Source organism: Cynocephalus volans, chromosome 1 (assembly GCF_027409185.1).
Source record: "Cynocephalus volans isolate mCynVol1 chromosome 1, mCynVol1.pri, whole genome shotgun sequence".
NCBI classification, from domain to species: Eukaryota; Metazoa; Chordata; class Mammalia; order Dermoptera; family Cynocephalidae; genus Cynocephalus; species Cynocephalus volans.
In genome coordinates, this window is record NC_084460.1 from 187,722,725 (window position 1) to 187,855,809 (window position 133,085).

Below are 133,085 nucleotides of genomic sequence, written 5' to 3' on the forward strand. Positions count from 1 at the left end.
AGGAGCAAACAATGAGGGATTCTTTGACCCTACTGAAAGAAATGCACACAAGCACAGACCAACGCAAGTCTTTTTTTTTTTGCATTCAAAATATTCTAGCCAGGAAAAAAAAGTTTGATTCAGGGGAGAAAAAAATTAGTTGGAGGCTTAACTTATTCAAACTGATCTGATGTTCATGTCCATATTCTAAAAAGGAAAGTTCGTGCATAAGAACCCTGCCCAAGGGCACACTGGAGAGAGTGAGCATTTGCCACAAAATGGACAAAAAGATTTCCTAAGATGGGACCTGCTTACAGACTGGCCCAAGTGTTACTGTGTTTTCTTTTCAACTGTTTCCATAGTTTTGAAGGTGGATTGCGGGCAAGACCCTGGCCAACCCCTCCAGCCATGGAGACCAAAACTGCAAGCTCAAGAAAAAGTGCCCCTGCCCAGTGGGAACAGCCCAGCTGTCCCCAGCCCTTCCAACCCTCTGACAATTAAGTGATTGGGAAAGAGAGAGAAATATTTACCGACACAATATGACCCAAGGTTGATAAATTCTCATCTAGAGTAGATTCATCTTGGATAAAAAAACACTGTTCATTTTCTCCATACACAAGGCATTTCATGCAAGTTCAATGACCCAGAGCCCTGTTGTGGGGCTCTTGGAGGGTAAGGCTGGGGTGGGGTGCAGATCAGTGAGGGAGAGGGAGTGGTGACTGTCCCCCCTCTTCTGCAAGCTAAATAGTACTGCTTCTTGGGAAGGTTACTATGCCCAGGGATATTCTGCAGCTTCTCCTGAGGAAAGCACCTCACTATTTAAAAACATGACCCCAAATGCCCAGAGAAAGTGCAGGTGGGTCAAGGCAGCCCCTCCCTGCTGGTGCTGCCCATCAGAATCACCTTTCTCTTTATTCTGGACTCAGTAACAACTTATTTCAGAGCATTTAACTGGGCTCTGACACTTGCCAGTCCTGCCTCCATTTCTTAATCTGCAAATGGGGTGACAATCATAAGATCTGTCTGGTACGCCTTGTGAAGAGCTGATACATGGGAACTGCTTGAATGAAGCCTGTCTCAAACACACTGCACACCCCACCAGTCCTTATGACCATGTGCCACATCCACGAGCCCTGTGCCACCATGGGCCCCAAACAGAATGGGATGTGACGGAATTCCAAGCATTAATTGGTGGCTCTCCCCTGCCTTTGCACATGCCTTCTTCAACAGCATCTGGTGGGGAGTTCTTTTCTCCCTGGGCCCACCCGGAGAGAACCCACTGTGGAAGAAGAAAAAGCTGCAGATACTCAGCCTCACATGTGCCCAGAAGAGCCACTGGCCTAAGCAGCAGGCAGACGGTTCCAGACACGAGTGTCCCTGTGGTGGGGCTTCTCAGAGAGCACAGGATGTGGATGGGGTGTGGATCAGGAGGACAGGGAGTGTCTGAGAGTAACCTGCCAGAGTTGGGGGCCCTCCCAAGTTGTGCATGACCACAGTGGGGCTGGCGTGAGAGCAGATGCAATGTGGCTTATGGCTAGCAACCAATGGATAGATACTGATCTGTGCATCTGCGTGTGTGTGTGTGTGTGTGTGTGTGTAGTGAGGGTATATATGTGCAGTCTGGGGAGTGTGATGTGTGTGTGTCTGTGTGTGTGGTGTGAATGTGGGTGTCTGGTGTTGTGTGGGTGATGTGTGTGGGTTTCTGTGGTGTGTGTGGATGGGTGGTGTGTGGTGGTGTGTGGGGGTGTGGTGGGGGTGTGGTGTTGTATGTGGGGCTGTGGTGTGTGCGGTGCTGTCTGTGGGTGTGTGGTGTGTGGTGAGGGTCTGTGTGTGAGTATGGTGAGGGTGTGTGTGAGTTTGGCACCTGTGTGTCTGTGTGTTTGTGTGTCTGGAGGGTGGATGTGTCCTATGTGTGGGCTGTGGAGGTCACGGAGGTCTTCCTACGTGCATGAGGACTTGGTAGGGCTTCTCAAACAGGAAGAGGGGCAGAACATGATTTGAGAGGCTGCTGGGAAAAAACGCACTCCAAGATCACTTTCAGCAACACAATTGTAAAGTGAGTCTGGGTTTGGCAGGAGTGGAAGACGCCCTTGCCTAAGTAACTAAGCTCTAGAGCCTCAGTTTCCTCATGAAATTACCTTTGGGCTGTTGTAAGAGTTAGGACAACCTGACTGTTACAGCTGTGACACCTGTTACATAGCGAGCTCTCCTGTTACAGCTGTTACACTTGTTACATAGCAAGCGCTCTTGTTACAGCTGTTACACATTATATAGCAAGCGCTCCTGTTACAGCTGTTACACTTGTTACATAGCAAGCACTCCTGTTACAGCTGTTACATCTGTTACATAGCCAGTGCTCCTGTTACAGCTGTTAGACCTGTTACATAGTGAGCTCTCCTTTTACAGCTGTTATACCTGTTACATAGCAAGAGCTCTTGTTACAGCTAACTTTTACACCTGCTACACAGTGAGTATTCCTGTTACAGCTAATTTATACCTGTTATACAGTGAGAGCTCCAAAGAGTTGCTACTGAAGCCCTTAGTGACACTGTTAATCACACCTTGCAAAATCATTATTTTCATATAGTAAGGCAGATGAGGAAAACCACAGGTAGAGGATTTGTGTAGGGGAGATAGTGGATAATAATGCAGAAATTCCATTTTGATCATGCTGAATTTGACATATACAAGTATATGAGAAATCCCAATGGGTTATTCAAGAGGCAGAGGGCCTAAGAGTATTGGGTGTTCAGGAGAGGTATGAGCTGGTATTAAAGACTGAGATAATATTTCAAGCCATGATTCTGGGAGAGAGTGACCATGGACAGGGCACAGAAGAGAACCAAGGACTGTGCCCTGACATCTCCAACACCAAGAGGCTGAGGAAAAGGGGAGGAACCAGAAAAAGAACCTGAGAAGGAGAAATGCAGAGGAAAGAGGAAAACTAAGAAAGAAAAATACAACAGAAATCAAGAGAATGAAGGTGGAATGGCCAGCCCCTGCATCAGATGTTGCCATGGGCTCAGATTAAGCAATAGGTTAGAGCAAGCAGAATAAAAAATTTCCTGTATTGAAGATGGCTTTTCAAAATAACCCAGGTGGACAAAAAAAAAAAGAGAGAGAGAGAGAGAGAGAAATGTTTAAAAATAAAAAGAAGAAGAAGAAAATCTAAGAGAGCTAAGAGACAACCTTAAGTGCACTTATGTGCACAAACATCCAAATCATGGGTGTTCCAAAAGGTGAGGGGAAAGAAAAGGCATTGAGAACCTATTCAATGAAATAATAGTGGAAAACATCCCAGGTATAGGGAGAGACACGGACCTTCAGATCCAGGAATCTCAAAGATCCCCAAACAGATTCAATCCAAAAAGATCCTCTCTGAGACGCATTATAGTCAAACTGTCAAAGCTCAAAGACAAAGAGAGAATCTTTTTCCCAAAGAGAAAAGCAACAAGTCACCTATAAGGGAGCCCCCATCAGACTAACAGCAGACTTCTCAATGGAAACTCTACAGGCCAGAAGAAAATGGCATGATATATTCAAAGTACTAGAAGAAAAGAACTGCCAGACAAGAACACCCAGCAAGGCTATCCTTCAGAAATGAGGCAGACATAATGTATTTCCCAAACAAATAAAAACTACAGGAGTACACCACCACATGACCAGCCCTGCAAGAAATTCTCAAGGGAGTCCTGCCAATTTTTTAAAAATAGAAATCATTTCAAACATCTTTTCAGACCACAACAGATTAAAACTAGAAATCAATAGCAAGCAAAACTCAGGAAACTATACAAATAAGTGGAAATTAAACAACAGGCTCCTGAATAACTTATGGGTCTGAGAAGAAATTAAACAGGAAATCAAAAAATGTCTTGAAACTAACAAAAATAATCACATATTATAGCAAAAACTGCGGGATACTGCAAATGCTATACTAAGAGGGAAGTTTATTGCAATAAACACATATCAAAAGGATAGATTTCAAATAAACAACCTAACATTACACCTGAAAGAAATAGAAAAATGAGAACAAGCCAATCCCAAAATTAGTAGACAGAAAGAAATAACTAATATCAAAGCAAACTAAATGAAATAGACACCCAAAAAATGATACAAAGGGCAAATGAAACAAAAAGTTGTTTTTTTAGAAGATAAATAAAGTAGACAAACCATTATCTAGATTAACAAACAAAAAAAAGGAGAGAATGCCCAAAACAAAAATCAGAAATGAAAAAAGAGGCATTACAACAGATACCACAGAAATGCAAAGAATCATTAGAGACTATTAGAAACAATTCTATGCCAGAAAATTTGAAAACCTGGAGGAAACATATAAATTTCTGGACACATACAAACCACCAAGATTGAACACAGAAGAAACAGAAAACCTGAACAGAACAATAACAAGCAATGAGATTAAAGTGGTAATCAGCAGTCTCCCAACAAAGAAAAGCCCAGGACCAGATGGCTTTACTGCTGAATTCTACCAACCCTTTAAAGAGGAATTAATGTCAATTCTCTTCAAATTATTCCAAAAAACTGAAACAAAGGCCACTCTCTCAAACTCTTTCTATAAGGCCACCATCACCTTGATACCAGACAAAGACACAACAAAAAAAGCAAACTACAAGCCCATATCTCTGATGAACATAGATGCAAAAATCCTCAACAAAATATTATCAATCAGAATGCAGCAACATATCAACAAAATTATATACCAAGATCAAGTGGGATTCATCCCAGGGAGGCAAGGATGGTTCACTATACATGTCAAAAAATGTGATATACCACATCAACAGAATCAAGGACAAAAACCATATAATTATCTCAATAGACACAGCAAAAGCATTTAACAAAATTCAACATCGCTTCATGATAAAGGCTCTCAGAAAATAACGTATAGGAGGAAAGTATCTCAACACAATAAAAGCCATCTACAACAAACCTATTGCCAATATCATCCTGAAAAGCTTTCAGCTTTTCCCTTAAGAGCAGGAACAAGACAAGGATGCCCACTCTCACCATTCCTATTTAACATAATATTGCAAGTGCTAGCCAGAACAATCAGGCAAGAGAAATAAAGGATATCCAGATTGGAAAAGACAAAGTCAAACTGTCCCTGTTTGCAGATGACATGATCCTATATATAGAAAAACCTAAAGATTCTACAAAGAAAGCTCTTAGAGTTGATATATAATTTCAGTAATGTCACAGGATACAAAATCAACACCCCAAAATCAGAAGTGCTTTTATTCTCCCACAACAAACTAGCAGAAAAAGAAATGAAGAAAGGAATCCCATTTATAATAGTCAGCAAAAATAAAATAAAATACCTAGGAATCAATTTAACCAATGAGGTGAAACATCTCTGCAAGGAGAACTATGAATCACTTCTGGAAGAAATTATAGAAGACACAAAAAGGTGGAAAGACATTCCATTCACCTAGATTGGAAGAATGAACATTGTGAAAATGTCCATGCAACCCAAAGTGACGTACAGATTCAATGCAATCCCCATCAAAATACCAATGACATTCTTCACAGAAATAGAACGAACAATCCTAATGTTCATATTGAACAACAAAACATCCCAAATAGCCAAAGCAATCCTGAGCAAAAAAAAAAATTAATAAATCCAGTTGATATTATCACTACACTGTCTCACTTCGAATTGTACTACATAGTTATAGTAATCAAAACAGCATGGTACTGGCATAAAAACAGACACTCAGACCAATGGAACAGAATAGAGAACCCATAAATCAACCTACAGACTTACAGACAACTGATCTTTGACAAAGCCAAGAGCATACATTGGGAAAAGACTGCCTCTTCAATAAATAGTGCTGGGAAAATTGGACATCCATATGCAAAAGAATGAATCTAGACCTGTACCTCTCACCATATACCCAAATCAACTCAAAATGGATTAAAGACTTGAACATAAGACCTGAAACTATAAAATTACTAAAAAAAAAAAAAAAAAAAAAAATGGGGAAACACTTCAGAGTGTTAGACTGGGCAAAGACTATGAATAAGACCCTAAAAGCACAAGCAACAAAAGAAAAAATAAACAAATGGGAATACATCAAACTAAAAAACTTCAGCACAGCAAGGGAAACAATCAACAGAGAGAAAAGACAACCTACAGAAAGTGGGAAAATATTTCTAAACTGTACATCTGACATGGGATTAATATCCAGAATATGCAAGGAACTCAAACAACTTTACAATAACAAAAACAAATAATCCAATTTAAAAATGGGCAAAGCAGCTGAATAGACATTTTTCAAAGGAAGACATATAAATTGTCAACAGGTACATGAAAAAAATGCTCATCAGTAATCATCAGGGAAATGTAAATCAAAACTACATTGAGATATCATCTCATACCAGTTAGACTGGCTATTATCAAAAAGACTGAGAATAACAAATACTGGCGAGTATGTGGAAAAGAGAGAACCCTTATTCACTGTTGTTGGGACTGTAAATAGAGCAACCATTATGAAAAATAGTATGGAAGTTTCTCAGACAACTACAGATAGATCTACCATATGATCTAGCAATCCCACTCCTGGGTATGTACCCAAAGGAATGGAAATCATTATGTTGAAGGGATACCCACACTCCCAAGTTCATCGCGGCTCTACAATAGCCAAAGTACGGAGCCAACCTAAAAGTCCATTGGTGGATAAGGAAAATGTGGTATATATACACAATGGAATACTATTCAGCCATAAAAAAAGAATGAAATTCTTCCATTTGCAGCAACATAGATGAGCTTGGTGAAAATGATGTTAAATGAAATAAGCCAGGCACAGAAAGAGAAATACCACATGTCCTCACTCATAAGTGGGAGGGAGGGAGGGAAGAAAGGAAGGAAGAAAAGAGGTAAGGAAGAAAGGAAGGAAATAAGGAAAAGACCACAGTAATACATTGAACTTTCAGAAAGAGAGAACAGACCTATTTTTACTAGAAGTGGGAGAGGGGAAGGCCAGTTAGGGAGAAATTGGGTAATGGACACAAAGAATAATTATATTTTGTAATAATAAACATGCTAATAATATTGATTTGACCATCATATATTATACACAAATACTGAGTCAACTCTGTACTCCATAAATATGTGTAATCGATTATGTTTCGATTAAAATATAAATTTTAAAAAAAGAATTAAATGAGATAAAACATATAAGAACCTGGCATATGGCAGCTGATAGATAATAACTATGATAACAGTGATTATGGCTTTAATCATACTTCTCGAAAAGATAAATTGTCCCAGTCAGGAAGCTCCAAAGGCTGGACTGTGGAGTTGCTGTTCCAACTCCAAAAGTCCAGATCCCAATAGGAGCGAGTCTTTTCCCCCGGCTCTCTCAAGGGATTTGCAAGGGGCTGTCACCCAGGTGAGAGCACCTGGCTCCTGGCTCTGTGGAAGAAGACCCTCTCACCTTTTCTCCTCATCACATAGGGGTTAAGGCTCTCCACAGGATTTTGGGCTGGATCAAGGGACCTAGCCGGAACATTATTGGCTTGTGATTCCAATCCTGTGCCTGTGGTTTCAAAACAAATCATGTTAATGGCATTGGGTACACAGGGCTACACGCTGCTCTCTGCCCCAGGGAGAATATTGAGTCGACTTTCTTTGTTAGGTGCTTTCTTGTTTGCTCTGAAATCGGCCTCCACCTATCTAAGGGGGACAACCCTCACCTCCCAGGAAAAAAAGCAAACAAATTCCACCCTCCAAACCAGACATACCTGAGCCTGGGCAGCCAGGGGGCAGAGCCCAGGCTCTGTTTGCTCACAGAGGCACCCCCCAACACACACCAGATTCCTTGGGTGTTTATGAAGATGCTTCACTCCACCAGATCACAGGCTAGTCCTTGGGGTGGGGAATGTCAATATTCCAAACCCAGAATGTAAATTAGAAGGGTTTCTGATAAGATTGTTTAACAGTTTAAAAATATGTCTGCTATGGTTTCTAGAGCCAGGAAAAGGGGAGGGGAGGTACCGAGAAATTGATTAATGGACACAAAAGAGCTACTTAGGAAAAATAAGTTCTATTGATGAATAGTCGAGCTAGGTACCTATAATTAACAATAATTTACTGTATGTTATCAAATGGCTAGAAAAGAGGAAACCAAACATCCTCAGCACAAAGGAATGATTACGTTTTATAATGATGAATATGCTGATTATCTGACTTGAACATCACACATTGTACATAGGTGTTGATACTCGACTCTGTACCCCACAAATATGTGGAATAAATTACTTTTCAATAAAAAGACGCAAACAAAACTTCAACTTTTCCAAAAAAAAAAAAGTGGTCATACATAATTTTGTATGCACTTGCCTCACTTAAACATTACATCATGAGCATTTTCTCATGTTCCATGTCCATCTTGTGGCTGTAACTTAATTTAATCCCTTATAACACTCACTTCCAATTTTTAATGTTAAAAATATGCTTATACATATAAAAGTTTGAACCCGTATTATCCTATCACCATCAACAATAATGATTATTATTAACCAAAATAATACCTAATGATTAGTTTAAAATATGCCCACTTTACATGAGGTGATTGGCATGTATTATAGCTAATTCCACAAATATCTGACGAAGTGGGCTTTATCTCCCATCTTGCAGAAGAGGAAGCGAAGGCATGAAGAGGCACAATGGTTTGCTGGAGAGCACAGGGCTGGCGAATCTTGTACCAGGATTCAATCCAGGTGTGACCCCTCCACCCCCCACTCTCATTACACCCCAGCACCCCCCCCAGGCAAGACTTTTTTCCTTCCCTTTTCCCTGCATTCTCCCCCCACGTCTCCAACTGAGTTAGTTGAAATATTCTGGAATATTCTTTGTCAGTTGTTTTGTGATTTTGTTTTATCATGTCATGCCTCCTGTGTTTCAAGAATCCTTTCTTTACAACTGCATTAAGTTTTTCAGTCATATTATCAACAGTTGTTTAGGTTCAGTTCTGTTTTACTCATTTTCAGCCATCTTACCAACAATTATTTAAATTCAATTCAGTTTTACTGGAGCCATTGTTTCTGAGATGCTTCACCTTCCTTTTCTGAATTCCTCCTTCTGAATCACGGTTTTTCACATGGTGGAAGTATTTTGTGAGTAAGAACTATGTCAGTGAGGGCACACTGAAGGTATACCACACTTTCCTCAGTCCCCTCCCACAGGAAGGATGGTTGGGTTGGGTATAGAACTCTGAGACCACTCCTCTTCACCTTGGATCTATTGTTCCATGTCTGCTACCATTTAGTTTTTTACAGAGACTCCCACACCAGCCGACATACAAGATCTGTTTACCTTTGGATTTCCTAAGTGTCTTTGTAAATATTTTCCCAGAATTTGGCAAGCATTTTTGACCTGATATCTTCAGTTCAAGGAAAACTTCTTGTTTCTCTGATCCTTGCTTCACCCCTACCATTTCTGTTCTCTCTTCTTGGTGTCCTGTGACCTGAAAGAAAAGGTCTCCTACATGTGCCCTCATCATAAACACTTCCTTTCATCATTTCCATCTCTTCACCTCTTCCTGCTAGGGCTGCAACAATTCCTTGGATTACATCGAGACACTAGTTTATTACATCAGATTTTAGCTCAGTGCCTTCTGCCATCTACTGAGTCCACTATTTCTTTTTGCCTCAAAAATCATAGTTTTATCTCCAATGATTCTTGAGCTCCAGTTGCTCATTTTATTTTAACAGTAAAAGCTCTTATTTCCTTGATATGATAGCTTCTGAAATTTTCCCGAGAAAAAAAAATGTTAGAATTATTGAAGTTCCGCACTGCCCTCTCAGCTCAGCTGCTGATTCTTGTCCTGTGTCCGGGGACTTTTCATTGTCTATACATATTGATAATTAAAAGCTCAGGTTCATGAATTTTGGTCGCTAGCATGGGCTCTCTCTGCAACCAGTTTAGTTTAAGTGGGAGTCTTTGGGAGAGAATAGAGAGAATGGGGTGAGGGGCCAGGGCAGCCGACATGCTTCCCCTGGGGTGTGGTGCAGAGGTGGGATGGAGGCCAGGTGGGGTGAAGGCTAAGAACCAACTCACGCTCACAGGATGGTACTGCTGTTCTGGGCCCAATGGGTGGCCATAGGGACTCAGGTCTGCAAAGGCTGGATAGTCTCTCTGTGGGGGGCACTCTGGTGGAATCATTGAGGTTCTCTGATTAGTTCTCCCACAACTGCTCCAGGTTGACCCATCCATCCTTCCAGCCTCTCTCCACTGGTGGGATTTTAGGGGTATCTCTGAAAGGCAGAGGGAAAGGCTAAGCAGCTCACTGCAGAGGCCAAGCATTTCACTGCTACCCAGAGCCCTCTTCCTCTGCCTTTCTCATCACAGCATCCTAAAGTGAACCATCCACTTCCCTTTGGGTCCCTGCTGTCTGCCAAGGGATACACCAGACCAGATCCCCCCACCACTTAGCAGGCAGCCCACAGGGCAATCTGAGGTCAAATGCCACTGCTGGCTGCTCTACACATGGGGAGGATCCTGCCTGGTTGTTTGTACCATGAGGTCCTTCACCTTCCCCTCTTCCAACCCCCATCCTGAAGACCCACACTGGGCTGCCATACCCTGAGCTTGGGGAACCGGGTAGTGAGTGAGATTGTGTGCCCTGAGCTTGGAGGGAAGGACGGGTTCTTGAGCTGCTGCTGTTTCGCTCTCCAGTGGGAGATGGAACTGACCCAATTTAAATGGGACCAGCCAGGGGGTCTGAAATTGTGCTGAGCACAAGGATCTCCTGGGGAGGGTGTGAAAGTGCAGATGCCCAGCGGCCTCCACCTGCAGTCTGACTTGCATTTTCTCCAGCCTTTTCTTCCTCAGTTTTTTTTCCTCCTCTGCTCCCTACTTCTTTCTATCTTTTACTTTTTTCCTCCCATAAACTCATAAATGCACACATATACTCCCATTCTCTAAATGGTCCCTGTCAAAAGAGACACTTTAGTAGGCACTACCTTGAATCCGTCTTCCTCCAGACTTTCACTGGGGAAGAGATGAAGACTTTTAGAAAATGACCAAAATAAATACAGAACATTAAAGAAGACATTTGTGCATCAGAATGAGTCCATCTGTGGCCAGCAACCCATTTCAGACCTCGCCACTAAAAGACTCTTCTGCTTGCATTAGCATTAATACTAATTAATTATGTGATTTAAGTTGCTGGATTTGGGAGAGTTGTGAATTCCAGAGGATGTCCAATGTCTAAAGAGGATTCCACTCTGGTATCTGTGGGATCATAATCAAATGACTCTCAGTCTCTATCTAGTAAGAGAATGGAAAGTTCTTGGTGCAATGGGAAAGGTTTATAACAGCACAGTTGTAGAGGGGATAAGAAAGAGGGCATTCAGACCATGCCCTAGAAACGAGGAAGAAGGAAGACAGTCGAGGTAGGCACCCCCAAGGTCACAGATAGACATAACCAAGGGGTCCCAGGCTTAAATCCCAAGACAACATTTTCAGGGGACATAAACTAGTATTTGTTGAGTGACAACTATGCAACAAGTACTCCACATATGTTGCCTTATTTAACCAACTCTAGTGATCGTAAGATGTGCACCTCGGCACAAAGAAACATTCTTTTATGTATTACTGTGAAAAAGATGCTTGCTACCATTAAACCATGATGCTGTCTTATCATTTAGGATCTGTGTTTTATATGTTTGAAAGAGGTTTTTAGCCCTACGTAGACATTCCTGTATAAACATAATATATAGGTAAAATCAATTGGTAATTATTCCTATAAGTTTTCACACTCAGGCTAACTCTTCCAAATCACTTTTGGACTCAGTCAGCAATATCCGTGTTTTTCCATGTGACATCATCCTCTGTGCCATTGAGATATCAGGTGATATAGAGCTTCCTGAGAGTGCTGTATTAGTTTCCTATTGCTGCTGTAACAAATTACCACAAACTTAGTGGCTTAGTGAATTTTATTATCTTATGCTTCTTTAGTTCAGAAGTCCCATGTGTGTCTCACTGGGCTAAATCAAGATGTCAGCAGGATTGCTTCCTTTCTGGTGGCTCTAGTGGACAGTCTGTTTTCTTGCCTTTACCAGTTTCTCGAGCTACCTGCTCTCCTTGGCTCACAACCCCTCATCCCCCTTCAAAGCCAGCAACGTTGAATCCCCCTGATCATTCTTCTGCAGTCACGGCTCCCTCTGACCACAGCTGGGAAAGTCTTTCTGATTTTAAGAATGCAAATGATTAGATAGGACCCATCTAGATAATCCAGCATCATCTCCCCATCTCAAGACTCTTCATCTGATCACATCTTCAAAGTCTCTTTTGCCATATAAGGTAACTCATTTACTGGTTCTTGGGATTAGGACGTGGACATCTTTGGGAGACCATTATCCTGCTTATCACAAGCAGTTTCCTATGGTCTCTAGGACACCCCCATCCCCTGACACCTTCTTTCACGTGTTTATGCTGGCGCTTTCTTGACATTATCAGGTGTCAACAGAAAGTCTTTAGACAACCTCCAAGACTCATAGACCCTTCTCAAATGACATTTAAATTATTGGTAACTGAAAGGTTGAGAGAAGTGGCTTCCAATTATGGCACCAGGAATAACAAACAAATGTATGCCATCACTGCATCATGAATGTCTAGATTACAGGGAATGTGAGGCACTGTGGTGGTGGCTGTGTTCTGGCTTTGGAGTTGTTGAAATGTGAACAAATAGAATTGAGAGACAGGGATACAATCCCATCCTAACGAGGAGCCTGCTTAAGTGAGTGAGTTAAGCCTCACTGATAAACAACTCCGGGAGGCACCATTCATGCTGAATCTATGCGAACATGTCCTTGGGGGTGGACAGTAGACACGTGAATAAGGAAACCAAGGCTCAGAGAGCACAAGAAAGGTGCTGGGACACTTCAGTTGTCTGTAGCGAAATCGAAAGTTGATCCTACGTCTCCAGGCTTAGATCCTATGTGCTTTCCACAGGCTGTCCCCACAGTCATGGAAAGAGCAGGGCTGGTGGTGGCAAACATTTGAAACCTCCGTGATTTAACAGTCCACCTCTCTAGATAGAGCCTTGCCTCAGTGGGCCCCAGCTGATATAATATGATATTGATGCAACTTATGTGCTCCTGAAAGTGTGCATGGCTTTTTGTCAATAAACATTTATTTACAATGTATGAGAGAAGGCTGGTATTTAAAGGAAGTCTCCAGCAAATCATTACTTCTCTTCATCCCAAAATGTGCCTAATTGGTCACTTTAAGAAGGCAACACAGTTTAGGAAAAAGAACTTAGGCTTTGGAAGCTGACTGACTGGATTCAAATCCAGGTCATCATTTACACGCTGTCATCTTAGACAAGCCACCAACTTGCTGTGCCTCAGTGTCCTCCCCAGCGACACGGGTACGTGGTGCCCAACTCAAGGTAGAAGAGGATGTGAAACAATTAGGTCCCTTGGACATGGTAGGAGGTCAGTGCTCCTGCCCCCAACTTCCTTTTATAAATGGGGATGTTAGTATGTGCCACCTCTGCCTCCCACTGCTTGAAAAGCAGAATGAGGCAGGATTTGTGACACTTCTCCAAAAATGGAACAGCACCAGTACCATGAGACAGCAGGAATTCCTATTCAGGTACCTGTATACGGAGTGTTCCTGGCACAGGAGTGTCTCCTAAATGCTAAATATTCAGCTCTCCCTCTCCATGCCACCATCCGCATGGAATCTTGCAGGAGCTTCCTAATCGGTCTCCCTGTCTCCACCACCCCCAACTCTCCTCCACCTAGAAGCTAGAGTGGTGTTTCCAAAAAGGAAATGTATATAATCTGTCTCCCACTAAACTGTCATCTCAGATAGAAAAGGCTTTCCGGGTGTTATTTGCCCATGTGAACCTGACTCTAGCATGCCTGGCACAGAGGAGGCCTCAATGTACTCATATGTTTGCAAAAGGAGTGATTACAGACATCATCTGAAGGACCACCTGGCCCAGCTCACCTTCTGTGCACGCCCTGTGCAGGTGGTGTTCCAGAAGCCTTCCCAGCTGGACATTCTGGGATCACATCAAAGTGGTGGCCCCAGTCCCATGGTGAGGAACACAGACTCTGAACTCAGACCCAGGACTCTTAATGCTGCTCCCACCACTCACCAGTCAATTATCAACTTTCTGCCTCAGTTTTTCATCTATAAAATGGGAACAAAAATCATGCCTGCTGATAGGGTTGTTATTAGGATTAAATAGTTCACTGAGAATACTGCCTGGTATGTTTTTCACCAACTCATTTTATTTTGAAATGAAACTCATTTTATCCATAAATATAACAGCATGTGTCTCCATTTGATAAGAAAGAACTCAAACACACACACACACAATACCATTATTACACCTAAAAATACTAACAATATTCCATAACATCATCCAACCAGTGTTCAAATTTCTCTAATTGTCTCACAAATAACTCTGTCATATTGTTCAAATCAGGATCCATATAAGGTCCATATATTGCAGTTAATTAATAGGGGTATGGGGAATCTTGATCTATAGCAGGGGTGGTGAAATTTCACTGAAAAGGGTTAGATAGTAAATATTTGTGGGTCATACAGTCTCTGCTGCAACTACTTAAACAAATAGGTATGGTTGTGTTTCAATAAGATTTTGTTTACAAATATAGGCAGCTGACCAGATTGAGCCCCCAGAAGGTAGTTTGCCAACCTGTGATGTATAGGTTTGGTCAGATTTAGATCTGATTTTTTTGGCAAGAACATGTCTCTCGTAACAAATAGCATTGTGGATTTCCATCTGAAGACATAGAATGTTGGGTAGAGTGTTTCTCTCTCTCTCTCTCTCTCTCTCTCTCTCTCTCTCTCTCTCTCTCTCTTTCTCTCTGTGACATTATACCTAGATGTAATGCCTAGATCCAGTAACTAATTAGGGACTGCGAAATTGCAATATTCTAATTCTATTGTTCCTTCTTCATTTATTAGCTGCAATACTTCTATAAAGAGAAACTTGTCTTCATCAATTATTTGGTTATACTGAGGTATTGTTTGTACAGGAAAGTCAAGATAATAAATGCTTGATTCTTTTCCTTTCTTTGCCAGCTTTTAAAAATAATGAGTTGGATTCCTTAGCATTCTTCAAAGATAATCAATGTACTTTAAAAAAGAACATTATGAGCAAATAGATTTCAACATAATTGAAGTCTTTTGAGCCACTGCAGTTACTGCTTTTAACTATGTTCAAATTGTCCTGGTTTTGTCCCAGCTTATGATAGGACCTCAGCAGTCTTTAATAATATCCTCACTTTCTGGTGTGATGGGATATTTTAGGGCCACTTTACTCAGTTTATGAAAGCAGCCTCCTCCAAGGAGGAAGTGGTATTAAAAACTCCTGTTTGAGTACAGTGGCCTCCATATCCACAGGCTCTGCATCCACAGATTTAACTAACCATGGACCAAAAATATTAGGGGGAAAAACAATGAAAAATAACTATACAACAATAAAAAATAATACAAATAAAAAATACAATATTACAACTATTTACACAGTATTTACATTGTATTAGGTATGATAAGTACTGTAATCTAGAGATGATTTGAAGTCTGTGGGAGAATGTGCATAGGTTATATGCAAATACTATACCATTATACATAAGGGACTTGAGCATCTGAGAATTTTGCTATCCGTGGCGGTCCTGGGGCCAATCCCTAGAGGATACTGAGGGACAACTGTACTAGGGATGCTCATTGTTTCTAGAACTTTTCAATAGACACAGCAAAGAATTTTTTTTTTTAATTATAAAAGACCTCAGGAATGCGTACTGAAATTGCCAAATCAATTCAGGACCACAAGGCTCCTGAACCTCTTCAATCTGTATCTCATTTCTCCCATGCTCAAATTCCTGTTTCACCTGAGGAGCTTTAAAAACTAGTGATTCTGGAACCCCACCCCAAACCAACTAAATGGGAACCTCTAGGGAGAGGCACATGTAAGATCCCCTCTCTGATTCTAAGGGACATGAACTCACAGGAATAGCACGTAGTCACCACTGTGGAATGCTGCAGAGGGGCTGAATAAGAATAAAGATTGAGAAATATCTACATAGCCTGTCAATTTGTGGGTAGAATTTTGTAGGGTTAGGAGTGAGTGAAGGAGGAGAAAATTGAGATAAGGAATGTAAATAACACTTTCAAGAAGTATGACCATAAACAGAAGGAGATATGGGGCAGTAAGATCAAGGGGTAAGATCAAGTAAGGTTTAAAAAAGAAGAGAAGTTGGAACTTCAATATGTTTATAAGTTGCAGAGAAGGATCCCCAAGGCAGGCAGAAAATGGAGTTTCAGAAGAAAGAAGAGATGAATTGATAAGCTTCCACCAGGCTGCAGGTGACTGGCGTCCTCTTGCAAAGTGAGGGAGGTGCTGGGATAGACAAAGAGGAAAGATGCGCCTTCATCTAATCTGCAAAGTTAAGAGCGAGGAGCAGATCTTATCTGGCCTTTCTGTCCCAGTTGTTGACACAGTGCTTGATACATAGGACTCATTTTATGCTGAAAATGACTAAGACACTATGAAGGATAGTACACAACAGCCGTTCTCAAAGTGGAGTTCTGGCCCTTTCAGGGGGTCCTTTAGCTCAAAACTATTTTCAGATAATACAAAATGTTATTTTCCCTTTTCACTCTCATTTTCTCATGCCTGTTGGATAAAATTTTCCAGAGGCTTCAGGACGTGTGAGAGCCTATCAGACTAAAAGCAGAAGCCAACGGGAGGATTCAGCTGTCTTCTATTAAGCCAAACATTAAAAGAGATTTACAAACATGTATAATAATGCCACTCTTCTCACTAATTTTTCTGAAAAATATCGTTTTTATTAAAATGTTATTTGTATTACTTTGTAATAAGTTTGTTATCTTTTTTTAAGCAAATTTTACATATTTGTTAAAATTTCTCAGTTTTAATTCCTAATTTGGTAAATATTGATATGTATGAGTCACATCAACAAAAGTTCTTTGGGGTCCTCAATAATTTTTAGGAGTGTCAAGGGGTCCCAAGACCAGAAAGTTTGAGAAGTGCTGCTGTAAAAGGAACTTGGAGCTAGGAGTAGGAGTCAGCGAACACCAGTGGAACTCACCCACTTCAGCGCTTCCGGTTGAGAGCCACGCTCTCCTCCAAGGAGTGCTTGGTTGGTCCCTTGGGCTGGGAGTGAGACCGTTCCTCACCCTCCACTGTCCAGGGACATGCTCAATGACCATGTTCATTCTTTCCAAGGCATGAGGGCCCACCTAATGGTAGGGCTTTGGTTTTTCTGAGAGAACCATGGAAGTCTGTGGCTGAAAATGGAGGTTCTTCCAGGGGCAGTGAGGAGCAGGGGGAGGAGGCAGGTGGGAAGGAGTGCAGGCCAGTGTGAAGAAGACTTGGGGGTACTGTCAGGGAGCATGGGTCTCATCTTCCCTTCCCTCTCTCCTGCATTACTCAGCAATACTGTGGGAAGGAGATTCTTTCCTGGGGAAGTGTTTCAAGGCTGAGGAAGGCTGACATAAAAAAAAAACCCAACGTTATCCCAGGAGAGGACAGTCACGTATCACTTCACTTCAAACCCCTGGAAAGTAAAATAACTGCTTCCCAAATCCAGCCAGCCCCAGAGTCCCAAGTAGGGATCAAGAGCTCTGAGAGCATTCATAAAACTAGAGACAACCGAGGAGACAGTCACCAAATGCCGTCACTTTGGCTTGCATTACTTTGATAGGACGCCTCCATCACCCATTAATACTGCATGCACTCCTTCGTCCCTGGTCCCTGCATCCTCATGCATCTGTTTACCCACAAACCCGAACTATCTCTTTTAAAATGAAAGGCTCAGGAATACTCACACTAGGTGGAGTCAGGAGTTTCAAGTACAAACCTTAATTAGAGTTGATTTTTTAAAAAATGTCCCTTATGGTTTTAATTATTAGAGAGAGCAAATGTCTCTCATAATTAACTTATACATCACATAGCCCCTCTATTAATGCCCTTAATAAATTCCATGTGCTCTTTGCCAGGGTTATATTCTTCTGAGAGCTGTCTGAATGTCTTTTGAACCCCTCAAGACTGGACGCCGAGGAATATAAATAATCATTTCTTTTAAAACTACACTTCCTCTACAACCTTAAATTTGAATTGTGAATATATGAATGTAATAGCTCTGGAATAATTATGCAGATTTAAGGGGAATATCAATTTGTGTTATATCAAGGGACCCAACTTTCTTTGTGTGGCTGGGGATTTGTTAAAGCTGGGGATATAGTTTGGGGAAAATGTGATTTACAGTTAAAGTCATCTAAAAATCAATACAGCTGAAGATATCTGACATAAGAGTCCCTTGCAGAGCCAGATGTAATTCTAGAACTGCAAAGACAGGAATAAAAGTCAAGTCTTGAGTAGAAGTAGCTGGAAGTTGCAGTGAGAAGGGAAGCTTGGCTTCTATGTCCCCACTGTTTGAGATGGGCTTGCTTGTTTTTCAAAACAGCCAACATAATTCAGCGGGAGGAGGTGAAAAGATTTTTCTCCTCCTTGTTGCAGTAGAAATCGATGGACTTAAGCTAGTGTAATTGTCCCCCCTGCGTTTCGTACATGAAATAAAATAACCCTAATGGCTTGCATCACTGAACGCATTTCTGCGGTCCTGTGTCTATGGCTAAACAAGAATTAATTAGATAGTCCGCAGAGAGCAGACGGGGGCGGGGCAGGATGGCAACGGGGTGGACTCGGCGCCCTGATTTCGGTTCCTGATACCAACTTACTAGGTGCACCGACGGGACCCCCGGGGAGGTGAGCGCGCAGCTCTTCGCACCGTCTTGTCTGTATTACGGACAAGCGTGGGGCCAAGCCCAGGCTCCAGCCAGCTGCGGGCATCGCCTCCCCAGCGGGTGACGGAGGGCACGAAATGGGAGAACCGAGGCTCGGGCCCCCCATGTCCCCCTGGATTTCTAGGGAAAATTCTCCAAAGCTCTCGCTTCCTAGCCTGCCTCCCCCAACCCTTAACCCTCCCAGCCTCCCCACCCAGGCCTCTTCAAAATCATTCGGGGACCGCCGTGGGGACGAAGGAGGATGGGCAGGAATGGGCTGGGGTCAGCTCACGGGAAATGCCTCGACGAGCGCCAGACCCGCGTGGGCTGCAGGGAGGCCAGAGATGTCCTGGCGCGGGGAGGCGCAGGCTCGTCCACTCGCTGCGGGGCTCGCGGCTCTTCGGGGATCCAATACTCTCCTCTCGGGCCCCCGAGTCACCTCCGCCAGCCTCCGCCGCTGCGGGGCGAGGGGACACCCGCGGGTCCCCTAGCGCGCGGGGCCAGGGGGCTACTTCGGGCCCTCGCTGCCCCTTTAAGGGTTCCCGAAACTTTCCCCCCTGATAGCAGAGGAGCCTCGTCACATCCGTTGGCCGCGGCCACCGGGGCGCGTTCCGAGGAAATTCGGGACTCGAGTTTCCCGGGGTAGAGGCGCGGCCCGAGGCAAGAGCGGCTGGGCAGGGCCGGCACAGGTGGACCCCGGCCGCCCCCGCGCCTCGCATTGACCTTGGCCGCGGGGGAGGGGCCGGGCCCCTGCGGGGCAGCCACCGCCCGCCAGAGGGGGCAGCGGCGAAGAACTTGCTCAACTTGGCGGCGCGGGCTGGGGCGGCTCCGGCGCCTTCGCCTCTGCCTCCGCCTCCTGGGGCCTCCGCCTCCTGCGAGCCTCGTCCGCCCATCCTCCCCCGCCGCCGCCGGCCGGGTGCGCGCCGCCCTGCCCCGCAGCCCCGCAGCCCCGCGCGCCCGCCGAGTGGCTCAGCCGCCGCCGCAGGACGGGCCGGGCTGGGCGCCCCCGGGGTCCCCGCCGCGGGCATGGGCGCGCTGGCCCGGGCGCTGCTGCTGCCGCTGCTGGCCCAATGGCTCCTGAGCGCGGCCCCGGCGCTGGCTCCGGCGCCCTTCACGTTGCCCCTCAGGGTGGCCTCGGCCACCAGCCGCGGGACTTCGCCCACCCCCGGGCCCGGGGCCCCCGCCGCGCCCGGCGCCGACGGCCTAGCGCTCGCCCTGGAACCCGCCGGGGGCACCGCCAACTTCTTGGCCATGGTGGACAACCTGCAGGGGGACTCTGGCCGCGGCTACTACCTGGAGATGCTGATCGGGACCCCACCTCAGAAGGTAGGTCGGTAGGAGCTCGCTCTCTGGTCCTCCCGGACCTGGCGACCCTCCCTTGCCCCCGGCTTCAGCCACGGGCTGGTGGGGCCTCCCAGAGATGTCTCCGTGCGGTTTAGTGTCGCCCCCAAAGCAGTAGCTGTCCCCGGAGAGAAGATCGGGGAACGCCGAGGGGCTCGGGTGGGCTGGGGAGTCGGGGCGCGCGTGCCTGGAAAGCGGAGGGAAGGCGGTCCCCGCCCGGGGCGCAGCTGAGGGGTGTGCCCAAGTGTTTCAGAACTTGTGAGCTCCCCTTCCGTGTGGCCGGCAGCGAGAGGAGACCTGCAACTTGCCGCTAACGTGATTTCCTTCTTGCGAGCTACACTTCCTTCGCGCAAGACGGTGCAGTGGGCCTTGGGCGAAATGCTGTGATTACGGGGGGAAATCACCTTGTGTTAACCGCACCCCCTCCCATGCTGTCTCATTGCTAAAGAGGCTCCTGGACAGCATCCAACGGCGCAGTACCCTTTTAAAAGGATTTATGCATGAGCTCAGCTAAAAGCAACCCCGTTCCAAGTGGCTCGCTTGCTGCTGGAGGAGGGACCAGGGTTTCCTCTGCTCCCGCTTTCCTCTCTCTGAGGTGGTTCGTCAGCTTCCTCTTCGGTCGCCAGCCCCTCTGCACGAGCGATGCATCCACTCGCCTGTGTGGACAGTGTACAGTCAAGCTGCGGGGGAAAAAACTGGACTGAGCCCAGCTTCCGGGGACCAAGTGGTCTCCCCATGACAAAACAAAACTAAAATCAAACAGCCTTCTTTTTCTCTTACTCTGAGGTTCATTTATGAACACTTTTTGTAGCAAGAAACAAATGTTCCCAGTCTCGGTAATCTTGAAAGAAAGAAGAAGAAAAAAAAAAAAAAATCCCAGGAGTTGATCTGGTCCCCCTCCTTTCCAACTGCTTAATCTAAGTGTGATCTGGGGTCACATTTTCTCATCAATTGACTACACCGTATGAAGATACTTTATTTTTAACATTGTCACTTGGGTTTTAATTCAGCTGTGACTCCCCCATAAATAGAACATACTCATGATTTTTGTATAATTCTAATTAAATTATTCAAGACTTTAAGAGAAAAGACGTGCCATGCTAACTCTTTTAAAAAAGGAAACTGCCGAAAAACTTCTATAGTTATTTAATTACTTTAAAAAAAAAAAAAAACTTCCAAAGCACATTCTGCTCAAAACTTTGATTCTGCTTGCTTTTCATCTTGGTGGTGAGAATCCACGTGAGTGATCTTGGCTGTCCACAAGGGTAGATGGTCGCTGGAGGGCAGGCGGAAGGAATGAAATCATGGTCAGCTGAGGGAGCTTAGCTGGACCATAAGATGTTGGTCCTGGTCAAGCCACCACGTGAAAACATGTGCCTTGTGTAAGAACGTCGTAAATTTTGTTTTTCACAAGATTTCAGAAGACATTGTGGAAGAAACTCTTTTGGTGGCCTATGGATAATCTTTTGGAACAGGCCGCTAAATGACTTCCCATTTGGAATGTGTGCCTTGATTTAAAAAAAAAAGAAAGAAAAAAAAAGCTCATGTGTTTTTTGAGTGGAAGGAAATTTTCTCTACTAAAAGTAGATTTTGGCAGTTTGAGTGGCTGTAATAAAAGGATCCCGATGCCCTTATTCCAGAGGAAAGGGGGAGGGGGAAAAGGCCACAGGAAAGACTAAAAAAATACTTCTCTTGGACTCTCAAAAAATAAATAAAGCTTTCATAAATAATATTTTGCCTTTGTTAATTAATTCAATGACCTTTACTTTAAAATGATGAAGTTTAATTAATTTAATTAACAGGAATGTATTGAGTACTTATGCTTATATCTTTACCATAGTCAAGGAAATAATTCATTCAAAGTTATTTCTCAGTTAAAGATTAGCATGTTTCCAGAGAGGGCTGTTTTTTTGCAAAAAACAGATTTAACTTTTACATTTGATGGGTAAGATGCTTTATAACAAAATCCACGTGTGCATACAGCCTTTCCAAATGCCCACCGTAAACTCAGGTGCTGGTGACTAGCTCATTAGGATTCACTTCTTGCCTGCCTTTCCCTGAAATGTCTCTGTCCACCAGCAGGGTGTCTGCAGCAGGCCACAGAGGGCAGTGATGGGGTGACTTATGGACCCGGAATGAGTTTTCCTGCTCTGTCAATGGTCAGGAGTCAGGCATTTATTCTCTGCTGATTCTCTGAAGCTTAAAATAAAAATTGCTTAGGTGGAGAGAAAAAATGGAATTGTAAATTGAAGCAATAAATAACCAAGAATTTTTCAAGAATTAAGTAATAGTCATAGATAGTGATTGAGGGGTGTGTGCATGACAAGCACTGTGTTGTGTGCTTTAGGTGTGCTTTTCCTGAGGATCCTCCCAACCACCCCCACGCGCCACCCCCATTGCCCCTTCTTATACGCATTTGGGGGGTGGGAAAACCGAAGACTGGAGAAGCTGCATGACTCACCAGGGCAACAGGGCAGGAAAGAGGGGGAGCCAGAAATGGAATCCAGGGAGCTGCGTTCCTGAACCAGGTTCTGAACCACTGGGCAGATAATCTCTCCTTTCCCCTCACCTTCTGATTTCTTTTCTTTGGTTTTGGCTTCAAACTATCCTTTCCAGCCAGAGATCCCCTGAACCTTACATCCCAGATGCTAGGGGCTTTATATATGACTGCAACTGGGCTCCTCCCCATCCCTTGCCGCTCCCGCATCTCCTCCTCCTTTTAGGGCAGTGCTTCGTGAACAAGATGGATATTTGGATCCAGGTATGCATGGGAGAGAAACTGAGAGGAGGTTTGACAGGAACCAGAGCAGATCCTCCCTCGTCTATGGCCTATGGGAGAGCCAACTGTTGGAGGTGTGCTTGTCCCCTGAATGCTTTAATCAGAAATCGGGGGTCCATTGTTCTGCCCCATCTCTGCAAGGAGTTCCCGGCATCTGCCCAGAAGCCAATGTGAGCACCGCAGGACCCTGCACTGGCAGGCAGGACCACGTTGGCATGGAGATGAGCACCGGGTTTGTGCAGGATCCCATTATATGACTTCTTTCTAACAGTAGAGAACCAGCATCTGCTTGAACTGTGCAATTTGGTCTTATTAATAATAATAACGATGTTCTAAAGTGATTATAATTACAGTAATTTCCATTATTTAAAAAAAAAAAGACTTTCATGCTAACATCATAAATCCAACCGAAGATAGGAAAAGGTCTGCAGCTGTATACCTTGTAGTGGCTTCAGAAGTGCTTTTGGGGTTTCTTTTGAAAGATTTTCTGTCATCTCCACTAATATGGATAAAACAGACAGCAAAACTATTTTCATATTTAAACACCTGAATGTAGAGAGCTAACAAATTATCTTGGCGAATCACATTTTAATCATGATACTTTTGTTTGATTATCAGCCTCTTAGTACACAATTATTTGGAAGACTGTGGATTGAGAATATGTACCAAGCATATACAATTTAAGCGTTTGTATTTTTTCAAAATAAGCCATCCAGGGCCCCCAAATTACATTAAGTGGACTGTAGGTGAGACTGGAAAAAGGAAGGTAATGGCCAACAAGAAGAAATTTGGTGGAACTCCTAAGGACAATGAAAAAAGAAAAGATTACTGAGGTTGAGGGAGCGAGGAAGTCCAAGCGAGCTTGCCACTGGCTTCTTGGAGGGAAAGGCGGCAGCTCCTGGGTTGTAGAGAAGGAATTCATCAAAGGCTCCACTGCTGTGAAGGGCTGTGGAGGGCAGGCAAAGGAATCCACTCAAAACAACATGGGGGGACAAAAGTCTAAGAATACTTAATCGTAGTGTTAGCAGTGAACCTTTTTATCTTGCCTATTGGGTGTTGGGCACTGTGCTAAGCATTTTTCACAACTCACCTCATTTAATACTCATGACATCCTGTGAAGTGTGCTCAATTATTTGACTGAATTTTTAGATGGGGAAACTGAGGCTCAGAGAGGCTGAGTAATTTGTCCAAGGCCACCCTAGTGAGGGCAGAGCAGAGACATCAGTCCAGGTCTGCCCAGTTCCAAAGTCTGCCTGCTTCCCCACTGCTCCTTATGTGCTGTGATGGTAGCCACGGTAACTCTTCTGAAAGAATCACCTTCATTTTTCTGTGAATGGCTTGGTGTAGTGGGAAGCATCTGGACTGATTATGTGTCCTGGTGCTGTAGTGTTACGCATGTGACCGTGGGCAAGTGACGAACCTGCCTGTGCATTCCTTTCCTCTCCAGATGATGATCTTTTAAGTTCTGTATGAGTTTCCCAAGTCTGCCCTCACAAAGTAGCACAAACTGGGTGGTTTCAAACAGTAGAAATGTATTCTCTGACAGTTCTGGAGGCCAGATGTCCAAAATCAAGGTGTTGGCAGGAACCTGCTCCTTCCGAAGGCTCTAGGGGAGGTCCTTTCTTGCCTCTTAGGATCTGGTGGTGGCCAACACTCCCTGGCCCATAGCAGCATCACTCCAGTCTCCGCCTCCATCTCCACATGACATTCTTCCCTCTGTGAGTGTCTCTGTGTTCAAATTCTTCTCTTCTTATAAGGACACCAGTCGTTGGATTAGAGACCACCCTAATCCAGCCTGACTTCCTAACTTCATTGCATCTGCAAAGACTCACTAAGGCCACATTCACAGGTACCAGGGGTTAGGACTTGAGCATGTATTTTTTTCAGAGATGCGATATAACCCACAACAAGTTCATTCTAAGTTTATCATCCTATGGATATTTTTTTCTTTTATTCTACAGTATCTTTTAATTATCAATAATTTCAATTTGGAACCTAGATGTAGTTCTCATAGAAGACCATAAGCACGTGACGGCTTTGGTGGTGTGTTACTATGGAGGCTGCAGAAAGAGCAGGCACTGGGGGATTTGGCAGAGGGGAGGGGAGGCTTTCTGCTCTTTTCTGTATGGCTGTATTGGTCCACACTAGACAGTAATTGCTTAAAAATGTTTAAATGTCTTTTGTGGTGTTGCTCTCATTCCAGAATTGCTGGAATCAGTGTGTAGAATTGGAGAAATCCATCCACCTTGTGCAAGCTCAGATCAACCATGTTTAAATACTAATGAGTATCAAATACTCCCACTGGGAACAACACAGATTAGGAAGCTTGTGTATTTCATGTTTTAAAGACTTTGCAGGGCATCCCTCACCCCCTTATTAATCGGGATATATTTAATGAGAAAGAGACACTCCCTCCCTCAGTTCGTCTTCCCGCCATGCCGTGCCCATCCCTCTCTCGACTTCTGTCTGTTTTCCTTTGCTGTAGGCAGGTTGGCTTAGCCTCTTCTTGGCTGCACATCCTTCCTGTTCCTCCTGCAATGGTTGCCGACCCCTTCTAACAAAAAACCAGAAGGGAAAGAATAAGGTTAGCTATTCCAGTTCGTGATTTCTCCTGTGTGGTAGTGGCTCATGGCTGTGTTGGACCCGGGAGGAGAAATGTACATGTGGTGTTTTTCCCCTTCCCCACTGTATCTGACAGCGTGCCTTAGGATTCACATCTAGGCCACTGAATAGAGCAGGTCAAGCCTTTGACCCCAGGATTTAGGATCCACTTAGGCTGGGGTGGGGGTGGGGGGCTGGTGACTGCTGCCTCCTGCGTCACCCCCATGCAGTGTGCAGCAGGAACTGGGTAGTGGTCCTGGATGCCAGTGAGCCAGGCACTTCTACCTTTGACCAAAGAGTCTCCATTTATGGCTAACGATGGGCCTTCTGCTTCTTTTGGCTCCCTTACTGTCCTTTCAGGTCACTCTGCTCTGCCAACCCAGCCTTGGCTAGACATTGGGGCTCATTGTACCTTAGTGACAACAGATACTACCTGGAAAACAGAACACACCTGTGAGACAGGTGGGTGGCCCATCTTGGCTTCTGTAACTTCTCTGGGCGTGAATATGTATTTATGGGTGGAATTTGAGTAAGGGTGTGTGTCACATATTCAGGTCTAGTTCTCCCTGCAGAGTGAGACTCTGTGCATGAGGCATGACTGCACTGGCCGTTCCTTGGCTCCCCTTCATTCTGTCCTGGCCCAGATGTACCCTTTGCCTATTGCTACTCAATAAAAAATGGTTACTTTTTGCTCTTAGAATTCTCAAAAGAGGAAAAAATACTCATGGAGGGCTGACATAACCCCATTAAGGAAACAAAACTAGTAGGTTTGTGTTTGAGTTAATGCTTGCTATCCAACACAGGTCTTGGGTTGGATGTTTTCAGATTTTTATTATACAGCACATCATATACCTGTACCTGGAAAAACACAATCTCAGCGCTGCCCTTTTAGGAAGACGAAGAGGACTGTCTGGAGAGAGGGTGGGTGATGCCTGGGGCCAGCTTCATCATTCCAGGGAGCCATCAAGGGCAGTGGGAAGGCGCTCTCCTTCCATTTCACACTAGACTGAGAGTGGCAGGGGTGGATTTATTCCCGGCCTGCTAAGCACAGCCTCGTGCTGCAACTGCAGATCACAGCCCCTTCCAAAACCAGCGACCAAGAAGTAGCCTTGTTCGCGGCAGACAGGAGACTGGTTCAGTATGTCAGCAGTGCAGACCCCTGCCAAGAAGCCAAGGAAAGCACCTCAAAGCTCCCCCTCTGAAGGTCATGCATGGTGGGGTGAAAGGTGAAAAGTAGTAAATCAAAAAGGTTTCCAGGTATCGGTGACATCAGAGAAAACGTGGTCTGACTCATTTTCGAGGTGAGGACCTGTTGCTGGGAAGCTGCTTCTTAGGGAAGATGGGCGTGGATTCCAGAAGCCTTGGAGGAGCATCCAAACCCTTTCCACTACATCATGCTGTCTCCTGAGGACTTTCATAGGCTTGTTTCCAATTGGAAAAGCCACTAGGAAGCAGGCAGAATGTGGTTTGCACAGTGATTGGGGCATTCAGTGCTTGGGGTGCTGATCCCAGATGTGCTACTTGCCAAAAGCTGGGTATTGGAGAGCAAGTCATTTAAGCTTAGTTTCCTCCTCTCTATATTAGGGAATTTGACCAGGAGACCTGAGATCCCTCCTAGCAACTCTAGCACTCAATGATTTTAATCTGCTTTACTCAAGAGAACTTCAGATAGCTCTGATTGTTCATCCTCAGACCAGGGCTGCTTCAGCTTTATCCAGGTGTGTCACCTGGGGCTCTGTTAACAAGCTGAATCTGATTCAGTGCTGGGCTGAGGAGAGGGCAGCGGCTGCTGGCTCTCAGGCCACATTTGGAGTCACTGCTTCTGCAAACCAGATGGCTGTGGGAAGACTAAGAATTCTTGCAGAGCTGGTTAAAAATACAGATTCCCGGGACCTAGTCCTGAGAATCTGCATTTCATCATACCCCGCAATTCCCGTTGAAGTAGCCAGCTCGACCCCAGTCCTTGGGCGCTATTTGGAGGCCACCAGAGAGGGCGGATCCTCCTCTGCTCAGTGGTTTGCTATGCAGAGTGGGTATATTGTTTTATCTTCAAAAATACTGTCGTTTGGTTAAGTGTTTCTTTCTCCTTGCCCATTTAGATAATCTCTACCTCAGGCAGATTGTGCTCCAGAAGCTTCCTTGTATTGGGCAGCTGGGAAACGTGGAGTGTGTCTTTTGCAGCGATCAAGTTCTAGAGCAGTGGTACTCAAAGTCTCGGTGCTGAAGGCGTACTTTTGAAATTTCTGTCATGGAGCAATACTTTGTAAATCAAGAAAAATGAAAAAGACATATAAGATACAGGTGCTGTTCTTTTAATTATCAGTTTTTCAGCAGACATCCCATCTCTGCACTGAACTCAAGTTTCCCGAGGTTTCTGCTCACGTTCTGTGGTTACCTCATGGCCATGTGTTATGGCAGGCGCAGGTGGGTAGACCCTAGTAGTGCACTTGCTCCACAGAGCCTGCAGCCTGTGCAAACGAGGAGTTGTCACTAATGGTTCCAGTAACAACTTTGCTTTGCGGCCTTCTCCTTTTAATGAGACAGTGGTTATTTTTACTAAGGCAAAAAGGAAATGTAATGTTATTGGGATTTATTTTTGTCTCTGGAGTAATCCTGCCTGGGGAGTATTGAGGCCTGTATATCCCAGAATGTACAGCTCTCTTTTCAGTTAGGTGTTCTCGGGCTGGAGAACATCTGACTGTGTCACCAGTGCCTTATAACTCACAAGTGAGAAGGCCACTTAGGTGGGACACCACCAGGAAGTTGAAAATCAACAGAGAGTGGCTGAGAGGGGAGAGGATCTAACCTGCCAAAATAGACATTCTAAAACTCTGTGTCCTTCAATAAGGCAGGCCTTCCCTCAGCGCTGACTTACACCTAATTTCAATAGGCTCTTTGCCTCAATTCCCCATGCCATAGCCTCCTGAAGATTAGAAATGGAAGTGAAACAGTTGGTGGCAGTTACATGAACGAGCCTTTTGGACGGGCAAGCAAGGTGTTTGCCCTCTCAATGTCTCTACTGCCTTCCCAAGAAAGGGTAAAGATAAAACAACACGCACTCATGGTTCAGGTGAGAATCACTGAGAGAAAGCACGTTAGAACCTGAGCCCAGCAGCAAGCACCTGGTAAGTATTCTGTACATTTTAGCTCAGAAAAAGAGGCAAATTCTAGCTGCTAGTAAACAGAGGGGGAAGGCAAGTGAAACAAAACAGAAACAGAAACTAGATGCCTTACAGACCCAGCTGTGTGTCTCGAAGGATTTGAAGCCTCTTCTCTCCTCCTAAAGCCCGCGCTTCTGGGCCCACCATGCTGCTTCCCAGCCCTTTAAGAGGGTGGTGGGAACTCCACAGCTCTGCCCCAGGGGTGGCAAATAGTTCTAACTCAGTGGTTCCCAAGCTGGGGTGATTGTGTGTTCCCCTGGGGACATTTAGCATTATCTGGAGATATTTGGGGTCGTCACAGTTGGGTGGTGCTACCACCATCTAATAGGTGGAAACCAGGGATGCCACTCAACATCCTGCAATACACAGAATGGCCCCACAACAAAGGATGATCTGCCCCAAATGGCAACAGTACCAAAGGTGGAAACTCGACATGTCAGGTTGGGAGGCCTGGGAGCAGCTGCACAGAGCAGTGAGGGGTTGTCCAGGAGAAGAGTGTGCTGTGGGCACATGTGGGAGTGGCAGGACGCTGACACCCGTCATCCTCCTGATCTTTATGGCCCTCTCTTGTTCCTGGTGTTATGTGGTTCTTCCTACCAGATGCAGTAAGGCATTAGAATTAAAACACTTATAGCTGGAATGATTGGGGATTAAAGAGGAGAAAGAATTTTGAACTAGACTCAAAGGGTGAGCATGCTTTCATTCCTTTATTCAGCATATTTATTAAGCACCTACTGTATGCCAGGCCCTGTTTTAAGTTCTGGGATGTAACAGTCAACTAGACAAAGGTGGTCCTTGCTTTTACAGATCCTCTGTTCTTGTTAGGAAGACGGATTATAAAGGAAGTAAAGAGAATTTTAGATAAGTACTGTGAGACAGTACAACCTGGTCATGGGTAAAAGCAGATTGCTTTAGAAAGGGCGGTTAGGAAGACCTGTCTGGGGAGTGCAATTTGAGCTGAGACCAGCATGATGGGAAGGACCCAGCCCTGAGAAGTTCCAGGATGAAGCCAGAGAGGGAAGACCACATCTAGAAGGGCATGCGGCGTGAGTGCACGTGTGCAAGGGGAGTTGGCTGATACACCTGTCTCAGGAGCAAGGCCTCTTCCATCTGTCCTAAAAGTGTGCTTTGGGGTTAGGTTCTATTAGAACAAGTCCTTACAAAGAGTGTGAAAATACTATATCACAAGCATACAGGCAATGCGTGTGTAGGGAGTGAGGCGTTGGGGTGGAGGGTAGTTAAGTATGGTTGGCCAGGAGAGCTTCTGAATTAAAAAGGAAAATTAAACTCAGAGTGCCCAGGGGGTGTGGGGTGGAGGAGATTGCTTAGACTGTTGTGTGTGGTTTTCAACACTGTCCTCACTTGGGTTCCCCCAGAAGTGGACCTGAAACAAGGATTTAAGAGTGGGTGGTTTATTGGGAAGTGGTTCCAGGAGTCATGGGTAAGAGAGTGTGTGTGAGGGAGAAGGTTGCAGGTTTGGGCCACGGGCTGAATCTCCCCAGGGACCCCTGAGAGATAATGTCACATAGACCCAGCTGTCCCAGCTAAGGGTCAAGACAGCCACGCATTTATCACTATCTCCTGCCAGTCATGGGCCGAGGGTGGCTTCCAGGGGGTTAACTCTTCAGTATTTGGGGTGCCACAGCTGATCAGAGAAACTGGTCTGCAGAGGCACAGGTGCTTGCATCTGGGGCTTCATGGTCAGGTGCACAGGAATGGTGGGGCCAGCACCGTCTGCTCTAGCCACCACATCCCTCGTGCCTACAGCCGTGGCTGGCATGGCTTAGACTAAAATCTGAGGATGAAAGAACGAATATGCTCTACCACTGGAAATATTTGAGAGCATCATTTTGGCCCAGGAATCTCAAAGTGGAGTTTTAAAACTCTCCTTTAAAATCCTCGCCTGCTCACATGGTCTTGAGTGTAATGCAGAAAAGCCACCGTGAGTCATCTGGAATGTGCCTCTCACTGCTGGGCTGTGCTTTGAGCTTTTGTGGAGGATGAAGATGGGATGTGTGGGGACTGAGCAAGAGAAATGGTTGGGGGCAAAAGGACATTATGTTTGAGGTTAAAAACTACCACAAAACCCCTTTGAAATCTAGTGTTCTGAGCATAAAGCCTTTAAAATGGCTAGTGCCTTGCGTTGCTGAATAGCAGCACAGCAGAGGTTACAAAAGGACACTTACACATCACCCATAACTAAGTTTACCAAAGTGTAGCTCCCATAGCTTTGTATGTGTAAGAATATGTTATGTAATAGTCAGGTTATATTCCACGTAACATCGATTCTTAAGTATACACAAATTTTAAAATATATCTCATACTTCTATTTTGTATCATCCTCTGATTAGTAAATATATGTACATTTTGGCTCAACCCTGTAGTATGCAGAGGCGACGTCTGTTGTTCCACTTCTTGCTCCCTCCATCCAAATAGGAGAGACTCCAGTGCTGATTGGGCTGGTCTGTTTGCAAGCACATGCTGGGCTGCATTTGTAGAGGGTGGAGTCACCAAGTCACCATGCGCCCACCATGATCCTCATCTTCCCCTCCATGTCTGAGCTGGTGCTTCACTTGGGGCCTGCTCACCTCTGTCTCTATAGACACACACCTCTTTATCCTGGGTTTGTGAACTATGAGGATGGCTGGAGAACTGAAAAATCCCAGTATTTGTGCTCAGACCTAGGAAGAGGCAGGGGCCTGCTAACCCTCAAATTTAAGTCTCAGGCTCCAACCCAACTTCCACAGGGCTCCTCAGGGGGCTGTTGGGTCTTCACACAGCCAGTGGTCCATGGCACACTTACCCATTTCCTGCTGTTCCTTAGGTCCATAGCAACTCAGATCCTTACGCAGTGGAGGAGTGATCGGAGACACTGGAGCCCAGCAGTTCTGGCTCCTCGGACCAAACAGGATCTCCATGTCTTCCTCAGGGTTTGGAAGCTACTTTTACATTAAATTCTCCACTTACATTTTTGATTGGCTTGATGTAGTTGTGATTCCTGATTCTTTGTACATGAGTTATTTTCTTTTTTCTCTGGAAACTTTTAAGATATTCTTAGACCTGATATTCTGAAATCTCCTGATGATGTTTCTTAGTAGGGGTCTTTATCTTATTACTGTGCTGGGCAGTTGGTGAGTCTTTTCAGTGTATAAACTCTTGCTGTTAAGTTGTGAGAAGCTTTCTAGAAATTGCCTGCTTTCTGTGGGCATCCTGTTATCCAGACGTTGGGCCTTCTAGTTTGGACTCTCCTATTTCCCATTTCTGTCTTTTGTTTGCTCTGCTCTCTTTATTCATTTCTGCCACCATAATTTAAATTTTCAAGACCACTTTCTTTTTCTCTGAAGGGTTTTTTTTTTTTTTTTTTTTTTTTTTTGCCTTATTCTTATTTTACACTTGCATATCTTCTCCTATTTCTCTGAGGGAATTAATTATGATTTTATTTGAAGTTTTCTTTCTGCTTTCTGCCTCCTTTCTGTCTGCTCTGAGTTTCTTTTCTCAGTGTGTTTGTCACAGTCTCTGTGTCTTGTGCTAGAGACCTCCCTCAATATCTTGTGATTATTGGACGTATGTTCATATTTAAAAGAGAAGCATTAAAAGGCTGATTGGAAATTCAGGGCTGTGTATAGATTGGATATAGAGTTTTTTGGGGTTTTTTTTTTTTTTGTGACCGGTAAGGTGATCATAACCCTTGGCTTGGTGTCATCCGCACTGCGCTCAGCAAGTGAGCGCACCAGCCATCCGTATATAGGATCCGAACCCGCGGCCTCGGTGCTCCCAGCGCTGCTGCGCTCCCAGTGCCACACTCTCCCGAGTGAGCCACGGGGTCAGCCTTAGAGTATATTTTCGTTATTTATATCCATGCCTAGTTTTTGAAACACAGTAATTATTCTGTGTTACCTGCCCTTGCCAGTTAGGTGACTGAACTGAAACTACTCTCCCACTCTCTTCTCTGGCTTGACGCTTCTCACTGTAGCTTCCCTTGTGAGTGAGTACACAGCTTTGGACAATGGGCCCTAAATGCAGGTTTCCTGGGGGGTTACAGGGTAAGCTTATGCTTTTCTGATAAAAGTGGCAGGTGTGGCCAGGACAATATTTCCTTCTCCTTTCTGCCTTTAAAGAACATACAAGACCTCCAACAGGGAGAGCCAACTTCTGATCTTGAGAGAGAGTCCAGGGGGCAGCAGTGATATTGACATTGATTTCTTTGAGATTTTGATCTAATACCAACTATCTCTAGAATCTTCTTCATATGGAAAAAAAATCCCTACTTGTTCAAGCCACTCTTAAAATTAAAGCTATAATTTTCTATTTACTTGCAGCCAAAAACATTCCAAATAATGCACCCTCATAACTTTTTGGTCATCATGAAAGGAACCTCACATGAGAGGAATGCCAGAGGGAGTTAGTATGGGGTAGACCAGAGGTATGCAGACTAAGGCCCATAGGCCCAATCTGGCCAGCTGCCTGTTTTTGTAAATAAAGTTTTATTGGAACACAGCCATGCTGATTTGTTTATGCATTGTCTGGGACTGCTTTCACAATGCAGTGACAGAGTTGAGCAGTTGAGACAGATGCCATATCACCAAAGCCTAAGATATTTACTATCTGGCCCTACACAGAGAAATTTTGCTGACCTTTGCGTTAGTCTGTCAGACACTGGAGACTAAGGAGCGAATAGTAAAGTGGTCAGCTGACCAGAGGAGGTTTTGCCCACATCAGGAAGCTGCAGGTGGGAGGTATCCCATGGTGGATGTTGGGGAGGGGGAGAGAGTGGCTCAGAAGAGCCCACTGAGTTCCCCACAGGAGGAAGGGTTAGCATGTGGACACCAGCCATGCCAGAGTGCACCAGCTGTGCAAGTCAAATACTTTCCTGCCCCTTCTGCCTCCATCCTCCCTGTTTCAGTTCTGGAGAAATCAGAAGCCGGGTTGTGAGCAAGGCAGGGAAATGGTGATAAATCCAGCCACACCTCCCCTTCTCCACTGTAGATCTCAGAGCCTAAATCAGGTCCATTGCACTGGATGCCAGATAGAAGGTTTGATATTAGATAGGACAGGATGTATAATACCTAAAAATAAATGTATTAACACAAAACCATTGGAAAAATACAGGCTTTGCCCAAGATTTCATTCAAGGGTGGAGAAGAACAATTAGCACAGTACATTTGAAGGCATTAGTAGGACAAGAGAAAGTTCTATTAAAATGTTAATCCCATCACGCAAACCCTATGGAAGGGGGGTTTGGAAATGACTAGAAATATTACAGATGCATTTTTCCTTTGACTGAGAAATCCACTTTTAGGAGTTTACACAAAAGTTACACTGGGAAAAACTATGAAAAGCAATTCACAAGGCTGTTCATTGTGGTGCTTACTTGCATTAGCAAATGATTGGAAACAACCCACCTGTTCATCGAAAGGGGACTGACTGAGTAAACTATGGGGCATCGCCACCACGGAACATGATGTAGATGAATGAGAGTATCTTTAAGTATTGCAAGTGAGGGGGCTGACCCCGTGGCTCACTCGGGGGAGTGTGGCACTGGGAGCACTGTGGCGCTTCCGCCGCAGGTTCGGATCCTATATAGGGATGGCCAGTGCACTCACTGGCTGAGTGCGGTGCGGGCGACACCAAGCCAAGGGTTGCAATCCCCTTACTGGTCACAAAAAAGACAAAAAAAAAAAAAAAGTATTGCAAATGAGGAAGGCAAGATGTAGAAAAGAGGGTAGATGGTGCACCACTATTCATCTAAGAAAGCAGCTTACAGCACATGTAGGTGCCTCTCTCAAGAAATTGCCCAGGACATAGGTCTCCAAGGTTTGTTTGTACCTAAGAACAAAGGATGAAGTTTTACTAAGTTGTGATGGTCACAGGTTGTCATGCTGGGTCCACCTGCCAGGGGGCCTGGTCACTGGTGGCTGTGGCCCATTGGGGACGTATAGGGTCTGGGGGTCACTGATGCCTCAACTCAGCGAGCATGACTGGTGTGACCTAGAATGTTCTTTGGCAGCCTGTTGCTGGCAGCAGTTTCTAGCATCAGCATGCCATCGGTCAGGTTTGTTTTTAAAAAACAAAGTCTCTAAAAATGAGTTACATGCTTTGATTTCCCAGAAAGTCATAGTTCCAGATTTGCTGACTTTTATTAATATGTCACATGGCTGGCAGTGGTATGCTACTTAGTAGATATTGAAAGAAATAAACAATTAAAACAGGTCCTTTAAGGTGATATTTAACACTGAGTGAGAAATCGCTTTTCAAAAGCAACTCCTGCTATGGAGAGAATCTTTTGAAGATGATATCTGTAAATGTTTCCATCATTATTTGATTTCTACTACCAAAAATGATATATGTTTGCTACCTATAAAAACACTTTTGAACCCTTAACCTGGAAACAGAATTTCCTATCTATATAAAAATCTTCCAAAGAATGTTGGTTGTTTTGAAAAACAACAACAAACTAGAAATAAGTAGCACCCTATGATTAGTTTGCTAAAGCTACTGACTGACATTAGAGAAGGTGAGAGTTTATTATTCGTTATCCCCGTTTTACAGATGGGGAAACTGAGGCACAGAACAGTTACATTGTTGATGTAACACAATTCATGAGGGCACAGCCAGGATTTTAAAACCGGTTGGCTGGTCCCACACTGTGTGTTCTGAACCAGAGTGCCAAGTTGCCTCTTGCATATTTTAAAAAGTTCATAATGTACGTAATGTACACGGAAAGATGTGCGTAAGTTATAGCTATACACACAAACAGGGTTGAGTACTCAGAAATATTTTTCTTGATGGGTCATTTTATTTTCAAAGTTTCAAAGTCACTCATCTATGAGAATTATGGAGCCTGGCAGGGAATGATGAGCCTCGTCTGACTCAAGAGAAACTGCCCGTTGCTAATTTGAGTCAATGTGTGTCTTGGTATTCGGACCAGGTCTTGGGACATTGCAGGTGCTCAGTAAACATTCATTTGCTCACCAGTCTGTTTCTGACACTTAGCCTTCTGGAGAATACACCTGCTGCCTTCTTTAATAAGCTCCTCTACCAAAGCAGTCCCAGAATAGAATTGAACAATTTTGTTAAAGCTTTATCTAAACCATAAATATCAACGTCCAGCAGTGATCCCCAGGCAATGCCTACATGGGGCGTATTTTACCCCTCTTTCCAATGAGCCAATGTCAATCACACCCCCTTGACTCTTAGCTCCACCCACTTTTCTTAGGGAACTCTCCAAAGTCAGGGTGCTCCTTGCCGTCTGCTCTCTTCCCCCTGGTGTGTGTGGGGAGGCGGGTTGGCTGCCCGAGCTCTCTCACCTCCATCCTACCTGCTGCCCTTCTGACCTCCTTCTCCACTTCTAGAAGAAGCCGCCCCGGGAGCAGCAGGCTGGGGGAAGGGAGGACTGCTTTCGGCTGGCAGCTGCTCAGGACTCCACTAAGGTGCTGGGGACAGTGCTGTGGGGGCCGGGGAGTCTGCCCAGCCTAGACAGAGCATCTTATCTGGGTGTGGGTGAAAATGGCACCACCCGGTGGCCTCCACCTGTGCTTGCTCAAGGACTTAAAATTTTTCCTGGGACAGCTCCCTTCTGTCCTCTGCCAGGGAGGTCAGCTTCCAAGAACTGTATTGTTTGGGCTTCCTTTTCTTCTGGTTTCTGATTGGGCCCAGGAGGCGGGAGGAAAGCTTGTGCTTAAGTCCCCCCAGCCTTCCCTTCCTGTGTTAGCCTGGCTATGTTCCCTCCACGACTGCAGCTTCGGTGGCAGGTCCTCTCCAGCTCTGGCTCTCAGCTGGGCACTCACAGCCGTCCTCGCCCTGGGGCTGGTTCCCACTGTGGAGGGTCCTGGTGCCTCGGTCTGTTCAGGTTCCCCTGGCCCACACTTCCACGGAGAGCCCCTCCACTAAACCCTCTTCCAGGGAACTCTTGAGTGGAATTCTCTTTCCCGCCTGGCTCTGATTAGTCCAGCTGATGATAATTAAAATTAGCATGAAACTTTATTTAGTTTATGAGTCTGTCCAAATCTTTCAATCATTTAAATTCAGGCTTCAGTTGACCTTCGTTGGTTTGTAGGAAGTATACTGAGCTGCAGAAACTTGGAGAAGCAGAGAAGCCAACCACATGCTGTGCTCCACTTTCCTCATTGGCACCTCCTGTCATTCTGGGTCTGCACGTCAGAGCAAGTGTACCCATGAGGACTTGGATTGGAACCACATGATCTGCACAGTCTCAGGGCCTTATGAACTGTGCTGGCCCTGCCCCATGTTATAGGCAGAATTGTGGCTGCTAAAATTCATATGTTGAAGTCCTACCCCCAAGTGCCTCAGGGTGTGACTGTATCTGGAAATTGGGTCTTTAAAGAGATAGTTAGGTTAAAATGTGGCTGTTAGGGTGGGCTCTAATCCAATCTGACAGGTGTCCTTATAAGAAGAGGAGATTAGGACACACAGAGATACCAGGGACGTGCACACAGAGGGACAACCATGTGAAGAGGCAGCAAGAGAGTGGCTGTCTGCAAGCCAAGGAGAGAGACCACCTGCGGACACCTTGATCTTGGACTTCCAGCCTCCAGAACTGTGAGAAAACAAATATCTGTTGTTTAAGCCCCCAGTCTGTGGCATGTTCTTATGGCAGCCCGAGCTGACTCAGACACTCTCTTTCATCCCAGCTCCTGCCTGGGTCTAATGCACACGGCCGTCCCTGCCCAGCCTCTGAGTTCTCACGCTTCATGCAGTGCCCACTGCTCAGGCACCTGGGTCCCCACCCTTCCTCCTCCAGGATCGCTCACCAGCCCATTTCCTGTTGGCGAAAATGAGGAGACAGGGGAGGACCTTCTGAGACACAGTCGTCTCTATACTATAATATCCCAACTGACATTGCTTTTTGGACCATAAAAACTGTTTTGTCTTATGAAGTCTTTTGTTGTTCAGTAAATGCATGTTAATATGTCAGAAACGTACTGAGGAAATGGCTTGCCAGAAGCCGTTTAGCTCTTATCACCTGCCAGAAGCCGTTTAGCTCTTATCACCCTGGAGGTAGTTTTAAGAGAAACACATTTAATAAAGTTAAGTTTATTTGTTTTTCACAAACCAAGACACATCCACTCGGGGCAAAATCGTGACATCCAGGTGAGTCAGAAAATCACAGCTTCTTATACAGCCAGCTATTTAAGGGCTGAGACCATCTCGCTGCCTGCCCTTTCCAGCACTTGCAACAAAAAGAGTTGGAGTGTTTGGTGCAAAACCCAGCACTTAAAAGAATGACGCTCTCAGCTGTGACTCTTGCGGCCTCGTCTCCATCTCGGCAGTTCATTGATTTCCAAAGCTGGCAGCCTCCTCAGGGGAGAGAAGATTTAAAACGGAGCAGCCTACTGCAATCTCCATTCTGTCCGGGAACCGAGCGGTGAAGCGGATGGGCCGGTTAGGAGCATATTAACGGTCTACAGTGAGGCTGCGAGACTCTTCTGCGTATAAATCAGAGTTCAGGAAATTGTGTGGTGAAACATTTTCTTCAAAGTCGGCACTTATCCTCTTTTCTGAAGGAAGTCTATGCTGGCAGAGGAGGAGATAAAGTTTGAGTTAATTTTGGCCATTTCAAACAGTAATCAATATTTTCCAAACTGGCAAACCCAGCATTTTTAAGGCTTATTGTCAATAATTAAAAGAAAAACTTTATTATTGTAAAACTTCAGTTGAATGCCAACCATTGAAGGCCCTATATTAGATGGGGCAGGGATACTGAGTGCTACAAGAACTTTATTAAGTGCAAACCCCATCTTCATCTTTTATATAATTTTTAACGTTTTGGGATATTGTGAAATCATGTAATCCAGTTTTCACTATGAATTATTTTCAGAGGTCTTTGTGCTAAATGATTGGGTGTGACTGTAATCAGGTGTTTGTTGCATGTATAATGGGATGGATAACGCTTAGTTGACATGTACAGAAATTGTTACATGTTTGATTAGTGGATTGTTGAAGGTGATGGGAAGGCTGGATGTTGACTTCAAAGGGGGCTCTGAGACACTACCATGAGGGGATGGGGCAGAGAGTCATGTCACACAACCAATGCTTGCAGAGTTCCTGGGGGATGTACACCCTGTCCACCTCCACCCCAGAGGAGGGCTCTAGGCAGGGCACACACTGTATTTGACAAGCTGTCAGCTGGGAGAGGGAATTACTGCAGAGGACAGGCTTAAGTCTGCTGGAAAGCAGTCAGCCTGTGAAATGTTTAGCCAACTGGAAGTTTTGTGAGGACAGGCACTGAGTCCCTCTTCTTAACCATATGTCCCCAGGATGGCACATTATTCCTGACCTAGGGTAGGTCCTCAGTAAATATTTGTTGAATTAAACTGAGAAAGGAGATCTTTGTAAAACAGATGCCCTGAAATTGTAACAAGCTAGAGCATAAAGTCATGTGCTTCCCATCACCAAGGAATGCAGCAGAAATGCGCTCCCCAGTCGAGGTGGTTATAGCTGGCAGGGCTGCATTGCTGGGAGGTCAGATCAATGAGTGGTTCCTGGACCTGGCTGATCATTAGTCACCTAGGGACCTTGCTAAATGTAAAGATTCCAGGCTCCATTCTCTGGGTTGGAGATTCTGTATATTTTTTAAGTCCGTGGGGATGATTCCAGTGATCAGCCAGGACAAAATGATGACCCCTAAGATTCCCTTCAATTCTTCAGTTTTTGTCACTCTTGATAAAATCTAATCCAGTGGCTGGGTTTGGTTATTCTTTTGGTAAGGCAGTTACTGTAATCCACAAGCATTCAACAGCTATTCAATGTGCACTTGATACTTGCCAGAGGAAGCAGCAGTGAGCAACAGTTATCGAAATCCTGCCTCCTTGGAGCTTACGTTTTAGTGGGGAGAGACGCAGAATGCATGCCATAATCTGTATTTGGATAGTGACAGATGCTATGAGAAACATTAAAACATGGGCAAAGGAGTGCCAGGAGTAGAGAGGTGTCACTGATTTATGTAGATGGTCAGTCAGGGAAGGTATCTCCAGTGAGGGAGCATTGGTGTGGAAAGGGAGGGAGGGATGTGGGGAAGGGTGCTCCAGGCAGAGGGAACAGCCAGTGCAAAGGCCCTGAGGAGGACGTGTGCTTGCGCATTGGAGGAACCCCAAGGAGGCTGTGAGACTGGAGCACAGTGGGTGAGTTAAGGGAGAAAAGGTCAGAGAAGGGGGTGGGATCGCTGCTGAAGAGAGTTACATGGCTGAGAGGGTGAATTTCGAACGTGGTTTTAGAAATGCCGCAGGGAGATGCCTTTCTTAACGCTCAAGCTGAGGTCCGGGAGCTGCTGAATATGCATTTGGGGTTCAAGCGAGAGGTCCAGATAGATACCTAAACTTGAGAGTCCACTGTGCAGAGGTGTCATTTAAAGCCGCAAGGGTCCATGTACTCCCCCATGGAGTGAATCTAGACAGAGGAATTGAGGTCCAAGGATGCGCTCTGGGACATGCCGACACGTAGAGGTGGGGCAGGTGAGCAAGAGGTGAATGTGCAAAGGGCCCTGAGAAGGAGCAGCCAGGGAGGCAGGGGGAGAGCCGGGGGCAGGAGGGAGCCATGGGCTTGGGGCCAAGGGAGAGCAGCTTAGCGGTTAGTGGTGGCGTGGGAGGTCGTTGGCAGGGAGAAGAGCTCTTTCATGGGGTGGTGGGATCAAGTGAGAAAGGAGGAGAGGATTTAGAGACCCTGAACCCAGTCAGCTCTGCCAACGGGATTTCCTGTAAAGGAGAACAGAGAAGTGGGGCTGTGGTGGGAGGACAGTGTGGGGTAGAGGAAGGTCTGCCTCCTCTCCTTTCTTAAGATGGGAAACTACATCCTGTGTGTGAGCAGGCATCAGTGATCCTGGCAGAGGAAGGGAAACTTGATGATCCAGAAGAGACAAGGGAATTCGGGGCTGTGCTGTCCCAAGTGGGCAGGGGTGGGTCCAGCACCCGCTGAGAGGGGCTGGAGCTGGGACTGCAGTGTCCGTCTGTACTGCTGTCCATACAGTATGTTAACAATGATGCACAGGGCTCTCACAGGTATGTAAGAGATTTTGCCAAGGTTAATATGTTGCAGTTTTCTCCCCAAGTTGTCTTAGTTTCTTCCCTCTCTAGAATGTTCTGGAAGATTTTCATATGACTGTTCTATATGATAATTAGGAAAACATCTGTATTTTGCTGGCATAGAAGCAAAAGAGAGATTCATCTGTCATTTCTCTGCTGGATTAACTTTCTTTCAAAATATCTGAACCTCATAAAAACACTGAGGTCAATGGAGATTTAATGTTTTTCCTGAGAGGAATTTACTTGGAAGGGCTTTTAAAACATCTTTATAGCAGAGAATGATATCTTTGATGGCCATATGCCTATTAAAATACTTTTTTTTTCCTTGTGGGTTTAACAAGAAAAAAACATCAAAGTCTTTTACAAACTACATAGAAATAGCCTGTTTCTTAGATAGCAGGCCTGAAATTAGCAAAGGGTACCAGATTGAAACAACGGCCTTTCTGTGTCACACTTTCCAAGTGTGGGCTGCTCAGATAGGCGTGCGAAGAGATAATGCAAAATGGAGATAACATTTTAGATTGTAAGACGATTTCATTGTAAAGGCTGGGTCACAGCATTCCATATTCAGATGAATATTAGGATTTATAGATTATCAGTCATTATCCATTAACACACTCATGTATAATCATCAATTTTGCCAAGAGATGTTTGTACCTTTGTGACACAGAACTTAAATCATATTTTTTGCTTTCAATGCACTTAATGATAGTCAGTATTTTATGATGTGTTTTTATAGATAAAATAAACTCCAAGAAGCTCCAATAAACTCACAAGGCCACTCAGGAGATCTGTTTGAAATACAACATGGTTGTTAATCAGTCACCCCTGTACATAATCCAAAATACTGGATTGTGTGGCTCGTGGCTTACTTCCCACCACATTCAGAAGTCCACCTTCCTGATTCTGTTGTGTTTAATACAGTAATAAAATTGGTTATGTTGCCTTGAAAATATCTAATAAACAGAGGGGCTGCTTTTTTTAAAGTATGTTCAGTGGCAGAAGAAAGAGCTTAGAAGTTAAATTTTTGTGTGGATGTATGGAACTTAAACTTTTAGTGCGGTGGATAAACCTCATATGAATTATCTGTATTTGCTGGTCCTTCATTCTTCATGTTAAGAAAGAGAAGGCTTGTCTTTTGTCTGAATGTTGGGTGGTGAATTGCAGAGGGGCACTGTATCTTCCTCATCTCCACTACCCAGGCACATGGTAGCTGCTCACTAAATATTTATTGAAAAAATGCATCTCCACAAAAGAGCTGAAAGCAGGTCTCAAAGAGGTAATGTGTACACCTGTGTTCACAGCAGCATATTCACAATAGCCAGAAGATGGAAGCAACTTAAGTGTCCATCGATAGATGGATAGATAAAAAAATGGTATATACAGAACATATGTCTTAGGTCTGGCTGCTGTAACAAAGTACTGTAGACTGGGTGGCTTATAAGCAATATAAATCTCTCAGTTCTGGAGACTGGAAGTTCAAGATCAAGATATCAGCATGGTCAGGTTCCAGAGAAGGCACTCTTCCAGATTGTGGACCACTGACTTCTCATATCCTCACGGAGTGGGAAGAGAGCAAGAGCACTTTCTGGGGTCTTTCGTAAGGGCACAAGTCTCATAAATGAGGGCTCTACCCTCATGACCTCATTACTTCCCAAAGTCCCCACCTCCTGTCATCACCTTGGGGATTAGGATTTCAGCATAGGGGGAATATACACATTTAATTCATAACAAAATGCAATGGAATATTATTCAACCTTTAAAAAGGAAGGGAATTCTGACAGATGGTATAACATGCATGGACCTTGAGGACATTATGCTAGGTGCAATAAGCCAGTAACAAAGGAGCAAGTGCTCTATGACCCCACTTATATGAGGTTCCTAGAGGGATCAAATTCATAGAGACAGAAAGTATAAGGGTGGTTGCTGGGGGATGGAGGAGTGGGGCGTTGTTGTTTAATGGGTATGAGTTTCAGTTTTGCAAGATGAAGAGTTCTGCAGACGGATGCTGGTGATGGTTGCACAGCAATGTGAGTGTACTTAATGCCACTGAACCGTGCACTTAAAAATGGTTAAGATGGTAAATTTTATGTTATGTGTACCTTACCACAAGTTTTTAAAAAATGAATCTTAATAACTAGAATAATGGTGAGGAGTGATTATTTAATAATTATAGTTAACTTGAAAATCTTGCCTGTTGCTGTAGCAGATGTATACATTTATCTCTCTTTTTTTTTTTTTTTTTTTTTGACATTTACTAAAAACTGTGACAATATTTGCATGTTGGGAATCAGGGAGAAGTTAACCATGTCCTTTTTCTGAAAGTTCAGATTTGAAGTGGCTGTTCAATTACATTATCAACTCTTGAGCAAAAGGGAACATTTAGTAAAACTCCTGAAATATCTTGAGTTAAGACATCACACATTTGATGAGAATCTGCTTTAAACCCCTTTGGAAAGTGTGCAAAAAGAGCTAATTTTTAGGTAAAGTGACACCTCCCAAAATCCTTGGAAATGTGTAATGGGTTCTTCAGAGTTCCTGAGGAGGGGCTTTAGTTGTCTGTTTGGGAAGGAAAAGGCTAACTAACTCTCTCCTAATAGAAATGTGTTTCTACCTGTCCCTCCCCCCCACTAGCACTAAAATACAGGGACAAAGCTGCTTTTGTCCTTTTTAATAGCTTTCTGTCTTGTATGGTCTAATATGAGTTTTCTTTTCCATGGGAAAAAGATCATTGTCTTTACTGGCATCTGTGAATGAAGTGTCCAGTCTTGTGACTCTCACACATGACTGTTTAAATATCCATCTTCATTCCTTAATCAAAGGATCGCATCCGGCTAAGCAGACGGATTGTACAAACTCCTGTGAGGCTTGGAGGGAAACTCCACAGCCCCAGGAAGGTCTGCAGGCCCTGGCATGCTGCAGAGAGAACACCCTTGTTGTTTTTCTCCGCCTCCCAAACCCTCCTGATGCCCGATCTCCACCTAGAGCAGGCTGTCTACAGAGGAAGGGGCAGCCCACCTGTCACTGAATACCTCTCCCTTTGCCAATGAACAAGCACTTTCTGGCCTCTCCCTCTCACCTCCAGAAGCTCAGCTGATAGGGTGTTTAGGGCAGCTCCCCTTTCTGTCACCTCCTACATACTAAATACTGCTCTTTCAACTCCAGCCTCTGCAGCCGGTCTTAACCTGCTGAACACCAACCATTCAGTGGAAAGCTGTCAGCATGTTCCAGCATCAGCAGCCGGCCCTGTGCCCCTCCCCAGCATCCACTCGGCAGTTGTGGTTTTCCCGCAAGGAGCCAGGGTATCCACGCGTCTCTCAACATGTGTTTTTCTAGTAGGAGGCCTATGCGGCAGTAGTGAAATTGCTCTCACACCCGTGCACGCATACACAGCGGAATAAATTGTGTGATCAAACTCTTCTTAGCTAAGTTCTGTAACATCTGTTTGTGTTAAGTGGTGCTCTTTGAAAATGATTTTTTCCCCTCCTTTATAAAAACAACCTTAATTTTAGATTGTAGAGAAATGGTGCGTGGCAATTATTTTAGCTTTCTTCAACAAGATGTGTTTAAGTAAATGAGATTCACTTCTAGAACTGAAGCGCTGAAGGAACCTGATTAACAAAATCAGCGCCTACAATCACATGTAATAACTGTGGGCAAACAGCCCCACGTAGCTGGGCCAGAAAGGCCGCTGCTGCTGCCATTCGGTTTGCAGGCAGATTTCAGCAGATGGGCTGTAACATAATTAGGAATCGTTGTGTTAAATGAGCCATTATTTAAATTATCTGCTAATTTTCCTATCTATTAACCTGTTGAAAAGGAGACAGTGATATCTGAGAAATCTCAGGCTGCTAATCACTAACTAGATGAATTACCCAGTTTTTCCCTTTAATGCAACATTTTACCTTATTGCAGCAATTAGCAAATGGCTTTCTGTAAGGTTATTGCCCAATGCATCAACCCGAAGATTGAGAAGGGACTGTGGGAGAAATTCACAGTCTGTGTTTAGGTTTCAGCAGGTGGCAGATCTGTGGCTCATCAGATGGCTGTCAGCCCTGGGGGGCTCTTGGCTTTGCTGACCGTTCTCTTTTCTTGTTTCTTTCATGGTCTCTGCGTTAAAAGATATTTGATCTTTAGGAAGCATGTCTTAGCCAGTTCAGCTGTCATAACAAAATACCATAGACCAGATGGCTTATAAACAGCAGATATTTATTTCTCACAGTTCTAGAGCCTGGATATCCAAGATCAAGGTGGCAGCAGATTCAGTGTCTGACAAGGGCTTCCTGGTTCATAGACAGCACCTTCTTGCTGCGTCCTCATGTGGTAGAAGGGGCAAGACATCTCTGGGGTCCCATTTATGAAGGCATTAATCCCATTCATGACGGCTCCACCCTCATTCTCTAATCACCTCTCAAAGGCCCTGCCTCCTAATACCAGCACCTTAGGAATTAGGTTTCCACATATGTATTTGAGGGTGGAGAGCACAAAATTCAGACCCTAGCAGAGCATAAGGTGGGGTCTGTGTAAGTCGAGGAGTGAGTGGTGGGGAGTAGGGAATTGAGGCAGGTAGGAGGAGGGTCACTGCAGAGCAGGCTGTTGCAGTGGACAGCTGGGGCTCAGTTCCACCAGGGACTCCTGGGAGATGGCAGAGAGCACACCCAGAGGTGGCTACCTGAGGAGCAAGGGAGGAGGATTTTGATCCACCAGCTGCAGTTTATTTTTGGTTGAGGGTGCTTCCAGGAGCATTCACTCTGTACACTTCAGGCCAGCCCTGGATGCTGGACAGACTCACACCTGGAGTTAGAGAAGACACCAGAAGCTGAAGTGAGTGCCCAAGCAGTAGGGCTGGGCTCCGACAGCTTCTTCTGTCATCTCGCTTCTAACTTCATTTATACTTGCAAGCTTAAGAGATCAGTTTATGGTTATTTATATAGCAACTGAGAGGTTAACTGGGTTTAGCCTGCCCTAGCCAATTCTAGAAAATCTAAATAAATTCTCTGCACATATGCATGCAAAGTTTGTCCCATTGAACTTTCTCCAGCTACTTCCAACTTCTTGGCAAGTTTGCCTTGATCGGCTTTTGCTTTGCTCCCGGGCTGAGCTCACATGTACGTTCCCAGCTTGAGAACAAGTGATCAGGGAATTCCTATTAGTTGTCGGCACCAAAAGGGCTAAGAAAAAGGGCTTTGCCCTCAGCAATTTACAAAGTGATAGAGAGAAAAGATAGACAACTTGGAGAAGGTGGAGGATGATAAAAGATGTCAGATATCCGTGGGTGCCAAAAGTCAAGGCACACGCTGTCGGGGAGGGCAGAACGGTGAGTGCTGCAACCGGGAGGCCTTCTGGGGAGCAGGATCAGCCTGGGTCTTGCAGACAACCTCCTGTGTGTGGTGTGTGGTCCACTCTTAGCCGGCCGGGAGAAAGCAAAACCCCACAAAACCGTATGGTACCATTTTAACCATGTGTAAGCTTTGTCTACGCAGGGCCAGGCATGGGGAGAACATCCTAATTGTCCCCAAGAACATTCCTAAAGGACTCTTCCCGAAGCATCTCTTAGCTTCAGATCGCTCTGGAATCAGACATTTTCCTTACCCCTAGGTTTTTGGGGGATGTCCTGGAGTTTGTGTTGATGGTCACCAGCAACTGAATTCAGTTTACCCAGCTTTCCAGCCTTGCTGCCTAACATGGCACATTTGACCAAAGCTTGCATGTATTTGCTCACTCGTGTGAGTCTGCACTGTGATGAGCTTCTGATACTGCGTCTACTCTGCACTAGGGCCCGTGAGAACAGGTGATCACCACCTTTCCTAGATGAGCATGCAGAGAGGCCCAGGGAGGAGAAGGAGCCTCTCCAGGCACAGGCTTGTAAATAGCGACATGTGATTTGACCCCAGTCCCTGCATGTGATCAGTCATTCTACTCAGGGAAGTAGAGGCAGTGTGTGTTTGACACGAAGGCAGAATTGTCTCATAGGGGCTTGTGACATAGAAGTAAAAATGCTCATGCTCGAAAATTGTCCACTTTCCACCCACCTGTAATATGTGCATGGCAGTCGCCCCTGTTCTGTCATTATGTGGGCTTGGGTGGGGCTGCTGGAACTGTAGCGTATTGTCAAAGAAGAAAGTTTTTCTTTGTGGGTGCAATAGAATTTTCATGTCTTCTTTCTTTTTTTTAAATTTATTTTTTGCATTGTACATGTTTATGGGGTAGAGTTTATTTCAGTACATGCATATATTATATAATGATCCAATCAGAATAGTTAGTGTATCTGTCACCTAAACATTTATCATTTCTTTGTGGTTATAACACTCAAGATCCGCTTTTCTGATATCTTTAAATATACAATACAATTTTATTAGGCATTGTCACCCCAGAGCACCAGAACTATCCCATGTCTTCTTTCTTGTCTTCTAGAATAGATCATTTAAAATCTTTTACCCTCACAGATTTTGTGTATAATTGGTAGGTACTCAATATACATTTGTTTTATAAGCGAATAAACACCTTCTTTGTGCCTGCAATATGCCTCCCTTCCACTTGGTCTCCACTCCGTGAAAGTCTATCCCTGACTTCCATTCATTTGTTCAACAACTATTTGTTGAGCCCTTACTATGCCCCCAGGCACTGTCCAAGGTACTGGGGATAAGGAGATGGACCATACATGGGCCTGTTCTCATGGAGGGCACCCTGTGCTGGGGACATTATTTGGAGAGGACAGTCAGACTCCAGTGTGATAATGATGCACCAGTGACTGGGTACAGAATCCTCAGGAACATCACGGAAGTTTAAAGGAAGAGGCACCTGTGGCAGAGATGAGCAGGAAGGGGATATATCCCAAGCTTCAAGCAGGTACTGGTCAGCTGTGACCAGTGCTACCTTCAGGCCAGGTGAGTAAGGGGAGAGCAGGGAGGTGACCATGGGTTTGGAGCACTGAGGTCATTGGTGAGCATGGCTGGGTAGTAGAGGGTGAGGCAGAAGCCCCGTTGCAGAAGGTGTGGAGGGAAAGGGAAGTGAGGAGCTGAGATGGTGAGGGAGCCCACCAGTGGGGGCTTGGCTGAGATGGGGCAAAGGGCAGCAGCTGGAGGGAGCATGTTTAGGATTTTGCTGCTTTTAAGAAGTTGATAAAAAAATTAACTCCACTCTGTTCTTGCAGTTCCAACTGCCTAGATCTCTTGCGTCTTGGGTCACAGACAGCTTTTCAGGGCAGGTGCTGGTGGACCTGTGCATCTTCCCTCTTGGACTCTCCATTCTGCAGGGACCAGGCCTCTGCTGATCTTACTCCCTGCCCAGGCTGGGCACAACGAGTCTCTGCAACAGCCGGCAGGACCTCCGTGCCCTCTGATGTTGGTGTAGAGACGCTGGCTCCTCATGGAAACGAGTTTCTGTTACTTGTTACTGTATTCCAGAAGAAATGGAATGGGAGTTCTACAGGAGGCTGCTTAGTTTAGGGAAGGAAGCGGGGAGCAGTAGGTAGGACTGTGGGATCTCGCTGGGCCATCCCACCTCACCAGGGCAGGTCTGTTTTCCTCACTGGTAAATGGGGATAAGGTCTTTCTTATGCACGTCTGAGCCATTTTAAGTTATGCATTGAAAGTGCAAAACATTCCGGAATTTGATACTGAGTGTGTATTTTCAAAGTCTCTTTAGATAGTTGAGCCACGTGGTCCAGGGCTAGGAACATAACATGTACATGCATGTGTGTCTGTGTCTGTGTGTGTGCATATGTGTGTCTGAATGTGCACATGTGTCTTTGTGCACATGTGGGTCTGTGTGTATACGTGCATGTGTGTCTGTGTGTGTGCGTGTGCAAGTGTGTGTGTACACACTCATGTCTCTGCAAGTACATGGTTGTTTGTGTGTGTGTGTGTGCACATGCGTGCCCAATTGCATGGACTTGAACCCAGAGAGGCAGGAAATGATTTTGGAAATTCCTGGAATAAAGGAAGCAGCAGATTCTGTTCCTGTATGTGGTGTGAGGCAAGGTGTCCGGAAGAAACCCCACTCTGAATTTTGAGAATGTCACTTGTTTCCAATTGCACCATGAGAAGTGTGTAGGGCAAATGGCATTTTCCCCGTGTGGTTGAGACTACTTCCAGAAGAAGGGTAATGGTCCTGGTGAGAATCAAACTTAAGGAATGCCCACCTCCAGCGTCACAGTGCAGAGACAGTGTTGGCTCCCATTTGCCACTCAGACAATTGCTAGAAGCACAACTCAGCATTCACTGTCCCCGATGCCTATCCCTCACTTGACTTCATGGCTGCCTGTTTATTTGGGTGATTTCTTTCCTCAAATTGTAGACCCTAGGATCGGCCGACCTGTTGACTGGCTTTACAGGGGCCTGACTCTGAAGTGACTGTTCTTGAAAGCTGGCTACTGCTGAGCTCTCAGTGAAAGCTGTGGGTGTCCTGAGTGCCTGGGCAGTGAGAAGAAGCCGTCTGTGTGAGCCAGCGCTGTCCATGCTTGGCTCTGACTCTCCCTGCATGGGGCTCCCTGCCTGTGCCCAGGAGCCACAGGGCACCACATGGCAGCAGTAGGATGGGGGTGTGTGAGAGAGCTTTGTTCTTGAGGCATGCGGAATCTGGGTGGAATTCCAGACCCCGGGAAGAGGGTGAGACGTCTGCCGAGGAAGTTCCCTGGTCACTGGGGCTATTGTGTGCAGGACATAGTCTTAGTCATGCTTTGCCCGCTCCTGGTTCAGCAGGAACGCTGTGCGTGGGCGAGCCTGGCCCGGGCAGCCCACGTGTCCCCGCATCCTGATGGGCCACTGGCTGTGTGCTCGCAATGGCATGGGGAGATGGCAGTTCTTGTTCAGGAATCTGTAGCTTTTACTACTTGTCACTTTTAATGACCAAGAAAAAGTATTTCTCACTGTTGTGCAATTAGTTGTTTTTTTTTTTTTTTTTTTTTTTTTAGGGTGATCAATGTCTCTTGCCTAACTGCCACACTCTCCTCTTTTAAAGGCTCAAAATTCCCTGATTTTCCCATAAAGAAATTCTGCTGTGGGTATTTTTTGTTTCTCCCGTTCACCTCTTTAACCCATTTCACCCACACAACGTCGAACCCATCTTGCCTCTAGGAAATGTTTAAGTCCACGCTGTAGAGACAGTGGGGAGGATTCAGGGCCATGTGAGTTCCATTTACCAGCTTCTGTCCACTATTGCGGGGCATCTGCTGGTTAGGCAATGGCCATGGTGCTGGCCACATTGATTTGGAAACCCCATTACAATGATGGAAAGGTCCCAGATCTTGCTGCTTTCACAGTGACCACATATGTGGCTTTTGCTCCTGCATTAATGCTAAGCAGCTGCAGCGAACATGTCTGCAAAGAAGCCAGCTCTGCAGATGGTGAGGGGACTCTGAGACAAGCCACCTTGAAGATGGACAATGTGATGAACCCACCAATGTCCAGAGCTAGTCACGGCACCTGTTAGCAGAAAGTGAACAGCAGATCTGGGGAAATGTCTGGGGGAAATGTCTGGGGGAAATGTCTGGGGGAAATGTCTGGGGAAATGTCTCCTTAACATAGCCTGAGGACTAACCCCTCCCAGAAGCTGGAAGAGGCAAGAAAGGTCCCTCCTCTAGAGCCTCTGCAGGGAGCACAGCCCTGCCGACACTTGATGTTTGGACTTCCAGCCTCCAGAACTATGAGAGAATAAATGTGCAATGTTTTGTGGCATCCAGCTTGTGGCTATTTGTTATATCAGCCCTAGGAAACTAATGCAAATAGTAAGCCCCATTGTCTAGGAAAATTGAATCAGACCAACCAATACTGAGATGTGTTGATAATGCTACAGAACTTGGTGGCTAAGGAAAGAATTCTTTAGATGTCCAAGGAAGAAAAGAAAGTCACTTTTAATGTGGAAAAATAAGATGCACCTCAGATGTCTCCACAAATACTCAGTGTTGAAAGATGCTGGAGAAATATCTATAACGTGTTGAGGGGAAAAAATATGACCCAACTGTGTAAACCCAGGCACATCCTTCTTCAAGCGTCAAGGCCACGGCACCACCTTGCAGGACGAAGCCTGGCCGTCGGAGAGCTTAGAGAAGCAACAGTGGGTCAGGCTGCTGGGACTTGGTGAACCTGTCTCTTATAGGGTGACTGGGCTACTGTGGGAAATAGTTACTTGAGAATACAGAAACAACAGCGTAACCCGCTGAGAGGCTGTGGGGACAGAGATTCATGGTGACTTATATACATTCACCACCTCATCTTCCTAAATGGAAGGACAATACTAACAGACAATGGGTAAAAACTGTAGGCAGGTGGGTGAAAAAGAAGGATTAAAATGCATTATGTAGGCGCCGAGCGGGGACGCGAGCCATGGAGGAGGCGTCGCCCTCGCTGCTGGGTTGCAACAAGCCGCACCTGGAGAAGCTGACCCTCGGCATCACCCGCATCCTAGGTTAAATCTGAAAAAGGAGATTATTCAGATGAGCCTAATCTCATCACATGAGCCCTTTAAAACAGGCCAAGAAGAAAGGGAAAGTCAAAGAGATTTGAAGCATGAAAAGGATTTGTTGTGTTGTTGCTGATTTGAAGATGGATGGAACCAAGGGACAAGGAATACAAGAGGCTGCTGGAAGCTGAGAATGGCTCAGCTGACAAGCAAGGAAATGGAGACTACAATCCTACAACCACAAGGAATTTAATTCTATCAATAATAGGAATGAGCTTGCAAGGTGACATGAAGCTGCAAATGAACACAACAGCTGACACCTCAGCAGTCAGTGCTACCTGGTGTAAGGAGAGCACAATGATTTCAGCCTGAGCAGAGAACCCAGTCATGCTGTGTCAGACTTCTGAGCTACAGAACTGTGACCTAATAAAAGGGTATTGTTTAAAGCTGCTAAAAAAAAAAAAAAAATGCATTATGTAAAATAATAAAACACTGTATCATTAAAGTAAAAATAATATTATAATTTAACACTTTTTCCTATCTCTCCCTATGCTAGAGCACCCTCTTCTCCTTCCCAACACCTTGATTTTATAAAAATGTGCTAATTCTGTCAGATTTCAGAGTGGGGAGCCCACAAATAGCATTCTAAGTTGCTAATTTAAGGGACAAGGTCAAAGGGTAATGTCTAAAGATATAAAGAAAATGAATAAAGTCATTTAAAAATAGTTATAAAGCTTGCAAAGCACCAGAAGAATTCTTACAGTAACAAAGTCTATATAGTAAAGATTTATAAAATGAAGTAAGAAAACATTAAAATGGAAAATGTAACATAGGAACTGATAGGATTAGGAAAAACGTATATGGCTGCTGTAAATGGGATAAACTCGTCTCTTAAAAGAATTTAAGTTGGGAAATTTATAAACAACATCCCAGAGATTCTGATATGCCGACCCCCATTGAGAATTATGTGGTGAGCCCCTGATAATTTAGTATTTAGTATTTAAGAGTAGAAAAAGAGAGAACCCTGCCCTGCAGAAGTATCTGGCACAGCCAGACCTACAGACAGATCTCCCCCTATTTTGAACTGTTATTGACTGTTCAATACATATGAGGATTTTTCAGCATCCACCAATTCCTCTCCAGTAAAATGCAAGTAAATGCAGATTTATTTGGTGCCACTTAACACAGTTTTGAGAAATTCAGATCCAGTCTAATCTAATCCAATCCAAGTTGTGGTTTGAGGACCTGGGGCTGTTGAGCATCCAACATTTGGATGGAGAACCAGAATACATAGGTGTGTGTATATACATAACACACACTTATATACATGTGTGTGTACATACATAACACACGCACACACTTGTATATGCGTGTGTGTATGCACACACACATGTATATGTACACACTTACATTCTATCTGAAATCAGTCCAAATATCTCTGTTGGGGAGCACGGTCTTGCACATTATCTAGGAACCACATGTTAGTGAATGGAAATTAAGGGCAGGGAATTCATTTCCTAAACGGAGGTGTATACAGTGACATTTAGAGTCTCTTTGTTTAATATGTTCCTGCCACTGTTTTGGATTCACTTCAAGTCCCAGTCCCCAAATCCATTTCTCTGCCATTCCTACAGAGTTTTCATGAACACAACCTTCAGTGGTGGGGAGGGAATTCTCTAAAGTCACATAGTAGATTTTGGCTTAAGAAAACAGGGGTGTCACCATTTGTCAGACCCACAGCCACCAGCAGATGCTCCCACGACAATTTATTCATTACCCTTCAGTATTTCTGCAGCCTCTTGTCGGGGAAAAACCATCACACTTAGTAGACTGGGGAAGCAGGAACCTGACATGGTTTTTGTCAATAGCCCAGAAGCTGTGTCTCAGCAGAACCTGCACACCTCAGAGTTATTCACAGACTATGTTTCTCTTACTTTTGTATTCTCTCCTGAATATCTATTATCTTTGCACCAAGGGCAAAGTTAGCATCTTTGATTTACCTTTGAGAATAATTTAGTTGTTCATTCAACAAATCTTTAAGTGCCTACGGTGTGCCTGGCCCTGTTCTAGGCAAAGAGACAGAGCCGTGAACAAATTAGCAACAATTCCAGCCATAGTAAGCTTTCACAGTCTTGGGTGAAAGGCCAACAAGAACTTACGCATGGCTCACGTAGCCTAGGACGTGGCTGGGTTGGTGAAGAGAATACATTTGGAGTCAGACTCTCTGGATTCGAGCCTCAGCTCTGCCACTTACCCTCTAATAACCAGGCAGGCCAGCCTCTGCAACTTAGTTTCCCCATCTGTGAAGTGGGGTTGATGATAATGCCACCTGCAGAGAGCAATTGTGATGTTTAAACACACTAGTATATATATGAAGCACATACAAGAGCACCTGGCACGTAGTAGGTGCCGTTCAATGCCTGCTGTTGCTGGTATCATGCTAGAGGTGTTGAGTGTTCTGGGAACAAGGAAAGAGGTGGTGCCAGCAGGGAACTGGGAATGGCAGTTCAAAAGGGGTGGTCAGGGTCAGCCTCACTGCGAAGGTAGAGTAGAACAAAGCCTGGAAGTGATGGATGTGCCCCGTGGTGACACGGTATCCTGGGGAAGAGTGGTCCTTACCAGCAAAGGTGGCATCAAGGGCACATCTGTAGTGTTCACTGGCAATCAGCATGGCTTGGACAGAGTAGGCCAAAGGGTGATGGGAGGAGCAAGGTTAGGGAAACAGGCAACCGACTTGGTAGACATTGCAAGGACTCTGAGAGACACCTGCGGCAGGAGTTCCCAGGTGCTGTGCAGAGAGGTGAGGGGATGTTACCTGCCTGGAGGAGGCTGGGAGGCACCCTGGGGCGGGGATGCCACATTGGAGCTGGTTTTCCAAGCGAGGTTTGGAAAGGCAAGAAGAAGGGCGTTCCCAGCCAGGGGATAAACCCAGCCGGAAGCCCAGAGGTGAGATGGGGCTTGGCTGTGTTATCCAGGACCCATGGCTTCAAGGGGAAAGCCCAGTTACTGAACAGAATTTATTTTCTTTTAAGGTGCAGCTGTATCTTAGGCAAAACTGTTTCACCTTCCTGGCTGCAAGCTTCTTTGTGGGCTGTGTTCAGATTTCAATTTTATAACAGCTTTTTTGTCCCCTAATCAGTATAACTGTTTTTCCAACTGGTAAATTGTTCTGGTACTTAGTTTCTTCAAAAAATTACTCAAGAGTATTGCCTTAGTCAAATGACCTGATGCTTTCTATTTTTTCTCCTTAAAAAAAAATAAAAGCTACAGATTCTCGTTGACACTGGAAGCAGTAACTTCGCCGTGGCAGGAGCCCCGCATTCCTACATAGATTCATACTTTGACGCGGAGCGGTAAGTGGTGGATCCGCAACTGGCATGGCTGGGTTTGGGGGCATCACGTGTGGGCATACTTCAAAATACACTAGAACAAAGCAGACAGAAGGCCATTCCTTATAAGGGGGACGTGTGTATGTACTTATTTGCATGTGTATGTATGCGTACGTGTGCATGCAGGTGTGTATATGCATGAAAATGCATGTGCATATGTATATTTCATTCCCAGGGAATCCATAGCAGGATCTTCCTAATTGCCTTGGTGCATTCACCTGGGGTTGGCTTTATAGGAATTCATCTAGGACACAACTTTTGCTGTTATGCCTGAGTTGCAGGCACACATGGGTCTCTGGAATAGAGCAGGCTCTGCCCAGTGTGGCCCCCGAGGAGCCCTTAATGGGGCTGCAGGTAAGGTCCCCAGTGGCCTTGCGTCAGCATTCAGCTCTCAGGGAACTGGTGGGGTGTGGAGTCATAACCTCCTGGTAACCTGAAGCTGTTCTAATGCTGTGCACATTTTGATTTCAAATCTATCTTTGTGACCCTAAAACTTCAACTCAATAGACAAAACAGGTAAGCTGCTATGTCGTGGTTTGCTTTTCAGTGTCTTGATCCATCTACAAACTCAGATTGGCCTCATGAGATTTCCCTACTGTAAACCCTTTTTATGTCACCCCTCGCTCTTTTTCCTGATCCACAGTCTTTTGTTCCAGGGAATAAAGGAGGGCTTTAGCTGAGGAGAAAGAGGTGGGGGAAATAATAGCTGGCAGGCTTCTGAAAATGCTGAGCAATCAATAAAGCAAGATGGCATGCCATGAGTGACATAAATCATAAAGGAATCCCACCCAGGTGTCTCCTACCTGCACTGCAACTTGGGCTCAAATTTGGTGGCATGAGTGACGTGGTCTCCTCGATGTACATCTGCAGCCACTTGCTGAGGAGGGGACTGGTGGCCAGTGCTATATGGGGCCTCATGGTGCTACAAAAATATATGGTTGGCCCCTCCTAAAGGAATCCATAGCTTAGTTTATGATTCCATGCATTGATAAGCTTTCGTTGTTGATATTCCAGAATGCAACACCTGGCCAGTGATTGCTTTGTGACCGAGCAGATCAATATGTGTCCAGAAGCTGCTGCTGTAACCACAACATCTGCGTAGAAGTGCAGGTGGTGTTTCTCCATTTCTCTGCAAGAGAGGGCCGGGTTATGATGGTTTATGCTGCCCTTTCCCATTCAGTTGGTGATTCATCCAAACCCACTGCCCCCAAACAGCCCCCTACCTCCAGTTGCTCACTCTGGACTCCCTCATCATGCAACAGGATTTCAAGGGGTCCAAACCTCTTATTTTTATTCATGCAGCATGGCAGGTCAGGGAAAGGAAGACTTGCCCAAATTCAAGCTTCTAGACCAGCAGCTCCCAAACCTGCAGCCCAACATCCCCTTTTTATAACCAGTGCTTTGTAATGCTCTGAAATGAATTCAAAGGTAACATAACTTACCTGCATATATAACTCTAAATGCCTGGATGTAACATAGGGGAAAACAGAAGGAAGGTAATCGGTACCTCAGTATGTGACACTCTGTCTCGACCTCAGTGGGAGACCGTGCAGCAGGAGGATGCTGGAGGCTGTGAGCATCACCATGGACATGCAGCATGCAGTGCAGACTGATGGAGGTGGATTGAGTTAGACTCAGATGCCCAAAGCTGCTTGAATTGCTGACATGATTTTCCAAAAAGGTGAAGAATCTTGGTAAAGTTTAAAAAAAAAGAAAGAGTCACCTTTCCTCAATTTGCACAGTAGTTAATGTTCAATGTACATTAAAGCTCAGTAGAAGATGTCTATGCATATGTAAAAGGGAGACCCATTCTGTGCTCAGGTGATCATCGGTTGGTCTCCACCCACATGGATACCCAAAGCAACTTTGGAAAGTGGCATGGAATGAGGGAGAAATCTTTTGCATGACTGCCCTGCACATTCTAGGGTAGCCAGCAACTGAAAACATCCCCAAAGTCTCTAAAACTCCCCTTAGGGAACAGTGCCTTTCCCACTGAGAACTGCTCATCTTGATGGGAAAGTAGTCCGAGCCTAGGTCACCTGCACTGTGCATTTACCCAGCTTCCCCACGCCTGTCCAAGCACAAGGCACAGAGGCAGGATGGATACACTGGAGTCTCCATTCCATGTTTAGCAGTTTTCCACCTGGAGCAATTTTGCTTCTCATCACACATCTGTAGACACAAGATACAATAGAAAGAAACAGTAAAGCCAAATTAGGGGGATGTGGGTAGTTACTTTTCAGACTTAAACGTGCAGATGTAACGCTGTAGATAGTTCCTACCTTCGCAGCAGGGAAGTGGCAGTTCTTGGGGATCTGCGCACAGTGGAATTCCACAAAGGTCAGAAGATATGCAGAGTTCCACCCGGGCGTCCTCTGCCAGGCAGAGGCCACTGCTGAAGCACTCAGGGATAAATAACATTCAGCATTTTCAGCACTGCGCACAGTGTCATTTAACACGTGCACAATACTTAGTAATCCATAGACAACTGAGCATCTTTCTCGTTTACCTTTCACCGTGTTCATTGTCTGGTCAAGCTGGGTTCTCTGTCAAGCTCCTGTAGGGCCCACCCGTCTAACTTACCTGCTAAACTTGCTGGGCTTATTCAAGTAGATTTTGTGCCCATAGCCAGCTTTGTATTCATGTGGCAGATGGTTCCTGTTTTCCATATTTAAAGAGTGGGTTTCCTGGGCTCATATGCATCTGGTTTAATGTGAAAACGCCTGGGACCATCCATGTCCCTTTGGTGGCTGACTTCCCTCCTGCTAATTCCACAAGACAGCTCAGAACTTCCTGTCAGCTTTCTGCCCACTTGAGGTTCTGGTCTGTTTCTCATTTGGTGGGTAGATAAAAAGAGAAACAACAGAGCACAGCAATGTCTAGAGAAAGCCCCAGACTTGCCGTCAGTGGTAACTTTCAGCCCATTGCCGCCTCTACCATTCAAATTCAGCATACCTTCCCCATTTGAAAGTACAGTACTGCAGAAACATGTTTATGACAGGTAAAACTCACAGGTTAAATGCTTTCTTAGGTTTATATTAACCTTGTTTTCGCTTCTGTTCTCTGCTTTTTCCATGCTTCTCATAGGCTTACAGTCAATGTAGATAATAAATAGTAAAGATATGAGTATTTTCTTTTGATGTAAAGTGTTATTAATTTGCCTTATGCTTTCAGCTGACATCAGAGTTGGGCTAAGGTATACTTTCAACCATTGTAGTTGATGGAAACCAAGAGAATGTTCTCTTTCCTTCTCAATTTTTGACAAAGTTTTCTCAGAAAGAGACGTAGCTCCCTGCCCTGTGATGTTTTTGTGTCTGCTTGTGCCTCAGATCTCTTTAGTCAGAATAAGGTTTCTGGTTGGGTTTGTCAGCCTCTGCTTAGGTCCCTAGTCTTTGGATATTCAGGTTGAATGCTTCCTGAAACATTTTACAGTAATTGGAGATTTGGCTTGGGGTTCTTTGACAGGATCCCTTTGATTTGTGGACTGAGACATCAGGCAACCATGACTCATTTGTATGGCTTGTCTCCATCAGAAGTTCATCTTCCCATGGTGGTGAATGTTCTAAGGAATTACTATATAGCGGGGAAAAAGTCACTTTTTTTTAATGCACTTCTTTTTTAGCCAATAAAATAGCCTCCAGCCAGTTGGCTTGATGAGAGATCCGTCATGCTCGTCCCTTGATCCTCTACTAATCGATTCAAGAAATTAAGTATATTTGCTTTAAAATGTCTCCTTGCTCCTGTACTCTATCTGGGGTGAAGTCCACAGATCAAGGGACAAATTTACTTTCCTTGACTAATGCTTGTATAAGTGGAATTCAGGAATTAAAGAATTCCCTGGTGACTTCTTTAAGGAAGCTAAACTAGATACAGACTAGATGGCTTTCCACACAGTGATGACATATTTTGCCAGATTGTTTAGATAATTTCTCAAGCCTACCTGTTGTTTGCCTGTCCAGGAGGGGATGGGCCATGTTGGAGCCCATTTGCGATTGCCGAGGCTGTTGCTGAACCAGGTTGGGCAGGCTGACTGAGCAGACCCTGGGCCTCAGTGGCCCCATCCATCCAGGTCTGCAGACTTTCAGAACTGTAGAAGAGGAAGAGGCGTATCTGGTCACCTGGGCCAGGCCGACTAGTCCGCGGGTAGATTCTAAACTCTGAAATGTGCAGAAGCATCCCAGGGAAGTCTTGGGCAGAGTGGTTTAGGAGACTTGGCATCCCGTGAGTGGGGTGGCTTCGGAGTACCAGCGCTGACCCAGGAATTCAACTCTGTTGATACATCTTCTCTTTTTATATTCTCTGAAAACAATAGTGGGCTTCTTTTAAAATAATAAAAATGTTCTGCAGCTCTTTTCTTCTCAGTTCGATTGATTTCACTTTTTAATCCTGCATTCCCTGAGCACTGTTATCAGAGGCAGAATGTCTCCTGAATTTGGTTCAAAGTATTTTTATTGCTGCGAGCGGACTTTTTCCTGGCTCCCCACATCCCTGATTGATTGCTGTTTCTGAGCACTCAGAGTGAACGTTGCAAATGAGAAGCCATATGGGGTTCTCTCTTGGTATATTTAATTAATGTGCAGAGCCACTGAGGGCCAAAGCATTTTAGTTCCAAGAGGTAGGACGTTAGAAAATGCAGATGGAGGAATTTTTTTTTTTTTAATTTAAAGTGCTGCGAACTATATGCTAATAACTCAGAGTTGCTCACAATTCCTCTTTGGAGTTTTACTCTTTGAGGTTTAGTTCAAGGAGCCCAGGGAATATGTGCTTAGAATTACTTTTTTCTCACATTATCTAGGATTGTGCTTTCTCGGAGGGTAGCCAGTAGCCACATGTAGCTATTTAAGTTAATTAATGTTAAATAAAGTAAGAGTTGAGCCCTTCTGTTGCAATACAGTCACATTTCAAGTGTGCAGTAGCCACAGGTGGCAACCGTATTGGACAGTGTAGATCTGGAATATTTCTGTCATCACAGCAAGTTCTATTGGACAGTGCTGGTCCAGAACACAGAGGAGCTCTACCTTTTAGAAACCTGTCGCATGAGAGCTCGAAAGCTCCAACACCTCCCTCTGACCTCCTTAGCCAAGTCATCCACCACAGACTCATTCCTTTTTATGGGGGTGGTTGGACTTTAGAATGAGAGTTTTAGGTATTCAGTAAGAATAGCTCTGTTAAGAGCATTTTCAAAAAAAAAACCATTGAATTTTCTAATGGTAGCTCAATGATTGAATAAAGGTAGCAAGTGATTAGATACTTATAATAGTAGCAGCTATTTTAGTTGCATACCTGCTATGTTCCAGGGCTTGAGTCTAAATGTTTTACGGTGCTAACTCAATCCTCATAAGTAACCCCATCAGGTATGGTACTATATTATCCTGATTTTTTAGTTGAAGAAACTGAGGCACAGAGATGTTAAATAACTTGGCCTGGGTCACTCAGCTAATCAGTGGTTGAACTAGTATTTGAATCCAGATGTGTTACTACAGCTGCCTCTTGTCCCTCTGTAGATGGCACCGAAATATCCAGAATGGTCCACCTGTAAGGGGAAGAGCAACCTGGTCAGTAAACTATAGATGTGCTAAATAAATGTTCGGTCTGGTTCAGGTTCTTATTAACATTACAGATTCTAAGGAGTTTTCTGTAGCCTGGATAGAGGAAAAATAAAGCAACTTTTCAAAAAGAAGTCATAGCACTTTAGACTACTTGGAAAAGATAACTAATCTAGACCAGGGGTTAGCAAACTGTAGCCCATGGGCCAAATTTGACCTGCTGCCTGTTTTTGTAAATAGAGTTTTATTGGAACAGAGGCACATATATTTATTTACATATTGTCTATGGCTGCTTCTGCATTATATTTGCAGAGCTGAATTTTTGTAAAAAAAGATCATATGGCCCATAAAGCCTAAAACATTTATTTTCTGTACCTTTACAGAAAAAGTTTGCTGACCCCCGTACTAGATCATATTCTTCAAGCATTCAAGATAATTAATAGTAGTGCATTTCTGAACTTGAGGAATGACCCCAAATTGACAGAAGGGACTGAATAATTCAGTATTTTTATTGCTATTTAACATAAACATGTTCATCCCCTCCTGTGCACCAGGCACATCTAAATTTACCCTGGCACTAAAACTTAGCATTCCACCAATCCTCAGATATCTATGTCTGAAACACCCAACTGTGTGCTGTACATGGGTAACTCCCAGTGAGTCCCTTGGTACTCAGTGCGTCCAGGGTCCTTCTGTTCTCACTCCTCTGTCTCTGTGCCTGCTGTTGTCAGGAGATTTGTGCACACAAAATGTTCACTTAATGCATCTCTTACTTTAAGATCATTGTGGAGTGAACTAAAATAGTACGCAAATATTAAAATTCAACACTCTTCATATTCTACATCCCATTATAGAATTAGAATAAGTTAAAATTCTCCAAAATTTGTTTGCCAGACGTTTCTAAAATAACTTTTTTTTCCTGATTATAAAAGTTAGAAACACAGAAAATGTGGGAGGACCTAACCACAAGAATGGGTGTCCCCCCACCAAACTCTACCACCCAGAGGTAGCCAATGCTAATATTTGAGTATAATAAATAGTTTTGGAGAAGATTCTGCCACATATGCAAATTCTTCTTTTAACTTAATTTTTTTCTGTCACTTAAAATTTATCAGAAAAAAACATTTTTTGTCGATACATAATAGTCCATCATATGACTGTATCATAATTTACTGGACTGTTTCCTTTTTACCAGGCACTTGGGTTATTTTCAACCATTTGCTATTATAAATAAAACATAATGACTGTGTTTGTACATGAATCTCGGTTTCCTGGATGTCTCCTTAGGATCAGTTTCTCAGAAGTGCAATTACTGAATTAAAGACAGATAACATTTTTGAAGCTTATGAGATGTATCAAAAATAAATATATAAATAACTCTGTCTTAACTTCCTCTCTGGCTCCAAACAGGACTACAGGAGTTCATGTACTCCTACAACAAAGGCTTATTAACATGTGTTAATGTTACATACACTTAATATTAAAACAGAGTAAAATGAATCCTGCAGGTGAACAGGAACACTTTAGGATTGTCTATTTGGTGATCTGATACTTATCTTAAGAATTTGATTCTTAGGGAGAGCATGGTTTGAATACCCAGATATTTGCCTACAGATGTTCCTGGGTTTTTTCCTATAGTGCAGCAGAGTTTTCAAACCCAGGTAGGTGTAAAAATATGGCCTCGTAGTATTGGACACCCCAGGGCCTTGACACCTGCTGTCCTCTCTCCAGGATGTCCACTCCTAGAAAGCCACATGGCTCGTTGTCTTCATTCCCATTGTATACAGATGTCATGACAGCAGAGAGGCCTCTCGACTGCCACACTGCTCGCTCTCCCCTTCCCCTGCGTTCCTGCCTGGGTAGCTCCTGCTCACTTTTATCCCTGCTCACGGTTTCGTTGTCTCTCCTCGCTGGAGTGTGAACCCAAAGAGGGCAGGATTTCTATCTGTCCTGTCCATTGTCTGATCTTGTTAGTGTTATTCTGCATCTGTAACTCTGACCCTCAGGGTTATATGCATGTTCTAGGTCACTCCACAGTGATTTATGTCATGGTGAGTCATGAGCTTCCTTACCCCTATGACTACAGTCAGTTTGGGGGCATTGGAGGAGAGCCTCGGGAAGGACCTGTGACATCAGGGGCAATGAGAGCCCTGAGGAAAAAGGACCTAGGCCTCAATGGGTGCGGCTTGGTCATTACCTGCCACGTGGGTTGTACGTATGACTCTGAACCCCAGCTCCTGCTGGTGCAGCCTCCTTCTGGGTGCCAGGACTTCCCTATGTCACAGAGCAGCAGGCCAGAGTCCCTGCAAAGCCAGAGGGCCAGGTGGGTGCCAAGGTGTGGTTGTATCATTTAGAGGCTAAAGCATCAGATAAAGCACATACTTATGGGGTTTGAGTTGGGCACAAGGAAGAAGTAAAGTCAGGGGCATAGTGTTAACACCAGGACCTCCTTTCAGTGCCAATGGAAAACACTGTTACTAAAACATTAGTGATTATGTTTCGGGGGAACTGTCACTTTGTCAACATAGACACCACTGATTGTTAAAAGTTGCTGACAGTAGACTTTCTATGTTCAGGACAGCTCCCTGCCATGACGACCAGCCACCTTGTCTCATGGTTTGGAGAATGTAGACACATGGACAGGACACGACGGACTTTCCTTTTCTCTCTCCAGGTCCAGCACATACCGGCCCAAGGGATTTGATGTCACCGTCAAGTACACGCAAGGGAGCTGGACAGGCGTCGTTGGGGAGGACGTCGTCACCATCCCCAAAGGCTTCAACAGTTCTTTTCTTGTCAATGTCGCCACTATTTTTGAGTCAGAGAATTTCTTTTTGCCTGGGATTAAATGGAATGGAATACTTGGGCTTGCTTATGCCATCCTGGCCAAGGTAAGGCAGATCCGTGGATTTAAGTAAATCAAATAATGGCATGAGACTCTGAAAACCAGTCACTAATAGGGCTGACACATGGGTCCAGGCTGTCCCTGGAGACTGTCAGTGAGAATCACATGATTGAAACAGACCAGTGCTCATGCAATTAATTATGTTTCTAAGCATTTTTAAAACTTAAGGTCAGCAGCACAATTCTTTGAACCTTCCTATAAGATATACTAACAGCATTAATTTTTGGTTTTGGTTTTCGTTTATTTACTTCTATAGCTGAAAAAGTGTTAGCAGAATCTGAATCACATCAATTATGGTGTTTGTTTAGGAGTTTTTACTAGGGTGGGATTAAAAAAAAGCAAACATAATAAATTCATATATTTGTACGTATGATGGAGTGTGGGCATGGGGTGGCATCCTCCAGCGAGCTGGCAGTGCACCCTGCTGCTATCCCGTCACCCTGGAGACACCTTGAGGAGACACCTGGAACTGGAACACGTCAACTTGAAAGCTGCCCTGGGGATTGCCGGCCGCTTCCAGTGGCGATCAGCCAAGGGGACATCGTGGAGCCCATCACTAAAGAGGCAAAGACAGAATTGGACGTTCCTTAAGTATTGTACTTGGGGCCGACCTGAAGGATCGTGTTGGTATGCAGGAGGAGGCAGGCAGGCAGGGGATTTTCCACCCAGAGAGTGGCCAGAGGCAGATAGGATTGGACACCAGGGGTGTGCCCTGGGCTCCTGGGGACATGGCAGGTTTGTGTGCACCTGAGAAACGCAGCAGGAGGTCAGCTCTCCTGGTTCTGTGACTGGGCACCACACCCCAGCCTGTCCTAGTTCAGTGTTAGGCTTGGGGCCAGAGCTAAGTGTGGGAGACAAAGGAAGCTGATTGCAGGAGCAACGGGCCCCCACCGGCCTGTGACGATCCAGAGAGGAAGGCCTCTTCCATTTTTGTTCTATTTGTTCCAGCTCAGGTTTATTAGCCAATGGTGTGGGGCAGAGAATGGGCCAGGAGAGCTCCCCAACCCCTTGCTTCCCAAGGAGAATGAGTAACAGTCACCAGGAGCCTGTCAGGAGTCAGCTGAGAATACCATGGGAGCTCAGTTCACTCAACGCTCACCACTGGCCATGGACCAGGCCTTTGCCAGGCTGTATGCTCCCCATTTAGAGATGTGGGGACCGAGGGTCAGAGAGGCTTATACCCCTGAAGTCCTCAATGCACCTCTCACTGTCTGCAGAGCCAGGACAGGCTCGGGAGCCACTTTGTCCTCGATACCAAAAGATGAACTTAATATGAGATTGCCAGACTGGTAAAAATTTGCATTCCTGAATGTTTTCACCGACAATGTGACCTTGGGCAAAATGTTTCATCTTTATGTGACTGTTTGGAAATGAAAGATGTGAGTATGATTGATTTTATGCTAATTATTCAGAAGCTGGTAGAGTAAACTTGTACTATCTGAAATTAATAACGTTAAACTTCTGTGAGAGCAGACTACTTGGGGGTTTCTTGTGATGTCTAGGTTCCACATGACCTTTTTTTTGTCTATGAAATTCCACGATTACCAACAATTGGCTTCACCTTCCCTGGGTTTGAGGAGATGGTCACATTTGAGGAAAGAGGACCACAGGGTGGTCTGGGCCGCTGTCCACAGGTGTCTTGGAAACAGGCTGGCCAAACACTCAGTGGTGGGTATGGTGGCCTGTGGTGACCCCTGTCAACCCCGAGGGCTTCCCATCAAGGCTGTGGGTCAGACACACCCATGGGGCCTCTCACACTATAGCCACCTGGGCCCGCTGCACACCTGCTCACTCAGGTTCTCATGGGGTTGGTCGTAGACAACTGTATGTTCTCGAGTCCCTAGAGGAATCCCAAGGCACAGTCCTCGTGAAGAATGACTTGACAGGATAATGATCACTCCTTTACTGCGTGCCAGGCACAGTTCCAAGCTCCTTACACATATCGACCCATTTAAGCCCCAGAACAGCTCTCAGAAGCTGTCACCCATTTTTACAGATCAGGAAACAAAGGACTGAGTCATGGGGTCAGCACATGGGGAGCCAGGCTTTCATTGCAGGTGGTGTTTCCTCTGCTCTGCAGCCTCTCAAGAAGGGGGACAAAAGAACACCAGACAGACTCACCCCCAGACTCAACCTGTTTCAAGAGGGGACTTTGCCTCACTCTTGACCCAAAGGCAAAGTGTTTCGACAAAGATCACATCTGAGGTTATGTTGAATCCTGCCATAGAAACCTATAGAAGCTGCAGTGGAAAAAAGTAGGAGGCCAAATGTTTGTACGAATGCACTAAATAATGGGAAGGTTTGCATCTAATGGATGAAGGTACTCTGCCCTCAGCCTCCAGGACAGCAGCTTTAGTTCACACAGATGGTGAATAATCACTGCATATGAATGACCATAGGTAGTCAGAGGCTACCGACAGCACAGACGCTAAAACAGTAAACTAAGTGTTTATCAGAAACGAACACCTCCTGGTGACTAACCCTAGTATCTCCTGGTGTTAAAGCCCAAGTCTGAACACGTCAACCACTACCTTCCTCCTCGACCACCAGCACACCTGCCAACCCCAATCTCAACTGTTTTCAGGTTACCCCTCCTCCCTGTGAACCTTTCTGGGGAAATGGGGCATCCTCTGAACACACAGATGCCCACAGAGGGGACCCAGAGCAAGTCAGGTCTGTCGAAAGTTGGCAGTGGGGAAATAGTGAGCTTCTCATACTTCAGGAGTAGAGGTTTGTCCCTTTGAGGCTACATTCCTGATGTCCAGAACTCAGGGGCAGAGCTGAGCTTTGTCCTGGGGTCTGGGGTCTGGGGTGAAGTGTCCTTGTGGGCCCTACTCCTCATCTGCGTGATGAACACTGCAGCTGAGAGAGGCAAATAAAGACGTCAGCAGCAACGGCAGCTCCTGAAAGCTGTTCTCTCCTTATCAGAAATGTCTAAGGTCAGAATCCACCACCGACCTCGGTGACCCACTTCCACAGCTTCTCTCAACGCCTCACCAGGCAGTCATGGTGATAAATGTGGCAACGTCTTCACAGCCTGTACTGTCTTATTTTTACACCGGAGCTGTACCGAAAGGAAAAATACCAAGCAGCAAGAAGTTCTGCTGGAGGTTTCTGAATTATCACACCTATTCACAAGCTTGTTGATTGTTTAGCCACGTGAAGACTAAAGACCAAGAACATTGTCTATTGTACCTGGTGTCTGCACGGGGTCACCCCTGTCTATACCATGAGTCATGAAACAGCGTTCCTCTTTTTTCACTCTCCTGCAGCCATCAAGTTCTCTGGAGACCTTCTTTGATTCCCTCGTGACCCAAGCAAACATCCCCGACGTTTTCTCCATGCAGATGTGCGGGGCGGGATTGCCCGTAGCTGGATCTGGTACCAACGGAGGTAGTCTTGTGGGTATCTTTTAGTTTTAAAGGGGCAAAAAAATCACAAATTGATGGGACTGTCTTTTCTGTGTTATAAAAAAACCTAATCTGAGATATTAGACATGCAGGCATGCATAGGTACCGTAAAATTTTGATAATCCTTGTTATAGGACCTTTTTAAAATGGATAAAATTAGGTATTACTTTTATTTCTCCTAATCATCCTGCCATCGAGAAAGATGATTCTCGTTGCTTCTACAAATCCCATTAAAGCTTTTCTTTACCGTGTTTTGAAAGGGAACAGCTTTCCGCAGGTGGGGGAGGGGAAAGTGAGGAACAGTGGGAGGGGTGGGTGTGGGCCTTACTCTGGGTAAGGGCAGAGGAGGATGCCTGTGATTTCATGAATTTGGTGGGGAGACAGGAACATCCTTTCTCTCCCACACACACATAGTAAAGGTGTTTTCTACTGAAACAGAACCAAGGCCCTCAGCCCTGTGGACGTGCGGCAGCCCAAACTTACCACCGTGTGTACCCTGCACCCAGACATCTAAAGTAGGAGGTGACAGCAAGAATACACCAGAAGGGCCCCTCCCAGTGGGCACTGCCAGCCCTGTGCCCTCTGACTGTGAAAGGCGGGCTCAGCACCCCTGTCCCCAGCTTTTGTTTGCTAACAGTACACCTGCTCTTAATACTTTTTCATTCCCTTTTGAGGGGAAAGGGCAGCTGACGATTTTGGGGGGAATGTTATATGGTTTTGCAAGATGAAGTTTTGATGAGGGAAGCTGTTTTGTTTTGCTTTCTTCTTTTCTGACTTCTGAGGACCTAAATCACTGTCAGTCAGCATGGTTAACTATTTCATTGTATTTCATTGGGGAAAATCTCAATACTGTGAAGGTGGAATTGATGTACTTTCTCTAGTGAGGGAAACCATCAAAGCACGTTGATTAGACTAGGGTATAAAATTGTTTGACCTTTGAATACATGGCCCCAGTGTTTAATTTTCAAGCATTTATATTTGCTTCATCGCATCACAATGAAGTAAAAGTATTGACTCCAGTGAAGTTTCACCATATGAGTGCATGCTTCTTCTGTGCAGCCTTGGTATGTCTGTGTATTTTTCCTCTCATACCTGTAAATATTTTTCTTCTCAGGTCCTGGGTGGAATTGAACCAAGTTTGTATAAAGGAGACATCTGGTATACCCCTATTAAGGAGGAGTGGTATTATCAGATAGAAATTCTGAAATTGGAAATCGGAGGCCAAAGCCTTAACCTGGACTGCAGAGAGGTGTGTGCACTGTGTTGTGTCGTGTGTATGTTGTGGTTGTCTGTCTGTGTGCACCCATGCTTGCATCACTGAAATATTACAACTGGAACCTTTATGTGAAATTAGAAGATGCACTTCATTATCAGATAAATCGACGGTTCATTGCGTGAAAACAAAAAGACTTTTTGTATGGTAAATTCAAATCAACAAATCCTCCCCACTTGTTCCCCCAAATTGCTTCCTCCCAACCACTCGGCTTAGTAGGGCAAAATTAGCACAAAGCAGTCAGTAAGAAGAGCTCTCTGAGCACACCTTCCACCATGCATCTTGGCCTGGTCGTCCCTGAACTGTTTAAGATGAAATAAGCAGATCTTTGTCAGTGTAAGGGGAAAGAGGAGAATTAAAAATAAGCAAAATGAAGCTATATATGTGTGTGTGTGTATCTCATCAGCTTTATCCTTCCATTCACAGCTGACTGACTGCACGCGCACATACACACACACACCCGCACACACACAATTCTACTGGAAGAAAAGTTGTATTCTCAAGATGAGCTTGGCTTGATAGTGCTGAAAGGCGATAGGTGTATCTCTCATTAACCACGTTCATACACTACCACTGCATTTTGGCTTATTTGTAGCATGTTATGACACTTTGATTAGGATGACTTAAGAGAGCTTCAGTCTTCTACAACATCTTTAGAATTGTTTGTAACGACACCCAGCCTTTCACTATATGCCTACCTGCTAACCCTTCATTTCATATTAACCATCAAGTTGCACCATAAATTCCCATATGCACAGACACCTCTCAGAAACCAAAGATGGTGAAATGATGGTCCGTTCCACTGTGATAGTGTTTCAGTTCAAGTCCACAGATCTATGTTTATGCTCAAAAAGCCCTTATTTGCCATTAAAGAATCCAGTGGTAGAATCAAATGTGAGGGCCTAAAATAAAATACAAACTCTGCGTGTGTGCGTGTGCATGTGTTAGGAATATAAGCATGTATCTGGAGGTTTGATCTTAGATTCTCAGTCCTCCCTGCCTACCCAGTGTGTCACCCATCCCACCACAGAACAAACAACAAAGCCCTGCACCCCCACCACACAATTCAGTTTGCTACATATATTTCATGTATTTACTTCTTTCACATATACAAAAAAATGATAATCTTATGAACATGCCATGTTTTAAATTACATTAAATTTGTTTTTAAACAAAATGATTTTATGTTTAAAATACTCTAATAAATTACTATATTTCATTTTCTTAAAATTCTAAACTCCTCCTACCTTATTTCCTTTTGACCTGATTGGCAAATTTGGTCACATGACTCATGGATTTGCCTGAAAAGCAGGAGGATGGAACTGCTCACACCTCATTCCCCTGCTGGGCAACCCTGCCCAGCCAGACAGTTGTGTCCCCAGTGGCTGCAGTGGTTTGTATGGTGTGGCCCATGAACCTCTGTCCTTCTCACTCTGCCACACAGAGAATGTTACCAGTGCGGACAGGGTTGGCAATGCTGTGTGTCCGTCTGTTATTGAACGTGGCTCTGGGTCCTTTCCAAATGCAAATATGGGATGTCTACTGAAAAATTGTCCTTCCTTCTTCTCTTTCTCCATTAGTGAGGTAATAGATAGTTGATTTTGTCCAATTTGTATAATTGGCTTTTAATATGTCATTTCAACCTCTAAAGGCAAATGCATCTTCCCTCTGCCCTGGAGGTGTGTTGAGGGGAGAGGGGAAGTGAGAGGGAGTTCCTTGATGAGGGAATTTGGGCAGCTCCAAGTAAGGAAAAAGCTCTGTTGATTTGGGCCATGTCATTCCCCTTTCCTGGGCCTCAGTTTCCCTATCTGTGAAGTGAGAATGTTGGGCTAGAAGATTCCTGGTTCCCAGGTTCTGAGAATATGAGATGAGTTGTCACTGCCAACAAGCCGTGGTGGCTGCCTGAATTTGTATGCAGCAGGTGCACAGTGATGGCGGCTGGGGCCATGCATTGCCATGGAGCGCCATTGTCACGACTGTGCCTTCTCCTCTCCCCCGTTCTAGTATAACGCAGACAAGGCCATCGTGGATAGTGGCACCACGCTGCTGCGCCTGCCCCAGAAGGTGTTTGATGCGGTGGTTGACGCTGTGGCCCGCACGTCTCTGGTGAGTCCTCAGGATGCTCGTGAATCTTCGAGCACACTGGGTCATGACCGCACACTGGGGTGCAGCGCTGTGCATTCTAATAGTCTCCAGCTGTCACTCAGTATGCTCTGAAGATTTTGAAGGGTGGTTTTTAAAACCAACTGTTACTTATTAAGTTCGCAATCTTATTCTTTGATGTTAATCAGCAAATGATGCCTTCATTTTAACTCAAAGGACACAGATTTGAATGTGCAGGTATTTTAGTATTTCAAGTAATGGTCCCGTTGGTACGGTATTTTTTTATCTAAGGGAAACTACACTCAGTGATGTAACTATATGGAACTAAACAGTACATCAAGAATACACGTACGGCCTTTAAAACAAAACAAGTAAGCCAAAAATCTTATTCCCTTATGGCCTTCATCCAAGCCCTGCTGGTACCCTTACTCCTACTTACGAAAGAGTGTGGTTTTTTTCACAGAAGACAAAGGTCAATCGGCCAATCTGATAATCATTTTATGGCCACGCTCTCAAATACAATTGAGGTCATGGTTGAGGACATCATACCTTGGAGACCTGGCCAACGGTATTCCCCGTGTGACACCAACTTCCCAGTCCATTCAGGGCAATAGAGTGGACCCAAAAGCATTGAACAGGACACAGTTTTTGGGGTCAAATGAAATTCTTAGTCTAGTTTCCACCACTTATTAGCTGGGCACCTGGGGAGGGTTTCATTTCCTCTGAGCGCCTCCGTATTCTCATCTGTAGGGTTGTCGTGAGGGTTTTGAGTAACGCCTGCTTTCCTGTAAGTGCTCAGCAGAGAGGAGCTTCTGTCTCATGTCCAGCCAGTGCTACTACTATGTGTTTGGACATGAGATAAACCTTGCTTTTGGCTTCTTGAGTGTTTTCAAAGCATCTGTCCACTCAAGGCCATCCTCACAAAATCACCAAAAAGCAAGTGTTTCCTGCACAAAGCCTTGGTCCTGGTACTGGCATGGGGCTGGTGGTCCTTCTACCCTGCTGGGATGGCCAAATTCAAAGAATGGAAGTTCTGGAAAGTGCACAGTGGCTGCCTTGTCACAAGTTATAGCAGAGACATGGGAAGCAAGAGAGAGCTTTTGGTTGTCCTGAACCAAAACTTCAAAAGTCTAGAAGTGCTGTGGAAAGACAAGCAAGCAAATCCAAAGAACGCAGAGGGGATAAGGAAAGGACATGGGCCCTTTTGAACCAGCAGTCTTCCAGGCCCAGCCTGGGGCAGCTGCAGTTGAAAACCAGAGCAAGGTCCCTATTTTTTCTCATGGCTGCCTAATCAGAAAAAATGGCAAGTACATTTTTAGTGCCTTAAATTTAAAATCCTTGCTGAAAATCAGACCATACTTAAAATAAGGAGCAATATGCTAATTTCTTAAATAATGGCCTCAGCAGACATTAACATGAGTGTCATTGGATTTAATATTCTGAACTTGTTGTACAACTATCCCAAGGATGCGCTTGAAGTGTCAATGTAAGAATCCAGCAAGCTGTGGCGCCGCGGACGGGCCTCTGCTCTGGAGCAGACGGGCAGGGCTGAGCTTGGCGCTCCTGAGCTCAGCACAACACGTGTTCAGCTGCCACTGACTCTGTGCGAAAGCCACGAGGTAGAAGGAACAGATGACAAAATCTGTTTGCCTTATCTAAAATTATCCTCTGATTTCATTCGTGCTGGCGTCAGGAAGGAGGAACCGGGCAGGTTGTTTGTCTTGGGCGGGGGAGCGTAACAAGGAGGCATTGTGCCTCCGTCTCGTTGTATCTGGACCACAGATGTGTTTGCTCTTCATGTCCGCCAGGTTCACAAGCCTGCTCTCTTGGCTCAGGTTTTCTTTCTAGTGAAGGAGAGGGCCGCCTTCAGGAAATTAAACACAGTAAAAAATGCCAGGCTCTGTCTCCTGGCATGGACTGTTTAGATGGAGTTTCAGAAATAAACAGTTTGTAGGTCAACATTTAGAAGTGAGCCTGGGGGGAGTTTTGTGGAGGGCGACGCAGTGTTCAGAGTCATGGAGACTGGGGCTGCATCCCGGCCCATGTGGCTCAGGCCCACGCTTTTCTAGCCATACAATCTAATCTAATCGTACTTTAGGATGGCTTCTAACTTTAAAACTCCAGGCTTGTGGTTAAGGGACACAGCACTGGGGGAGCAAGTCCCACTTCCAGTTCTGAGTTGATGGCCCCTCTTCACCTGCAGATTGGGGCTGGTCTGCACTGTGGTCAGAGCTCTGAGCTCTGACTGTGGGCCCAGTGCCGCAGCTCTTCACCAAATCCAGCAAAACCATGACCCCACCTCTCTTCACCTCATCTGGGAAGGGACTCTTCCCAGGGATCCATGTTTCAAGTCGACTTAACTTTTTTAAAAAGCAAAGCTGTATCAACACCAGCATTAGAAAGTATACAACTGAATCACACACCACGTGGGTGGAAAACGTGGGATGGGCGAAAAAGGACACGGCACCTTCTCCAGGTGCGTGCCCCAGCAGGGAGGGCTGGTGTCTGCCACATACACGTTCTGCAGCACAGGACACTCTCCAGCGGCACCGTGATTTTCTGTTCTTATCTTGGCCACATTCTGTCCCATTTTCCCATCTTCCTTCCTGACTGTTCCCGTGGCTTCCACAACACCCTCCTCCCTGGACTTCTCCCTGTCCCCATATGCCTCCTCGCAAGGTCTTTGCAGTCCTTCTCCCTGCACTCCTCTCCTGCACAATCCCAGCCATGGACACATCTTCACCTCCCACTTGCCATCGGTGACTCTCAGATTTGTGTGTCAAGCCCAGGCCCTTCCTCTGGAGCACAGAGGACTCAGAGAACCAGTGAGCTACACAGCATGTCCACATGGACACCCAAACACACCCAATGAGCCACAGAGCTCAGGCCTCTGATAAATGAAATGTGGTGACGGTGTCCTGGTCCCCTCCCAGGCCCATCTCACATGCCTGCCCATCCTCAGCCCCCGCCCCTATGGCCATAATCTGCGTGGTCCAGCAAGGCAGGTTCCATCAGCATCCTTGGCTGGGCCATCTCCCCCCATCTCCTGCACCCCCCTATACCCCAATGCTAGCCTGTCCTTCAAGCTCAGCTCCCGTGTTTCTTCCTCAGGGAAGCTACCTTGACAGATATGCTCTCCCCCTCCTAGTCAGGGTCCCTCCTAGCTCTGCCCCAAGTGGGACACCATGCTGGATTGTGACAAGAGGCACCCCAGATACAATCCTTCCCCCGGGAGCTGGCAGGCCTGGGCAGGCTCTGCTCAGGACCCTTCCCTGTAAGCCCATGCATGTGGAGTTAACCTGCGGATTCAGCAACTAGTCGACATGGGCAGTGGTCACCACTCACCCACTCCCTGAGGAGAGGCACGTGCTGTGTTGTCAGCCACCTTTTTGTCCCTGATGCCACCCACTTTTCCCCATGAGTACTCATATTTTCTGAGTCTTTCCTGTGAGGCAGGTGTTGGGACCACAGTGGGGCACAGGCCCCAGAGCTCCTTCCTCAGAGGATGTAGATTCTAGTGCAGGACACAGAAGTTAATCACACCAATAAGCATAAATTGCTAACTGCCGCAAGGAGAATGGCCAAGAAGGAGAGGTGCACGGTGGTGTTCTAGTGCTGTGTGGGGGAGTCAGGGAGGGCTTCCTGCATGAGGGGGCATCTGAGTCCTGACGGACGAGGAAGATGTTCCAGGAGAGTAGAGAGCCCACGCTGGGCTCTGCACCAGGAGGCAACTCGCTGGGCTCACGGAACTCAAAGGGCAGGCAATGCCCAAAAGGGCCTTGAGGGCCACATTTAGGATTTCTCTCTTCTAGCGACCATTGCCCACTATTGTGTGACCTTGGGCAAATTACCTCACTTCTCTGTGCTTTGGTTTTCTCGTCTGTAAGGTAAAAGGGATAGTGTTACTGCAGTGATCGCGGTGTCGGAGGATGAAAGCAATTATTGCCCGGAAGCTCTTTACAGATCCTAATACTAGTAAGTGTTCCCTGTGTCCGAGCAGTTTTAAAAATCCTTCTTTTGCCATCACTGTCACTGTGCCAGGGAACTGAGGCCTTGCTGCTCTGTTCACATCAAACCTTGTTTATCCCCGTGGGTATCTGACGAGGTGATGAGGAGTGCCCCTGTTCCCTGTGGACGTGCCAGACTAGTCATTATTTCTCATGTGATCTTGTTTTGTCTAGATTCCAGAATTCTCTGATGGTTTTTGGACTGGGTCCCAGCTGGCATGCTGGACGAATTCCGAAACACCTTGGTCTTACTTCCCTAAAATCTCCATCTACCTGAGAGATGAGAACTCCAGCAGATCATTCCGTATAACTATCCTGCCTCAGGTATGAACTGGCATCTCTGCTTTTCTCTTTGTAACATGCAGAAGTCAAAGCACTTCATGTTACACTCCTGTGTGTGTCAGATGTCACACCTGTGGTGGGTACCTGTTGCCACGATAGTGCTGTGTTACAGACAAGCCCATTCATCACATCACGAGTGTCTGGTCAGCTGGTGGTTGGCAGGGCCTCGGAGGGCCTCAGCCTGGGCTGGCATTGGGCGGCCTCGTTCCCATGTGGCAGCGAAGTTCATGGAGTGACCAGGCCACCTGCCTGTCTCCATCCAAGGGGCTGACTCACACTGAGGGTTCTGAGAGAGAGAGACACGCAGGGGCTCCTGAAGTCTCGGCCCAGACCTGGCTGCCATCTCTTCCCCAGTGCTGCCCAAGCAAGCCCCAGGCCAGCCCAGGTTCCCAGGGTTGGGGAGTAGACTCTGCTCTCAGCGGCAGGAGCTGCAGAGCCACATAGCAAAGTCATGACTGCAGGAAAAGATGATCTGGGGACATTTTTGTAATGCCTACCATAACACCATTCTAAACGTTTTTCCTGTTTATATGTAAATAAGGAATGAAACTGGATTGTCAGAGATGCAGGCATCATTATTTTTTTTTTCCATACTTCCAGTAACCAGTGACTCCTCTTCATCCTAAGCTTCTTACCGTGTAGACCAGGTGCCACCTCCCTGGGTCCCGTCTCTTGCCTTGTCGTCCTCCTCTCCCCTCAGCAGCCTCTCACTGCCACCTCCATGACAGCAGGGTGCTGTCCCTGCCTCCAAAGCCCCCCCCCTTCACCTTTTAAAAACATTGTCATATTAATCTCACTAGCCCACAGCTGTCATCCCAACCTCCCTGTGCATCCCGCGATTTAAATACTGGTGCTCATTCCCTGGTGTGGCTTCTCGTGACCTCCCTGCCAGACCCATCCCAGTTCTCCACCTGCTTCCTGCTGTACCCTGACCCTCCACCTGGCAGTCTCTGTCCTCCAGAGCATCTTGCCTGCCCCGTCTCCTATCCTATGTCCCACCAAGCCCCTGCCTGAAATGCCCTCTCCTCCTTACTCCATCTGTGTATCCAAATTCTTCTCGTCCTTTCACACCCAACTCAAACAGCCTCTGCTTTTGTTGAAGTTTAGCTGAGCAGAACAGCCCTCTTGTGAGCTCGCCCTTCAGACTGAGCATGCATATTTTCTAGGCTACTCATCTGGCGTGGAATCGTATCTTAAGGGTATTTTTTATGCTGTTGCCTTTTTCATTTGACTTTGGTTTTCTTAAAAACAACAACAGTAACTTATTTTTCTTCTTCCATTAATTATTACTTCCTTGAAGATGAGAACACTGAGTTTTAAAGATCGTCCCTCTCTCCGTAATGCCATCAAGCGGTGGAGGGACGGGGCGTGGTAACTGTGTGTGAAATGGACACATCAAAGGGTCTTTGTTGCAATTTGATGAATTTGGGATGAAGGGGTTGGGATTAGGAGGGAGAGAAAAAGGAATAATTTCAGAAAAAAAGGAAAAATGATAATACTGCCTTTTCCCCTTTTTTAACTTCATGTGTGGGGTGTGCACTGCAGAAATGGAGAGATTTGGGGGAAAGGACTGAAGGCTTCAGGAGAAGTACAGACCAGCAAGGGACACGCATGCTGGGCATGAGAGGCTTGAGTTACGTTCTCAGCACTGCCCTTGACTCGCCTATGACTGTGAGCAGATCGCTCAGCCTTTCTGTATCTGTCTCTATAACTGTAAAGGAGAAATAATAATACATGCCAAAGACAATTTGAGAAGAACACAATATCCTTGGATGAACGGCACCACACAGAGTGAAGTTAGAAGGATACATTTTCAGCATCTTTAAAATAATGTACTCTTTATGATTAAAGTTTGGTCAAACAGCAAAATGTGGACATTATTTCCCCAACATGGTTTGTAACTAACATCGAAACCCAGCTCGAGGACGAAGGCAAGTGTGTACTCAGTAACTGGCGTGGGGGCTGCTTGGCAGAGCTGGGGACTCGTACGAAGTGAGAGGAAAGGGCAGGGATTCAGGGGAAAGTCTCCCTGTCCTGGGTAGGTGGTAACCCTGAAGTCTCCCTGGGGATCGTCAGCTGCTTTTAGGACCGAGCTGCACCAGGCGAGGGCAGGAATGTAATGAGAGAGGTTCAGGAGCATTTTGTTTCATTTGCATGTGTCTGCATAAGCACTCATTATTACTCTCACTTACGAGACGGTAGATATTTTTCAGTTGACTTTGATGTGTTCACATCTTAGATTTTTTAAAAGCTGCTTTCCCTGCTGTTTTCCTGGTTTCTTACCCAGCACCACCCTTCCATTCTTTTCCATGGCCTTGCCGAGAGAGGACTTGGATAGGGAGTTGGAAAGGTCTCCTGCCACGAACCCCCCCGAGCTCCACACAACACACCATCGGGGTGGCGCTGGGGGTCCTTTCCTGGCAGCATGGCTCTGCTCGGCCAGCCCACTTCCTGACATTGGGAGCAGTCCTGAGCACTCCTGTCACCAAAGTTTTAAGACAGGGCCCCTACCTGGGACCTTTCCATCATCAGCAGTAGTAGGTGGGCACATGATCATGAGTGCAAAAGACAGTCAAGTCCAAGGTAGTGCTCTTAAATTTTGTCTGAAACAACACTATTTTCCAGAAACACATGGACTGGATCCTATTTGGCCTGTTAAAAAGCAGCCCCAGCCCATAGGAAAAATCTGGTGTGTTTTTTTCTTCCTCTCCCCCGCCCACATAACCTTAAAAATGTAAATACCTTCAGTCTAAGTACTGCTGATTTGTCTATTCATGCTATTTTAATTTAAGGCAGACCATTTATTCTGAGATCTAGCAAGAATAAAACTCCAGCATGTTACAGTCTGGAATTTTTAGTCAACTGGAACACACACAGAAAGGAGACGCTAAAAGATACAGTTTGCATTGTATTTGGTAACTTTGCATCAATCTCATCAGTTGTGTTATATTTGATAATTAATTGTTTGGGTTTTATTATGGAATTAGTTCATTCAAAGGTTGTGTGTGTGTGTGTGTCTGTACATACCTAGGGCCTACACAGGAAATCTTAATGAAAATGTTTTGGTGGCATCTAAGTATGTCCCCCACCATTTCTCTAATTTAAATCGATCTCCATGAGAAGTTGTCTGTTTCATGTAACACCGACCAAGCTTAGCATAGGTCATTCAACACACATTTGTTGAGGCCCTAGTATGTGCCTAGGTGCCAAGAGTGTAGTGAGGAATTGAAGGAGTCTTGCCTTGAGGCAGGGTTTGCAGACAGACCATTGCAGTCATAACTGCAGAGACAGTGCCCTGGACACAGCAGCTGCTTGGTGTCCAGCTGTCAGTAACTCTGGGGACTGCCAGAGATGCATCTGTGCTGGCCTCCCTTCTGTGTTCCCTGCACATGGGAAGTGCAGTGAGGTTCATCTTCCTCGTGTGTCAGCTGCATCTTATACATTTCCTCCAGCACAACTTCGGGGTTCCTCTTCTGTTCAAGTTTTAAGTTGTGTTAATGACCAGGGCTCTATCCCGGTGTTGTAATGTTCACTTTGCCTCCTGCTTGGCATCCCCTCCTCTGGAATCTTCACAGGCAGCCCTCCCTGCTGGTCCAGTCTTTTCTGTGCCTGCAAAGTCAACAGCACCCCAGCCCCTCAGCCTCCCTTTAGCCAGAGGCCCAGGACTTTCTGTACACGGGTGAGTCTCTTTCCTCCAAGGCTTGCTTTTTGCCTTTGCCCTTTAAAGCTAATCCTACAAGAAGGTCCTTTTTCTTACTCATTTTTTACTTTATTGCTTTCTTTTTTTCCCCAAATACGTGACATTTTCTCTGACTAACCCACTCTACTCTCTAATTGCCTACGTTTGAATACTTTGCTCATAAAAAACAAAGGGCTTGTTATTACTGATATAACATTGATTTGCTCATTGACTGTTTAAGTTTTGACTCATTTCCTCACACGCTCTTGGCTGTGGGATCTTGAGGGCCATGTCTTGTGTTTGTTTAACACTGCACAGCACCTGTAGGAAGCAAGCCTCGTGCATGACAAGGCTTCTCACCTGTTAGTGTTGTGTCTTTTCTCTTATCATGATCCCTTCTCTCCCTTTTTACTGAGGAAATCATCCTGCTCCTGTCCTGCTGCCTACTTTTAAAATTCTCTTTGCCAAAGGAGAACATGATCGCTTTGGAAAGATGGGATCCTGGGGCCAGCTGGGAGCCAGTGCAATAGATCACAAGACAAGAGGTCATTGTGACCTGGGCAGGGTGGTGGCACTGGTGATTAGATTCAGATTCCATTTCAAAGGAAGGCCCGCAGGCTCTGGTTACGGTCGATGTAGGGTAAGAAATAAAAAAGACTGACCCAGTGCTTTAAAGCCCAAGTAATTGGGTGAGTCATGGACTTACCGAAACAGAGAACCTTGGGAGAAGAGCCGATATGGGGCGACTCTTCAGAGCTCGGGTCTTGAAGTGTTACTGCTGAGATGCCAGCTGAGAGCTGAGCAGGCAGGCGGATATAGGAGGTCGGCAGGGACAGCAGAGGTCCCAGCTGGGGGTGAGATTTGAGAGTCTCCGCATAGAACACAGCAGGTGGAGTCAGGGCTGTGGGGCGAGATGGGTCACGCAGGGAGGCCAGAGCACGGAGGGCTCAGATGCTTACGGGTGAAGAGGGTAAAGCAAATCCAGTACAGGTGCCTGAGAAGGAAGAAGAGGGTGCCCCTCTCAGAGGCAGAGTGAAGAAAGAGTTTCAAAGTGGAGGAGTAATCAGCCCATTGCCGTTACCAAAGGATGGGCCTGTTGGAGCACGTACCACTTCGTAGTTACGCGCACGGCTCCCCATACATGAGCAGCTTCAAGGGGCAGGGACCATGTGTTATGCATCATAATATGGCTGGAATAGAGGACAATGTCTGAGCCACATTAAGTACTCAACAGTAACTTCTGGACAGAGGCATGGATGGACAGATGGACAGTGTATCAGGGTTCTTCAGAGAGACAGAGCCAATAGAACATGTATATAAATATATGAGAGGGAATTTATTAGGGGAATTGGCTCACAGGATTGTGAAGGCTGAGGAGTCCCATAAAAGGCCATCTGCAACCTGGATGCTGGTAGTGTGGCTCAGTCCAAGTCTGGAAGCCTCAGAGCCAGGGAAACCGATGGTGTGATTCTCAGTCCGAGGCCAAAGGCCTGAGAGCCTGGAGGTGCCACTGGTGAGAGTCCTGAAACCCAAAAGCTGAAAAGCCTGGACTTCTGATGTCCATGGACAGAAGAGAAGAGTGTATCCGAGCTCCAGCAGATGGAGTGACATTTGCCTTTTCCTCTTTTTTGTTCTGTCTGGGCCCCCAGCAGATTAGATGTTTCCCACCCATACTGAGGGAAGTTCTTTCCCACCCAGTCCACTCAGGCTCACATGCTGATCTCCTCTGGACACATCCTCACAGACATACCCAAAAATAATGTTCTACCAGGTTTCTAGGTATTTCCTAATCCAGTCGAGTTGACACCTAGAATTAACCATCACAGGTGGACATCTTCTGCATGTGTGCACCTGCATATAGTTACAGGTGGCATATATGTGTGTTGTTATGTTTCTGACACTCCGTAATGATTATCACCATGCTTTTGAGCTTCTTGTCCCCTGGGAAGCAGGGACGACATCTTCATCTTTCTTTCTCTGTAGCACCCCCAGCACCTTGGAGCATCCTGAGCGAGCTTGTGACCTCAGTAGTTTTTGGTGTTACCTGATTCACGCTTTTTCTCGTTTGCATGCTCTCTTCTCTTCAACAAACAGCTCTACATTCAGCCCATGATGGGAGCAGGCCTGAATTATGAGTGTTACCGATTCGGCATCTCTCCTTCCACGAATGCGCTGGTGATCGGAGCAACGGTGATGGAGGGCTTCTACGTCATCTTTGACAGAGCACGGAAGAGGGTGGGCTTTGCGGCAAGCCCCTGTGCAGGTAAGCCACTCTCACATCGAACAGAGCCCTAACAAGGGTGCTTGATGTAAATTTACGATCTTGGACACAATTCTGGATGACAAGTCCATTGCCATTGAATTGTTTCAGGCCTGTCATCAGTGATCAAAATCTTATCAGTAAAATGGGTTATGGGGTTGCTGAGAAGATTAAATGATATAATCCCTGTACAACTTTTATTCCAGTGCTTGGCACATGGCAAATGCTCCATAAATGCTCGTCATTATAGTTAACTCTCCTGTTATACTGAAAGCGGTATCCCATACCAGAAATAAAAATACTCTGTAGGGCCTTGTAGTTAAGTCAAAATGAATAAAGAAAATTTATATATAAACTGTGTGTGTGTGTGTGTGTATATATATATATATATATGTATGTATGTATATATATCTTTTCCTCTTTAAGAAATAAGAAGTAAATGCCTATCCTTGCTCTTTCTTGAAATCTTGAAATAGTAAGACCAGCAAGCCCATTTTTCTCATAGAACTACTTTGAAGGGGGCCATAAGGGTGACATGCCACCGTTACTCCACAGTCTCACTTGAAGGTTGGGCAGGTCTTCAGAGAAACCGGGAGAGTGCAAGAAAGTTGACAGGATGGTTAAACCCCTTACGCTTGAAAATGTCTTCAGATTTAACAGTTTGCTTGAAAGGGAGTGCTCCCCAGCACATGATTTAATGGACTGGGTACTTCAGACTAATAGTCCCACCTAGCAAGGAAGAGGCAAATCACAGAAGTGGACGTGAGAGTGGATGCTAGAGAGTCGTGGAGGAAGAGTCAGCCTCGGGGGAGTGGCCTGCAGGAGAGCAGCAGCGTTTCCAAGTAAGATTTCAGAGGACCAAAAGAACTTGGGTACATTGGATTTGGAGTCAGGAACAGACTGAAACCCCAAAGCCATGCTGGTACATACTAAGGAAGAGAAAAATTAAAGAAGTGTGCAGTCAAAAAAGAACTGAGGACAGGAGGTGGAATAGGAGAAAATTGGGGGACATAGTGAAATACAAGATTACCATGTGGTAGGAGGAAGGGGAATATGAATTGGATGGAAAGAAAGCTTGCAACGTTAGATATCATTGTAGGACAGGTAGGACCCTGCAATGGCTTTCTGTGAGTCCAAACTCAGATCTTCAGTCTGCTCTTGGTGCAGGAGCACTGCAGAGGTGAGGGCGTGCAGGCAGCATGCCCCGAGATCACAGCTCAGTTGTTCTGGGAGGGAGAGAGTTCAGTTACTCTTTTTTAATACCTAAAACATGGTGTTAAAACAGGAATTCTGGTAAATAAAGCAGATAAGGGATGCTTCATATTATTGCCTTAACACACTGGCATTTCTGAAAAGAAAAGTAATAATTTGGAGAATGGATGAAGATAAATATTAGAAGGAAAAATTACATCTGGAATGTTATGCCAATTCATATTCTGTTTAAATAAAATCACCCAACCCAGTATACATAGATGATAGGTTGAGATATATCCCTTAAATATCAGTGCAGATTTATCCAACTTTGCACTAGTGACCAGACCTGGAATCCTTAAGACATGTCATGTTGCTCAACGTTGTCACAAGCAAATGTTTACCTTTTGGACATGCATTAAACACTTTTAGGTTATCATGAGTGAGACTATTCTCTGTGGTAGTGAGTTGGACAGTACAACCCAAAATATCACTGTATTGCCCAGCTGTGAATATTTTACTTCTTTTTAACTGAGGGAATTTAAGAAATGAAGCAATTTTGCCCACAATTTCTGTTCTCTTGTTAAATACCATTAAAGTGGACGCTGCTATGGCAACAGCTGTTCTAGCGTCCACTTTACCTAATACTGCAGAGAGTGTAATTGCTCTATGTTCCCTAAGTGAATTGCTGCTAGAAATAGTTTAATATTAAGCGTCTCCAGACAGAGCAACGTTTGTTCCTACATTTCCTGTGAATTCTTTGTCAGGTGCTCTTATATACATTTTTTTGTTGCTTTCTTGAAAATATGTTTAAGGTTTTGGTACTTAAACATTTGATTTTACCAGCTGTGAGAATATAAACTGATACATGTCTCCTCTTCAGTGCAAATTGTTTAGCCATTAAAGTAGTTACTGTCCTCAGGGCTGCAATTAAGAAGCCAGGCGGTGCTGTATAGCACCGTAGTATATGGAATAGATACCCTGTCTTTCTTTCTTTTTAAAAGTATTTGTTTTTAATTATAAAATGTTTTAAGTAACAAATAAAACGTTTTAAATTACAGATAATCATATACTATGTGTACACTTATGGACCATCCAGATTTATTTTTGTCGTAGAAATAAAAAACAAGTATAGCTAAACTCCCCATCCCCTCCTCAGAGTTACCCTTGATCCTAACATTGGTGGAAATTCTTCTGATAATTACTACATGCCCATAATTTTCCCAGGTAAGTGAAAGTACCTTGTCTTCAGTATTGGTTGCTGTATAACAGCTTACCCCAGACCTAGCAGCTCTTTATCACCTTATGTAGTTTCTGAGGGTTGGGAATCGAGGAAGGGCTTCACTGGGTGGTCCTGACCCAGGGTCTGTCTTGAGGCTGCAGCCATCTGCAGTCTGCAGAAGCTGCTTCCCACCAGTGGACCTCATCATAGGACTTGCTGAATGTCCTTAAGACAGGCCACCTGGTCACCCCACAGCAAATGATCCCAGAGAGGGTGCAACAGAGCACCCAGGACAGAAGCCACATCTTTTTGTAACCTAATCTCAGCAGTGACACACTGTCACTTCTGCCCTTCTGTTGCTCTGTTTGTCACACAGAGCAACCTTGGTATGATGTGGGAGGCAACTACACAGGTGAGACACCAGGAAGCAGGGGTCACGGGGAGTCCTCTCAAAGCTACCAGCCATATACGTATAACAAAACATAGGTTGATTGATTCATTTGTTTGGGTTTTTTTTTTTTTCTTTCTGTTTTTAAACTTATGTGAATGCTCTGGTACTATGCGCAGCCTTTGTCCACTTGATTTTAATTGTTCAACGTTACGTTTCTAGATTTTCCATATTGATGTGGGCACTAGGGCGTTTCTCGTGCGTAATGTGTAGAATAGGCTTGTGGAACTCCCTCTTAATCCTAAGTTTAGGGATTCCCAGTTTCTTGAAAGTGTTTAGTATGAATTGAAAACCTATTTGGCAGTTTCTACTATCATTTATTATATGCCTACTGCAAAACCCAGCAGCCCCATGCTTAAGTATATGCAAAGGAGAAATGAATGGGTACCTGCACCCAGAGACTTGACCAGAAGGTTCGCAACCGCTTTATCACAAAGTAACTGAAGTGCCACGTCATTTAGTAACTGTATAACTGCATAAAACTCACTACCATTTTCATCTACATAGAAACAACCCAAAAGTCCACCACAGGAGAATGGAAATCGTTGGCTAGCCGGTCAGTGGACCACTACAGAGCGTTTTCTTTCCACTGAAGAATGTACTTTAGGATTTCTTTCATAAAAGTCTGTGAAGGGCAGATTTCATTTTACCCGCCTATTGAATCATAACTTAGCTATCGTGGAATCCCGGAAGGACCGTTTCCCTTCATGTTTTGAAGATGCTGTTTGGTTGTGTCATCATTGCTGGTGAAAAGGCCCCCGTCGGTCTCAACTGTTACATCTTTAAGGGCTATCTGTTTCTTCTCTCTGGTTGCTGTCGAGACTTCTCTTATTTTAAATATTCAGTGTTCTGAAGTTCCATGATGCTGTCTAGGTATGGGTTATTTCTTCTTGCTCAGGACTCCCCGTGCTCTCTGAATCTGATAATTGCCATCTTTCGTCAGCAATCCTAGAAAAGTCTCGGCTGTTATTTCTTCCACGATTGCCTCATGTGTGTTCTTTCTAGTCTCTTGTTCTGGATTTTCTTCATTTTGGTTTTTTTTTTTTTTTTTTTTTTTTTTTTGTGACCGGTAAGGGGAACACAACCCTTGGCTTGGTGTCGTCCGCACCGTGCTCAGCCAGTGAGCGCACCGGCCACCCCTATATAGGATCCGAACCCGCAGCCTCGGTGCTCCCAGCACCGCTGCACTCACAGTGCTGCACTCTCCCGAGTGAGCCACAGGGTCGGCCCTTGTTCTGGATTTTGAATGAGATTAATTTGATATTTCTCATTTCTTCTTTCAGGTCCCTTGACTTTCATTTATATTTTCCTCTCTTTTCTTTGTTGCATTCTATCTGATTTCTTTAGTTATATCTTTTATTGGCCTAATTCTCTGTTCAGCTATGTTCAATCTACTATTAACCTATTCAGTGAGTTTTTTGTTTCAATGAGTATATTTTTTATTTCTAGAAAATCTATTATGTACTTTTTTAAACATACCAGTTTACTTTTTTATAGTGTCCTATAATAATTTTATTGTGGCTTGGATTGCCTTTATCTTCTTTTTATGTTTTATTTACTTTAAAAGGGTACATAATATCCTGAAGATACATTATATGATACAGTGTCCCACTTCCTCAGAGCAATAAAATGCTTCCTCATTTTTATTGAGCCTTGTTAGAAGGATGTTCCCTAATTTATATTGCCAGTTCCTTATTGATAGACATTTAGGTTGTTTCCAGTCTTTTCTTGTCACAAACACTACCATTTATATATGTCCGTTCACATATTTGAAAGTATATTGCTAGAAGTTAAATTGCTAGAAGTAGAATTGCTGAGTTAAAGGGTATAAGCATTTGTAATTTTGGTGAATGTTGTCCACTGCTTTCCATAGAAGTTAGACTCATTTATACCTGGCTGTAACAATTCTCTGGTAATGATTGTGATTACCTGTTTTCTTAGTCTCGCCAATATGGGGGAGTTTTGCCAATCCGAAGGTGAAAATGATTACTCAGTGTACTTTTAATTTATGTTACTTTCTTCAGGTGAAATCCTTCCCATGTGTCTAAAGTCATTTGTCCTTTTCTACAAATTATCCATTCATGTCTTCTGCTCATTTTTTTCCATTGGGTTTTTAGTTTTTTGTATTGATTCATGTAGAAGCTTTTTATGTAATAGTGATTAACCATTTGTCTGGAGGGGAAAAAAAACTATAATTCATATCAATTGTAAATTTTTGAAACTTTGCCTATGATGCATTTTAATGTAAAAATGTTTACTTCTGTGTATTTAAATATTTCAGTCGTTTGCTCTTGGGTTACTGTCACATTTTAAATGGCCTTCCTTACTAAAAGTACATTGAGATTTATTCGAGTATTTTTATGTTTCATTTACATTGGCATAGAATGTATGGATTAAACTTTTTTTTCCCTAAGATGTGTACCCTTTGTTCCTGTTACATTTATTGAATAATTCATCTTTTCTTCACTAATTTGAAATCCCACAATTATTGCACACCAAATACCAGTAGCTATTTGGGAGATAATATACTTATTTCTGGATTTTCTGTTCTATTCCACTGACATACCTTACAGTATTCTTTATTCAAAACTTTCCTGCTTTTCCTTCTTAATTTTTCTTTATTTTTATGAACTTTTGAATCAGCTTATTTAGTTTTAAAAAGTCTCTGTGTGATTGTTTTATTTTTCTGTTGTTGGTGGAGAGTTCATTTTGTCTTTGTGTCTCTAACGGTCCTCTCACAGTGGACTTTTTTGGTTGGGAGCTTCTATTTAGTGAGAGTGCTTCTTCCTTCAGAGCATTCAGCATCCCTTGGGCTCTGAACTCTTGCTGTAAAGTCACTCTGCATTGCTTCCTGCTGAGTATCCACTGACCATGAGAACTTCAGCATTTCTGTACCACGTTGTGTGGATAGATTCCAGCCACTCTTGAGGTGAAGGTTGGGGGCTCCATTTCTCATGGGAGATTCTTTCTTGCCACCTCCCTGGGCAGAGTCGGGCTTCCTTGCTCGCTGAGGTTGGTCCCGCCTCCTCCTCCCCAGGGCCCAGGCTTTCACAGGCATCCTGTCCCCTGCGGCCACTCCCTCAGTGCTCAGCCAAGTCTCCTGGGAACCCCAGCCCTAAGGCCTGTGTCTGGTCAAGGAATGTCTCTTTATTTGGGGCTCAGCTACATATTTAAAACTTGGAGGTTATGTGTTATCCTCATTTCTATGTGCTACAGTAGGAGGAAGTTCCCACTGTAGCACCAACCACCATTGGATGGAGCCAAAATATTTGACAGCCGCCCTTCTCTCCCAGTGTCTTTTATTTTGGTTTTCATAATAATATATGTTTGTCAAATGATGCTTAGCTTAAGGGTTGGGATGCCGGGAGCAATGAGTGGCGCTCCTTGCTGGGTTAGAATCCCATGGGGAGCTTTTTCAAAATACACATTGTCAACGTCCTTACCCCTGTTCTCAGCCACGGCATATCAGAATGGTGATGGGTGGGAGGGCAATGGGTGTTCTGGAAAAAGCTCCCCCATGCCTCTCGTACGCTGCCCCTCCTCTCCTCAACTTGCCCCCCACCCCTGCTGGGAATCACTATTCCAGGCTCTTTTCAGAGCCAGACAGTAAGGTGGAAGTCGGACTGTGTTATGGTGCTGGCCAACCCAGGCCTCCAGCACATAGTCTTACATCCCTGGGGCAGAAACTGGAACTGGAACAAGTGTCCTGTAGCTAGGAAAATAATAAAAGTGTTAAAATTGACAACTCTCTGTTATAATAATGTATTCAAAGCTTCTGAAATACCACCCATCTATTTTTATAGATTGAGACATTTAGCACCCGAGAGCTTTATAGATTTCAGCTTGTACAACTTGAGACATATCATGGATTGTGGCAGTCATTTCACTGTGAATTTTTCTTGCTGCAGGATAAAGTGGATCATCTGGTACATGCTCATGTTTAAAAATAGGAAACTTAGCTGCTAAGAACAGAGTTTCAAAGATATGCTTCTGCTATCCATTTAAAATATAATCAAAAGATGCCAAAGTCAGGGGGCCCCAAAGACATAGATGAGCCAGCTGTTTCCTCTTTTGACAGAAGAGAACACCGCGGCCCCCAGTGTGAAAGCTAGTATGAAGTGGCTTTCATGTGTTTGCAGAGAAAACTGGCCCTGGGTCCAGAACCCCTGGCCTGTAAGTCCAGAATGTTTTCTGAGTAAACCATGCCTCTATAAAAAGCATCTCAGCCCCAAATAATCAGTTTGCCAGGACAGTTCATTTTATTTTGTATGCTATCAGAAAAAAAGACCTGACCATTGTAATTTTTATACTTGGTAAAATGAATGATATGTCTTCCTCAGGCATTCATTATCAACTGGGTCCTGACCTTTTGGGGGACAATGCAGGGAAAACACATAATTAAAATTTTAACCAAAGACATTGATGGAAGAATTAAAAATAACAAATTAGTAACAGCTGATGTAGCACTGACCTCACCCCAGGCACTGTGCTAAGTGCTTAACATCTGTTAACTTGCTTATCCTTCCAACCAGACTGACTTGTAGGTGTTGTGTTTATCCCCATCTTACAGATGAGGAAGCCAGGGACAGAGAAGTCACATCACTTGGCCAAGATCACATATCTTATAAGTGGGAGCTAGGATGTGAACCCCAGAAGTCTGGTCTCATGGTCCATTTTCTCAACCACTGCATACTATGGCCTTTCATAAATGAATCTGATAGGAAATATTGAAATCTACTTAAGGACTGTAGAATTAGTAGTGTATGTGATAAATGTGCAGATCATCCAGTGAATGGCATCCATAGAAAATATCCTTTAGAAGTAATTTTTTTAATTTTTGTATTGAAACATAATTGTTTATACATGTTTCTGGAGTACAGAGTTGAATATCAATACTTTTGTGTACAATATGTGATGATCGAATCAGGATAATTAGCATATTCATCATTACAAAATGTAATCATTCTTTGTGTCCATTAACCAATTTTGCCAGCCCCCTTCCCTTCCCCCACCCCCTCCCAACTCTATTAACCACAGTTCTCTCTTCTCCTTCTGAAAGTTCAACCTATTATTGTGATTGTTGTTTCTTATTTTTTTCTTTCTTTCTCTTTCTTTTTATTTATTTATTTATGTAGTAGCTCCCACTTATGAGTGAGGACATGCAGTATTTCTCTTTCTGTGCCTGGCTTGTTTCACTTAACATAATTTTCTCCAAGCTCATCCAAGTTCCTGTGAGTGCTAGAATTTCATTCTTTTTTATGAGTAGTATTCCATTGTGTATACATACCACATTTTCCTCATCCAGTCATCCATTGATGGACGTTTAGGTTGATTCCATATCTTGGCTATTGTAAACAGAGCTACAATGAACATGGTACTACAGGTATCCCTTCGACATGACGGTTTCCATTCCTTTGGGTATACACCCAGCAGAGGAATTGCTGGATCATATGGAAGATCTATGGTTGTATGAGGAGGTTCCATACTGTTTTGCATAAAGGCTGTACTAATTTACAGTCCCACCAACAGTGTAGGAGGGTGCCCCTTTCTCTGCATCCTCACCAGCATTTGTTATTCTCCTTCTTTTTGATAATAGCCAGTCTAACTGGTGTGAGATGATACCTCAATGTGGTTTTGATTTGCATTTCCCTCATGGTTAGTGATGTTGAGCATTTTTTTCAAGTACCTGTTGACCATTTGTATGTCTTCCTTTGAGAAATGTCTATTCTGCTCCTTTGCCCATTTTTTAATCAGATGATTTGGTATTTTTGCTTTTAAGTTGTTTGAGTTTCTTGTATATTCTGGATATCAATCCCTTGCTGTATGTATGGTTTGCAAATATTTTCTCCCATTCTGTAGGTTGTCTTTTCACATATTAATTGTTCCCTTTGCTGTACAGAAGCTTTTTAGTTTGATATAATACCATTTATTTTTTTCTTTTATTGTCTGTACTTTTGGGGTCTTATTCATAATGTCTTTGCACAGTCTTACTTCCTGAAGTGTTTCCCCTTTGTTTGCTTCCAAGAGTTTTATAGTTTCAGGTCTTATGTTATAAGTCTTGGGTCCATTTTGAGTTGATTTTGGTATATGGTGAAATGCCTGGGTCTAGTTTCATTCTTCTGTACATGGATGTCCAGTTTTCCCAGCACCATTTATTGAAGAGGCTGTCCTTTCCCCACTGTATGTTTTTGGTGCCTTTGTCAAAGATCAGTTGGCTGTAAGTACATGGATTAATTTCTGGGTTCTCTATTCTATTCCATTGGTCTGTGTGTCTGTTTTCATGGCAGTACCATACTGTTTTGATTACTATTGCTTTGTAGTATAATTTGAAGTCAGGTACTGTAATACCACCATCTTTTTTTTTTTTTTTTTTTTTTGCTCAGTATTGCTTTGGTTATTTGGGGTCTTTTGTTGTTCCATGTGAATATTAGGATTGTTTTTTTTCTATGTCTGTGAAGAATGTCATTGGCACTTTGATGGGGATTGCATTGACTCTGTAGATCACTTTGGGTAACATAGACATTTTCACAATCTCAATTCTTCCAATCCATGAACATGGAGTGTCTTTCCATCTTTTTGTGTCCTCTTTAATTTCTTTCAGCAGTGATTCATAATTCTTATTATAGAGATTATTCACCTCGTTGGTTAAATTTATTCCTAGGTTTGAGTGTGTGTGTGACTATTATAAATGGGCTTGCTTTCTCAATTTCTTTTTCTGCTAGTTTTTATATATTGATTTTGTATCCTTCAACTTTACTGAATTCATTTATCAGCTCCAAGAGCTTTTTGGTGTAGAGTCTTTAGGTTTTTCTGTATATAAAATCATGTCATTTGTAAACAGGGACAGTTTGACTTCATCTTTTCCAATTTGGATGCCCTTTATTTCTTTCTCTTACCTGATTGCTCTGGCTAGTACTTCCATACTATGTTAAATGGGATGTGGGAATAGTTGGAAGAGAATTGGTATTAATTCTTCTTTAAATTCTGGTGAATTCAGCAGTAAAGCCATCCCATCCTGGGCTTTTCTTTGTTGGGAGACTGCTGATTACTGTTTCAATCTCATTGCTTATTATTGGTCTGTGCAAGTTTTCTGTTTCTTCTTAGCTCAGTCTTGGTAGTTTGTAAGTATCTAGAAATTTATCCATTTCCTCCAGGTGTTCAAATTTGTTGGTGTATAATTGTTCAAATAGTTTCTAATGATTCTTTGTATTTCTGTGGTGTCAGTTATAACATGTCTGTCTCATTTCTGATTATTTTATTTGGGTCTTCTCACTTCTAATTTGACAATCTCTGCTTTTTATTTGGAGAGTTTAGAACAGAGACCAGCAAACAGCAGCCTGCAGTCCAGATCTGGTATGTAGCTTGTGTTTGTGTGGCCTGTGAGCTAAGAATGGTTCTTATATTTTTAAAGTGTTGTAAAATAAAAAATCCAAAAGAACATGTACTCCAAAAGCCTAACATACTCATATTTACTATCTGATCCTTTTCAGGAAAAGATTGCCAACCCCTTGGTTAGACTATTTATATTTAATGTGATGATTGACATGGTTGTGTTTATGTCTACCATCTTGCTATTTGTTTTCTCTTTGTCTCATCTGTTCTTTCCTTTTTCCTCTTTTTCTGACTTCTTTTGGATTGAGTATTTTCTTATCTCTTTTTATTTTCATAGCTAGTTTATTAGCTATAACTCTTTTAGTAGTTGCTTTAGAGTTTATACTGTACATTTTTAACTTATCACAGTCTAACTTCATATAGTCTAAGAGCCTTACAATAGTGGAGTTCCATTTTTCCCCTTCTGTCCTTTGTGTTATTATTGTCATGCATTTTACTTATACTTATGTTATAAATCAGCCAGTACATTATTATTTTTGCTTTAATAGGTCAATTACCTTTTTAAATATTTTAAATTAAAAATAGAGATTTTGTAACTGGCTATTGTAGTTACCATTTCTGGTGTTAATCATCCCTTTGTGTTGATCCAGTTTTTCATCTGATATCCTTTTTCTTATTCTTTAGTGCAGGTCTGCTTGCAATAAATTCTTTCAGCTTATATGTGTCTAAAGTCATCTTTATTTTGTCTTTCTTTTTTGAGAGATATTTTTGCTGGGTATAGAATTCTAGGTTGATAAGGTTTTCTCCCCAGTACTTTAAGGATGTTGCTCCATTGTCTTTTAGCTTGTATTGTCTCTGATCAATGCTGGGCTGAAGACTCAAGGGAGCCCCCTGGAGGTGCTTGTAATTCCTCTCTGTGCTCTGTCTCCTCTCCATCACTCTGCCCTGCAGACTCTTATGGCCCTGGCTTCCTTGGATTTCCACCTGTCTCCTCAGGGAGACTGCTGGCTTCTGCCTACATTCCCTCACCCTATACCATGACCTGGAAACTTTCTCAAGGCAGTGTGCTGGGGCAGTGCTAGGGCTCTCTTCATTTGTTTCCCATCTCTCAGGATGGACTGTCTCTTCATGCCTAATATCTCATATGTTTAGAACATTTTTTTTTCATATATTTGTCCATCATTTTAGTTGTTTCGGGTGGGACGCTAAGTCTGGCCCCTCTTACTCCATCTTGGTTAGAAGCAGATGTGGCTTCAAGTGATTTTTAATTTTATTATGGCTTTACTGTATTTGGGGGGATTGTCTTTGTACTAAGCCTATTTCCCTTTCGTAATTGTATTGGTTAAAGCTTCTCCATTTACAAAGTTAGTTATATAAAAAAAAAAAGGTGACCTACTGTGGAAAGCCATTTGCAACAAAAGAAAGCTTTTACCATATAAAGGATTGTTACAAATCAAGGAGAAAAAAATAGACATCATAATAAAAATACAAATGGCCAATAAGTTTTTTTTTAGAACAGTGCCATCACTAGTAATGAAAGAACTCGAGTTGCAGACCATCATTCTTATATTTTCCAGTGCTGGTGAGGGTGTGGGAAGTACAAGCAGTGGGCATGTACAGTGGCCCAGTCTTGCTCATGAGCACCTTGTCAGAATATATCAGGACACTTAGAGTGAGCATACCTTGACCTGTATTTTATTTTCAGGAACTCTTTCTGAAGAAGTTAAGAATATGAGCAAAGATTTATGTACAAGCTTTTTCTTACACCCGTGATTATAATAGTAGAAATATTTAAAAACCACATAAATGGCCACAAACAGGAAACTGGTAAACAAATTAGATTCATCCATTATATGGTTCTTTGTATAGTCTTAAAAATAACATGGTTCAAAATTAAATGATATAAAAAGATTTTTATCATATGTAAAGTGAAATAGTTTATAAAACAGCATATACTACATAGTACCATCTTCATTTTAAAAAACTGATGTAAAGAAAAAGATTATACTCTAAAATATGAATATTGATTTTTTTCTAACTGGTGAGTTTATGAGTATATTTTTATTTAGCTGTATTTTCAAATTTTCTACCATGAATACGTATTACTGCCTTTGTAGCAAGAACAGTAGGGTTGTTTTTAGTTAATTATAATGTTTGTTAAATATTGGTCTTTTCAAGCTATAGGCCAGAGATTGGCAAACTTTTTCCGTAAAGAGCCGGATAATAAATACTTTAGGTATTGTGAGCCAGATGGTCTTTGTTGACTGTTCCACCATCGACAATGTGTAGAGCAGAGAATGTGGCTGTGTTCCAATTAGACTTGACTTTCAAAGAGAAATGGTCAGCAGATTGGCTCACCGTGTGTCATCTGCTGGCCGGTTAGGGTCTGGAGTAACTGAAAGCCACGTCTCTCTGTCCTTAGGTGCTGGCAGGCTCCTGTTAGACACTAGAAAAGCCATATTATCATGAAATCTGCACCAGCAATAAATGTATCCTCTTTGCAAAGTAATCAAGTCTGCTTTCCCTCATTCTAAAACCATTCTTTTAATACCATTATTCCATTATTATCTTGACTTTTTCTTTCCACAATCAAAAAGGATTTTGAAACTCTAGTTACACAAAAATTAAATGCTTAGTGATGTTATTTTCTGGTGCTGAAATATTCATCTCTGCAATCAAATATAGAAAAATGATTAACGAGGCCTATTTTTTTTTCTTTTTCAAAGTAAAGCTTAAGATGCCATCCTTCTAAAAAAGGCAGATAAGCCTAGTGTGGGTAAATGAAGTCTACTATAATCCACAAACCTGCCTCAAGAAAACATCTCAACTTTCTTCCTGATTAGATGTTACTCAAGAGTCTCCAGCCAAAGTCTCCTTCTCTGTGTCCCCATTTACGTCACTAATTAGATGTTGTGTTCATTTACTGCTGCTGCTTCAGGGTCCTCCATATATTGTAGGTGTGACATAGGACAGAGTGGTGTGGGGAGGGTCTCCTGGGCCAGTGTGACCCAGGTGGTCTTGGACCCCATTCAGACTGTCAGTCAGGCTGACGTGAGGATCCTGCATGTTGTAGCATCCACTGCAGAGCATGAACGCAGGTTAACTGCACAGGGAAAATGCCTGTGAGTCAGGCAGGATAGACTGAGCCATCTGCAGAAGCTTCCACTACTGTCTCCACTCTGCCTTCCTCATCTGCACCGAGGAAGCGTGGCCAGCACAGCTGTCACTGCAGGGCACTGACCGATGTCCTCACTGTATAGCACTGCAGCCTTGCCAGCCTCCCACAAAGCACCAGTGTTCCTGGGTTGCCCTTCTATGCATTCCCTTCCACCACCCAGGTGCAGCTCCCACAGACCCTGAAACACGCAGTCGTCCCAGCATGCAGGGGACAAGCCCCGTGGGCACGGTGCTGCCACAGCCTGCCTATGGGCACACCCACTTGTCTGCACCATGGGAGCCTGAGTGCCACTTTGACTGGAGTTTAGTACACCAGGGTTACCTCTGTGGCCTGCATTGCAGGTGGACTGCTCAGTTCACAGCTGTGGGTTTTTCCCCTTCTGTCTCCTCAGAAATTGCAGATGCTCCAGTGTCTGAAATTTCCGGGCCTTTCTCAACAGACGACATAGCCAGCAACTGTGTCCCTGCCCAGTCTTTGAACGAGCCCATGTTGTGGATCGTCTCCTACACTCTTATGAGCGTGTGTGGGGTCATCCTCCTTGTCTTAACCATCCTGCTGCTACTCCCAATCCGGTGTGGGCATCTCCCCCGTGATCCTGAGGTTGTCAACGATGAGTCCTCTCTCGTCAGGCATCGCTGGAAATGAAGAGCAAGGTCTGAACTCTCGCAGCCTCAAACCCAGCTATTAAGAGAATCCCATTTGGAGGGCAGCAAGCATGGGATCTAAGGCAAGGCTTCTTCTCGGGTCTTTGAGGCTTATTTCTGTTCTGCTCCCAGATGCCTTCCAGCTTTACTGTGCTTTGATTCTTGATTTTAAATCTTCCAATTCTTCTTCCTTACTTCCAAGAAAAATCGTAATAAAAACCACTTCATTCTAAATCACAACAGATTGAATTGGGCTTCAGGCTTTATGGAACTGGTTACACTAAACTATCTAGGTGTACCACCCAAAAAGACAAAAAAAAAAAAAAAGGCAAGACTTAGCTAGTTCTCTTCTCGCTCCGATCTCTGGAAAAATATGTGCATAGTTTATAACCCCTCTTAGCTTACAGGAAGCTTTCTGTATTGATTGCACTTAAGGGTATTTCGCACCAGTCCTCAACCTGGGTCAGAATGGTACAAGAGGGCATGCAATACAACGGCAGGAGAAGACACCTGGGGCCTGGTGGAGGAACCATCCTGCCCCCATCCAAGTCGGAAGCAGAGCACCAGCTCCTTTCATGGGTCTCTCTGTCTCTGGATGGAGCCAGAATCCACTAGGAGATCATTGCCCAATAGTGTCACCAGCCTCTTCTGAAGATGGAATGCCTTTTGCCTATCGAGATAGAGTGGGAAGAAAACCTGCTCTTTTATACCCAATACTTCGTAGCATTATTGGTGTAAAAGTTAAAAAAAAAAAAAAAAAAAAAACTACCTCTTTTGAGACTTTGCCCAGGGTCCTGTGCCTGGGTGGGGGTGCAGGCAGCCAGAGTGCAGCCACTGCCCTCACCCAAAAGAATTCCCATTCCAACAGGTGAGACGTAATGGGTGCTGAACCGCCCAGCCACCCGGAGGAGTTCTGTCACCTCACTGGTCCTTGTCACATATGCTTCTTCTTACTTAAGATTAATAAATAGAGTTTTAATAAGAAAAAACAAATTCTCTTCCACTAGCCCAATTGTTTGTTCTTCCAAATTTTCTCTAGAAGTGGGTGTGTTATTACCTTATTTGGAAATAGGGAAATGGCTGAATGCCTACACTTCTAGCTGCTGTCAGGGAAGGAGATAAAAGACCTGCAGAGGACATGGAGGGAACCTCCACATTTCCCCGCGCTCTGGGGCATGTATTTTTCTTTGCAGATAGGCTCAAGCAGACCCATCTGGATGAGTTTAAACGCGACCGCATAGCAGTCAACCCAGGCGCTTCCTCACCTAGGCGCATTCAGTCTTTGGTGACAGGTGTGCAGGGGTCTCCTCACTTAAGAGAAATGCTCACTTGCTATCACTTATTAGAGGCCTTTGCCAAAGAAAAGCGGAAGCCTTTACGTCGATGTAGCCAGCTTTATATGATCTGATGTAGTTAAGAGAAGGGTTCAAAGCCAATACCCCTTCTCTCTTGTTCGTGTGCCAAGTTCAGTGTTCACTTTGTGTTGCTATAGGGGTGGATTGGATATGTAATGAAATTCCACCAGAAGTGCTAAGTGGCCCTGCCAGCAGGAGTGTCATATGTGTTCACAACAGGCTATGAGTGGATGTTTCAGCCATCTGCTCTCTCCCTGAGTCCCCGGTCACCTCCAGATTGAGAAGTGCATGACCGAGCCAGAGATGTGCGAGCCACTGAGGCATGCCATGGTGTCCTCGCAGGCTCTGCAGCTGCCAGAAGAATCTGCGGTGAGATTCTCATGACAGAAGATTTGAGCTGCATCTTAGAAGGAATGTGAGGGCGTTCAGGGGACGACGCACTCTTGGGATGGGACCACAGACGGGGCTTCTGTTATCAAATGCTCCTTATGATGTCTGGTCTCAGCTAGTGGACAGCTAATAGTTACAGAGTTAGAAATCTCTGGAAGTTGGATTCTCTTCATGTCCTGTTGGCTTTTTCGCTGGTTCCTGTTTTGTAGGCAGCTTTGCACACAGGTGAAGCCAGTGCCTCTCCATTGTGCCTTCCCCTTGCCATGAAAAATCCAAACCCCTGAAATAAAAGGAGGAAATTGCAGGTGTGGCCCGGTTGGTTTTGCTGCTTATTTCTTCACACAGGAGTCTTCTATTTCACATTATTGTGTTAGGTTTCTGAGGTGGGGAAGGTTCATTCCATGGCAGCTCAGCCAGCACTGTTCTCGGAATACATAATAACAAGCTAGGTTTCCAGGTAGGGTAGTTGAATGAAGTTGGCTGTAATGCTCTGTATTTTATGTCAAATTTCTCTGCCTTTTCATCTCAGATGTCATTGGATGTGACATTTTAATGGAAATACTTAAATTGCAAAAGCATAACTTAGCAGCAAGAATGAAATAGACAATTGAATATAGGACTTGTTCTGGAATGCCTTGCCGCAGAAATTGGACTCTGAGTCAAAACTCCCTCAGTGACACCCACCTCATTGAAGTAGTATGTAAATTGATGCTTAGCTTGGCAAACCTGCAAGGAGGTTTGTTTTGAACAGGAAAGGAAGAAGCAGCCCTTTGAAGGTGGCAGTTTTACCTTGAAAATACAGGAAGACGGTCCTTACCTGAAAGATGCATTAGGTTGTTGTCAGAAACCTGGTCAACTCTGGTGGAGAAATGAATGCTTCTGTGTGAGCAATGTTATTTTAAGTAGGATTGTGCTTTATATTCCCAATATCTTATTTGGAAGCTTGAAATGAAATCCTGCCATTTGTAACAGAAACTGTTTATTAAGAATAGCAAGAAATGAGATGTAGATTGATTCTATTTTTTTTGTTTTGTTTTGAGAATTTAAAAGAATCACAAGTGATTGGCATCAGATCTCCTGATGTATACTATACACTATTTTGTATTTCTTCTGAAGTAAAAACAAGTACCTGGCATTAAAGAAACAGATGCCCTGCCTGTGACCATAGGGGATATTTTTCCTGAACACATTCCACTTCTGAACATTTGGAAGGACTTTACCTGATTCATCATGAAACTCAGAGGGTTTGGTTGGAGATAGATTTGGAGTCAGTTACTGTTCAAAATCAATAGAAGTAATTCCCAGCAAGACAGCATTCACGATTCCACAGAGCACTGGGTAATAGATTTTGAAAAGCAACTGTGATTTGGGAATTCCATTATCTCATTAAAGAGGTGAAGGGGGTTATTTACTTATTTCGTAGGCCCAGCACATGAATGGGACTTGTTAAATTCCTGTTACCACGTCCCCACCAGGTGGAGTTGCCAGGCATGGTTTAGTTCTGAGTTCTGGCCTAGTGCCACGCTGTGTCATTGGGAATAAATCACTGCCCAACAGTCTGTTCCATAAACAACAGTAATCAAGTTTCACAGGCTTTATTCCTATTAGTGGAAACCAAATAATTGGGCAGAATCCCAGTGTGTTTTCTCTTGCACACACTTAATAGAATTGATTATGGAACTGTTGAGAGGAAAAACTTGCCACTAAGACTTTTTTTTTTTAAGGAAAAGCAACCAAACACCATAAAATGTAAAATTATGGATTTTGCCAAGAGAGGTACTAGATTTTTAGTACCAAGAAAACTCCACACAATAAAAGTTAACTTGTATACATCTCTAGTAGGGTTTAAGAATTTCAGATTTGAACTTACGGCAGTTTACCAATTAAAAAGCAAGCTGGAAAAATATGTTTTCAGAGTCGGAAAGGAAAATACAAATAAAATTAAAAGCAAGCTAACAAAATATGCAGAATTAGCTCTTTTGGAAACGTCACCTTAATTCTGCACATTCTCAGATTTCTGTTACCCTTAAAGTTGCTGAATCCATCGGAGGTGTGGTTTATTTTGCACAGCTATCAGCCCCGAACTTCAAGAATATTCATGCTGGAGCCATATGTCTACGTCAGTATTGACAGTGAGACACGTGGCTGGGCGGCCTTTGTGCTGCTCACGCCAAGCAAGGATTGGTTCATTCAAGGGATGGAGAGTAGAGTGTGGTTGGGACTTGGCAAATTCCAGAATCTGGGAAGAGGGATGGGGTAAGAAGGAGCCAGAGGAGAGGTTGCATCCTCAACCAGCAGTTGGCCACGAGGTCTGGACCAGCCAGGAACCTCTCTCCAGGATGACCCAGGCTGCTCATTTCACACAAGGCTTTTGGCACAGCCCACTTTTTAGGAATTTTCGAAAGGGACCTCTCAGGATTGATAATTTGTCAAAGAGGAACAATGAGGCCAAGAGAAACTTGCTATATTTAGAGCACATCTATTCTAATAAAACTAGAAGTGTCCAAACTCCTAAGCAGGACACAGGCCTCAGTAGCAGGTTCAAGGCCAGGCATGAGGACATTCGTAGGGTAGGGTCAGGAGACTGAGGTCAATGGGGTTGGCAGAGTTACCTTGGGGTGCTGAGCACCTGGGCAGGGCTCCTGACAACAATCTCCCTGATGGTCTCACTGATTGTCAGAACAACTCAGACCTGATGTATCCCCCAGCTCACCAATTCAGAAAGAAATCCAGGTTCCTGACCAGACTCCTCCAGGAACATCTTCCACCAGAGACATTTCAGGAAGAAGAGCATGAGGGGGTCCAGAAGGCTCTGGCACGTTGCTCCCTTCAGCCTCTGAGCCTCCAGTATTCCTAGCAGGTCTCAGTCGTGCTGGAGTGCACCCCCATCCTGTGCAGAATCAGCGTGGAGGGGCCCAGAACCTGCATTTTGGTACCTCAGGCAAGTTTTGTGATCACAAACCACAGCTTCCCGACATGGGCAAGCACCCCGGGTCAGTAAGAATGCCATCCTGGAGGTGGGGGAAGGCCATTAGCCATGTCGGTGGAGTCTGGCAGTGAGGACAGAGCAAAGCCTCTCAGTGACATCAGTGTGTCTGCAAAGCCTCTTGTCACGCAGGTGATGGGAATTAGTTACCAGCATATGAGGACGCAGAGCTCCAACCGATAAATGCAGTATTGTCTCCCCTGCCCCCGAGCTCCCTCTGGGTTTCTTATAAGCAGATGTTACATACAGATGTCCAGTGTCTCTAAACTAAAGTGTGCTGTGTCATTTTTACAGCACACTTGCCCTTAAAGAGCACACAGTAGGTAAAGCCTGGGTCAAGAGGCACCTTAAAGTTTCCTGATAAATTCAAATTCAGCCCATGGCAAGAGCTCTCCAGGGCACCTGACCTTTGATGCCCCATGTGCCCCATAAAGCCTCTGAGTACTTGTTTGGTACCACTGTCAAAGCGGTGGTTCTGGATATTTCCAGTCAGCGTCTCAGCATACAGGAATGGGTATGTCAGTAAAACATCTGCCTCTCCTCTGGGAATCACAAGCAGCCCTGAGAAGTGGGCAGCTCTCTGCAGAGACGAAGAACATTTGTATAACATCAACTGGGTAAAGTCTGAACTGAATGTAACACACCAGTGTGCCCCACACGTAGCAGTCAGAGTGGAATATTTTGCCAGTGTGGATTTATAATTATAAATTATATAGTTATAAATGGTGGATTTATAACAGATTTCAAATAAGTTGAGCACAGCTGTCATTTTGGTGAGGTCAATAAAAGACTAGAAACCTTGAACATCCTTTGCAACCTAGCCTCCTTTGACATTAGTGTTTCTCCACAGGATTTTCTTCATTTAGGTTAGAATATAGATATATTTTTATTCATAATACATGCACAGATCAGAATATCGTGAGTAGACAAGTGTCTCCAAAGGTCAGGGATTATTTGTTTTTTAATGTTAAAGGCTATATATAGAGGTTGCTGAAAGTTTTCTGATATAAGTAAGGTTTCAGCTTGCTACATGGTACCTATTGAAGTAAAATTTCACATGAATCTCACATTTCTGAGGTTAACGCTCCTGAATGAAATGTTAAGAGCACATTAAAAGATTATCTCTTTTTGAGATGAAGAAAAAAAATGAATAAAGCTAATTAAGAATCTCTTCATCTATGATGAAAATCACAAAAAATAACATTCTTAAACAATGTTTTATGCAATTTTGTGTTCTTTGTTCTAGTAGTATAAAACTGGGGGTTGGTTTTTTTTCTCATTTTTCTAATTGTAATGTCACACATTGTCATCAGTTTGACTTTGAAATTCTATTTAGTGTCACAATGACTCAGCACATGTGCAAGGAAAGAAAATGGATGAGATTTGTCATGTGCCAATGAGAATTGACTTTTTGTAATCTAAAATGATGTGTTTTCTACTATTTCTGTTCATTTGCACAATTAAATATTCTTAAAGTTTAAAATGCCTGTGTTTGGTCATTGAAAGAGGACACTCCTCTTAAAGTGTATAGATTCTCTGCTGCACTTGCAGTGTTTTGGTTCTGGTGGAAGAGCCACAAGCCGATGTGTATTCCAAAACAGATGCTAAAAGCAGTACTTTGCAAATGTATTTTGTGTACATCTCAGATTAACATCTTTTTAATACATGATTCTTAAATGTGACATATTTCTGAAAATGCTTAAAATTATTTTATATTTCCCTTTTGGAGTTTTTCTCTATTTCCAGTACACCGAGTTGATTTAAAGATGTAATAAGACCAAGGGTTGCAGTAGAGATATTCATTCCATCTTAAAAGTGGCTCTGCAGCTACTTGACAAATGTTTGAACAGTTACTGTGCCCTTCAAAAGTGGATTTTTCTAAAATAATCTTATTTTTATATTTGTATATTCCACTAATTTAAGATGTATACCATTGAAAAGGAAATAAAACATTTGGTTTGTTTGAATAAATAATACTTACAACTTGTTGGGTTTGGAATTTTTTTAAAAATACTTAATTCTCTGAAGTCTCAATCTGAAATTAGGTGCCCTGTCATGGTTTGTTACCTCCACTAGTTCAGTGTGGGTTCTTGGAAAGTATCAAAGATAAAATCTAATAGAGGGAGTGTTCAGGCTCAATCATTAAGATGCAGAACATGCTGAAAATGGTAAAAGAATAAAGTACGTTGGAATCTGGAAACTGTACAACGAGTAGAGAGAAACCGCCTGTAGAGAAGAAATCCAATAAGCACATATAATCGGTCTTAAGGATTGGACAGGACTGGTCAGCCTAGTCCTGGGACTGAATGTGACCAGATTGGCGATGTCTGGCTGTCACTCCCTCCCACAATCATCCTGCAAGGAGATGATGTTTTCTCCATTTTACCAGTGAGAGACCGGCTCCAAGTCACCTGCCCGGGAAAACATAGCTAGAAAAGTGTCCTGGGAGTGGAACCTGGCTCTGGCCGCCTCCAAAAGCCAGGCTTCCTCTGCACCCCTAGCTCTCTCCCATCTGCGATCCTGAGCACGCCCCCTAGCACCTGATGCAGCCAGCACCTGATGCACCATTTGTGCAGTACGGATACAGTCTAGTGGTTCAGTCTCTAGAGAGGGCACAACTCGGGTACAGCAGAAGTATTTAATGAACAAGACAGACATCATCTGTGAGCCATGTTCTAGCTGCTACACCAATCCTTTAAAATATGCTTCTTTCAGTAACTAGACACCTGTTTGACAATACACAGACAAGGAGGAAAAAAAATTTTTCAAACCATTAGAAGGTGAAGAAATAGTAACTGAAAAAACGGTGTAGCATATCTACTTTCTAATAATGAAAGAGATCATTTGATTTCCGTTCTGTTTTCCACGATAGACTCCCAGGTTTATCTTTTGCCAACCTTGAGCTGTGGGTGGCATCGCAGGTGTGAGTTCATGTATCTGTCACTAGGTGGTGCTGTTGTGCAGCTTTGTGGTAGGACAGATGTGCTGCTATTTTCTTCATTCTGTGTAGCTTTCGCAGGCAGCTTTTATCAAGTAGGTGCATGTAATTAAACTACATCCCAGAAACTATCCAAGGATGCTCACTCTTCCATTCTGCTCTTTCTAAAGTCTGAAAAGTATGCTGGCTAGATCTGTAGTAAATCCTAGAGCTAACCCCCAAATATGCACCTCCAGCTCTGGCCTGTCCCTGGGTTTTTAGACCCGGACCTCCAAATGCTCTCAAGACCTGTCTAATTTGCTGTTTCACTGAGAAGGAAACTGAGGCACAGAGAGGCACCACAAAGTCTCCAGGTTCTCACCGTAAACGGCATAGTCCAGATTCTAAAACCAGTTTTTCTGATGACCAGACCCCTGATCTCAGCCATTATGCCTTTATAAGGTTAAAAATGGGAAATTGAAAGATATTTTTTAAAATTAAAAATTATGTATGCTAAAATCAAAATGCTACAAGGGAAAAATATCAGGGAAAATATTCGTAACAAACATAAGGAAGCTTGAGCTGTAAGCTCTGGCCCTGCATCAGGTGCACACTGTTAACTAAAGGTGTTCTTAAAACCCTAGGATGGAAGTCAGGGGGCACAGAGAGGACAGACTCAGGGAAATCAAGAAGTACAGGGAGAGGAAGATCTCTCCCTTCCAGATGGCCAAGGTCTTAAGCATGTCCTCATGGTAAAAACATAAAACAAAAACAAGAAGACACACTGTCTTTATCACATACAAATCTTATACAAATAACCAAAATGCATTAACCAGGTCTTATTTTCTGTATCTAATGCTCTGAGAGCTGTGGCTGTACTCACCCTAGAGGGACTGCCCCTCCCAGAGTTAGCTAATTCATAGAGATAGTAACTAACTGCCCCCCTGAGAGCCAGCCTTTCAAATAGAAATCAACTAATCCAGAGTTTACTCCCATGCCACCTCCTCTATGGGGCTGTCACACTCAAGCCACTATCCAGTTGCCCTAATCACCCTGGGGCAAGGTACCTGACAACTAGGCACTGTCCGTACACCCCAGAGACTGCTGAAATTACTCAAGCCAGCCATTCCTAAGCCTCCTAACCTGGCCCCTCCCGTTCCTTCCCACAGAAACCACAGTAAAGGTTCTTATTCACATTCCCCCTTCCTCTGCCTCCTGACTAACCCTAGTGCTTCCCAAAGGTAACACCAGAGGAGAGGGTCTGGAAGGCCTGATGGCCGGCCTCAACCTTTCCCATCCTCTCTCCAGGTTCTTGACTCCACCGCAGGAAAGAATTCAAGAGAAAGTGAGAACAGGTTCAATATAACAAAAGATACAGACTTCACAGAGAAAGTGCAGCCTAGCTCCAGAAACTGAGCAGGGCCTGCACCAAGTTTAATGCAGAAGTAAGAAATACACATTCATAGACAAAGTGCAGGCTCACTCTAGAGTGAACAACAGCCTGCCAAAGGCAAGTTTGATACAAAAAGTAAGAAATATGCACCTCAGGCAAAGTGCCCGCTGTCTCTAAGAGAGTGAACAACCAACCACCCCACCTCCTACCAGGATTCAGCTTTACACTTTCAACATCTGATACGTGTTCATGCTATCTAATGAATATTCCACTAAGGGGGTGGTTCCCAGTTGTGCAACCTATGCTCAACTGGTCTCTCTTAGAGCATGCTCATTGGTCAAATTCCACCACATGCACTGAATATATTCAAATATATTCTGTGCTCTCTGGTGCCTCCAGTGGAAGGTCATTCAAAGGATAAATTTTACTTTATTGAACATGCTCAGACACTAGATTTGCATACGTCTTCCCCCATAGTCTCAATCTCCACGTGCTGGCACCAACAATGGGTGCTACAGGCCACTGTAGTTTAGGACTCAGAGGTGGAGCCTGAATCCTAGGGGAGTGGCCTGAAACCCATCCCAGGGGGACTGAGCACTTCCTGTCTCAGTGGGGCCCCGCATGGTATGCTGTGCCTCCTGTTTCTAGGGGTCTGTGAATACAAGAAACTTCTTCCTTGTGATAATCATTTCTATGTCTGAGTGTCCTACCACACATCATTCGAATGAATCTCTGATACCCTTAAAATCAAAGAAGAATATTACAGCCCAATAGAAAAACATGCAAAGGCTATCAACCAAAAGCTGGCAAAAGTGGGAATATATATGATCAGAAAACATTAAGTGTTCAGTCGTATGAATAGTGTATACAAAATGTTTAAGTCATTACAAATCAAATGAACAAGGTTTTTAATGACTAATAGCTGACCAAGAGGTAAGCAGTTTTCTGCTTTACTGATAGAAAGCGTGAATTGAAACAATCATTCCAGAGAGCCCCCAAAATATCCAAGTCATCTCTGAATCAATACTTCTTTTAGAAATCTATTCTAAAGAAATAGAAATGTGAGGAAAACAGGATATAGTATAGAACAAAAAAAGCAGCTTGCTGAATTAATAAGCCAGTATTGCATCCCTTTTAAAAAAGAAATATTATATATGAATGTGAGAGCATAAAATTTGGGAGTGTAGTGACTATATGAAATTCACACTAGCGTATTACTCCCAAGAAGTGGGAATCATCGATGTAAAGGATAGTTTAAGGATTTTTAAATTAATTTTTATTTTTATTCAAGTTATTCCTTGTGATGGTTAATTTTATGTGTCAATTTGACTGAGCTGTGAGGTACCCAGATATTTAGTCAGCCATTCTTCTGAGTATGTGTAGTAAGCTCAGGCTTCCATAACAAATACCATGGACTGGGTGGCTTAAATAACAGAAATTTATTTTCTCTATAGTTCTTGAAGCTGGAAAGTTCAATGTCAAGGTCCAGCAGGGTTAACTTCTGGCAAAAGCTCTCTTCCTTGCCTGCAGATGGCCACCTTCTCACTGTGTTCTCACATGGCCTTTCCTTGGTGTGTGCACACAGATCTCACACAGATCTCTATTCCTCTTTCTCTCTCTCTCTCTCTCTCTCTCTTTTCTTATAAAAGCCATTAATCCCATTGGATTAGGATCCCACCCTTATGACCTAGTTTAACTTTACCTCCTAAAAGCGCAATCTCTAAATTCAGTCACATCAGGATTTAGGGCTAGGAATTTGGGGGGCGGGGGGGATGTAATTCAGTTTATAGTTGTGTGTCTGTGAGAGTGTTTTTGGATGAGATTAACATTTAAATTGGTAGATTGCCCTCCTGTATTCGTCCGTTTCTGTTGCTTATAACATAAATACCTAAAACTAGGTAATTTGTAAGAAAATTAAGTTTATTGCTTACAGTTTGGGAGGCTGGGAAGTCCAAAGCCCAGGGAACACATCTGGTGAGGGTCTTCCTTGTGGTGGCTTCAGTGACACATGGTATCACATTGCAAGATAGAGGAAGCTGAGAGGCAGAGAGAGAGAGAAGAGAGAGAGAGAGAGAGACTCCTTTAAAGCCTTCAGAACCATGCCCATGACCACCATTATTAATCAATTCATCAGGGCATGGTCCTCTGAACCTAATCCCCTCTTCAGGACCCCACCTCTCAATTACCACAGTAGGATTTCCCACCCCCAACAATTACAGTGGGAATTAAGCTTGTGTCATATGTAAAACTTGGAGGACACTATCCATATCACCTCCCTAATGTAGGTGAGCCTCGTCTGATCGATCAGTTGAAGACTGACCCTCCCATCAGTAATGGAGAACTCATCCCCCTCCTGCCTGACTGCTTGAGCTGGGATATGGGTCTTCTCCTGCCTTTTGTACTCAAACTGAAACATCAGCTCTTCTTGGGTCTTGAGCCTCCTGGCTTTTGGACTATAATTTACACCATCGGCTTTCCTGGGTCTCCAGCTTACCAACTGCTGATCTTGGGACTTCTCAGCCTCCAAAATCATGTGAGTTAATTCCTTTTAATAAATCAATGTCTCTGTCTCTATAGTTTCTGTAGGTCTGTATGTGTTTGTATCCTATTGGTTCTGTTTCTCTGAAGAACCCTGACTAATATAAACAGTTACAAGAGGCTTATCACCCAAAAAAAGGTGTCCCCTGCCTCACTCCTACGCACCTTTCAATCTTATTGTGCTTTGGTAGCCCCTCCCCCACCAAATCTGTTTTCCTTGGTACTCACTTCCATATTTCTAAATAATATATTCATGCTATGTTTGCTACATGTTCAGCCAATAGCCTTGATCTCATTGATTAATTGTCAATCTGAGCATTTTCTAAGTTTCTGCATTTACTAGGGGCCATTTCTGGGCTCTACTGATTCCATCTGTGTATCTGCTTTTTCATCTGTGTCTACTGTTTTAGTTACTGTTGCTTGTTAATGTGATTTTAATACATAGATGGGCAGTCCTCCTCAGTTAACCATCATATGTAATGTTATCACATATTCTAGATATCTCTTAGAAATATTGAATAGCATTTCTAAAATAGTCCTGTTGAGATTTGTCTTGGAATCACTGTAAATTTATACATGAATTTAGAGAGAATTTATGTCTTCATAATTCTGAGCCTTCTAATTCAGTAGAATGGTATACTTCTGTGTTTATTTAAGAAATCTACTATGTCCCTCAATGGAGTTTATTTTATGTAGATCCATGCCTATTTCTTGATATCTTAATTCCCAAGGGTTTAGGATTTCCTGTCATCATAATGAATGGGTGTTCTCTTTACATATTAGGCTCTTACTAGCTGTGTGACCTTGGCAAGTTACTTAACTTCTCCCTGATTCAATCTCCCAGCTGTGAAAGGGGGTTAACAATAGTACCACATAACAGAGTTACATGTATGATATATAATGCCTGCCGCATAGAAAGCACCATATGTGATGGTCAATTTTTTTTTAAAAAATAGGGAAATTATACTTCGCAAATATTTTTTCCAGTTTGTCATATCTTTTGACTGTGCTTATGTGGGGTTTTTTGGGGGGGGGGGTTGTTTTTGCCTTTGAGAAAAGTATATACACACACATTCAAATTTACTAAACATTTTTAATAAAGATAATGGATTTAGTTCCATTAGAAGGACCTTCTCAATTCCAAAATTCTAAAGAAACTCTCCCATGTTTTCTTCTACTATATTCATGGTTTAATTTTTAACATCCAAATCTTTAATCCATTTGGAATATATGCTCATCCAAGATATGAGATATGGTTTTACCCAATTGTTGGACAGTTTATTCTCTTGTTCCAAAACCATTTATTAAATAATTAATCTTTTCCACTGGTTCAAGATGACACTTTATCACATACTTAATTGTGTATATTTGGGCCTCTTTCTGGACTTTCTTTTTCCACTTATATTTTTCTTGTATTGATCTATCCAATCACTTGCCAGTACCATGCTGTTTCAGATACTAAAAATTTTTAATATGCTTTGATAGCCATTGCTGTGGTTTGAATGTCCCCCCAAAGCTCCTGGTGGATATTAACCCCTAATATGGTGGTGGAAGGTATAGGCCTTTAAGAGGTGATTGGATTGTGAGGACCATGCCCTTGTGAATAGATTGCTCCATTCATGGAGTTATGGATTGATGTTTTAATGGATTGCTGTGGGTGTGGTTCTGATGACTTCATAAAGAGAGTAAGTGAGAAGGTTAGCTCTCTTGTTCTTGCTATTTCTTGCCATGTAATAACCTGGTCATCACGGGACTCTGTAGAGTTCCCACCAAGAAGAAGGACCCCACCAGGAGTGTTCCCTGGACTGTGGGCTTCCCAGTCTCCAAAACTGTAAAATAAATTTCATTTTTTTATAACTTACCCAGTTTCAACTGTTCTGTTACAAGTGACAGAAAACTGACTAATACAACCATCATGGCTACTTTATTGACATTACCCTTCTTTTTCAAAGTTTTCATGGCTATTCTTATTTTTCCATATGAGCATTTAAATTCGCTATTACAGACACTCCCCCCAAAAATACATATTGGAATTTTTATTGGGATTACATAAATTTATAATTTAACTTAGAAAGACTTGACATCTTTTTGATGTTGAATTATCCTATGTAAGACGAGGAATTGTGTTTCCACTTGTTAATTTCTTCTTTTACGTTTTTTAAGAGCATTTAAAAGTTTCTTCGATATTCATCTTGCCAATTTCTTATTAAATTTACCTCTAGGTATTTATCTTTTTCTCTTATTGCAAATGAGGCCTTTTCTTCCATTAAATTTCCTGATTGTTTGTGAATATGAAAGCTGGTATTTGTATATATTAATTTTGTATCATGCATTCTTAGTGAATTATTTTGTTTGAGATGTTTCAGGCAAGTATTTTGGGGTTTTCATGTATACAGTTGTATTATATGCAAATAGTGATATTATTTCTTCATCCTTTCCTATTTTAAACCTCTTTTTCTTTCTCATGTCTGATTTTGTAGTGCAGTACCTCCAGTATAGTGTTTAATAGTAATGGACATTCTTATTTTATTCCTAACTTTAAAAACTGATACTAGTGGCTAACAGAAATATAATTTATTATGTTGAGGAAGTATCCATTAATTCATATTTTAATGGAATTTTATCAAAAATTTTATAATGTTTTAGATGTCTCTTCATCAACTATGGAGAATATTATGATTTATCTCCTTTGATTTAAAAACATGGTGAATTATACTACCAGACATCCTAATATTGAATTATTTCCATTTCTGGAATAACCTCTATTCAGTCACATTGTCTTTTAGTGTGCTTTAGATTACATCTGCTCATATTTTATTTAGTATTTTTGTAACTATGTTTGCAGATTTACTTGGTCTGTAGTTTTCTTTTTCTGTGCAGTCTGTCAAGTGCTGCTATCATTGCTATAGTCACTTCATAAAAAAAATTTGGGTGTTTCCCCTTTTTTTCTAGGCTCTAGATATAGAATTATCTACTCTTTAAAAGTTTGGTAGAATTTCCTTCAGAAACTCTCTGGTTCTGGTGGTCTTTTGGGAAGTAGTTAGTGCCTTGACAACTTTCTCTATGTCTTCTATGAAAATAAACTGTTCAGATTTTCTATCACTAGTAAATCAGTCTTGATAAATTAGATTTTCTTATAAAATTATCTATCTTAATCTCTCTCTCTCTCTCTCTCTCTCTCTCTCTCTCTCTCTCTCTCTCTCTCTCTCTCTCTCTCTCTCTCTGGCAGCTGGCTGGTACAGGGACGGAACCCTGGACCTTGGTGTTATCAGCACCATGCTCTAACTAACTGAGCTAACCAGCCAGCACAGCCCATCCCCACTTTTATCAGGACTTCAATTCTACATATGTTAGATCTTCTTAGCTTGTTGTCTATATTTATCATTTTTATAATAATTTTAAAATATTCCTTTATTTCCATAATTTTTTTTACTTTCCTCATTTCTATCTACTTTGTTTCCTTACTATTTTTCATTAATATCTACTTTCCTTAATGAACTTTTAAATGACTTTTGCCTGTTTCTTCTATGTCTTTCTTGAGTTTGTTCAATTCAAATTTCATCTCCTCCTGCCATCTTACCACTTCATTCCCAAGTTTTGCAGTTTTTTTCCTTATGAGCCTCCCTCATTAAAGGAATTACTTCAGTGAGTTGCTTTTGTTTTGCTTGTTTTTAGATTTGTGATGAAATACACACTTACATTTTCCATCTGTCTCTGAAGACCTTTCTGTGATAAGTGTTCATCATCAGATGGTAAGTTTGGCTGCTCTTCACCATGTTTTTTTCTTATAACATCTGTTTATCAATTTTGCTTGAGTTCCTTTTTTCCATCACTCCCTCACTCACCATGGAACCATGGGCCAGCTATTTGTAGGAGGTTCCAACAGGGCAGAGGATGTAGATGGCCTTCTAGGTTTCATTATTTCAGTGTTTCCTCTGCTGCCGCAGAGGCAGGCTGCCTTCTGGAAATTTGGAGCATGCATGGGCACAGTAGTGTACCTTGAACCTTCTGATTCCCTGAGGGGCCCACCAGCCCAGCTCACCTACACTGGATGTTGCTGGACCCCCCAACTACTGGCTATTCTCTGTCCCCTCATCCCTGCTGCATGGTCTCTTCCCTGTCTCAGCTGCTTTTGTCAGGTTCTGCACACTCTCTGCAGCCTGCACTTATCTCTCCCTCCTAGTTTCACTGAAAATGCAGCATTGAGGGCTTTGTAGTTCACTGTGTTTTGTTTCATTTTGCTTGTTGCTCTTCATAACTTCCAGGAGAAGGCGAGGTTACCAACTCACATGCATGTTTACACTGGAAGTCTGCTCTTCAGGTTTGACTATATGTTGATATTTTAATTATTTTTACTATAAGAAAGTTTCAATTTGGCTATTTACATGTTTTTAAACTTTTTAATTGAAATTTGGATATAGATTTATTACAAACATGTTCATTGCTGTGTTATGCAAAAATGGGAAAAAATAGAGGTGATCTAAATATCTGACAGTAAAGAAATGTCATATATCCATAGGGTGCAATACTCAGCAGCCATTAAAAATACATTTTAACAATTTTAAGGGCAGGAAATGATTATGTTATACTAAGAGAAAATATGACATAAACCGTCTATGCAATGTGATGAACAATTTTAAATGCACCCCCCCCAACACCCATGCACACACAGAAGAAGAGACCAAAAACAGGAAAGAAATGCACTAAAAATTTAAAGCACTCACCTCTAAAAAAATTACAGGTGATTAAAATATTCTTTTAAAAATTCTGTATTTCCTAAATATAAATTATTCTTGCAATCAGAATATACTAATTTAAAAAAAAAAAAAAAAAACATAGCCCATCCTTGCCTCCCAAGGATTCTGTTCTTGTTTCATTCCCTGTCTCAGTGGCCAGCCGCCCTTCTGGCCACAGCCTGGGCCGGAACACTGAGTCCTTCCTACATCCTCCCTTGGCTTTGTTCCACACCCTACTGGTCATGAGTCTTTTGGCTCTACCTCCTCAATAGCTCCAGTCTTCCCACCTCACTGGGATTGTTTTAACACTCTGTCTTCTGAACTCTGACTTTGTTTCCTTATTTGTCTCCTGGCCTTCACCTCTGCCACATTGACCCCAGTGTCTTCTGGCTGTGCCGCTCCCAGCCCACGGCTGCTGCCGCCTGCAAGGCAGCCCCTGTCTGGCCCAGCTCTACCTCTCCCACCACATACCTGCCACATTCCAGCCTCTAGGTTCCCTGTATTCTGGCTTTAAACCTGGAGTCAGGAATGATCATCAGATGTCATCATTGGCATGCAACAGACTCTGAGTGACCAGACACATGCTGGCAATGCCAGCTGCTGCAGGCAGGCTGAATCTGCCCTGCCTGGGGTAGAACAGGAGCTCAGCAGACGTGGTGGAATGCATGAAACAAGGAGAGAGGTGATTCAGCCCAACACTCCTTTCAGACAGAACCAGTTTTAAGCCATGCTGGGAAAATGATGACTGTCCTAGCTTCGAGGTGTTAAAGAGCAGAAACTCCAGATGGCATGGCAACCATTACAATGTCCAATCAATGTTTTTGTTGTTTGAACAGTGTTAGGGTCAGGACATGTTCATTTTTTATGTCATCTCTGTACTTGTTTCCTCTCCTCTTTCATTTTTTCCTTGAATCCTTCCAACAGCTTCACTAGGCAGCTAAAGCAGACAGAATCCCTGTGTTCTAGAATACAGAGGCTGCATCAGTTCAGAGCCTTATTGGATATTTTTCTGGTTAGGATGTCAATTGGTCACCTGACAGGTTAATATTATTACTTGTCAAATCCTTGCTAATTTTAGAGGCATCTGCTTATTTTATTTGTAAGATTTTCTTTTCTATTGTATATCACCTATTTTATGAACTGTTGCTTTATTTCCTTGGCCCATTTTTTATGTGGGGTTTCAAGTTTGCTTTGCCACGTTAAGTCATTGGTCAGCTGAAATCTGTGCATTTGTAAGGAAGAAACATACAAACAGAAATTTACATCCCTGGCCCAGAACACTGAAAGAAGAGCTGCATTCTCTCCTGAGATTCTCTAAGTCAGTGTCTTGTTTATGGATCACGTCTTCATTCACTTGAAACGTAGGGAATCACTAAACAGAGGAAAGAGAAGATAAAACACTGAAGCGCGAGAGAGTCGGAAACTTAAATCCTGGTCTTGCTGACAACACTTAGGAGGGAGAGATGGGCCTGGCACACTGATTTTCAGACTTCTCTCTTGGTTCTTGCTCACCTGCCCACCTGCAGTTTCCTCCATTGGCCAGGATCCTCTCTTGCCTCCAAGCCTCTGTAGATTCCCTTTGCACCAAATTCTCTAGGTCAGGGCTTCTCAGAGTTGAGCAAGCACTAGTCACCCAGGGATCTTGTAAAAATGCACATTCTGATTCTGTAGATCTGGGGCAAGGCCTTCCTGACAAGCTCTTGGGTGGTCCATGGGCCCTGTTTAGCAAGGTCTAGGGTACACCCGCCTTCACTACACACCTGACCTGGTAACTGCCTCTCATCCTTCAGGCCCTAGCCAGGCTTCACCTCTCCCTGGAAGCCCTCCCAGTGCTCCTGAAGAGGGATGAAAATCCCCACCAGGCACTCATCCTGGTGATATTGATTGGCTTGGCCTATACCCAGCCTGACTGCCCCTCCTGGGAAGCAGTGGGTGTGACTGCCATTGTCCCACCAGGATCTGCACTGTGCTCAGCTCCTGGGAGAGCCTCAATACCTCTTTTCAGGATCAGTGAATGAATGATTGTGTGTCTCATTAAAACATTTTCAGGCCTCAGACGTAAAAATTTTAAACGTTGTGTGTGCATGTGTGTGTTTTGAGATCCATTTCTGTACCATGCACTTGGCAAAAGCATGTTGATTTCATTCTTGAAGAGCTGCTGTGACTCTCCCCATCAATCTGCCTGTGCCTTCCAGGCCCTCCCTAAACTCCCACTCCCCACCCACCCATCTGCACTTGGCAGGGAAGAGCATTTGAACTTGTCTGAACTCTCCAGGAGGAAGAAAGCCACGTCTCCGTTTGTCCCCTCCCTCTGTGTTCCGGTGGCCTGACGTGGCTCATTCATAATTCCTGACATGTGCAGCCTCCCTTCAGTTATCAATAAGGCCTTTGTTTCCCTCCTCATTTAAAATGAGCTCAAGTGCTGAGTTTCCAGCTTGCTTTTCATAAGCCTTCTGTGGAGCAGCTGTCTGACCAGATATAGGAAGGGGCCATTATGACAATTCCATCCCTGTAAAATAGGGATACCCACCTTACCACGAGAGGTTAGGGTTATATGACATGGGTTTTATTTTTGCTTACCTTTCTGTCCCAGCACTTAGATGTTGCCTGCCAAATAGCAGGGCCTCCATAAATATTATTTCATTGAATATATGAATGAAGGAATGAACAAAAGCACTTGGTAAGCTGAACTCTTAGAAGAAACAGGAGGTATTAATATAAGAAGCTTTTAATATCTTTGTAAGAGAAGAGAATGAATCCAATCAAAAGAATCATCCATGAGGAATAGGAAAATTGAGGTACTCCTTTTGGTCTTTTGCTAGAGAACCCCCAAATAGCTTTTTACAAAACAGGTAGATATGCAGCGGATCAAGTTGTCAGAAGGAGAGAAAGGAGGAAGAGGTGGGTCCTTTGGTTGTCATTAAACCTGATTCCTATTAACCTATTTGCTCATTCATTTATTTTCTCAGTCCACAAATATTTATGCAGTGCCAGTGCGACCAGGTCTCATTCTGAGCCCTGGGGATGTAACTTTGAATGAGGCAAAGACTCCATCCTCATGGAATTCCTACCATGCAGAGAGTGCATTACACTCCAGGTAATGAACAGGTCAACAAACAAATATCTAAACTCATGTCAGGAGGTGCTGGGAGCTGTTGGGGAAGGGAAAGGCAGAGAAGGGAGAGAGTGATGGGGAGGGGGAGGTGCGGTCTAGACAAATGGCCCACTGTCCCCCATCCTGTCCCATTCATCGCCATGGTTCATTTCCACAATGTTTCCCACAGCCTGCTCTGTTGTGACAGTCCCTACTCTTGAAGGCTAACCTTGATATTGATCTTCCAGTAGCCATCTCCACACAAACGTTTGGGGAAGGCCAGAGGAAACTCTACAAACCGGTCTTTCTAGAAAACAGAGTGGCGTGCCAGGAGCAGGCCATGCAGAAGGTGTGGACACCATGCCTGCACCCCAAAGGCTGTGGCCAGTCTCACTCATGCTTCCGTGCTCTTCTGACCCCACCCGGGGCAGCCCGCTGTTCACACACCAGGAAGCCCGGGCTGGCACAGTGTAATTTGCAAGATGTCTAGAAGGGTGGGGCACCCGAGGAACGGGTTGTCTCTGTGACTGCAGCCAGCTCACTCATCCAGATCCCTGATTAGGATGGTCATTAAGGCTCCCCTACTTCCATCCTCCCCAGTCCCAACCCTGCTACCCCACCAGGCCCACCTTAGGTACACCTTCACCTTCTGTCTGCCCGCCCTGCCATGTGCCCTGAAAGCTCTGCTTCAAAGACCTGAACCACTGTCACTGTCCTCCTGTCTGGGAGGTTTAGATGACCTTTCCAAGGTCCTTTCCACTTTGACATTCTATGACTCTGATCTCATAGTTTTCCAGAATCTTATGGTGAATGGCTGTTTTAATAAAGTAGCCTAATTAATGAGTGTTTCCTGGCAGAAAAAATCAGTGGTGGCCGGGCAGTCCTGAAACTTTCATATCCACACAAATCACTGGGGATCTTGTTAAAATGAGGATTCCAGGGTGTGGGGCTTGGCATGGGCATTCTGCACTTCCAACAAGCTCCCTGCTGATGCTGGCCCTGGAACAGGAACAGTCAGGGCAGCCTCTCTCCTCCCATCTTTTATTACCAAACTCAGTGGTTCCCAACCAGGGGCAATTCTGTCTCCTAAGGAGACATTTTTGGTGGTCACACTGGGGCACTGCCACTGCACATTTAGTGGACAGACATCAGGGATGCTGCTCAATTTCCTACCATGCGCAGGACAGACCCCGCAGCAAAGAATCACACAGCCCAAAATACTGAGTGCCCAGATTGAGACACCTGTGTACTAACTAATTTTGTCTATACGTTGGAGTCACCTAACACTCTTTTAAAAGGGGTTCTCATCTGCTGTCTTTCCAGGAAACCCATTCATCTTCTATTGCCACTACAGTCTTCAAACAGCACAAGGGCCACAGGGGATTTTTCCTTTTGTCTTTATCAAAATAATGAAGGTGGACAGTTAAACATCATCACAATCATCCAGTTTACAGGTGAGAAAAGTAAGGGTCAGAAGAACTGGATGAACTAGCTAGAAAAGTGGCAGAGCTAAGATTAGAACCTTGAATTTATGAATTCATATCAAAGGAGGTCACGGCCATTATGGTAAACAGTATGGAGGTTCTTCACAAAACTAAAAATAGAATTACCATATAATCCAGCACTGTTGGGTGTACATTCCAAAGGATGTGAAATCAGTATTTCAAAGAGGTATCTGCACTCTCATGTTCGTTGCAGCATTATTCACAACAACAAAGATATGGAATCAACTTATGTACACGTCAACGGATGCACTGATAAAGAAAATACAGTGTATGTACACGATAGAATACTATGAAGCCTTAAAAAAGAAGGTGATCCTGTCATTTTGACAACATGGATGTACATAGAGGACACTACGCTAAGTGAAATAAGACAGGCGTAGAAAGACAAATACTGTGTGATCTCACGTATATGTGGAATCTATAATAGTTGAACTCATAGAAGCAGACAGTAGAATGGTGTTTTCGAGGGGCAGGGGAGGGGTGGGACACAAGGGAAGATGTTGCTAAAAGGGTACAAAGTTTCAGTTAGGCAGGAGGAATAGTTCTGGAGATCTATTGTACAGCATCATGACTATAGTTAATAATATATTGTACACCTGAAAATTGCTAAGAGAATAGATCTTAAATGTTCTCACCACAAAAAACATGTGAGGTGATGCATATGTTAATTATCTTGACCAAATCATTTCACAGTGTGTACATATATTAAAATATCATGTTGTACACCATGAACATATATAATTTTTATTTGTCAGTTATACCTTAATAAAGCTGAGGAAAAAATTAAATGAGGTCCCCGCTTTATTTCATCGTTTTCCATAGAGCTCATTTGTTCGTTTGTATAGTCATTCATTCAAAATGCATTGAAAGTTTGCTATGTGCCAAGCATTGTGTTAGGAGCTGGAAAAATAAGTCTTAGGGAGTTCTTTCCCACAAGTAACTCATGGACTCTTGGGTGGGAAAGATAGTGGGAACAGATGATTATAATACAGTGTGATAAATGCCCAGGGAGCACTGAGGAGGGAGTCCTGCATGCTGCCCTCTGTCTGGGTCCTATTAGCTGTGTGACCTTGAACTCACTATACATCTCAGATCCTCAGCTGCCGCACCTGTAAAATGGGTTCAATTCCACACTCCCTGAGTTGTTGTGGTTATGAAACAGAGTCCCCGAAGTGTTAGGTCCAAAGTAAATGTCTGTTCATTCATTCATCTGCCTAGTTAAGATATTGGAAAGAAGAGAGGGAGGAAGGAAGGGAGGCCAAAGACTAGGCAAACTTTATTCAATGAAAAAGAGAAAACTTCTTTTGTCTCTCTTTTTAGAAAGAAGGCAGGCATTTTTATCTAGTAAATTTCAATTTTTTTCTTGTCCTCTAAAAGGTAGGGGTGTGTGTGTGTCTGTGTGTATGTGTGTGTGTGTGTGTGTGTGTGTGTGTTACCACTCAAAACAGTCTTTTGGTTCATGTCTAAGAGGGATGTTTCTACTGTAAGAACAAAATAAGCCAGGTTCATTGGCAGGAAACTTTTGATTTGCATTCTTAATTGGGTATTCTGTTTTTGTTCTGCACAATGAGATCAAGAACAAACTATGAAAAGAGAATGAGTTTAGTGGTTTTATTTCTCCCAGAACACCTCTTTCCTCCAACCAAATCCTGTGCTGATCAAACACCACATACCTTACCTGTCCTTGTGGATGGCTGGCAGAATTGGAGGCTCAGCTTACCCTCTTCACTAAACAAATAACCGGAAAGTCCTAAAGTTGGTGCAAGGATTGGAAGTTTTACTCAGATAATTGGCATCTGGGAGATGACCAGGCTATAAAATCATCCTGCTTTCTGATGCCTGTTCCGGGGCTTATAAAGGGGAAGAGGCAGGAAGATGGGGTAAGGGTTTTGTCCTGCGAGCAAAGGGGGTGCTGGTCATGGGATCAGCAGAGAGTCTGAGTTGGATGTCAGGGTCCCACGATGGGCTGGGTGCTATGGCATCATGGAGTGTGCAGTTGGTGGGTTGTCAGATTAAACCCTAGATGTTATTTCCGGGTTGGAGTCCTTATCTCCTAGGGAGAGCTCAAAGACAAACACCATTGGAACATAAAACTACCTGACTCGACCTCTAACGAATGTGGATGCAATTTTCCTTTAAGCATGGTGGGTTGATAATCAGCCAGCATGCTGTGTCTTTCTCTTGGATTCCCTCTGTTTGCAGTTGATTAGGAGGTTAAGAAAAACAAGAAAACTTAGTTTCAATCCTTAAACCCACACACCTAAAGTAAAAAACCTAAAAAATCATAAAGTAAAAAACCAATAAAGTAAAGTAAAAAACACCTAAAGTAAATCGACATAAGAGGGTGTAATGGGAGGTAAACAGAAATACACTTTTGAGACAGATACTTTTGGAACACGATTTCATCTCTGAGCAATTACAGCCATACGACTAATTTCTTATTTCCTTTGCTAACCTCAAGGAATTGATGATTATCAATTCCCAAGTTAAAGGCTAACTGAATTTTTCTGCTTTGTCCTTGTTACCCCAAAGACAGCCATTCTCGGGCTAAAATCCCTTTCAGCATCACCCTCTCTTCCTGATTCTTGTGGCCTGAACTCAAGTTATAATTACTGTCAGGAGCCAAAAATATTGTTTTCTGCAACAAATGTTGTTGTGGCTTATTATTGATCCCAGGGGAATCCAGTTTGAGTCCATTGAAGATCAGGCCTTCAGGAAGACATCTGTGTATAGCATGCAGGTGAGGAAGTAGCCACTCCAAGTAGCACTGAGGCAAGTCATTTAACCTGAGACTCAGTTTCCTCATCTGAAAGATAAGGGGTTGAGGGTGGACTCCCTTTGGCTCCTGGAGGGCTGTGGGACTCTAGCTTTGGATTATCACTGCAAAGGTAGGAAAAGTGCTCCAACGGAGTTGAAGTGAGAGAAACCCAGCCTTTGCACCAGCTCTGCATTTTGGCAGGCATTTATTTAACTCATATTCAGTTCCTGGGTGCACAAGCAAAAGAAACAAACACAGTGCCTGCTTTTCAGAAACCAAAAGGCCAGCAGATGCAACTGGCCAGCAAAGCAGTCCCTAACCCCACCTCACAATAAATACAAGACAGGTCTGAGAAGGGGCACCCGGGCATTATCCTCAGAAACATTTTAGTATGGAAATCGATTTTAAAGTACTCTAGCTGAGACTCCTTAAGACCTGTTGTAAAGGAGACGTGACTATGAAGAGGCTGAGGACAGCAGTGGGGAGGCCAGTCCCTGCCTTGAAGGAAACAGGAGACACTTGGAATAGACACCAGAGCCGGGCTTCCTGGACCGAGGACTCCCAGTGCCCTGACCCAGTGGGACAGCCCTGCTCACAGCCTAGGGGTGCTTCCTTGTGGGATTCTTTTTTTATATATTTTTACTTATTTATTTTTTTTTTAATTTTTTTATTGGTTATGAATATTCATGAGATCCAAAGCTGATTGTCACCCCTTGTGCCCATGATGTGAGGGCCAGATTCATACTGGCAGCATGCCCTGTGTCCCCACACAATTATCCCCAACCTCCCTCCCCCAACCCCCTTTCCCCACTCCACTTTGTATCCCTAGGTATGTTCTCTCCCTCTGCAGGTCCAATGCACCACTGTGGTCTTTCCTTCCTTCTTTCTCTCTTAGCTCCCACTTATGAGTGAGCACATGCAGTATTTATCCTCTGTGCTTTGCTGGTTTCACTCAACATAAGTTTCTCCAGGCTCATCCATGTTGTTGCAAATGGGAGTATTTTATTCTTGTTTATGGCAGAGTAGTATTCCATAGCGTATATATACCACAGTTTCCTTATCCAGTCATCCATCGATGGACATTTGGGTTCTCAGGCGCTCATCTGGATGACCGGCAACCCTGGCCCCAATAAGGCTTCACTCCGCAGCCAGAGGCTCCGGGGCAGGCAGGGCCACCTGGGGAAGGCCGCCACCGACTGCGCCCGCCCCTGCCTCACCTGGGGTCCACCAGGCGCTGGGTAGACTCCATCTGACGCCCCGAGGCCCAAGGCAGGGAAGGCCCTGCAAGCTGCACCAAGGACTGGCACAGAGGGAAGAAGCTGCCTAGACCAGCGGATGCCTGGGGGGAGGGGCGGGCGGGAAAGGGCCCAGCGGCTCACGTGGGGGTGGGAGTGGCCAACGGCCACACGGGGTCTGCAGAGCCGAGGCTGGGCCACGGGGACGCCAGGCGGGATGGCGGGGGCGCGGCGGCACCTGCTCCCTCGGGCACGTGGAGACCGGAGCCCCGGATGCGGTGAGAGGACGCCAGGCAGACTGGGGTGGGGGTTGGCAGGAGGTGGGCAGCCCGCAGGCTGAGACCCCAGGCCGTGGGAGGGGGTCGCGTCCCGGAGGCCGCGGGTCGCCAGCGGGCGGGTTTTCCAGGAACTGGTGCATTTCACATCGGGGACGCGCGTGCTGTGACCCGATGCCACAGGCCCTTCTAATTCTCAACCCGTGGGCGACCTGAGCCTCACGCCCCTCTGTATCTGTCCCCAGACAGGGGCTGGGGGGGTGCCTGGTCGTGGACCCCAGGCCCCAGCTAGAACCTCCTAGGTGGTTTGCCCCCACCTGTGCTGGCACCGGGGGAAGCAGTCCCTGACCCCACGTGGGCAACCAGGGACTGCGCCACCTGGAGAGGATTCCAGAACGTGCCATAGGGGAGGAATGAGCGCCTCCGAATGGGCTCCTCGTGCTTTTCCCTGAAGACATGGGAGGCATCGGAGGTGGGAGCAGGTGGAAGACATCTGGGAAGGAGAAGTGACAGTAGGAAAATTGTTTAGATGGCTGTGAAGGTCAACCAGTCAAGGGCACGGATGTCACAGTAAAGAAGGAGAATTAACTTGAGAGCTAAGAGGGATGTGGAATCAGAACACGGTGGACAGTTACAGCTTCGTGTGGAGAGGCTGGGACTCCAGGGACACACACACACACCCCACCCCACTCCCCGCCGTGCTATTGCAGAAGTGAGGGCTGCCTGGAGTGGGTGATCTCCCCAACACTTTTTCCTCCTTTCTTTTACCACATGTGATTTCAGTTCTCCAGCAGTTCCTAAAGGAAATGCACTCAAAATGGTGAGCTTCTGAGCATTAGCCTGCTCCCCTTGCCATCTGCAATCACACCCCTGGTGGGTGCAGTCTGCAGGTTGAGAACAGGGCAGTAATATTTTCAAGTACTTTACTGGGAGATAGAAAAGAAAATGGAATTGATGCAGGTTCCGTGGTGAGGAACCAGGCCACATGCCCTTGGCTTGATAAGTGATGATTTGGGGTCAGTAAGGGTAAGAGCCATCCTACTCTGGCTTGACACTACCAACATATCTGAACTCAGTCCAACTTAGGAATCACTCTGAGTTTCAGAAATATTTTCTATTTTCTTTCATTTACGATTTTTGGACTCTATACGTATACTGTTGAGGTTTTTGGTTTGTTTTGTTTTCGTTCTCAAGGGATTTACCTTTAAGAAACATCTTTTCTCCTTGGAATTTTTCAGGACAAGTACTATATAGTTTTTGTTTGATAATCCCTTATGTAACTTTTTCTAAATGTTTTCTCTTGAGCGTTTAAGACAGTGAGAGGCAAAATAACCTATTCAAGTAACAATGCTGGCGACCATTTATAGGGTGCCTCTTTCGAAATCCAGCATCGTTCTAGTACTTTCCCTCTATATTCTAACTTAATGAGCACTACCACCCTGTGAAGTGGATGTCTTTATCCCGTTGTATAGAGGAGGAAGCCATGCTCAGAGACCCAGACCACCCAGCTGCTGAGGAGCAGAACGAGGGGACCCAGGTCCAGCTTATCCCATGTCTGTGCTCTTCCTCCCTGTTGTCTCAGCCCCTGCAGCCAGCAAAAATTGCTTTACAAGGAGTGAGAACCAGCAGCAAAGGAAATGAGTATGAGTGTTGATTTTTTTATTGGTTGGTTTTTGTTTGTTACACATCTTACGTTCTAGGCCAGATGCAAATAAACAGGGAACCGGTCATCAGCTCATGGGAGGACAGTAAGGACGAGGAGGAAGAGACATGGTGTCAGATCACGTGGAATCTGGGAGATGAGCAGAAGAAGCATGTGGACCTTACTCTTGCCCCTTGAGGACCTGACAACCTCCAGCTTTGAATTCATCTTCAGGAGAGGAGGCATCGAAGGCACTACAGGGGCCTCGGACACGCCAATGGAGGGTCGGGCATTAGGAGACCTGGGTTCTAGCTGAGTGGCCTTGGCCTACTGATGGCCTCTGTGCACTGCAGTGACCTAACTGGTAAAAGAGGGATTGACCAGAGATTTGCACACTGCTTATTGTCCAGGACTAGCCAATTTGACGATCCTGTAAACTGTGGGACTGACTTATATTACACTTGTGGCCGAAACCTCTTTTCCAGCGTCCGAATGGACCCTCCTTTTCCAACAAATGGTCAGCAGTTGCTTTAGCCCCCCTTGGAACTGCGCTCTCACTTCTGTGTTGCTCAAGTTCATGACAGTTGGGTGTCTTTCCTCCCCACAAACGAGTTACGCTGTGCACGAGGACCTCTGCCGCACCAAGCTTGAATTCTACTTCAGCTTCTTCCTGCCCCACCATGCAGGCCGTGATATGATGCAGAAAACATACCAGAAACTTTGGAACTGTGGGATATATACATCCCTAGTCACAACTGCAGGAGCCAAAACAGTCCAAAAATTTGGACTCTTCCCAAAAGCTGAAGTGTCTGTTTCTGGGGAGGGTTTCTGCAGCTGGGGCTGTGAAGCAGTTCTTGGTTTCTGCAGACACCACCTTTCCAAGTGAAAGCCCTGAGGTTGCCATGGATTTTCTGGACAAACTCATCTGGCACTTTCAGGAGACTTACAGAGAAACAGTCAGCAAGTAGCCCTTGATAAGCACAATAAACAAGACCAGTCTAGAAGCGTAGCACTACTCCAGACCCACCGCCGCCTGTCCTTTCCAAGAGCAATGGCCATGTCCATGTCCGATGCCAGTACGATTGGAAGCACCAAACGGCTTATCAGTTTAAACTCTCAGTTCACCTTCGCTAGCATCTCCTGGCCCCATTCTGACTCAGAGATTTCGAGGCAAAGTCTGGACTTTCTGCCAAGCCAGGGCTCCCAGGTTTCTCCTCCTCCCAACCTGGTGCTATAGGAAGCTGCTGACAGAGTTATGATTCAGGAAGGAGGAGGGGCCTTTCCCCCAGCCTCTCCTCTCCCCTCCCTCCTCTTGCTCCAGGGGAAGCCCGTGGTCTTCTGTCCTGTTGTCAGCAGCCTAGTCCTTATGGCTGTGTGTACAGAGGGAGCCTCTCTCTGGCCCAACACCTAGCATCACCAGGACCTGTCATGGTTCTGCACAGCCCCATGCATAAGAGCCTTTGGGAGTCTCTACGTGTACCCCACCTTCTGTGTTGCAGAGGCTTTTCCACTGGTGGTGCTCCTATCTGCAGCTCAATCCTCCTCAAGGACCCTGTGTGCTGCTGCCTCGCTCTCCAGAACTTTGCACTAAAATATGAGTCGTTCAAGTCCTGGATCTCTGTTTTGTTCACTGATATATCTCTGGGGCTTAAACAGTGCCTGGTATCTAGTAGGTACTCAATAAACATTTGGCTAATTGAATTGACTTGAACATGGACCTGCATCTTCCACTGGGCTGCTCAGTCGGGGTTTCTGGCCCCTCAGAAGATGAACACACCCCTCCTCCAAGCTTGCAAGAGCTCTGGAGAATCAGCCCTTCCACCATGCCATGCCATTTCCAGGAGGTGTCCCAGGACATGGAGAGCCTTCTGCTCTCCTGTTGTTGGTCAGCTGCCCATGATTTTGAGTAACTTCTCTCCTGACTCAGCCAAGTCTTAGGCTGCCTCACACCTTCCATAAATAATGACACACGCAGGTGCCTCCCAGCTGTGGGTTGTCTGAGCTAGTATGTTCTGTGTTTTATCTTGTCTAATCTCAGCAATTCCGAAAAAGATATTATTATTTCCACTTCACAGATAATGAATCTTGCCCCCGAGGTTCAAGAGTATTAAATAAGTTGCTCTGGACCTGTTAGCGTGGTGTGGAACCTTGACCAAAACCCAGGTCTGCCTGACTCAGGATCAGATTATTTGTCCCTTACAAAATGGCTCTGCTGAGTATTTCAGGCAGGCAGTCTAAAGCAGGGATTCTCAAACTTTTTTTTATCTCAGGACCCCTTTATATACTTCAAAGTGATTGAGGATGAAAAAGCGCTTTTGTTGATGTAGCATTGTAAGTTAAAAATGGGAAATTTTTTAAATATTTATAAATTCATTTAAAAATAACAATAATATACCCATTGCATGTTAACATAAATATTTTATGAAAAATAGTTTTATTTTCCAAAACAAAATAGCTAATGAGAAGAGTGGAATTAACATTTTACATTTTTGTAAATCTCTTTAACGTCCTTCATAAAAGACGGACAGATCTCACATTTGCCTCTGGGTGCAACGTGCTGTGATATGTTGTTTTAGTTGAAGGGATGAAGAAAATCTGGCCTCACACAAATCTATAGCTGGAACAGTGGGGAGTATCATAATAGGCTTTTCAGATAATTGTAGATATTCTCCTTTGATACTACAACAAAACTTGACAGCTGTTGTAGTTTCTTAAAGATTAGTTGCAATGTAGAATCTGAAAATGATTTTTTTTACTGTTACATTAAAATGTATTGCTCTATCCATCTGTCACTTAGAATGGCTCTTTCTCCCTTGCCTGGTTGTGTATTACTATACATCCATCATTTGGGAAATGCTGGTCCATTGAGTCATGCAGACCTGGTATGCAGTGGAAATATCCACCATACAGCCCTGAGTGGATGAGTGTGGGGAGCATCTTAGTGTTAAGTTTTGATCTTGCAAACTCCAGGAGGGGTCTCATGAGTCCCAGGGGTCCTTGGTCCTCACTTTGAGGTACTCTGCTGTTCTGTAGTATCAGTGGAATGATCATTGACTGAAAAGGCCTGGGAGAGGATACAAAAGAAATGAAACATTAAGTCCAATGATATCAACATTTAAAAGGAAAAGATAAGTATGTACAGTTCAGTATGTGAAACCTAAGAACAACAAATGAAATCAGGAGCACATCATTTACAACGCAGCAAAAAAAAAAACTGGATCTCCTAACTGCTGGGCCATGAGGGGGGGTGTGTGTGCGTGCGTGTGTGTGCGTGCGTGCATGCGTGCGTGCGTGCGTGTGTGTGTGATGTCTGCATCTGTTTGGGGGAGCTGCCCATATCCCCAATTTTCCAAGGCACATCCATGCTGTTGTTCTATAGAGCAGCCTCCCATGAGCTGCGGGGTTGCTGGAGAGTTCAGGATGACCAGGACCTGTGGGGTTGGTGGCAGAGAAAAGTGGAAGGCCTACAGGAAGGATGGGATACAGTGCAGTGAGGAAGGCCTTCCAGGCCGAGGTGTGACCACAGACTGTTCACCCGCCCTGCTGAAGAAGGGAGGAGACAGCCTGTAGCATGTGCACAGTTCAGAGCCAAAGCAGACTTCTCAGGGCCACACTAAGTGTGAATCCTTGTGTGAGTTGCGGCAGCCAGCTGAGCTGTAAATGTGCCTTCACAGCCAGTGACCTGTGACACACCACCCACCTGCTTGGTTCTGTCATCTTGACCCATTTGTTTCTTCTTTTTTTGATACTTTACCAAAGTGTAATTTACATGCAGTAATATACACAAATCCTAAGTGCATATGGCTCTGTAACATTTTATGTAGAACTCTTGGGCACTCACACCCCAAGAGGAAGACAAAAAAGTTTTCCATCGCTCCAGATTTTCCCCTGCTCCTTCCTTCCTACTGAACGTCTCCACCCCTGCACTCAGAGGAGACCACTATCCTAACCCCTGCCCCTGCAGATTAGTTCTCTCTGCTCTTAAACTTCATCCAGATGTGGTCAGTCATGCAGCACATATGCATGTGGTTTTTGAGAGTCACCCATGCTGTTGCATTTATCAGCAGTGCATTCTTTTTTGTTGCTGAGTAATATTGTTTCTGTCATATATACCCAAATTTTTTTATCCATGTTCCTGTTAGTGGAATTTTGGATTGTATACTGTTTGGGGCTATAATCATATGCGGATACTGTGGACATTAGTGTATGCAGTTTGTTTTCTAGGGTAGAGCTGCTATAGGCCGAACTGCTCCACCCCCCCAAAAAAAATTCACATGTGGAAGCCCTAACCTCCCAATGAGATGGTATTTGGGTGTTTGGAGGTGGGGCCTTTGGCAGGTAATTACGTTTCAATGAGGTCATGAGGGTGGGGCCCTCATGATAGTATTAGTGCCCTAGAAGAAGACACAGAGTGTGCTTCCTTTCTCCTTCTCTCCACCGTGTGAGGACACAGTGAGAAGTCTGCAAGGCAGGAGAAAGCCGTGACCAGGAGCTGAATCAGCCAGCACCTTGACCTTGGGCTTTTAGCCTCCAGAACTGTGAGGAATAAATGTGTGCTCCTTAAGCCACCAGTGTGTATTTTTTGGGGGAGAGCCCAAGCAGACTAAGACACCATGGCAGGTGGTTGGTAAATATTTGTCATTTTGATTTTTTTTTAATCTATGTCTATTTCAAGAGACAATGTCTGCATCAAATGAAAATCTGGAGGAAAAAATGTAAAATGAAAAGGTTTTAAAAACACAGTGTTTTTTGTTCCTGATGTTCTATTTTTAAAGTCATATTGCCAGTAGTTCACTTAAGGAGATATAACAGACAGAGATCACTTATCAGATGGAAAATAATTAGTGGCAAATATCTAGAACAATCTTAGGATGGAAGTGGGGACTTGGTGTGAGTGAGTCAGTTATATAACCTCAATGTAATGTGGGGTTTCTAGTGACAAAGAGCATCAGAGGTCATAGGTGGAAATTGCTTAGTGAGTATTAGGCATATCACAGGTGCTCAGTAAATACTCACTGAATGAAATGCTTGTAAAATGTCACTCGAGTTTACCAGGCTATCTATCCCACCCTTCATAAGAGTCTAAGGTGGCTTTCCAGTATCCTAAAGGACACATATTATACTTAATTTCTTCTTACTATCTAATCAACTGTGCTAGGTCAGTAATTCCCTGTGTGGTCGGTTGGTGAGAATAGGAAATCAGGGCTTGTAACCACTGAATTTCCTGAAAATAAGCTTAAAGAGGCAGGTTTGTTTTTTCCTGTACTGGGATAGATTGTTTGGAACAAGTTTTCCACTGAAAATAATTTTTAAAGCCCAAATACAAAAAATTTAAAATATCTTTGTAAAAGCAGTAGTAAGACAATGAGAAGACACATTTGCTTAGTCAAATATGAATGAAAAATAAGAATGGCAGAAGATAAACATGCCAGGAAACCGAATATGCCCCAAAGGCATTTGTTAATTAATCTCCCATGTTAAAGCTAGGGAGTCAGACAGGAGACTCTCTCCACAAAAACCTAGGAGCCCAACTTGGCCAGGGTGGGAGCTAACCACAAATCAACATCTTGTGTTTAATTATAGCCTGTCTAGAATTGACCATGTCATCCGGGGATTTTCAGGGCTGGAACTTTCTTTCTTTAAAGATGGACCCAGAGTGGTAACGACCCAAGCCCCGAGCAGAAGCAAACTCACATCTTTTCTGGAGAAATGACTTCTACTGGCTTCAAGCTGTTCTTTCTTGCATTTTTTCAAACACAGTGCTCAGCACATAGCCAGTCAGACAAACAGCACTTTGAGCTGGAACCAGAAGAACAGTTTACAGAGACTCCAGACATATTCGAATGATCAGACACAGACTGTCAACTAGGTAGAGCTTTGTAATTAAGGAAATAAAAACAGGCCTCAGGATACCTACAGGAAACAGAAAACTATGAAAGGTAACATAGCAGTTTTGAAAAAGAACCAAATAGAATTTCTATTCAGCAGCAAAGATTCGATGAACAGGTTTAACAGCAAATTAGACACAGCTGAATGTATAATTAGTGAACTGAAGGGAAAAGTCAGGGAAAGCTAAATACAGTATAGCACAGAGAAACAAACAAGATGGCAAATAAAGAAGAAAGAGTAGGCAGTTTTGAGGAGTCATAGTGATAATGCCCAACACCCACAGAAGTAGGAGAAGTCAGTTTCCAGAATCTTCTAGGTATTTCACACATTTAGTCTCCAGCTGGATGATAGATAAGGAAGACAGAATTAGCTTAAGTTAAAAAAACATCAAATTCTTTTAAAAAATTTAAAAGGTCCTAGCATTTTATGTGCTATTGGATTTTGAAATGGAGAATTAACGTTGAGGAGCCAGGCCATTGCACAGATGCAGCTTAGGGAGCAGGACTAGTAAGATACTGGCATTAGCAGGCCCTGGAGTGGTCCTACTGCCTTGACTTAAGCAAGTGGATAATTATTTGTTCATCCATTCATTCATTACAAGTGAGCAGGTAAGCTTGGAGTCACTCAGCATTCTGTTGGAATCCTCACTCTCTGGCTGATGGGCTTTGTGACATTTGGAGTTTCACTTCACCATTCTGAGGGTTAAGACATTTGTAAAGTAGTCATGATATGATATCATCCCTGTGGTGATGGTTGAAAAAGATTTCTAAAGCACAGTTTCCAGGACAGAGCGTGTACCCCAGTGGGGCTTGTTGGCTGGAGGGTGGCAGCTGCCACGAGCAGTGACTGTGGAATCCAAAGTTCACATGGAAAGTAAATGTGCAGGAATCACTAGGAAACACCCAAGCAAAGGGAATGAGGCAGACGAACAGGCTACGAAGTCTGGACGTTGACACGAGTGTGCATGGGGCCTTGATGTGGTAATGCGTGTTTTAGCTCAGTGGAGGAGGACTGCCATTCAGCAAACAATGGACAACTGGCTGGTCAGGTGGGAGAAAATGAGTTTGGATCTCCATCAAAATTTGATATAGTGAGATCAAATATTTTAATTAAAAATAAGAAAACATGGGGAAATGAAGAAAGGCCTTTCTAAGCAATATAAAATTCAAAAGCTATAAAAAGAAGAGTCAGATCATTTAAAAAATCTGCCCAGGGGACAAAAACTTCATACACAAAACAGGGAATAATTTTTCATTACCTATGACAAGGGGCTAACTATTATAGAATTGTGGAAGTTACAAAGCACCATCTAGAGTTATACGTTAATGTGTATAGTAGGTGTCCATTAATGTAAAAAGGAGGACTTTATAGTATATTCCTATGTGCAAGAGTGTCTCCTTCCTCCTCTGCTTGCTATTTTGATTTTGAGTGTGTTTAAGGGGAATTCTATTTTAAATGGTGGTGCTTTCCCAAAGTAAGCAAGTAAGATGAAAATCAAGAGGAGTAAAAATTATCCTTGAAGACCTCTTAAAATGAAACGAACATGCATAAACTTTGATGGTGGGCGTGTCAGCTCGTACAACACTCAGAGAGATCTGCTTTGGCAAAATCTATCAAATCACAAATATACAAGCCTGGCAGTTATACTTGTAGGAATTTGTTGTATGCTTCTCTCACACAAGTGAAATATTCTTTGGACAAGGCTTTCGTTACAGTGTCAGTCCTAACAAAAGATGGAAAACAGTGAAATGTCTGTGGTAGGGAACTGGTTAAATGATCTAGGCTTCTTCCATGTTGTAGGACACTGCGGATGTGGTAAAAGTGCAGAAGAGCTCTGTGTGCTCCGGAGAAAGGATGTCCAAGGTATCTTGAGAAGTAAATAAAGCAAAAGCCAAATGTGGGACAGGAGGAGAGGGTGTTACAGCCTGTTACACCACGGGTGTCGGGGTCAGGGGAGAAATAGTCTTATTTGGTTGAAAATGTGTAAAGAAATTCTGGAAGGACACCCAAGAAATTAATAAGTCTGATGTTCTGTTGTGTATAGGGGAGGTAGGACAGGGTAAAGAGTGTGAGTATACACAGGAAAAAAACCAGCCAAAGTGCTTTTTCTGTACTCTGACTCAGCAACAATCAACACAGAAAACTTCTGTGACCAAATGTGTAGAGTTTTTCCCCGGACACCAAGCAGTTCTGTAGTGGACACAGCTGGGTATCCATCCTCCAATTCGATTCTGACACTGTCTACCTGGAGGTAGCATCAGATCTCACAGGTTGAGGACTCAGTCCCCAAGACTGCCCCTCCCCCCAGCTCAGGTGCCAGTCACAGGCCCCAGGTCATTTTACCTGTGTTTTTGACTGCCTGGCCCTGTGTGTCCAGATTCTTCCTGAACTCTCTGTGCAGCATTCCTTCCTCCCAGGTATGGAGCAGGGCCCCTCCTGAAATGGGGGTCTTATATGACCCGAAACCAGACAAGATAGGTCAGAGGATTTCTTTACGGCCAATTCCAAGACAGAAAGGCAGGGGAAGATTAGAGTCCTGCCCTAGGGAGCCAGGAATGGTGGATGAAAACCAGTGTGTGTATATATATCATAATTTCATGAAATAACTTATCACTACATACCTTTTTAAGAAATGGAACTGTGTAAATGTATTATCTACTCAACAAATAATTTTTTAAAGCTCTTACAAATCAAAACCAAAAAGACTAATAACTTAATAAAAAATGGGCAATCTACATGACTAGATAGCGCCTGGAAAAAGAAATACATACAAATCACAAAAGGCTTTTAAACACATGAATATATGCCAATGCAATCGCTTTAATGAAAGAAGCAAGTAAAACAATATTAAGGTATCAAATTTTTTCAACAACAGACAGGCATAGACCAGAGTTAGGTAGTACCATGTGTTGGGAAGTGTATTAGTCCGTTTTTGTTGCTTATAACAAAATACATGGAACTGGGTTATTAATAAAGAAAATGAAATTTATTGCTTACAGTTTCAGAGGCTGGGAAGTCTAAAGTCCATCTGGTGATAATGACAGCACCAGGGTTCTCACATTGTGAGATAGTGGAGCTGAGAGCAAGAGAGAGAGAAAGGCAGGCTGTCCTCTCTCTTCTTTTAAAACCCTCAGAACCACACCCTTGACCACCATTTTTAATCCATTCACTACTGCACGGTCCTACAATCCAATCACCTCTTCAAGTCTCCACCTTTCAGTTACCATAATAGGATTTCTCACCTTCTTAACAGTCACAGTGGGGGCCAAGTTCTAATACATAAAAATTGGGGGACACAATTCAAGCTTCAGGGAGTTTTGGGGGGACATAATTCAATCCACTAAAGGAAGAGTCTGGACAAACAGCTCTCGTGTGCTGCTGGTGGGATGCAAAGTGATGTCACTGCTCGGGAGGACTGTGGGAAGTCACTGTTAAAATTCAAGACTTATATACCCTTTGATTCAATAATCCACTTCTAGGAATTTGTTCTAAGTCTATCTCAAATTTATGCCATGATGGGTGCACAAATATATTCATTGCAGCATTGTTTACAGTAGAAAAGACTAAAAGTAATCAAAAATGTCCTTCTGTAGTCTATTTTTTTTTTTTCTTTTTGGCCACAAATCAAGTCTTAATACATTTATTTATTTATTTATTTATTTATTTTTTTTTTTTTTTAAATGTCAGTCACTATTTTATTTTATTTATTTATTTTTTTCCATTACCGGCACTCAGCCAGTGAGTGCACTGGTCATTCTTATATAGGATCCGAACCCGCGGCGGGAGCGTCGCCACGCTCCCAGCGCAGCACTCTACCGAGTGCGCCACGGGCTCGGCCCAAGTCTTAATACATTTAGACACACTAAGATTATAGAAAATATGTTCTCTGACCAAAATAACAGAAGGAAATATAGAAAATTCATAAATGTGTGGAAATTGAACAACACTCTCCTAAATAAACCATGGGAAAAAAGAAAAATCACAGAGAAGTTAGTACTTTGTGATAAAAACCTAAGCACAACATATCAAAATTTATAGGATGCAGGGCTCATGCAGTGCTTAGAGGAAAATTTATACTTGTAGACACCTACCTTAGAAATAAGAAAAATCTCAAGTCAGTAATCAGTCGTTTTTAAGAAAATAGAAAAAGAGCAAACTAAACCAAAAGCAATTATAAGTAGTAAATAACAAAAATTACAACAGAAATATATGAAATAGGGAATTAAAAACAATAGAGAAAATCAACAAAACCAAAAGTTGACTCTTTAAAAAGATCAACAAAATTTGGAGAGCTTTATCTAGTCTGACAGAGAAAAAAGAGAAGACAGAAATTACTAAAGTCAGAAATAAAGCAGAGGCATTGTAGAGCAGTTGCTTCTGCTGCTTCTATTACTCTGGAGTGGGCTTTGAAGAGAGAGACGTTCTCTTCTTTTTCCGATCACCGCTGGTGATCCTCCTTAAGTCACTGCAGTCGAGCATCTGGCGGGCAGCCTGCGTGGCCACTGTGGCTCCTGCTGTGGTGTCTACCTGCTTTTGCAGCAGCCGTGGCTGTGGCAGTGGCTGTGGTGGGCCACCCATATGGAAGTGGTGTTTTCGGTGTCCTCCTTGCCTCCTTCCAGGCTAGGATACTGCCCTTGACTCCTGCCTAGGACCCTGGGCGTGCTCTGTTTCTTGCCTGCTTCTGGGCGGGGGGCGGGGGGGAAGGGCCTGCCCTCGGCTGCTGTCTATCGTGTATTTGAAGAAATTGTGGCACATCCAATGATAGGACAGAATGCAGGAGTTCAGAACCAACTACATCTGTGTGTGTTTATGTGTGATGTTCTAAGATACTCTAATACAAAAGGTAAGTTGTGAAACACCAAGGACAATGTGCTCCTTTTTTGTAAGAAACATGAGGGAAATATATACGGGCTTGCAGAGGCAGACACAGCTCCGAAGGGTAAAGGAGACGCTAGTGACCTGCTTCTCTGGGGAGAAGATCCAGGAAGGGCCTGGATCTGGGCAGGATGGGGCCTATTGAGAGGAATCCTCCCACATGGGCTGGAGGAGAGGAGGGCTGCCAGGAAGCAAAGAGCCAGGGACCCAGGGAGCACGAAGGGATTGAGAGAGAAGGAGGCAGAAGCATGTATAATTTTTTATTGTACATTTTTTTTAAATTATGAAAGTAATGTGGCTTTAAAGTATGCTCAGGGAAATGCAACAGCTTTTTCATTTTTATGTGTTTCTTTCCATTTGCTGTATATGCGTAAATGTCCACTTTTGTTCCTGCTTTTCCAGTTAATATGCATTTCCTGTACATTTTCCCTGTATATTACAAGTAATATATAATCTTGATACCTGTTATTTTAAGTTCCTGAGTAAACTTCCAGGTAAGTAGAGAGCAGTTTATTTAAATAGTCATGCTGCCTTTTTGCTGGCCTCCTCGGTTTCTTTATATTTTTCACTGTGATCGGAATGTACGTAGCATTTCCTCTTTAGAAACAAGATGTCCTTAGTCAGATCCCCAGAAATGGAACTTATGTCATGCTATAAAGGCCATGGGAGTTGCTAAGGAGAACTTGAGTGGGATTGTTACAGACCTTGTGAGGATGGGGCGTGAGCACTGGTGCAGGGTGACTAAAGCAAAACGAAAGCAAACCCTAACTTACCCAAGGCGGTAAGAGATTTGTGCACTGCAAACTGCAAGACACTGCTGAAAGGAATTAAAGAAAACACAAATGAATGGAAAGACATCCCGTGTTCACGGACTGAAAGATTTAATATTGTTAAGATATCAATACTGCCCAAAGCAACTTCAGACTTAATGCAATCCCTATCAAAATCCCAATGGCATTTTTTTGTAGAGATATAAAAACTAAACTTCATATGGAATCTCAAGGGATCCCAGATAACCGAAACAATCTTGAATAAGAACAACAAAGCTGGAGGATTATGCTTCTTGATTTCAAGACTTATTACAAAGCTACAATAATCAAAAAAGTGTGTTTTGGCATAAATACATATAAATACATATATAAAGATAGAAGTATAAAGATAGACCGATGGAATAGAATTGATAGGCCAGAAATAAATTCTTGCATATATGGTCAAATGACCTTTGAGAATGGTGCCATGACCATTCAACAGGAAAAGGATAGTCCTTTCAACAAATGGTGTTGGAAAAACTGAATATCCACCTGTAAAAGAATGAAGTTGGTCCCTTCCCTTATATACAAAAATTAACTCAAAATAGATGAAAGACCTAAGTGTAAGACCTAAAACTATAAAATTCCTAGAAGAAAGCATAGAGGAAAAGCTTCAGGGCATTGGATTTGGCAATGATTTCTAGGATATAA

At 44.0% G+C, this 133,085-nt stretch overlaps 1 protein-coding gene across 3 annotated transcripts; it reads left to right on the forward strand.

Annotated features, from left to right (window-relative positions):
• Nucleotides 1–19,777: 19,777 nt before the first annotated feature.
• BACE2 (beta-secretase 2) lies at nt 19,778–100,251 on the forward strand. 3 transcript variants are annotated; one of them, XM_063096730.1, is made up of 9 exons: nt 19,778–20,113; nt 54,373–54,461; nt 62,718–62,934; nt 66,221–66,349; nt 67,473–67,607; nt 69,636–69,737; nt 73,916–74,065; nt 79,857–80,025; nt 93,785–100,251. In XM_063096730.1, exons 1-9 carry the CDS (start codon nt 19,814–19,816, stop codon nt 94,036–94,038), a joined length of 1,545 nt encoding a protein of 514 aa, XP_062952800.1. In that variant the 5' UTR covers nt 19,778–19,813; the 3' UTR covers nt 94,039–100,251. The 3 variants fall into 3 exon arrangements, with proteins under 3 accessions (XP_062952800.1, XP_062952815.1, XP_062952806.1); XM_063096745.1 differs by lacking the exon at nt 93,785–100,251 and adding an exon at nt 77,659–77,762 and having other exon boundaries at nt 79,857–79,977; XM_063096736.1 differs by lacking the exons at nt 79,857–80,025; nt 93,785–100,251 and adding an exon at nt 75,629–75,934.
• The last annotated feature ends 32,834 nt before the right edge of the window (nt 100,252–133,085 follow it).

Excerpts from the sequence above, each read along its gene's own strand:
- BACE2 (XM_063096730.1), top strand. The coding sequence starts at position 19,814 with ATGGGCGCGCTGGCCCGGGCGCTGCTGCTGCCGCTGCTGGCCCAATGG. Across the intron at positions 69,738-73,915 it reads CTGTGGCCCGCACGTCTCTG|ATTCCAGAATTCTCTGATGG; the intron begins GTGAGTCCTCAG and ends TGTTTTGTCTAG. Across the intron at positions 74,066-79,856 it reads GTATAACTATCCTGCCTCAG|CTCTACATTCAGCCCATGAT; the intron begins GTATGAACTGGC and ends TTCAACAAACAG.